This window comes from Perognathus longimembris, chromosome 4, assembly GCF_023159225.1.
Source record: "Perognathus longimembris pacificus isolate PPM17 chromosome 4, ASM2315922v1, whole genome shotgun sequence".
Taxonomy (NCBI): domain Eukaryota; kingdom Metazoa; phylum Chordata; class Mammalia; order Rodentia; family Heteromyidae; genus Perognathus; species Perognathus longimembris.
This window is the reverse complement of record NC_063164.1, coordinates 71422743-71566921: the sequence shown is the minus strand read 5'-3', so window position 1 is coordinate 71566921 and position 144179 is coordinate 71422743. Positions and strand designations below refer to the sequence as shown.

The 144179-nt window shown below is 37.0% G+C and overlaps 1 protein-coding gene across 2 annotated transcripts; it reads left to right on the top strand.

Moving 5' to 3' along the window:
- Nucleotides 1-42061: 42061 nt before the first annotated feature.
- Epc2 (enhancer of polycomb homolog 2) lies at nucleotides 42062-141951 on the top strand. 2 transcript variants are annotated; one of them, XM_048345503.1, is made up of 14 exons: nucleotides 42062-42501; nucleotides 72526-72685; nucleotides 105748-105893; nucleotides 115469-115675; nucleotides 118722-118870; nucleotides 119525-119657; nucleotides 123004-123195; nucleotides 126892-126981; nucleotides 129049-129194; nucleotides 129321-129664; nucleotides 136495-136625; nucleotides 138732-138891; nucleotides 140098-140431; nucleotides 141471-141951. In XM_048345503.1, the coding sequence occupies exons 1-14, from the start codon at nucleotides 42349-42351 to the stop codon at nucleotides 141541-141543; spliced, it is 2418 nt and encodes an 805-aa protein (XP_048201460.1). In that variant the 5' UTR covers nucleotides 42062-42348; the 3' UTR covers nucleotides 141544-141951. The 2 variants fall into 2 exon arrangements, with proteins under 2 accessions (XP_048201460.1, XP_048201459.1); XM_048345502.1 differs by having other exon boundaries at nucleotides 136489-136625.
- The last annotated feature ends 2228 nt before the right edge of the window (nucleotides 141952-144179 follow it).

Genomic DNA, 144179 nt, shown 5'->3' with positions numbered 1-144179 from the left:
AAAAAAAAATCTTTATCCAACTTCAGTTCAGTTTAGAAAGGAACTTTTGTGCACAATGTTTAAGCCCACTCCTGGGAATACAGTAGTTAATTAAATAGGAATCTGCTTTTCAGGAGCACAGAATATATCTTCCTCCCAGTTCAGAAAGAGGTTCTTTGTTAACTGTGAAGTGATTGATAATCACTGAGATGAGAGCCATCAGTCATTTCTCATGGGCATAGACACTGTGTGCATAGCAGGATATGTCCACCGCAGCCTTATTCCCAAAGTCCCAATTTTTGCTCTTTGGTTACAAAAAGAGATAGACTCTTAGTAATTACCTCTGAGAACATTTTAAAAGCCTTAATCTACAATAAATACAGACAAATGAAACTTTAAATTTTGATTACTAGATAACCTAAACGATGGATTCTAAGAAACAATATTTTCTAAGAAGTTCCCACTAGGGTAACCTTTACAAAATATTAGTAAGAGTAATACCTGCAAGTGGCAGTGGAGACAGTGAGAGATAGTCAGATTCTAAATCCATTCCAAGGCAGGATCAACAAGATTTTCTTTAAAAAAAATTACTATCTTTAAGTAGTTGTACAAAGGAATTGCCATTAACAGAGCAGTTTTTCAATATACTACTATGATTAAAGTCATACCTTTCAACATTCTTACCCATCCCTTCCCTCTCCACCCCTTCCCTCATTCTTCTTAATTTTATAGAATATACATTCAATTCTTGACTGCATTTCCCCCTTCTCTCCTTCATGCCTCTGCCCCTTTCTCCCTGACTTTACCTCCACCCCACCCTTTTTATATATCCACTTCTTGGGTTTCTTTTTTTTTTTTCCAGTCTTGGGGCTTAAACTCAGGGCCTGAGCATTGTCCCTGGCTTCTTTTTGCTCAAGGCTAGCACTCTACCACTTGAGCCACAGCACCCCTTATGGATTTTTCAATATACATGGTGCTGAGGAATCGAACCCAGAGCTTCATGTAAATGAGGCAAGCACTCTACCACTAGGCTATATTCCCAGCCCTGTGTCTTTACCTTTCTAGGGAATAACACTATTTGAGGGCTCCTTTGAATCTATCTTGCTTCAGTTAGTACATTTCTAGTCACTTGCAAACCACCCAACATGTTTACTTATAAGTTTATAAATGAAATCTAGTTTCCACATAAAAGGGAAAACATTCATACTTTGTCTCTCTAGGTCTGACTTACTTCACTTAAAAACATTTTTTCCATGTCTTTCCATTTCTTCACAAATGGTACATCATTCTTTCTAGTAGGTGTGTGTGTGTGTGTATATATATATATATATATATATATATATATCATTGTTTTGATCTATTTGTACTTTGAGGGGCATCTTAACTGATTCCATACCTACCTTGGCTATGGTAAATAGTGTTGCAATGAACATAGTTGTGCCGGTGGCTTTAACTGGAGGAACAGAAAAGGTGAACAAGATTTTCTGATGGTTCTAATATGGAATTTGAGAGAAAAAAAGAGGTAGTAAGGATAAGCTATATGTATTATTTTTCTATTGATCTATGACCAATTACCCCAAAAATTAGTAGCTTAAAATGACAATAAATAATTATTGTCTCATAAATTTGTGTGCCAGGAACTCAGAAGTGGCTTAGCTGGATGGATCAGTTGAGATATTATAATTGAGGTGCTAGCCAAGGCTAGAGTCAGCAAAAGGCTTGACTAGAACTGGAGCTGGAGGCTCTGCTTCCAAGATGTTGCACTCACATGAGGGGTTAGCTGCTATTGGATCTTGGCTGAGATGGCTATTGCTTGTCATGTGTGTTTCTCCATAAAGTTGTTTGAGTTCTGTGAAGGACAGTCTGCTGAGAGGGAAGGGAGCAGGGTGCATGCTCTGCCATCTGGCTTCTCTCAGTGCAAATGTTTCCCCCTAAAAATATGAGGTAGGAACAGCCATGTCTATTACTATTTAATCTCAGAAGTAATAAATGACTTGCAAAACTGTTTGGTGTAAGTGAGCTGAACACCTCATGGGGGGAAAGGGAAGGGGGGAGGAGGGAGGGGTTATGAGAGACGAGAAAACAAACAGTACAAGTAATGTATTCAATGCCTAACGTATGAAACTGTAACCTCTCTGTACCTCAGTTTGATAATAAAAATTTGAGAAAAAAAAAACTTTGTGCTACAGAAAAAAAAAGAAGTAATAAATGATCATATCTTCCTTGAGAAAAAGGCTCAGGGGCAGGGCTCAGGTATTGAGTTCAAGCCCCAAGATTAGCATATACACAGACACAGACAGACAGACAGACAGACACACACACACACACAATAGGCACTTTGTTGTCATTATGACAACAAAAAGCTGCCCAATGCCTGCCTGATCCAGGGAGAGCAGGCTGACACCCATCTTGCTACTATTGATCCCTTCTCCTTACCATTATTTTTGTCTGTGAGAATAAGGAACTCAGTGGTAGGCAAAACACTAGTGATGTCCCTCAGGATTCCCAAGTCTTGGTAACTAAATCAAACACTAATGTATGCACTGCTATTAAATTTAGGACTGCAGATGTACTGAAGGTAAATAGCCAGTGGAACTGAAAGTAGAGATGATGTGCTGGGTGGGCCCAGTCTCATTGTATGAGCTTTTAAAGACAGCAGTAAATGGCAGGAAAGTCACTTAGGCAAACAAAGCAGAAGGGGAAAATCAGAGGTATTGGAAGCTGAAGAAGATCTCAATCTTTAAAGGTTACTCATTGTAAAGAAATGTTTCCTTATTTATTGTATTAAGACTTGTAACTCTGTTTCTCACACTCTCAGACACGATTTTATGTTTTTGTATTTGTACAGGCAGCCAACTATATATATATATATATATATATATGTATATGTATACTCTTTTTTATTAAGTAGTTTTCCAAAATTTTAGTGATAGAGTGCTTGCTTAGCAGGCATGAGGCCCTGGGTTCAATTCCTCAGTACCAGACAAATAAACAAATAAAAAATTCCATAAGTACAATGCTTCTTCGTCAATGTCATGCCTTCTTTTGTTCTTCCCATTTTCCCACTCCCATACCCTCAAATAAGATAGTTCAATTTTTGCATACTGTACATTAAATATTATGGTATTACTAATCTCATCTGAGCCTTCTTTTCTTTGAATCAGAGTCCTACATCTTTTAAAAATAATCTTGGTTATTTTTCTCTAAATATACTGTTTCTTTTAGATCACTGGATTTAAATTCAAGCTAAATGGGAACTTAGACTCCCAGCAAAATAAATGTTTGAAGGCACATTCTGACCTAAGGTATCTTATCCTTCTGTTATAAAGAAGAATTTTTTAAGCCAAAACTGTTTTATAGCCTGTTGATCACACTATTATCTATAGTAGAAAAATCATCAAGAAGCTTCCAAAAATATGAATCTGTTTAAATATTATAGGTTGAGACCATTATGATTAAAATTCAATGCATATGTAGCCAGCAATTTTTTCCTTTTTCCTTTCTTTTCTTTTTCTTGTGTCAGAATTCAGGACCTGAGTGCTAAGACGGATACTTTACCACTCCAGCCACAGCTCCACTTTCAGCATTTTATGGTTAATTGGAGATAAGAGTCTCATGGAGTTTACTTCCCTGGGCTGATTTTGAACCATTATCCTCACATCTCAGCTTCCTGAGTAGCTAGGATTATAGGCCACCTGTGCCTGGCTGCTAATAGAAATTTTTCTGAGCAAAATAAGCTCAATAAAGCCCAGCATTAACTGGGGTACTTCATTTAGTTCTCTAGGCTTTTGATTAGAATAATATCTTCATTTGTTCTTGGAACAAGGGCTTTTCCAAACATGAGGGAGACAGGGGGAGCTATTACTTCCATGCTCCTCAACTGACAGCTCCTGGTATCTCCTAGCAGTGTGATTCATGAGTAGAACATAGATGGACAAAATAGGGGGAAAATTCTTCAAGACTGAAGGAAAAATAACAGGAACAAGAACATCTGGATGGTTATTACAATTTTTAAATATTCCATAGAAAAGTCACTTTAAAGGATCCATAGACATTAGGTAATGGGGCTATTGGGAATGATTTGGAAAGTGACCAAGTAAAACTACTTTCAATAACTGGAGAGTGAGTGTCGATCTCGTTCATTATATTGCCATTGAACCACTAGTTTCCAATTTCATGCACATATGGGTGTTTTTCTCAATTAAATGTTTAGCCCTTTTGGAAGAATCACTGTGTCTTGTGATTTCTTTGAATAAGAAAATACCAAGTGTGCAGGAAATACTCGATTAATTGAATTTACTGAAATTGCCTGCTGACTTACTGAATAATGAATTAAGCCATTGTTGTTCTAATTAGAATATAGGGCCCAGGGGAGAAAGCTAGAGTGAGTCAGAAGAAACCATAGGATTCTGATTCCTCTATCTTTCTCCTCAAATGACCTGAAGCTCTGAGGTGGCTTTGTGTATTGGAATTTTCTGGAGATGTAGGTTGAGAATGAAGAATTCTTTTTTTTTTTTTTTTTTTTCGGCCAGTCCTGGGCCTTGGACTCAGGGCCTGAGCACTGTCCCTGGCTTCCTTTTGCTCAAGGCTAGCACTCTGCCACTTGAGCCACAGCGCCACTTCTGGCCATTTTCTGTATATGTGGTGCTGGGGAATCGAACCCAGGGCCTCATGTATACGAGGCAAGCTCTCTTGCCACTAGGCCATATCCCCAGCCCCGAGAATGAAGAATTCTATACAACATTACACTCGACACATTGCCCAGAATCTGGGAGAGAAAGATATGTTCAGTGGAATCTGACAAATGTATGTTCCCATATAACCACCATATCAACCACGACTTCTATCACCCCATGCAGTTTCATTAGCTCCATTTCTCAGCAAACACAAACTCCCAGAAGCAACCTCATTCTACTAGGTATTTGTATGACAAACACCTTTGAGTCATATTTAATATGATTTGGAGAACCCTCCATATTATTAGAAATATGAATACCTTTTAATTGCTAAGTGGTATTATATATTATAATAAATGTCTATAATATTATATATATGGAAACATTTCATTCCCCTACTGGTGCATATTCAAGTTTCATATTCATTTTGATGATGTGTAATTAATTACCAAAAGTACAATAGTTAAAAACAATACACATTTATTGCCTTTCAGTTTTCACCTGTTAGAAGTCTAATCATACTATATTCAATGTTGTATTCAGGGATGTTAGCATGGGATCACCAAGTCTGAATTACTGTCTGGAGCTCAGAATCCTTTTTCAAGCTCACATAGTTGTTGGCAGAGGGAGATTTTTGCAGACATAGGGCCAGGCATGTTGGCTTCTTACTGGCTTCCCGCTGGAGGCTGCCCTTTGTAGTTCCCAGTCAAGTGATCTGTCCACCAGCAGTGCAAATGACTTCTTCAAGGCTACCAGGAAAAGTCTCTCTCTGCAATGTGATAAAAACTGGTCTTACTTAATGTCACAAACCCAAAAGAGTGACATCTCATGCCCATTACTCTTTAGTAAGAAGTAAGTCATGTGTTTTGCTCACAATTGGGAGGCTTATACAAAGCTATAGATTATTGGGTCCAAACATGAGTGTATGCACTGGAAATGTTTTCTAGCTTCTAGTTTTTAATGAATACTAATGAACAGTGTACAAGTCATTGGGTGAATATATGCTTTCAATTATGTAAATACTTAGGCAAGTAATTGCTTTCCCTCACAATTGGTATATATTTAAATTTATAAGAAGATGCCAAATAGTTCTGCTCAAAAGCTTACAAAGTATTACCCTACTATCAGCAATAGAATGAGAGTTTCAGTTGTTTAACCAATATTTTCTGCTTGTCTGTTTTGTCATCTTAGCCCTTTCTGTTGGGCTTGCCAGTCCTGGGGTTTGAGCTCAGGTCATAGGCGTTGTCCCTGCACTTTTTTTTTTTTCTAAAGGCTAGCACTCTACCACTTGAGCAGCAGCAACATTTCTGTCTTTTTTTTGGGGGGAGGGGTAATTTGGAGATAAGACTCACAGATTTTCTTGCCTTCGCTGGCTTTGAATCATGATCCTTAGATCTAAACCTCGTGAGTAGTTAGGATTACAGGTATAAGCCACTGTGCCAGGCAATATCTGTATACATAGTGAGTTGTGTGGGTGATTCTTCCACGATCTCACCCACTGCCTTTATTTAGAGTGAGTCATGAAGATTACTCCACTCTTGATACAAGTGCTTCATAAGCAAATCCCAGCACTTAGGGAATTATACCTCAGATATTTGACTTTACTAGGAAGACTTACTTCATTCAAGAATCTCTTATCCTCAAATATGTCTCCATAATGTAATGACACTACCTGTTTGAATATGGGATTATTTGAATATGGGAATTATTTCTTTAAGAAATAATTATTCTGAAATTCTGAAACACATGCTATATACCAGGCACCAAAACATGATGTGAGGACTAGATTGGAGCCAGGGAGGGAAGACAGGCCACACTACCTAAGCCATTGCAGCTAGGTGCTTGGTGCAGATGTTTCTAGTATTTTACCTGATGGGGAAGTGACAGCCTCCTAAAGGATTCTTATTCTCTAACCAGCATTTTTACAAAACCATGTTCAGATGATAGATGAATTTCTCTGACCAACACTTTTACCCTTCAGACTAGACCCTGGGTAGTCATCTGTCAAGGATGAGAGCACAGAGATCTGCTGGACACTTCACCAACACTGGAGTTGGAAGAGACAGACAAATGGAGGGACAGCTGCACACCCAAAGGCTAGTGGTGAACAGTTGATGGAATCTCAAACAAGAAATAATAGCCCTGAGTTGTGCTGCTAGCTGATCTCCTTGGGATTTACACACCTCAGCTTTCTACAGAAACATGACGTTATCAACCTGCGCACAGAAGACATTGAAAAGTCTGAGAATAAGATTAAACTAAGTTTGAAGACAGTGATGCTATGATGCATAATAAGGCTCAAGAAATGATAATGCTCTTTCTTTCCATGGAGATTGGGTAATTATAAAGGCAAATTCACAAGGCAGTAACTGTCAGTCCTTCTTACTCTCTGTGTGTTACTAACCTGTGCTGGCATGTACCGCAGGCCTAATGGCCCCTTGCAAATGGGGACACAAAGAAGGCAAGGAGGTGTGCACTTGGGTCTTTTCTATGGGGTGCCCAGGAAGCTTAATTTTTTTTAATTTTTTTGTCTTCTTGTGTATATATAAAGTAACACCTATTTCAGATGCTTGCCACTTTTTTCTTTTTAAACATTTTAATTTTTTATTTCAGATGCTCGCCACTTTTTTCTTTTTAAACATTTTAATTTTCTATTGTTACTACATGAAGCTGATGTACTGAGAAGTTACAGTTATATAAGTCAGGTAAAGAGTACATTTCTTCTTGGACAATATCACCCTTTCTTTTGCTCTCTCCCAGTTTTTCCCTCCTGTCCTGACCTACAAGTTGTGTAGTTCATTTTCCACACAGGGTCTAGTGAGTACCACTCCTGTGTTTGTTCACCCTTTGTCCCTCCATCTCTGTGCCCACTATACACTCCCAAAGACAGAGAAACAAGGTAAAAAGAAAAGAAAACAACAACAACAAAGAAAAACCTCCTGTTTCCATTTCCTGAAGTTTGTTTCGATAAATTTTATTTTGTATGATCAGAGGCACATAGGCATTGGGCCTTTGTGTGCATGTCATTTTTTATGTCTGTTTTTCTTTATTGCTGCAAATCAGAAAGATTTATTATTATTTGTCATTTTCCAAGAAAAGGGCACACTATTGTATTAATTTTCAAAGCACTTTTGAGTATAGCCTGTTCCTGCCTCCATGCTCAGGACACATGTTGGGAATGAGTTAACATCCTGAAAATGTTGTTCCTATGTGCTTTTTATCCCCCATGTCTCTGCCATACCACTCATCCCATTCTGATAGCATTTTTTTTGTCTCACTGCAGCACGTCTCACAAATAAAAGCAAGTGTAGCATTCAGCTTGCACAGACAGTGTCTTCCTTGTGTGAGGTTCTCATTTACTACTGATGTCTTTCTAGGCTTTCATGAGGAAGGCAAGCATAATACTGGGAGCCAAGAAATGAATTCTTGCTCAGCTGGGCACAGACCTTTTTATGAGGTGAGACCAAGCAACACTTGGATAGTCATTACAAAGAGCACTGTTTATACCTGTAATAAATATGTTCTTCCAGGTTTCATACCAGGTAGAAAGCTCTACAGATAAAAATATTTAGAAATGCATTCACTCACTAACTCATTCAATAAATACTATGTACTAGGGACTCTGCAAAGTACAGTAGGCATTTCTATCCTAGAAGGAGGTCTTAGAAGCAGGTAGCAGTGTTCCTATACAAGGTAGAAACAGGGTCTAAGATTGGAATATCTGTAGGAATTCACTTATAGTACTTGTGGGGAAGGGAGGCACTTAGGGACTGTCAAGCCAGGAAGGAAGAACAGATAGGGAGGACCTCGGAGGCAGTAGTATATTGGAACCTGGGTCTGTTCTTCCAAATTCATACTCACTGGTGTCACATTAAAAGCCTGAAACTAGTCATGGGGGAAGTATCTACCCACAAAAGTCAGCAAATATTATCAGTTTTTTTTCACCTGATAAAGCTGTTGATAAATATTTAACAACATACCACTACCCAGAATGTCAAAAGAGTGTGATAGCCTAAAGTCTTAGTCAATTTTTTAAATTAATATAATAACATACCTGAGACTGAAGTTCGGAGAGCTGGAATGTTTGAGAGATAGCACAGCACCAGCTCAGCCTCTAGTAAAAGTCTGGGTGCTTCATGACAGTGTGGCAGAGGAAGAACACTGGTTCAGTTCTTTCTTTTTCTAAAGCCACCAAGGCCATCATGGACTATCCATTTTGTCAACCTCTTTTAATGTTATCTACCTCCCAATGGAGGTAGATAAATACCATTAACATATGAGTTAAGTTAACATATGGGATTATGTTTCCAACATAAAAATTTAGGAGGAACAAACATTCAGAGTATCATAGGCTGTCTGCCATTCAATATCAAGACTGGTGTAGTAGTGTTAAGTGTGTACGAGCGTCTTCCATTAGACCTCATCTTATAAGTTTCTACCACTTCCCAGTTGTGTGTGTATGTGTGTATGTGTGTTGTGTATGCACGTTAGCTTTCTGCTATTACAACAGAATACCTGAGTTAATTAATCTAAATGGGAGAAAGATATATTTTTGTTTCACTCTATACTTTCTGGACCCTGTTACTTCAGACCTGTAATGGGCCAGTATATCATGGAAAGATCCTGTGGTAGAGCAGGCTTATTTACTTCATAGCATTTGAGAAACTAAGTGGGAGAGGGGGGAAAGACCTCTTTCTATATTCTCTCTCTCTAGGACATGATCCCAATGACCTAAATTACTTCTATTAGATCCCCACCTCCTAAAGGTTCTACCAGTTCCCAGCAGTGTTGCAGGCTAAGTGAGGGTCAGACCTTTAACACAACAACCATTGGGGACAGTATCATGACTAACTGGACAGTTCAGCAGAGGTCAAATCATGAAACACCACACGTGTCAGGGGGAATTTGGGAATAATGTTATCTTGCTAAGATTTTTGTGAGGACATCTGTTATTTATGATTTTTCAGTACCCACTCTTTTCTTTTGTTACAGGAAGTCCAGTTTTCCTTTAGGGAGCCATTCCTTTCTATTGTCAACTGTTTGGCTTTGGAGGTAGGTTTGTAGTCTTAAACGCGTATAATCTAAATATTCTGTTCTCCATAAATGTGAGAGTGTAATGAGATCCAACCCAGAAAGAAAGGAATGTGTTCTTCCTACTGAGTGTTTCCATCTGGAACTACAGTAGTCATCTTGCTACCCTGAGCTGAGAGCCAGTAGTAGGGAAAGAACACTTGACAGACTGGAAGAGTCACATTCCTGTTGATGATATTTGAATTCTTTGATTCAATTGTACCCCATTTGGACTTCTCAAACAGATGAGATTGCACATTTTCTTTTTTTGCTTACATCTGTGAAAGAGTGCAGTCTTCTGAAACTGAAGATCCTAAGTAGTATCTGCAATCCCAGTCTTACTCTTCCTAAGCAGCTAAACCTGCTGAGCTCTAAAGAGAAACTGCTTATTCTCATCAGAAATTGTCTACTCAGTTTTTATCCAGGGCCATACAAGCAGAGACATTATGACACACATTCCTTGTAGAAAAAACAAAAGCATCAAAACCCCCAAGAGTCAGAGACCTTGGGTATCAAAAAGTCTGCACCAAGGCAGAAAGTGTTTTAAGTTGCGCAATGTATTTTTTAGATAGATCTGTAGTCACAAACCCTAAGGAGGGGCAGAGGATAGGAATCTGTGATTTAATCACATCCCAATGAGCTATGGGGCTTTAGTAAAGTTGCTGCTCTAAGTAAGGACCTTAGTTCTCTATATAGAAAGTTCTATTTGATTTTATTCATTTGGGCCTTCAATTTGCATGTCTGTTTACTAAGAGTAGAGTCTCTCTGAGGTCTTTTTTTTTTTTTTTTTTTACATTTTCAGTTCTAATGCATATGATGCTACCTAGTGGCATTGTTTTTAGAATGGCTGTCAAAATCCTGCAGTAAATAGAAGGTGTGCTCACCAGATTTGAAGAGCTACAGAGAGAGTCAAAAGAACTAGTATGGAATGTCAAATTACTAATACTAATAATAACATATTACCTATTGGAGAGACTGTAAAGAATAGAAATTTATGTGATATAGTTCTACGGACTGATTAGCCCAAGAGGACAGTACCATCTGTCAGCATCTGTTGAAAATTTCTTGCTATATAACAGGATTTATCATAGGATGCATGACATGGTGAGACAGAGGAAGTGTGTTGGCTTGAGAATCTCTTTCTTTGCTTAAAAAATTATTTAATGCCATCCTGAGAGGCCTGCCCTCATGACTACCTCTAAGCCTGATTACCTCCTACAGGCCCCTCTTCCACCTGCTATTGTTGTTTGTTTTTGGTCTTTTCTTTTTTTGGTACTGGGGATCGAACCCAGGACGTTGCACTTGCTAGGCAAGCGCTTTGCCACTGAGCTACATCCCAGCCCTTTCCACCTGCTATTAACAGATGAACATTTGGAGATTTGGTTTCTAAGACATGAACTTTTTGGGAATACATTCAAAGCATAGCAATTTTCTTTCATGTCTTAGCTTTAGAAGTCACAGCATGTCCCTGTTGTTGCATTTTATTTATGAAAGCAGTCATAAAAGCAAACCCAGATTGAAAGAAGAGAACACAGTCAGTCCCTGGGCAGGGGAATAGCAAAGTTCTGGAAGAGAATGTGGAGTGAGAAATGTTTTGGTAGTGTTCATTTTAGAAATTCCAATCTTCCCTATTGAGGCACTAGCAATAATGAGAAGTTATTACAACTACCTTGGCCTGATGTCCAAGGAGATTAAATTATAAGAACTGAATCAAAGGAAGGGAGCCAGACTTAAAACTGTGGTCTGGAGGGATAAAACTCCTGATAGACAAAGGTATTAGGAGAAAAGAGGAGGCAGGGTAAGAAATGCTCTTTCTGGGCTGGGAATGTGGCTTAGTGGTAGAGTGCTTGCCTAGCATGCATGAAGCCCTGGGTTTGATTCCTCAGTACCACATAAACAGAAAAGGCCAGAAGTGGTGCTGTGGCTCAAGTGGGAGAATGCTAGCCTTGAGTAAAGAAGCTCAGGGACAGTGCTCAGGCCCTGAATTCAAGCCCCACAATTGGAGGAAGGAAGGAAGGAAGGAAGGAAGGAAGGAAGGAAGGAAGGAAGGAAGGAAGGAAGGAAGGAAGGAAGGAAGGAAGGAAGGAAGGAAAGGAAGGCAGAAAGAAAGAAAGAAAGGAAGGAAGGAAGGAAGGAAGGAAGGAAGGAAGGAAGGAAGGAAGAAAGAAAGAAAGAGAAAGAAAGAAAGAAAGAAAGAAAATGCTCTTTCTAAATCTCTGATCTCCCATTGATGGCTTTCATTAAAACAAAAAAAAAACTATAGGATAAAGGAGCTTCACTGTGCAGTTGCCTACAAATGCTGCCATACAATGTTGGAGACCTCAGCAGCATATTTGGTGGGATCCAGAAAGAACCTTAAATGTTCCTTAAGGCATTAAAAATATAGCTAACCTATAAATGTAGCCATTATTTTCTTTAGATTTTTCTTTTTTGGCTCTTAAAATATGTTTATTATTTTTAGACAGTTGTACACAAGAGTTGCTGTTCAACAAAGCAGTTTATGAGTACAATGCATCTGATCAATGTAAATGTCGTTGCAATGCTTGATATTCTCTGTAACTGATCATTCAACTCTGCAGTGCTATACAATTCAATATAGGACTTGCTGTAGACCATAAAAATAAGTTTGGTTTCTCTAGAACTTTCTTGAATAAAAAAGAAATGATGGGGTTATGGGGTGGAGCTCAGTGGTAGAGTGCTTGCCAGGCACACACAAGTACTTAGACTTGATGATCTTCAGCAGAGAAAGATGAAAGAAAGAAAGAAAGAAAGAAAAAAAAAGGAAAGAAAGAAGGGGCCTAGTGGCAAGAGTGCTTGCCTCATATACATGAAGCCCTGGGTTCAATTCCTCAGCACCACATATATAGAAAATGGCCGGAAGTGGCGCTGTGGTTCAAGTGGTAGAGTGCTAGCCTTGAGCAAAAAGAAGCCAGGGACAGCACTCAGGCCCTGAGTGCAAGGCCCAGACAGGAAAGAAAAGAAAGAAAGAAAGAAAGAAAGAAAGAAAGAAAGAAAGAAAGAAAGAAAGAAAGAAAGAAAGAAAGAAAGAAAGAAAGAAAGAAAGAAAGAAAGAAAGAAAGAAAGAAGAAAGAAAGAGAAAGAGAGAAAGAGAAGAAAGAGAAGAAAGAGAAAGAGAGAAGGGAAAGAAAGAAAGAAAGAAAATAAAAGAAAGAAAGAAAGGAAGGAAGGAAGAAAGAAAGAGAGGGAAAAGAAGGAAGAAAGGAACCAACAAAGAAAGTAAAGAAAGAAAGAGACTTTTCTTATTCTTTGGATGGGAGAAAGGAAAGAAACACCCTAGCCCAAGGAAAATGAGGGCAAACCCCACAGCCTGATGGTAAAGTGAATGAGCAGAGGGCTTAGGACTGAAGAATGGCTTAGCATCAAAAAGAATGAATTCATTTGCTTAATGTATTTATATAGTGGCAACTCTATCCTAAAAGTTCTGACTAGCAAATAAATTTGTCGATATGGCACAGAAATAGCCAATTATATAGCCAATTATATATTATATAAAATTATATTTATATATTATATATTAGTTATACATGAAAATATATCTTTGTGAGTTGTAAGTTAGATCCCCTGGTGAACACTGCTGAAGCTCCAGCAGTGTACTGTGAAAGAGCATTCCAATCAATGCATTTTGCTGGGTCTTGAAGAGGATTTGATACCTTTGATTTAATCATTTCTAACCACTTGAAGCAACAGACTAGTGGTGGGACACAGATCATGGCAGGCATTGATGAGAACTTGAGTTAATGTTAATCTTCCAAGTGCAGCCCCCCAAACTCATTTGTTTTTTCTTATTTTGATTGGGTGGGGTATTTCAAATTGGAGGTTTAGAGATATGGCTCAAATGGTAAAACACCTGTCTAGAAGGAGCAAGGCCCTGAAAAAGGGATAGGGGGAAATAATCAAACTGAAGGTTTTACAAGTTTTACTATAGCAGTATTTATCAAAACGCTGTCTTAGACACACACATCAGAATCACTCAATGCTTATTTATAATGCTGAATCTTAGACTTTACCCCAGAAAGGCACCCAGGAGAATATTTGCAAAGAACTGTATATTAAACAAATGTCAGATGACTTTTGTTTTTTGAGACAGTTTAATTTTGACTCACTGACTGGCTTTGACTCACTATGTAACCTAGGCTGGCTCACTGTGTCATGCAGACTGGGATTATAAGTGTGAACCACCCAGCTCCAGCTCCCTACATAGCTTAAAGATGGATATTTAAGATTCCGCAGTTTTTCTCATGTACACTTACTTCGGATCCAGTTATTTGTTAATTCATTCAACAAAGTTTTGCATGTGTCAGTCACTGTCTAAGGGACTGGGGAATAAGATCATCTATGTAAGGGCTAGTAATCTGGTGAGAGAGAAACGCTACAAGACAAATAATTGTAATTTCTTTTTCTTTTTTTTTCTTTTTGCCAGTCCTGGGGCTTGGACTCAGGGCCTGAGTACTGTCCCTGGCTTCTTTTTGCTCAAGGCTAGCACTCTGCTTTTTGAGCCACAGTGCCACTTCTGGCCGTTTTCTATATATGTGGTGCTGGGGAATCGAACCCAGGGCTTCATGGATACGAGGCAAGCACTCTTGCCACTAGGCCATATTCCCAGCCCTGTAATTTCTTAATATTAAGGCTGTGGAGGAAATGAAATGAATCCAAGGAGGGGGCAAGTTGGTCAGTTTTTCCTTTAGGTGGGATAGATATAAAAGCCTCAATGAGAAGACAGAATTGCAACTCAGATACCTGTTCTATGATATCTTTTTCCTAAGTACTCACATTCAGAATAAAATACCCATATATATACATTTGCGCTTCCATCCTGTTAAACAAATTGAGTGAAATGTCTTTAAAGTGTATACTTTGACTGCATTCTCACACATTTGTGTTAGATGTGTCACCATAGTTTCCATCACTGTTATTGATTACTCCTAAGCAAGAGTCCACCTGACACTGTCATGTTTTAAGCCACATAATGCTATATATAGGACTGCCTGTTCTCAAGGACAATTAATCTGCAAGATGGCCAGCAATACTGTAGTATTCTTGTCCTTGAGAGACCCATTCCAAGTGTCCCGTTGGATCCCTGAAACCACAAATAGTAATAGAATTCTATAACAAAGCACTTATCACATGATGTGTATATAACTTTTGCAGCCTGAAGTGTGATAGCAAAACCAATACGAGTTGCTTTTTATTCCTGCACAGTTTCATGGGTTCGTCCATGCCATATATCTTAGCAACCTACACATATATTTTTCCTATCTTATTAAGCCTAGAACTTTCTTCTTTTTTAGTCAAAGGAAATACTTTATTTATTTTTTTGACATATCCAGATTGCCACTTACTCTTGTGCTATAGGGCCATATAAGGCCAAATAAGGTTGTATGAAAGCAAATAATGTGATTCTTCAACAGATGATCTGATAAGTAAATGGCTACTGGGTGATTATTAGGCAGATAGGGCATACAGTATGGATACATTGCACAAAGGAGTGATTTGTACCCTAGGTAGGATGAAATAGGACAAGAGATTTTATCATGCTGATCAAAACAATTTTGATGTAAAGTCTATTAATTGTTTACTTTTGGAGGTTCTTATGGAATGTTTTCAGGCTGAAATTGACTATGTGTAACAGAAACTATGGTGTGGGGGTGGGGTGAGGTAGCTAGCATATTAGTAAAGATGAACTGGGTCATAAAATCCAGAAGCTAAAATGAAAAAACAATCAGGCTGGGGAAAAACAGGCCCCCAGGCTGAAGTAGTATGTTGAAAGAAAGTATGAGGTACAGTTGGATCCATGTGTAAACAAATTAGAAAGAAAGGGAAATGAGGTGCTCATAATTGTAATTATAAATATTTTGTAGGCTGAGATCTGAGAATTGTGTTTTGAAGCTAGCCAGCCCTGGCAAGGAAGTTCAAGAGACCCTTATTTCTAATTAGCCACCAAAAAAAAAAATTGCTGGAAGTAGAGTTGTGGCTCAAGTGGTAGAGTTCTAGCCTTGAGTGAAAAAGCTAAAAACAGTGCCCAGGCTCTGAGTTCAAGTCCCAGTATCAGCACAAACAAGAAAAAATGAAAAGGAAACAAACTAAGATGGGGAAGCAAAAACTATGAGAAAGCAGAAATAGTAAGATAAAAGCAACAGACCATGAAAAGTAAGTAGTTCAGTGTCACATAAAAGGCAAGCTACTCGTGTGGAGCTGAATGAACAATTCCTCGTTACCCTTTCACCTGACAACTTCAACTCTTGCCATGGCTAGCATATGTAGATTTTTTTTTACTGGTTCCAAAGTTTTGTGTTTTTTTAATTACCAGCAGGAGCAAGAAAAGTTCTGCTTCTGATTCATGCCCTTTTTTGTGTGTCTGCATCCTAGGTCTGCAGGAAGTAAGGGGTGCTTACCCTTATTTCTCCACATATCATTTCCAGGATTCTACTCTGTGCCCCAAATAAAGGTTACAATTACAATTCTAGAGTGTCCCAATCACATCCTTGCTAACTGTTTTAACTGGCAATTGAATTGGGGAGGTTAGGCTTCACTCATGGGCCTGCAACAGCTTGGGAGATTGGAAGTTCACTAATGTAAAAATAATATGACTACTGTACAACACTGACTCTCCTTTCTGTAGTAGATTTTATTTTGATGAACATTTGTCACTGAGCAGTTAAAAAAAATGAAAGTACTGAAGCATTGGCTGGGGAGAGAGAAACACAATGTGTGAATAGAAAATAATCTGATGTCAACCCCTATTTCCAGTCCCTTTGAGTAATATGAAAAAGAAATGTTTTGGAACATTAGAGATATTTAGCTCTGAAAATTAACCAATAAGGAACTACTTGGATAATGTTCAGTATTTTTTTTTTTACAAACCCCCCTTTGAAATAAACCAGACAGAGGTTTCTTTCACTTCCTTGGGAGTTTTTAGTAAAAGGAGAAAGGAGGACTTCATAAGCTCTAAACAGCCTCAGAAGCCATTCATTGACTTCCTAGCATTCTCTGCCATTTCCCAGTGCTCAGAGCCTGAATGTGATCTATCGTCATTGTCCCTCTTGGGCATTAGGCTTGCAGCTGAGCTCTCTGAAGCTTATAGCCTTTGGAGTGGGGGGAAAACATTACCATCAGACAGGATCACAGGATACACAGAGAAGAGATGAGCCAGGAACTGTGGCAGTAGGGAGGTGAACAACATAGGGCTATTTTCACACTCTCCTGAATATCATTTCCTGTCTCCCCTTCCCAGTGCTCCTATAGCAAGTCTAGAAAAACTCCTGCTGTGGAGACAACCAGACACCCACTCAGATAGGCAGAGATTCTCTGCCTCTGTCTCCAAGAACAAGACCAGCATTCCCTCCTGCTTTTCAAAAACACTCCCCCTCTTCTCTCCTCTGGATGTTGACTCCCATTGTTATGCCATAAAGATTCCCAGTCAGGAGAGAGGGGTGACAGCAAGAAGGGCCATAAGATAGTCCACTACCAATTCCATTCTTTAAATCTTCCCTCATCCTTTATTAATTTGTCAGCTGAGAGTGAATTTTAGATATATTATTACTGGTAAGCAGCTAGAGTCACTAGGGCAGGATTGGGGTTTAGACGCAGGTACCAAATACAGATTACAACTGGGGGAACATTAATAGACAGCTATTGCAAAGCCTGTATTAACTAGGCTTTCAATCAAAAATAATATGGAGATAAAGTTATGGTTTAAACTATTCTTATTGGAAATGGCAAGTCTTGAGTTTAATCAGTGACTCAGTGATTTGTCCCAGAAGTAAATACTCTACACTTTTCTGTTCAGGCATCCATAGGAAGTTGACTTTTTTTTGTCTGTCTGCTATCTTCTGTATGCCAGAATAAATGAACACAAAAGACAAGTACTTTCTTCTAATAGAGGTCTGTTTTTGTAGTTGAGAATAGAAGCCATATTTCAATCATGTCTACTAACTAGACCATTCATTGGTGGAGGAAAATCCTATTTCCATGATTAGAGCAGTCATGATCCATCCTAGAACTGTAGAACTTATCTTCCCCCAAATTTGGAATGCAGTTCTGCAATGAGAAAAACACATAGACAAGAGGAAAGGCCACTAAAGTATCTACTATAACCACTAAACTTGCTTTCATTGATGCTTTTGGCCAGTACTTAGGAGGTTAAGGAAGAATGATCACAGACTGAAAGCTAGTTTTAGCTACATAGCAATACTCTCTTAAAATTTCAAAAAAAAAAAAGACCAAGAATAAAGAAAGAAGTAAAATACTAAAGGAAAAACATACTTATTATAAACTCTACTGGCAGGCTTATAAATTTTTAGCTTCTGCTGGCAAGACCCTGTTTATGATTCTGATGCCTGTGGTATGAATATTCCTATCATTCGAAGTCCTAAGTTACCAACAGTTAGCCAGTTAGCTGGCTAAGGAAAGTCACAAAAAAAAGTAACAATCAACACAGCACATACCTAATACTAATCAACACACTAATCAACTTCAGCACAATACTTCATCTACACCATATCAGTGCATCAAACATTAGTGCTGCTCATTTTTATCTATGTGATATCTCTCTTAATCTAGCACTTACAACACCTTATGAAGTAGATATTATCATTGCATCTTACAGATGGAAAAGCTGGATACAAGTAGTTCAATTCCTTGCTTATTGAGTTATCACCCACCTTTTCTGACTGTAGTCACAAACAGGAGGCAATAGCTCTCTCACTGTCAAGAGAGCCTCAGATACTGGAAATTTTGTCCAGGTACCAAGTGCTAGAATCATGTATACTGTCAATTCTTAATGCCCTTGGAATAATAGAGATAAGACAAACTCAAAGTCACTCAATGCCTTTGTTCTTGTTTTGAAGGAAAGAAACAAGATAAAATGTAAAGATGTAATCAGAAATGTCCAAAACAGAGTATCTTCTATTCTCAATTTGAATGTTCTACATTTGAAAGAAAGGTTAGATCCTTCTTGGTATTTTGTGACATCAAAAAGTGAATTTTCTAACCACACTCATATTAGCATTTGTTCCTACCTTTAGCTTTATACAGAAATATCCTTGTAACTCAAATGTACAATCATATTTTACAACTTGCTTATGTCTTCATTTGAGAAATACTCTCCAGTATTTTTGAAAGCAGATGGGCTCAATGGTCTCCTTTCCTCCTTCCTTGGGATGCACAGCATTACAATCATGGTAATATAAATGTGAAAATGCCCCATGAGGTCAAATACTTTTTTAAATGCAAGGCATCATTGTTTCTCTATATTGAGTAGCCTTAGTTCAGATTAAGCTTTCTTGAAAGAAACTTTCCTCATGAGAAGAAAAATATATTGTCTCCCTTTCTCCCCCTCCCAGCCCCTCTTTGACTCATATTTCATGTTCTTTGTCCTCTGGGACATAGCAGGTTGGAAACAGTCTTTTGAATCCAACACCAGTCAGGGTATCCAGGAAGGGTCCACCTTATTCACCATAGGACAAGAGGCATGAGACTGTTGCTAATTCATTTCATCACCATATTCACCCCAGCAAGTTAAGATCTTCTGAAAAGAGATATCTTTTGGAGTGTCAAGTTCATTAGCCAGGTACTAGCATGAGGTTTTGGTGCAAAGCCTAGCTCATGGAGTACAGCAGGTCCTATCTGAGGAAAACTCAGCTTGCACTGTTTAGAGCCAGAGAAGATTCCAAAAGGGCAGAAAATTTCAGTTTCCCCAATACCAGCCAACCTGCATTGATGTGATGAGTATGGACTGTTTCTATCTGCCATTTCCAGATTCCACTTCCAAGGTTTACTTCCAAGATCTCTTCCCCTAGGGTGAAGCAAGCCCAGCATCCTATGTTGTCAACATTATGTAAGGGGCTTAAAGGCTAGGCTCCACTAGGCATCATGGCTTGCCTAAGAACACAATTCCTATATTATGTTTCACTCAGGGAATAACCTTTTGGCTGTAGTAATCTTTATTGTCATTTTTGAAAATTGTTATTATAAATGTGATGTACAGGTGCTGGATATATGGCCTAGTGGTAGAGTGCTTGCCTCATATACATGAAGCCCTGGGTTCGATTCCTCAGCACCACATATATAGAAAAGGCCAGAAGTGGCGCTGTTTCTCAGGTGTCAGAGTGCTAGCCTTGAGCAAAAAGAAGCCAGGGACTGTGCTCAGGCCCTGAGTTCAAGCCCCAAGACTGGCAAAAAAAAAAAGGGGGGGGAGTGTTTACAGTTATATAAGTCAGGTAAAGAGTGCATTTCCTTTTGGAGAGTGCCACCCCTTCCCTTGTTATCTCCCAGTTTTTTTTCCTCCCATCCCTACCCATAAGCTGTATAGTTCATTTCCAACATAGTGTCCAGTGAATACCACTGCTGCATTTGCTCACCCTTTGTCTCTCCATTTCCACTGCAGTAATCTTTAAAGAATGAATAGATTCTTCATTTAAAAAATAAAGCCCATCCCTCAAATACACTATTGTCATTCTCTTACAGTTGTCTCCTCCCATGTCATCAGTCTGGAGCCACTATCATAAGCACCCTGGAGAGAGAAGGAGAGGGGAGAAAATTGACCAGAAGTAAGAGTGCAAATCCAATTGGTAAGAAGCAACCAAACTTATACCACAAGGCAAATTGTATTTACAAAGTAAGCTATATCTTCCCTGATTATTCCTGATGCTTTTCCCACTCAAAAAGCAAACTCATATCTCTCTGTGGGCTGAACAGCAGAAATACATAGAAGCCAATTGAAACACAGTGACTTCTGGGACTGTTCCTGAAACATTGCTCTTGAGCAAAAGCTTAGCACCACCATCACATGCTCCTTCCCAGAGTCACTAACGTGAATTGTCTAGCTTGTCTATAACTGAATCTCTGCTTTCTTTCACTTGTTTCCTTGTATGACTCTTAAGCCATTCTCTAGTTTCAGGTTTACATTTGCTCACAAGTGTTATCATACTAGGAAATAATGCCACAGCATTGCAGAAAGCTCTTGGGAAGCTGAATAGCAGACTGATGCAACAGTTCTGAAAGGGTAGTCTGCAGGACACAGTATCCTGGGAAAACATTGGACATATTCAGGAGATTAGAAATATTAGGACTCTATTATAATACTAAGGTCTTCCTAATATGTCTGACAATAGAAGCACCAAGCAGTTGTCTTTTGTTTTTTACTGCCAAAAAACAAAATAAAGTAAAATAAAAAGAAGAAATGATCCAGGCATTGGTAGCTCACATCTATAATCCTAGCTACTCAAGAGGCTGAGATCTGAAGATAGTAGCAGTTTGGAGCCAGTTTGGGCAGGAAGATCTCTGTGACTTTTATCTCCAATTAATGAACAAAAAGCTGGAAGTGGAACTGACTCAAGTGGCACAGCTCCACCCTTGAACATAAAAGCTAAAGGGACAATGCAGTCTCTTAAGTTCAAACAAACAAACAAAAAGAAAGTAAAGAAAACATCAGTTTCACTCAAGAATTTCAGTTAAGACTGAGTAGCAAAAATTACTAATTTTACTTTACTATCACCCACCAGTGGATGTACTTTTGTTTTGTTTTGTTTTTTGCCAGTCCTGGGGCTTGAACTCAGGGCGTGAACACTGTCCCTGGCTTCTTTTTACTCAAGGCTAGCTAGCACTCTACCACTTGAGCTACAGTGCCACTTCCAGCCTTTTCTATATATGTGATGCTAAGGAATCCAACTCAGGGCTTCATGTATATGAGGCAAGCACTTTACTACTAGGCCATATTCCCAGCCCCTGTGTGTACTTTTAATATTCAGAAAAAGTGTGAAATATACAAAGAACCCTCTAGATGCCAGGACTTGACATGTAGCTCAGAAGTGAATCATTTGTGGAATTGTTTGAATTGCAAGTTAAACTACCACTTTCGTCATAGTTATTTGGTAGACATTTGCTTGAAAATGAACAAAGGGGCCGTGTCACTATCAAGAAAAAGCATCAACAGTATTTTCTGCAAGGAGAAAATTTAAGTTTTCAAACAAAAGTTACAAAGAGAGTAATTTTGGAAAACTCATATCTGCCACTGTGAACTTAACAAATTCCCATTGCTTAGAGACTTTTCTGCAGGGCTCTGGAGACTCATGCCTATGATCCTTGCTACTCAGAAAGCTGAAATCTTCAGGATCACCATTTGAAACCAGCCCAGGTAAAAAGAATGCAAGCCTTCATTTCCAAAATAATCAGATAAAGCTAGGCTGGAGGCATAGCTTATGGTACAGTCCCAGGTGAAGAAGCAGGCTGAACAACTGGACAAGGCGCTGAATGCAAACTCTACTACTGTTTCCCCTATAGTGATATTAATTAATATTATTTATTTTTGTAGTTATGGGGGTTGAACCCAAGGTCTTATGTATACCAGGCAAGCATTCTATCATTAAGCTATATCCCCAGCCCTAATGTTTTTTTAAAATTGTATAATAAGATGTGCAAACATTCAGAAGATGTTCATTAAGTAGTATACAATATTTCCCAAGTAATCAAATACATATTATAAAGTTTAACTAGGCTATTCAAAGTGTAATATGAATATTTTAATGTAATAGTATAAAGATTTCATCAATATGGTTTCATAAATTGAACTTTTCAAGAAACTACTACCAATTACTGAGTTTAGTATAGTATCAAACATACCCATAATTACCTGAAAAGACTATTAAAATATACCTCCATACATATCAATTATATATATGCATATATATACATATATACATATGTGTGTATATATATAAATATATATGCTTATAATCCAACTTGTTGGTTCTTGCTTTTATTTCATAAGTAATTGGAGTCCTAGTCAGATTGTCACTGCCTGTGCCTATTTTTTCAAATGTTTCCCTATAGTATTGTTCATGCTTTAGGACTTACATTAAAGTTTTTGATCCACTTTTAATTGATTCTTATACACAGCGAGAGATAGGGATTTGCTTTCAGTCTTCTACATGTGGATATCCAGTTTCCTAACACCATTTGTAAAAGAGACTCTTTTTTCCAAAGTATGTACTTTTCATCTTTGTCAAAAATCAGCTGGATATAACTGCACACACACCATCTTAACATCTTATCACCACCAAGCATTTTAATCAAAATTAGGTGGTCTAGTTGTGACAAACCTGCTCATGGAAAATTTGACCTGAGTAACCTCTTAGTTACTTCTAAAATTAAAATCTATCCTCAGAAGTAGAAGGTTTGCTTTCTCATAATTGAGCAAATAGTAAAGAGCCTTTGGTTAACAATTTAGAAAATGAATGGAAAACATGGACAGATCTATAGTGAGGGTACATTGGAAGAGTATACTCATTTCTTTCTTCATTTTGCAGATATTGGCTGAGTTCCTTCTGTGGGTCAATTGTGATGCTGAATGTTGGAAATGTGATGCTAAACAACAACAGTAGTAACAAAAAAAAAACACCAAAAATCTAGTCCCAGCTCTTAGATAGCAGAACACATTAGTCATACCAAGGGATAATCACAGAGATAGGAGCAACAAAATAGAACAGGCTGGATAAGAAAATAAGCAGGAGAGACAGTCCTTAGACTAGTGGAAAGGGAGACTTCTCTGGAGAAAAACCATGTGACCTAAAATGGAAGGGTGAGATGGAGCCCATGATATTCAGAATGAGGGAAGGATTCTTGACTTGAATGCACCATTCATTATCCCTTTTCTGGAGGTTTCAGAACTTTCTAGGTACCTGTTGCCTAATGTTGAGAGCACAGGCCCTACAGCTTAGCTCTCTAGGTTTCTGTTCAATTATCTAGCAGCTGTCTGCTTGGCATGGCAAAAGTCACTCCACCTTCCTCAATTTTGTATCATCATTTGAAAAGTTGGAAGCAGAATATTCTTTAAAAGATGGGCATCGGGGCTGGGAATATGGCCTAGTGGCAAGAGTGCTTGCCTCATATACATGAAGCCCTGGGTTCAATTCCTCAGCACCACATATATAGAAAAGGCCAGAGGTGGCGCTGTGGCTCAAGTGGTAGAGTGCTAGCCTTGAGCAAAAAGAAGCCAGGGAAAGTGCTCAGGCCCTGAGTCCAAGCCCCAGGACTGGCCAAAAAAAAAAAAAAAAAGATAGGTATGATCTTTGGATTACTTCAGATAATTTATCTAAGTGTTTACTCATAGAGGAAAACATCCATAATATTAATGATATAATGTCAGCTTGGAGGCATTTGATCTGGCTGTATTGTCCAGGTTGGAGTAACCTAAAGACAATGTCCTGAACATGGTTTAGCATCAACCTCTACTATCTCTGTTATGGTACTGAAATGAGAGGAGAGAGAGAGAGACAGAGAGAGAGGGACAGAGACAGAGACAGAGAGACAGAGGCAGAGACAGAAAGAGACAGAGAGAGAGACACAGAGAGAGGACAGTGTAAAGAATTGCAAACACAATTATAACAAATATGGGAGGAGAGATGGTGGCAGGTGGGGCAAGGGGGGAAAAGTGATCATAGGAAGGAAGTTGTTGAAAAAATAGTCATCAAAACTAATATTTCACAGGCATACTAAGGCTACAGTTTGTGAAAGGGCTCAGACAGGTGAAAGTAGATATGATAAGCAAGAAAGAATGCCAAGTAGTGAGTAAGACAGATGGAAGCCGAGGTAACAAGTCCAGATCAGAACTCAAGAGAGGGGACAGGTAAAAAGCAGGGCTTGATCTCAAAGAGCAACTAGAATCATCTCTAAGCAGACATTTCTATCTTAAGAGGCTCTGTTATTAATTGTGACTGCCCACCCATCTATTGTTTTGAAGGCATACATTAATTATATAGGGAACCATTTCATTTTTATATTGCTGCACATTTACAATGTATTGCAATCAGTCTCACCCCCTCTAACCACTCTTCCTGGTTTCATTGTTTTTTTTTTCATAGTTGCAAATAATTTATTTTGACAGTATTCAACCTCCTCATTCTCCTTGTGAATCCTTGCTAGTATTGTTTTTACCTGTGACTGTATTGAGCTACAGTGTTCTTTGTCTCTGTACCCTCCCTGTTGCCCCCAAGATCTTCCTGGAAAATAAACATGAGAGTAGAAAAGTTCACCTGGGCATTACCAAAGGCTGGCACCTCCAAACACCCATTCTCTCTATACTTTCCTCCTGGAAACGGGCTTGGCCATCTGTCATCTGCTTTCTGCTTCCTTTTGTAGCCTACATAAAAGCTGAGGTGACTTAGGGTATCTTTAAATACCTTTGTGTTTACATTAAAAAGTAAAATAAGGGGAGGAATTAAAATATTTTCATAGGTGTTTCAGAAAATGCAACAGGAAAAACATATAATATTGGCATATGCTAGGGGGTCACACCTATAGTCCTAGTTATTCAGGAGGCTTACATCTAAAGATCACAATTCAAAGCTAACCAGAGCAGAAAAGTCTGTGAGACTCTTAGCTCCAATTAACCACCAAAAGTGCAGCAAGTAGAGCTGAGACTCAAATGGCAGAGCACTATCTGTGAGCAAAAAAGCTAAGGGACAGTGTCAAATCCTGAGGTTAAGCCCTGGCACTGACAGGCGCACACACACATACACACACACGCATACACACACATACACACGTACAATAGTCCTTAACACAAATTTCTTTCCATTGCCCAAGGTGTTCCTCATCTGTGTCTTTCTCATCTTTCTCTCTCTATCCTCACCAAAACTTGCTCAAACTTCCATGGCTCTTCTCATTTCTACACACTATTTCCTACTCAGGAAAAGTGAAGGAGAAAGCTCATAGAAATGTTTTGTGGATGTTTCATTTTCTTTCTTAACAATGTGGTGAGGCTCACCTAGAAAGTATAGTGTTTACTCAGAACTACTCACTTGCTACAAAAGGCAATGAAAATGATCCAAGTCTCTGAGAAAGTAACTATGCAAAATTTTCTACATTGTATCTACTTTCAAAGTATATTATCTCCAAGTAAAGACTTCATTGCAATATCAGTGCTATGCTATAAATTGTTGCCTGTTAAATCTGAATTAAGATTACAGTGAAGCCTTTGCAAATGGTTCCTAATGCTACACTACACTGTATCAGAAGATTATTTTCTGATCTTCCTTCTAGTACTGTGGGCACCCTTCTCCTCTTTGCCTTGAGCCCCAGCAAGCCAGTGTTAACGTACAAGAATCAGAGGCAACCTTGCTTTCTCTGACTTGATGACTATCACTGAGGAACAGCAGTAAATGTAAGAAGCGGAAGGAATGAAGAAACAGATTCATTTTCTCTGTTCCCACACCTGGTCACTGGAGCCCTCTTCTGAAGGTCACACTCATTGAAGACTGCAGACAGGCTTGTCTTCTAGCTCTCTCTCTCTCTCTCTCTCTCTCTCTCTCTCTCTCTCTCTCTCTCTCTCTCTCTCTCTCTCTCTCTCTCTCTCTCTCTTTTCTCCTTACCCCTCAGGCCTCACCTAAGTAGATCTCAGATTCCACACGAGGTGAAGGGGGTGGGGGTGGGGTAGGGGAGGAGGTTTCCAACTGTCTCTGTAAAGTACTTCCTATCAAGTTCATCTTGAGCCCCTCCTACCCTGACTCTAATGCCCCTCAAACCAGCAAACAACAAACAAATGAAGACTAAAATAATTCAGAGAAGGAAAAGATAAGGGCAATTTAAGATGTTTTATTTGGAAAAGGTATTGATAGCAGATAGATAAGAGGAAATGAATTTGTTCTTGTTTATGTCTTCATAAAGGAGAAGGAACCTCAGCTGCAACCCTGTTCACATTCATAGCACAATTCTTACAGATGCAAACACCTATAAGTCCATCCCTTCACATCCCAGAGTACTGACCAGAAACTCTCCTGCCATGTTAGTTTTCCTATTGTTCTCCATGTCTCCCAATTATTCAGAAAGAACACTAAAATCTCTCATTCTCCTAAACTCCATGGCTCCTTAGCTGTCTCTGACTGGTGAGTCACACTGGCTTTCTCTGAAATATTGCTATTGAGGGAAATGATTATACACATGAAATCTGGGCCAGATATTATTTCCTAATGGCAAGGAAAACAATAGGAATCCATTTCATGGATTGCATAGTCTGGAAGAGAAAAATGCTTCTTTCTCTCTTCTGAAGCTTGGGACACTCTTATTTTCTGCTATTCTTGGATATCAGAACTGCATCCTCTTTAGGTCTAGGACTCTAGAATTTACATCAGTAGCCCCTAGATTCTCATGTTTGGTCTTGACTGAGAATGACACCATCCATCAGCTTTACTAGCTCTCACCTGGTAAACTGAGCCACAGTGCCTTAATCTCAGAACACCTAATTTTCAGAAGACTTAATGGATGAACCAATTCTCCTAATAGATACCTTTTGATGTGCTTATATCTACATCTATATCTGCATCTATATCAGTAGGGCAAGGAACTTCTTTTCTACCAAGGGCCATTTGAACATTTATAATATTGTCTATGGGCCATTCAATTAATATAGGGATGTGACTATGAGCAACCATCGAGAAGCATGCAAGAAACCTATGTACATGTTTTGCCATATACCAAGTGATTTTGCTGGTTTTGTTCTGAGCCAAGCATTCTCTACCCTCTCAATATTCTCTCTCTCTCTTCTCTCTTTTTATTCTATTGGTTCTGCCAACATGAGGAGCTCTAATACACACGATAATAAGTGTATAATTGTAAACCTTGATACATGTTATGAAGGAGTGGTTTGTAATGAAATAAGAACATGTAACCAAGCTATTTGACCTACTCTGAGGAGTTAGGGAAAGCTTCCATGAGGCAAATTAGCTAATATATGAACATTATATGTCACAAGAAATATAAACAATCAGCAGGGATCAACTAGGGCAATTATTCTCAACCAGGGCTTTACTCACTTCCCCTTTCCCCATGAGCATTTTGGCAAAGCCTGGAGACCTCTTCTATTGTGACAACTTGTGGATGCTACTGGCATCTAGTGGGAAGAGACAAGGGGTGCTGTTGCACTTCCTAAGGGAGGAGGAAAGCCCCTCTTCCCTGGAGTAGAAGAGACACCTGGACTAAATAGAGATCCTAGCCAGAGAGCAGAATGTGTGCAGAGATTCAGCCACACACTCACCTGGTGCACAGAAGCTTTGATTATTGCACTGGACTTTTGGGTTAAATTGGTTTGGCTATCACCTCTATTTTTCTTTTCTGCCATCACTCCAACTGGAAAAAAAAACCTGTTTTATAAGGCAGGGGTAGGAATGAATATATCAAAATCATTTCTCCACAAAATGTATGTGTAACTGAAAGGTTGAATCAAGCAACAGAGTGAAATATAGTTAATGGGTGTGAGGATTTTTATTTCATTCTAGATTAATGTTGCTTGAAAATAGAAAATAGTCCCTTCATCTCAGCTGGCAGCAGGACTCCCTCAAAGTGGATGTTTGTGATTGGGATCTTTAACTGGTAACCTGGGTTGAGCTGAAATAGATATTATGTGTTGTTGTTGTTGTTGTTGTTTAACTATGTAGAACAGGAGATGAGAGAAAGGGTAAAAGAGCAGTAAGAGTTGTGGAGTATTTTCTGAATGCAAGTCACACTATTCCTTCATTTATCAAGTGATTACTAGGCTCAACTCAGGGATTGAGGTCAGAGGGGGTTATGTATTCTGCTAAGAAAGCAAAGTCATAGTAATCTATGTATGCAGAATGACCATTCTGACACTTATGGAGACTGGATGGGAGAAAGGCAAAAGTGGGCAGTACTGTTCATTTGGGAGGCCAGGAGGCCAAAGGAGTCCAGTGAAAACTTGTAAACATGGAGAGACCATGATGAGGAGCTTGCTAACTTTTTTGCCTGGGCTGGCCTTGAGCCATGATCCTCCCTATTTGCCCAGAAGCAATCTCTCCATAATTTCTCTTCCCATAGAGTTGTGTGTGTGTGTGTTTCACATTCACAATAATTAACAATGTCTGTACATGTCTCTTTACTTGACAGTATGCAATGAAAGCAGATACATTTTTATCTTTAAACCATTAGAGTCCTTAGTAGAAAGTCTTACTTATTGCAAAGTAGAAAGTATCAAAGGTATTATTAAATGTTTGAATGAATGCAGAAAAGTGAAAGTCCCACTTTCACAGTATCTCCTCTTTATATTTGGGAAATGTTTGGCTGAGGCCAGAAAAATCCTCTTAGAAAAATATGAAGATGAGCAGTGAGTGTGCCCTGTTTTTCTGAATTTGAAATGACTCTCACAAGCTCTGGGTCAGCAGCTAGAAGTGCTATTTGGGAAGCTTATGGACACTTTGGAAGGTATGAAGGAAATAGATCCCGAGGGGATGTGCCTTGGAAGGTTGCACCTAGTTCCTGGTTGCAGTCTTTCTTTCTCTTCTTCCTGCCTGTCATGAGATATGAGATGGACAGCTTCCCCCCTCCCCCCCCCCACGCAGTGCTTTAACAACCACAAAATGTCTTCCTTGCTCAGCCCAGGATCAAAGGTATTGAAACTTCTGTAACTATGAGCTGAAATAAATCCTTTGCTCCCTGACGTTACTTTGCTTAGCTATTTTATCACAACATAATACAATTTGTGTTTAATTTTTAAGGTAAGATTACCCAATTGCTTGCATAAAATCAACCAGACACAGAGGATAAAACTTGAGTCAATATATAGTAAACCAATCTTATGCTTTTGCATCTTAAATATTTCACTTTTACCATCACCCACATAAAGCTCATGAATCCTGCTTCTACTATGTACAAAGTCTTTGACTGCATTTTTCAGGGTTGCTCCTCCTCCTTCTTAGCTTTTCCTTTCTCAGAATGGAAGAAGAAGAAAGTTCCACTGAGAAAATGTATTCTATTCTTTGGGAAAAAAAGACCCTCACTGATAATGGCTTTCTGGCTTGGAAAGGAAATGGAATTTGTTATGCAAACCAGAGGAAAACCAGGTAAAGAAAAAGTATTGAAAAGATCATTCTTCAAAAGAAGATATGTAAATGGTAAACAAGCACAGGAAAATATAAAAGAGAAGAATTAACATACAGTTTTTATAATAAAAAATTAAGAAACCACTAGTTTAATGTAAAACACTAACTTTGTTTTATGCTTACATTTTACCTTTTTTTCCTTCTTTTTGTCATTCATGGAGCTTGAACTCAAGGCCTGGGCACTGTCCCTAAGCTTTTCCACTCAGAGCTGGTGCTCTACCACTTGGACCACCGTGCCACTTACAGTTTTTTAGTGATTAGTTAGGGATAAGAGTCTCACAGACTTTCTTCCTTGGGCTTGTTTGAACTCAAATTTCAACCTCCCAAGTAGCTAGGATTACAGGTATGAGCCACTGACACCTGGCACATTTAACCACTCCATCTTTAATTATGGTCTGACAAAATCAGTGGGGAATTTGATAATTGCCCAACTATAACTCTCAGAAAAATATTTCTGCTTTTCTTAATAAAATAAATTTTAAATGGTAGAATTTTAAAATGTTTAAGTAAAGAAAATCACTTATTTTACTGCATAATGCTTTGTTATAAATCACATAAGGCCTTGTTTATCTTAAATCATTACATACAAGTATTAGGACTTCTCTTCACTAGTAGAATTCTATCATCAAAGTAAGCAATGCAGAGAATTACTTCACTTTAACAACCAAGGACAATGAGACCAGAGAGATTGCACCAACTGCCCATGACCAAGGTTAGCTAATGCCAGTGCCGAGTGTGGCCACATGTCTCCAAACTCCTATACCGTGGTTCAAATATTATAGCTTTACCATATTAAAAAAAATCATTCCTATGCATAAATAAACAAAAGTCAATGACAAATAAGGAGATGGAGGGCAGGGTAGAGGATCATTATTAATAATGATTAATAACGAGTGTGAAATTAATCCCCGGTTTGATGTAAGTATTTTTTTCCTGCAACATTTCCCAGTCACAAGAATTAAACCTGAATATTTGCGAGTACAATCCAAGGTTTCTACCTATCTTCTCTTGGCTCTGGTGACCTCCTTTTATTCACTATGATTGTAGAAAATTAGGTACCATGATCTGTGTGCTGCAAGGGAAGTGGGATTCCATTAGGCTTGCACTTAGTGAGACCCAGGAGCACAATTTGAGACTCAAAATTGGGAGGATCTTATTTTTTTTCTTCTCCCCATATCTTTCCAACCCAACTGTTGCCATTCTTTCTTCATGTATTTTTGCCCATGTGTAGGGGGAAAAAAAGAGAAGGGGATGGAGTCAGAGAAAGAAAACAGGTAAGAGGCAAAGGAAGAACAAGAGGAAGATGTGAAATAGGGAAAAGATGGGAAAGAAAAAAGGCACAGATGGATGAAGCTGTGTAAAATAGTCTTTATGTAGAATCACCTGGCTTAGTTTGTTAAATGTACATGTCTAGGCCATATGGCAGATCAGCTAAATTGGGATCTATTGGAGTGACATCATTTAATGGTAAATAGAAAGCTTTCTGATAAAATAATTATTCCCTTTTTTTGTTGATTTGATTTCAAATTTTATTATTTTGATTTCAAATTTGCAAATCCATTTGCTTCTTAAAAGCTAGCCAAAAAGTAATACTCCATTTATTTGCCTAAAAGCCTTTTCTTTTTTATTCTACAAAACAGTTCATAATGATTACTTTTTGTGAAGAAGTTGGTGCATTTTCACATACATCAAAGCAGCTCAGAAACATAGCACCTTCCATCAAAAAGATCTGTTTTAATGAGAGTAGCAGAAAAATGTCAAATGTGTTCTCTTCTGCCAGAGGCAAATGCAGGAAAATCTATGTGCACACAAGAATGTGTGCCTTGCCATTTGCTTCAGCCCATTTGCTAGGACATATTCTAAATTATGATTCTTTATTCATCAATTAGGTGTTTTCTTATTGACACTTGGCAAAAGTTGGAATCTTGCCTGACATACGGTTATATTAGGAAGTACTATCACGTCTTGTCTGTAGAAACAAATCTAACTGTTACCACTGAGTTTATGGTCATATTTAGATATGGCAGAAACTGCTGTGCTAAAAGGCATTCTTCAGTGTATTGACATGAGTGAGCTGATGGAGTCAGCATCAAGCTGCTCCAGCAGAAATACAGTAGTTTAGATGCATGCAAGTTGTTTGGAGTATTGGTCATGGTTTCATTAGGAATCCATATTGAAAAAGGCCTGCTGTGTGGTGACCATGTACCTACTCAAATTGAACAGTACCTAGTGGGTAAGTGATCATGTTGTGTATCCATACCTAGCTGGGCCTCCTGTGATAGAGATCATGTTGTGTGTAATTACACAGCCACCCTAGGAATTTATTTCTATGGATCAGGCAACAGGGCAGAGAAGTTAATAATTGTGCTTGCTCTGGGCAACTAGTTGTATTAGATTCCAGGGTAGGAAAAAAGGCTTTGGCTTGAGGATTAAAATAAGGTTGATATTCTTAATTCTAAATATTTTAGGGCAATTCATACTCTTTCATTTCATATAATGGCAAATTATTTGTAATTAGTATGAGGTGGCTCTAGAAGTGATGAAGTCTGTTCAGAGTTAAAGGCACTATTAAAATTAACAAATGAGGGCTGGGGATATAGCCTAGTGGCAAGAGTGCCTGCCTCGGATACACGAGGCCCTAGGTTCGATTCCCCAGCACCACATATACAGAAAACGGCCAGAAGCGGCGCTGTGGCTCAAGTGGCAGAGTGCTAGCCTTGAGCGGGAAGAAGCCAGGGACAGTGCTCAGGCCCTGAGTCCAAGGCCCAGGACTGGCCAAAAAAAAAAAAAAAAAAAAAAAAAAAAAAAAAAAAAAAATTAACAAATGAAATCATGCTTGACTCAAGCTTACTCAAGTAGAATGCTTTGAGAGTTATTCATAAATTTATAAAATAATAAACAATAAAACCTCGCCAGAGAATGATGTGAAAACACAGTAATTATTGCTTTTATCATTTTTCTGTCTTTCTCTGTCTTTGTCTCTTCACTAAACCTCTATTGGGAGAATGTTCTCATCTTTTAGAAGTTAGGAAAGACTTTCTTAAACCAAGGTTACCAGTTTTATGTTACAATTTTCCTTGCAATCAAATAGTATCAATGATTAATAAAGAGAAGGGTTGGCATGTGGCTTAGACATAGAATTGTAGAGCACTTGTCTAGCATGTGTGGGGTCTTACTTTAATCTCCCAGCATCATAAACACGCACACTCTCACAACACGATGTATATGTGTATATAAAAATAAGTTATATAAATATATGTATATATCATGTATGAAAGATCATAAGGGACCTGGTTTACACACACACACACACACACACACACACACACATCCAAATTATTGTGAGCTTTCACAATGGAGACTCAAACAATCATATTGCACTTGGGAAGTCCTGTTTTAGAAGATTTCAAGATTAATTTATCAACCACACATGCAAAACAGTGTCATTACTTTCTTCTGTTATGACCAGGAAAATATAAAAGCATTTACTCAATGATTTACTCACTTTAATCAACCAGTTTGGTTCTGAGATAATTTTCTCTTTACAAAGAAAGGTATATGTGCAGAAGGAGACATATTAGGGGTGGATCTACTCTGAAAGATTTGCTGAAAACAATTTTTAGACAAATATTTTCAAACATTATTGGTAAAATCTTCTAGATGCCCTCCCTGTGTATTACAGGTATAATATTATGACTCCCAATAATATCATTTGTGATATCATTTGTGAACATGATTCACAGCTGAGCAGAAACTCAGACACACCAAGCCTATGGATTATGATGGGATTTTTAATGGGTAAGTAACTCATCTCCTTCTGACTTTGAATAGAAGGTAAGTGTGTTGCTGTTAAGACAGAAACCCGAGTGAGTAAAATTAGCTCTAGAATTTTCTAATATAAGAGAATGGAAGGAAGAAAGAAGAGGGAGGAAAACAGTAAGAGCAACAGGATTCTTCTCTTCACATCTAGACTTAATACCATATAATTTTCCTCTTCATAGTTATTGAACACACTTGGAAAATGGGAAATAAGATGACTTTTTGAGACTCTGGTATTTAGATTTAAGTTAGTCTCAAATAAAGGTATATGATCTTATTTTTGAAAGATCTAAGTTTGTCTTTTTGGCTTCTACATGACCATGATGATTTTTGTTTGTTTTGTTTTTGAGACAAGATGTTGTCTATGTAGCAGACCTATCCTCAAACCCATCAGTTTCCTGTCTCAGCTTCCTAAGAGCTAGGATTGGAGGAAAGCATGACTGCACCCAGCTTTGACCATGATGATTTGCATAATAATTCCACTCCATATCTGGATACTTTATGTGACCAAACAGGGGCAGGGAATGAGGTATTGTAGAAGAATGGGAAAGAGATGTCATGTTCCATTTGCCAGGTACTGTGTTTGCAATTTGTAACATGCTATTTCATTCTTAATCACTTCTCATAAGGAGTTTGTGTGATTGGTGCATTATATCCAGTTTTCAAAGTTAAAGATGTTAAGCAATATATGAAAATCATAAAACATGGAACTAACATCATCTCCAAGCCCAGATTGTAATTCCACCCCACCCCCCACCTTGGGAATTAAACTCAGGGCTCATGCTTGCCATGCAGTTACTCTAACATTTGAACCCTATCTCCAGGTGTTTTTTTCATTTGTTCTTTTAGAAATAGGGTCTATGCTTGGTCTGGGGGAGGCTGCCCTTCTTCTACTTGTACTTCCCATGTTGTTGGGGAAAATAGGTAGGTGCTGCCTCAAAGCCACTGGTTGAAATGCTGTCCTTTAAGCTTTCGTGCCCAGGATGTCCTTTAATTGGGATCTCCAGACCTCAAACGTTCAAGTAGCTAGGATCACAGGGTTGAGTCACTGTGACTGGCCAGACATTAATTACTAAAAATGAGTTTAAAAAGTGATCTATCTAGAATAACAACAAAATATTTTTGTTGTTGTCATTATCTTTAGCTAGTTGTGCACAAGAATTGTCACTCGGGCTGGGAATATGGCCTACTGGCAAGAGTGCTTGCCTCGTGTACATGAAGCCCTGGGTTCGATTCCCCAGCACCACATATATAGAAAATGGCCAGAAGTGGCACTGTGACTCAAGTGGCAGAGTGCTAGTCTTGAGCAAAATGAAGCCAGGGACAGTGCTCAGGACCTGAGTCCAAGCCCCAGGACTGGCAAAAAAAAAAAAAAAGAATTGTCACTCAACAAAGCAGTTAATGAATATAATTCATCTTGGTTGATGTCATTGAACATTCTCACCCCTCCCTATCAACCTCACCTTCTTTCATTTTTCTTACATTTGTAGGATAGACATTACATTTTGACGGCATTTTCTCCTCATTTGTCTATCTCTCCTCTCCTTGACCACATTCTACCCCTTTCAAAGAACCATTTTCAGTTTATGCTGTTGATTTTGATTTAGCCTTTCTAAAGAATTACCCTGTTGAAGTCTCCATTGAACCTCCACTGTATTTCTGTTAATACAATTGTGTATACTTGCATATATCCCAACGTATTTTATTGCATATTTGTAAACAAATTCTAGCTTCCACATATGAGAAAACCATGTCTCTTTGGGTCTGACTTACTTCACTCAATTATTCCGGGTATTGTTACTAATATTTTAAACAGTAGGATTATAAAGTAAAAAGTAAATATTTCTCCTTACTTTCCTTGAAATCTTATTTATCTCATTAAGTGGTAACTATTCAATATATATCAAGTATATATCAATTTTTTCCTTGTGCTAACAACTAAGGCACATTTTAAAGATGACCAGAACTGTTTAATCCATGGGATGAAGCATAGCACAAATGCCATTTCAACTTCATGGAAAAGAAGTAGTAAGAGAAAGGGCCATCCTGGCCAGTGGGACATTTGTGTAGCAGACCAGACCAGACCAAACGGTACCTACCTTCAGCCAGGTGGTGAGCATGAATATGGTAGTGAAAACTAGTCATCAAACCAATGTCCATTATGTTCTTGAATATCTTCTCAAGTTGTCCTAAAATGTCAGGTCTGGTCTTTGGCAGGCTCAGGTCTATATACTAGCCCTAAGGGGAATGTCCAGTGTTGCCTGGACTATTGGACTGGGGAGGTGTGGAACATGGAGATATGGAAATAACATCCTCTGTATGCGCTGAGTAAGGAGAGATGATATCTTCTATTACAATTGAACATTCTAGGGGCTGGGGATATGGCCTAGTGGCAAGAGCGCTTGCTTCGTATACATGAGGCCCTGGGTTCAATTCCCTAGCACCACATATACAGAAAAAAACGGCCAGAAGTGGCGCTGTGGCTCAAGTGGCAGAGTCCTAGCCTTGAGCAAAAAGAAGCCAGGGACAGTGCTCAGGCCTTGAGTCCAAGCCCCAGGACTGGCCAAAAAAAACAAAAACAAAAAACAACAACAACAAAAAAAACCAATTGAACATTCTAAAGCATAGTTTACTTTAAGACTATCCTTAGTGTTCCCTCTTGGGCTACAAAATCTGCCTATGGCATGTGGCATTTAGAGATAAGGCCACTCTCTAAGTAAAGACACAGTGTAAGCAATGGACATGGGATTATAACTAGAAAGCAAAGCTGGTAAATAATAGATATTATTACCAAACTAGAGGCCAACCTTCGCATGGAGAGAGTGTGTAAGAACACTTCTTACCCTAGGTCTGTCTAAGTGGAAACAGCAATGCATACCTTGTTGATGCAAAAGTCAAATTATCTCTTGGCCCTTCATACCCTTAGCTCACTTCTGCAAGAGCAGGAGGCATTGGTCCTTGTTAAGCCCCCTTGCACAAAAGAATGTTAACTCTATCCTCTGGGACATGGTCATTTAAGACCATGGTTTGCCCTTAATTGGGCACTTAGAAGAGCCACATTTCAGGCTAATGTAAGAGAGCATAATTTTGAGCACTTCATCCAATTGATTAGGAAAGAGTTGAGAAAAAGAGAGAAAAACTCCACTATTTAAGGAGAACTGATTGGAGGTTATCATGTCCACTCACAATTTCAGATCAGCGGCAGCTGAGACTTATAGCTTTAGACATCCAGGCCCATTTTAAAGTCTAGGATTGTTTGTGCTGTTGCATCTGATATCAACAGTTTATATAGATAGTTGCTACAAGTAACAGCTCTACAATGCCCTTTTTCATATCTATTGTAAGAACACAGTTGAGAAATTAGGTGGTATAAATATTATACCACCTAATCACTCTATGATGGCTCATGGACATTTCTATTAGGCCAAGGTACAATTTGAATCTTCTGGTCCACATTACCCAGTGGACATTGTGAACTTTGAAGCTAACCATTAACTCATTTTATGCTACTATGAAATTTAGAGCTCAAGAACTATCCTGGTATATTTTAGCTATTCTCAAAAGGCATTGTTTTTCTGGAGCAAGGTGAGGAGTTTGCATCATCCAGTAAATATATAATTGGTGAATTTTAAGTGTTTTCTTTTTCTTTTTACATTACTAAAGTCATCTAAAATGATTGATGAAAGACTAATAAATCTGCTTTTCTTCTACTCAAGTCACTTAGGAGTTTAGAATACTCTCAATATGCTAATATCATAGGAAACAGGCTATTTTGCTCTAGTAGACAACAATATCATCAGTGAGGCATCACTATTATTCACTCTTTTCATTAATTCAGGATTTCAGCTGCATAATCCACTCACAACATTAACATTAATTCTGCGGGCACCAGTGGCTCACACCTGTATTACTAGTTACTCAGGAGGCTGAAATCAGAGGATCACAGTTCCAAGCCAGCCTGGGCAGAAAAATCTGTGCGGCTCTTATCTCCAATTAACCACCAGTAAACTGGAAGTGGTGCTATGGCTCAAAGTGATAGAGCACTAGCCTTGAGTAAAAGAGCTGAGGGACAGTACTCAGGCCCTGAGTTCAAGGCCCACTTCCGACAAAAACAAAATGCCAAGAAGTCAATGAGACAGGAATGTAGTGTAAGAGAGAAGAGAGATTTTCCCAGCTACCTGCTGAGGATCCAGTGGATGAAGTCAGAGAAGGCAGCTGAGATAAACATACGATACAAGATACTGAACCAACAGCAGGTATGCACTTGTATCTCCCAAAGTGCAAGATCTTCACTGCAGTTTCCTATTGAAAATAACATGAAAGATCCAGATAATACCAGAATATAAACCATGACTTCAGCTAAATGGCAACTGTGCTGAATTTGGAGCTGCTTTTTCCCAAACCTGCAATTTCTCAAGGGTAAGGCAGCTACATTAAAAAGTATCTCCCTTTCCTTTCCTTTCCTTTCTTCCTTTCTTCTTCCTTTCTTCCTTTTTTTCTTTTTTCTTTTTCTCCCTTTCCTCCTGTGGCCCTGCTCCAACAACTAGTTCCTCTTTCAAGTTCACTTTTCTCAAACATCAGTATCATGCTGTTTTCTAAAATAAGTAAAGCAGATCCATCAGCTAGATAGAACTTAAGTGTCTCAGAAATACTAAGTCCTGAAATTAAATTCTTGTACTTTTCTTGCTGTTTGGACATAGATGATTGTCCAACCAGACTTACTCGCTGCAACACAAGAGCTTTAGTCATTTCTGGTACTCATTCATAAAGCCTGGGTGTGTGGTGTCAATCTATTCCATGTGTGAGGCATTGGGTGGGCTTTCTGTTAGGAGTGGGGAAACAAATGAGACAGACTGGGTGGGATTCAAAATCCTGTGTGTGGACTCTTTGGAGCTGTGTGTTTTCATGTCTGTTTCCTTCAATTATATCTATTTCTCTTTTTTTCCTCCTTTGGTTAATAAAATACAGAGCTTTCTGGCTGGGTTTTTTTTTTTTTTTTGTCTATCTGGATTCTTTGTAGAAATGGGAAGTAAATTGTCAGCTTATACACAAGGTGGCACCCTGTGATTCCAACCAAGTTTGAAAGGAGGGATTCAGCTAAGAGACTGAGGCGCAGCTACAATTTTTTTTTTTTTATTTACCACTGGTATTCTCGCTGCGGTGAATGAAGAAGTGGAAGATGCTTGGCATGTCACCTCTCAGTGCAGCCTTCATCCATATATCAGAGCTTCAGAGCTTCCTCCATGAAGGGTACTGGAACCACAGCATTGATTCCAGTAGATTGCAATGAATGTAGACCTCACATTCAGATTACATATGTAAAACAACAGAAACTGCAGAGCTTCATTCCTCGGAACATAAAGGAAGTGTTTGTGGAGATACAGTTCAAATACTAACCCAATTAATATTCAGTTGGATTTGCTGATACAGAGAGCTAATTAGAAAAACTAACAAAAATAGTTGGATAGCAACTATATATACTAGTTTTAAGGTTCATTTAAAAATAATGTTGCTCATTATTTGGAAACAGTATAATACTGGGACACCAAAACAGGAATATTAATTATTATTTGTTTCAATTTAGATTAGAGAGTGGGCTTTATTCATTCCATTTCAAAAACTTGTTCTAGTTCTAGGGTGTTCATATAAGTATATGTCATTTGTAATTGATTTAAAGCATATTGAAGTGGATGGATTTTAGAATGACTGTAGTTAGTACATTGCATGTAAAACTCAAGATAGGATACTAGGCTGCATAACTATATGAAACAGGTTTTGATTAACTGAGACATGTTAGGAGATGATGTACTTCAAAAACTGAAAAGGCATTTTGTGTTTTTAGTGTTTTCAACAAGCAAGTTGGAAATAAACTTTATGAAAAATAGCACTAATGCACATGTAAATACTTTCCAGGGGTAGGTAGAAGCATTATAGTTTGGGTACTGAATTGGTAGCCAAGAAATGTGTGTGTGTGTGTTTAACAATATGCTCCAATGGAAAATATATAGTGTGTTATTTGCCTCAAACTATTTTATTCTGAATTCTATAATCACTGCCTACAGGACAAGCAGAAAAATGAGACTTAAGATTTAAAAATGCTATTATAACCAAAGGAAGAGAATAATGAAATATAATAAATATAGTAGAAACTTCTCTTATAGTTGAATTTTAATTAGCCTTAAATTTCTCTATGGTAAAAGGAAGCTGGAGAGTAGGGTAGGGCAAATAAAGAAATATTGGCAGTAATGTCTAGGTCACATAACATGCCAGTAAGATATGTGGCCTCCAAGCTGGAACAGAATAGAATGTCACTAAATTTCTTGATGGCATATCAGTCAACAATATTAATCAGATGTGAGAAATGGAACTGGAGTATTAGTGTTTAATAGAGCAGATGTTGTTCTTTTCTTCCTTGGGACTCCTGCATCTTTAGGCTCAGGGTTATGCAGTGTAATAGCCATTAGTTGTAAGTCTCAGTAATTAACTTTTCACCAACAACTTTAGAATGTTGAATGGTCAGTAAACCAAAGCTTGGATAGAAGAGTAATGCTGTTGACAAAACATGAGTTCCCAAATAAGAGCAGATATTTTTGAACCCAAGTAGTGTTGAAACTTGGCAAGGTATTTGTCTGAGTCTGTTTGCTTAGTGGCAAAAATTACATTCTTCCTATAAAGAATTATGTGGTTATAAGTATTAAGTGGAATGAAATTGAGATAATACTAGAAATTGACAAAATACTGCTAGGGGTACACCATACTGGTTTGACATACTCATATTGTGTTTCCTGAGAGAGACTAGCAATAAATATGACTAGAAGATACTTCTAATTTATGAACCTGAGAAAAGCTGAGCATCAGCCCCACGTTCAGGCTTTAATCCAGTGATGAGCCCCTCCCAGGAACTGTTTTTCCTTGTAGAAGACTGGAATTACTCCAGAGTAGCATTCAGAGCAAGACATGCCATAAGCTTGAGGACGGTATTGCTTACAAAAAGTGAGTCACACTGTTTTCAATTACAGTGGATATAAAACACTGAAGCCCACTAAACAATGCTTCAAGTGTTGCTGGTACAAACATTAGATTAGCTGCTGTGGTGAAGTTCATATACACTACTTCTACTTCAAAGGAGGGAGGAGATGCAGAGAAGAGAGGAGAAAAGTGTGGAAGAGAAAGGAGTACAGAAGCAGGTGATAATGAAAAAAGCCAGTTTAGATGAATCATAGGTATGACAGAAGAAATTTGTGTTTTCTCTGTTGGACTGTAGCAAACCATCTATCTTCCCGTTCATATGGATATTTATCGATTATTGGAAAATGGTAATGTTCTGACACTTCGTGGGAAATTTGTGAGACTGGTAATGCCTGAAGATTAATCAAGAAACTCGGGAAACGAGGTTGATGTCAACAATAGCTGGTACATGAATCAACTTGATTTTTCCTGCTCGCTTTAGAGCTTTCTCCTTCGGCTTCTGGAGAAAACCACATCTTCCTCCGAAGGGTCACAGCTACTGCCAGTAATATCATCTGGGATTAGTCATGCCTTGTGTCATCTGTATAGTTTTCCTCACCTAGTTACATTGTTGGGGGGTGCTGGCTGACATTAATCTCTGCAGCTGCCCTTTTCTTCGAGTATTTAAGACTATTACAGTCATCCATCTTCCCAATCGTCATTCTACATGAAAACTACATGAAAGCAAGAACTTGATCTCAGATTTCTTTGCGTCTTTACAGAACCCTCTATTTTTACACAATCTGCCACTCGGGGCACGTATGCTGCTTTGGTTAAATCTTTTAAATCGAGTCTTTTAAGCTCTCCAATAATCTGGGCATCAGAGAAACATCTACCGTCCACTCAAAATAACTCTACTGAAGTTTGGACGACAGGTCGAAGTCCACTTGTTGCATTCAGCATCTCAAACCATTAACTCTCGCTGATGCCATGAGCATCCTCCCGGCAAAGGCGAGGATGAGCAGGGATGATGCTTCATTCGGGAGATTGCTTTTCGAGCAGGTACTGGAAGAGAGGATGCAAGAAGAAGGCTGAGCGTTTTCCGGGCGGGCGAGCTCCACCAGAGCTGGCAAGCCCGAGGTGGGCAGAGGGAGTGGACCCCTCGTACCTCCCAGGGACGCGCCGGCTGGAGATGCGGGTTCGCCCGCGCTCCGGAGCCCGGCAGATCAGAATGTGATGGTGGCCGCGGCCGGGAGATCGACAGCTTGCTTTCCCGCGCTCTCAGCCTAGGGCACCTGGGCGACGCTCGGCGCGGCTGTCGGGGGCCCCGGCGCCTTCCTCAGGAGTGCCTTCCTCCGGAGCGCCCGGCCAGCGCGGTGACCCGGCCGCGGAGGCAGAGGCGGACGCGCTGGGGAACTTGCGCACCTGGCACCTGCCACACGGCCGGAGAGCTGCGGCGACCGGCCTAGCCTAGGGGCGCCGCCGCCACCGCCCCCTCGTCCGCGAACGGCTGGAGGCCCGGCACGCTCCCGCCGGCCGGCCGTGCCGCGGAGAGAGTGGGTGGGCAGGCTAGGGAGGGGAAGGGAGAGGAAGCAGGGAGGGAGGGAGAGGGCGAGGCGCGCTCCCGAGGCGGGGGCGCGCTCTCGCGCGGGCTGCCGGGATCGCTCGCCGCCGCTGTGGTAATGTCCGCCATGTTGGCCATGGCGCAGGGAGCGGATCGGGCGGGCGAGCGGCGGATCTAGAGTGTGGAAGCGGCCGCGGGCGGCGGGGGGCTGTTTTCGGGCGGGGTGGGCGCCCATGCTGTGGCCGGGGGCAGTGAGGAGGAGGAGGAGGAGCGGGCCGGCCGCGCTGCACTGAGGAAGGAGGTGGAGGAGGCGGCGGGAGTGCTCCCCCCCTCCCCGCCCGCCCCGCCGCCGCCGCCCGGGCTGTTCCTGTAAGGCGGGGAGACAATGAGTAAACTCTCCTTCCGAGCGCGGGCGCTGGACGCCGCCAAACCGCTGCCTATCTACCGCGGCAAGGACATGCCTGATCTCAACGACTGCGTCTCCATCAACCGGGCCGTGCCCCAGATGCCCACCGGGATGGAGAAGGAGGAGGAATCGGTAGGGACTCGAGTGTTTATTACCCCCCCTTCCCTCCTCCCCCCTCCCCTTTGTCAGTCGGGCCTTGCCATTCACAGAGCGCTTTACGCTCGCTGGAGGGCGCCACTGCCGCTCTAACGCATGGGACCCTACGCTGGCGGAGTAGCGTAAACCCTCTCGGCCGGCGCAGCGCCCGCCCGCAGCCGCCATGTTGTTGCGTCCTAGTGTTGTGATTAGCTCGCTGCGCCGCTTACGCTGCCGTAAGGGGGCCATGCCGTAAGCAGCGGCCGGGAATGGCGCAGTGAATGTGCTGGCCGTACTTGGCGTACGGCCTCTGTTTACCTTTTTTTTTTTAAATTAAACTTTCTCCTGTGCGGGTCAATTAACCGAGAAGGGGTTTGAAATATTTTCCTTCTACTTTTAAATTGGGGCTTGCATTAGGTTCTCTTTTTAATAACTTAGGAAAGTAAAGCGCTTTCAAAACAAACATCTTCCCGCAAGGTAATAATCGCTGCTCCCCAGCGGGAAAGGGGTGCACCGGGACCAGGCGGTGCAACCCGGCGGGGAGGCCGCGCTACCGAGCCGGACATAGCTTGTGAGCGCGATCTGGCCGGACGCGGGTGCGAGGCAGGCAGGCGGGCCGGCTGGCTCGCCGGCTGGCTCTGCCTGCCTGCCTGCCTGCCTAACCAGGAGGGCTCCCGCTCGGTGCGCAGCGTTAGGACGGAGCCGAGGTGCTCCGGGCGAACCGTCTGCTCCACGCTTCCCCGTGCTGCGCCCGACATTAGCTACTGGAAGGCGGTCTTCTAGAAGTTCACGACCTAGTGCCTCCAAATTGACAGTTGGCGTTTTTGATAATAAAGCCGCGTTTGGTAAAATGGTGTCCCTTCGGAAATTAACCTTTACGTAATATAGCATTTCGTTTAATTTGACAGAAAGACGGTTTGCATAATACAGCATTTCGTTTCATTTGACAAGAGTGTTTATTGACGCTTGTGGTGTTGTTACTTGCTTGTGAAGTTCATAGTAACTGCACTCTTCGAATTTCTTCAATGAACCTTCAGTCCCGCCTTATTGTCAACCTCGCGCGTGTGAGGATTGGTTCTCTTGCTTCTGTGACTGTCAAAAGAAGGCTTGAGGTTTCTATGATTGGATTTCTCTTTTGACTATTAATATTGCAGGAAATGCATTTAAGCTTTTGATTGGCTGCTCGAGTTCTGACCTCATTATGTTACCCTGTTATTACTACTTTCTGCTGTGATTTAATCAACATATTTTTTCGGTGTTTGATTACCTGAAAGGCTTAACATTTTCAGAAGATAAATATGATGCATCAGAATAAATATCATTTTTTAAAGTAATATTGTAACCCAGCATTTATGCCTAATTTATAGAGCCATTCATATTTGAGAATTTCTTAGCTTTTGTTTCATGAAATTTGATTTTAAGGTAACTCATTTTTCCACAGATATTTAAAAGTAGTGAGTACAATTAAATTACTGAATTGATTTGAATTTTTAAAATATATTTAGAAATTCCTTTTATGTTTTTTATCTCCCCAATAGAAAGGTAACTTAATGAGTCATAAAACTATGAATATTGTCTGTAATTAAGTGTATCCTGTTATTTTAGAACTAGATTCAAGAAACATGTTCTGAAATGAAGAGTTAACCCTTGGAAGATACATCGTGGGTTTATTTTTTGCTGTCAGCACTTGGTCCTGAGTTTACCATATGTTTAAGAATGTCTTGTAGTAGTGCCTGGCAAGTTCAAGGCTCTGAGTTCAAACCTCACTACCATCCAAAAAAGCAGCTAAAAATGAATGTTAAGTCCTGTCATAATGTTGTACTATTAACATTCTCAGCAAAACTTGTAACTTCAGGGGTAGAACTTCAGTGCTAAACTTCTGTTCACTAGCCTGCTTCACTTGTCCAATTTTGAGGAAGAAAAAAACAACAACAACTGATAGAGCTAGCCACACTTCTGGCTTTTTTTTTTTTTTTTTTTTGGTAGTTTACTGGAGATAAAGAGTCCCACAGATTTTTCCTGCCCTGGCTAGCTTCAAACTGCAAATCCTCAGATTTCAGCCTAGCTAGAATTACAGGCATGAGCTACTAGTGCTCAGCTTTTTTTTTTTTTTTGACAGTCCTGGGACTTGAACTCAGGGCCTGAGCACTGTCCCTGGCTTCTTTTTGCTCAAGGCTAGCACTCTACCACTTGAGCCACAGCACCACTTCTGGCTTGTTCTATAAATGTGGTGCTGAGGAATCAAACCCAGGGCTTCATGTATGCCAGGCAAGCATTCTACCACTAGGTCATATTCCCAGCCCTCCTCAAGTCTTATGACTTAGATTTTTTGCTTTAGTGCTGTGAGTGAAGGTCCTTAAAACAAAACCAAGAAAATTCTACTTGTAAGATGTATAATGTCTTGCTTCCCAGGGAGTTCAGTTGGAGTGCTAGTTTGTGCTTTTGTTATTTACAAAAAGGACATACGTGTGTATGTATGTGTGTGTGTATATGTGTATATATGTATCAGAAGACTTGTATTTTCATCAGCAACACCAGCCAGTTCACTTCCTGTAGTCTTCTATTTACAGGAATCTTGTTAGTAGTGCAATTCTCTCTCTCTCTCTTTCTCTCTCTCTTTCTCTCTTTCTGTCTTTCTCTCCCGCCCCATGTATAGTACATATAGTTTAAAGTTATGCCTTGATAAACAATTCAAAGCATCAGTAAAATATAAATTATACAGGCGTTTCACTTGAATTGTATTTCAGTTGGACTTCAACTATTAAGTCTTAGTTGCCTTTATTTTTGTTTAATCACATAGGCTTGTAAAATACTAACAAAAAAACCCCTTAGCTTATGAATTTGTACTTCTTTCATTTGTCTATTTTTGAATCATGGATTTGCCATGTACCCCAGGCTGGCCTGGAATTTATTTTGTAATCCTGCTTGAACTTGAGATCTTCTTGCCTCAGCTTCTTGAGTATTAGTATTGCTAGTGTGCACCATCATTCCTAGTTGGACTTAAAATATTGACTGGTGATTCAAAACTGCTCTTTATTATTTGGTTGAAAAATATTTCATTTTGAAGAATACAAGGATAGTTTCACTCAGCCTCCACTTCCATCTCCATAAAGGCGAGAAGTCTCCTCTGTCACTATGGAACTGTTATTTGAATTTTGTTTGTATGGTTGTTGACTCAGTTTTAAGTTACCTTCTGGAAGTGCCAAAATGAGGTCATCTAAGTGTTCTTTAGCTTTGACAGCATGTTACTATCGTTGCTAAACATATCATTCTCAGCTATTTCTCTTCTTTTCGACATACAACTTTCTTTGTTTTTATTTTCTTTTTTTGTGCCAGTCAGTCCTGGAGCTTGAACTCAGGGGCCTGGGTGCTATTCTTGAGCTTTTGTGCTCAAGGTGAGTTCTGTACCACTTATAGCCATAGTTCTACTTTTGGCATTTTCATGTAGTTAATTGGAGTCTCACAGTTTTCCTACCTTGACTGGCTTTGAACTGTGATCCTCAGATCTCATTTTCCTGAGTAGCTTGGATTACAAGCATGAGGCACTAGCTCCTGGCTGCTATACAAACATTTTTGGCGGGGGTGGGGGGGGGGTTGGGAGGCAGTCCTGGGACTTGGACTCAGGGCCTGAGCACTGACCCTGGCTTCTTTTTGCTCAAAGCTAGCACTTTACCTCTTGAGCTACAGTGCCACTTCTGGCCTTTTCTGTTTATGTGGTGCTGAGGAATCGAACCCAGGGCCTCATGCACACTAGGCAAGCACTCTACCACTCAGCCATATTCCCAGCCCTAGACAAACATTGAAAAGAAAATCAAAACAAGCTTTCTTTCTGTGTGTTCATTGTCTTTTAAGATCTGCCAGTTGGTGTTCTTCTGTAACTTGCTTTCTACAGTGTTGCTCATGTACTTGGCTTATGTCATATACTGTAAACCTACTGTCATACTGAACCAGAAAAATTAGGCAGTCAGTGATTCTGCCATCTCTTCATGACTATTGTATAGTGTTACTGTTTTTAATATCTACTATCTGTTGAATACTTTTGCCTCAGGTCTTTGTATATTTAACTTAATCTTTTTGTTTTAAATTAGCTTTCTCGTGGTATAATTTTACACACTATAAGAGGTACACATTTACATCAAGGATTTAGTGACTCTTGACATGTATATGCCCAAGATTTAAGGAACATTTTTCAATTTTGTGCTTTGATGTAACTAGTACCTCTATATCTTTAGTTTGAAGCAACCATTTGCTTTCTTTTACCAGCTATTAATCTTGCCTTTTATAGAATTTCTTCTAAGTGGAAGCATACACAGTTGTATCCAGCTTCTTTTGCTCAACTTGTTACATATATCAGTGTATACTTGTTTTTTGCTGAATAGTATTCTAGTGTATTGATACATAGTATGTTTATTCTTATGTCTATTGTTGGTTGAGTTGTTTCCAATGTTTGGTTAACATTTAATTTTAGTAATGACAAGCCTATGAGGTGCTGTAGTTTTACATTTTATAATTGAAGAAACTGAAAGGTTTTACTGATGATAGTGGGCAGGGCTAGAATTCATACCCTGGCCTTTGATGTTACAAAAGCTTATTCTCATAATCACCATTCTTCATGTTCAGGATTCTTACAAAACCCAGAATTACCACCTGGACTAAGTTTACTATAATTTTAGTAAATAATACTTTACTTTTCATATGTTGAAGAACTTTTAAAGCTGATACTTATTTGGTCTACTAAGTTATTAAATGTAGTGGTTTCTTCACTTAGCAATCTGACTTTGCTCCATCTGCTTTTTCATCTCTTTTGTGGCACTGAGGATCAAACCCTCTGCTTTGTACTTTTGTACATTCAGAGCATGCAGTCTACTACTGACTCTGCTCTGACTTTACTCTGGTTTTCAGATTTTCTTTTTTCCTTTGTTTTTTGACTTTGCACCATTGTATTTATTTGAGTGTTTATTATTGTACTCATTTATAAGACAATTTAGAGAAAGTATTCTAGTTTATTACTTAGATTTTTCTCCTACCAGAATATAATCTTTGTCAAGGCAGTGATCTGCTTGCTTTGTTCATAAATACATTCCAAGTACTTAGAAGCGTACCTGGCACATAACATACATGCTTGGTAAATGTATGTTGATGTTGAATGAGGAGTGTATGTCTTTTTCCATATCATATGTGAGTTTGCATGTGCTGTCTGTATTTCCTCTCTTCTCCCTTCTCATGTATTTGTGTATGTATGTGTGTATGTATATATAATTCACAATTCATCGGCAGCTAGGTAAGTTCCAGGAGTTCTCTTTGGTTGCTTACTTTGTTGTATAAGTTATGTATAATTTTTAAGTTATGCTATATATAACTATTACATCTTTATTTTTCTTAAGTCAGAGGCCTCTTTAAATATGCTATTAAAAATACATTGGCAGATGGGTGCTGGTGGTTCACACCTGTTTTCCTAGCACCTTGGTGCCTAAGATCTGAGGACCACAGTGTGAAGTTAGTCTGGGCAAGACATTCCATGAGACTATTATCTCTAATTAACCACTAAAAGGCTCAAGTGGCAGAGCACAAGCTTTGAGTAAAAAATTAGGTCAGGATAGCACCCAGGCCCTGGGCTCAAGTCCCAGGACCAGCACCAAAACAAAACAAAAACCACCATTTATCCTGTGGTAATTACTTCTCAGGTATGAGTAGATTTGTGTGAGCTATTTCTTCAAGCATGATCCAAGGTCTCAAAGAATCGTGAGCTTTTAAAAAATTTATTCATTCTCTAAATTTTTTTGAGACAGGGTATCAATGGAACAGGCTAGCATCGAACTCATAATCTTTCTGTTTTAGATTCCTACATGCTGAGATTATGTGTGAACCACTGTAATGTTCTCAACTAATTTTTTATTTTTTTTTTTTGGCCAGTCCTGGGGCTTGGACTCAGGGCCTGAGCACTGTCCCTGGCTTCTTTTTGCTCAAGGCTAGCACTCTGCCACTTGAGCCACAGCGCCACTCCTGGCCATTTTCTGTATATGTGGTGCTGGGGAATCGAACCCAGGGCCTCATGTATATGAGGCAGGCACTCTTGCCACTAGGCCATATCCCCAGCCCTCAACTAATTTTTGAAGGAAAAAAATTATGACTGATTTGAATTGTAATTTCTCTCCTATGTTTGCTACTATCTTAATATTTTAAGTGATAGTTGGTGGGATGAGAATGTATTTAATGTCATTTCACACTTTGTGACATTAGTGTATTTCCTATTTATAATAGATTCTATAGAATATTTAAGGCATGTAAATTGATATTGTACCAACATGAAGCATTTTTTAAACAAAGTAAATGACATGTCAGATGTTATCTAAATGCTAGATGTTATCTAAATAAGATGGTGGGGAACTATTTAAAGGCATCTATATATCCGAAGTATTTGTAAACTGGTGTACTGGAGTATTGTCAGGACTTAAAACATAAATATTGATGTCAGAATTTAAATAGGTTATTTGTGGGTAAGAAGCATGTACAATTAGTTATCTGGAAAGTTAACTAAACTACTAGTTAAGTCAACCTAGTAGTTAACATCCAAAATCATTACAAAAAGTCCCATGCCAGCATGGTTGAGAGGAGTGAGAGACCAATACTCATATGTATGTGTATGTGTATATATATATACATACAGAGAGAGAGAGAGAGTGACAGACAGACAGATGAGAGAACACAATTTGGGCTTCTAGGTTTTGTTGTCAAATATATGATGACGTGTATATTAGAGCATAAGAGTATTTAAAGTGAGTTTTATAGATGTTAAGTATATTTAAGGAGGTTCTACCATGCCTTTTGTCTGTTCTTGCCTATCATTCTTGCCCTGTGGCAAGACTTTAGGAGGGTAGCACTCTGTCATAGCTTTATCATACTACTAGCTCTTTCTGTTTGTTTGGCTCAAGTAGTAGAGCATTAGCCCTAAGCAAAAACAAAACAAAATCCTCCACGATAGATCCCACGCCCTATGTTCAAGCCACATGATTGGGGGAAAGAATTGGCATGGAGAGTAATTTGAACAAAATACAGAATTGCACCAGATTCCACATGGCGTTAGGTAGGTAGGTCTAGGAGTTTTTTTTTTTTTCCAAATTTTTATTATCAAACTGATGTACAGAGAGGTTACAGTTTCATACGTTAGGCATTGGATACATTACTTGTACTGTTTGTTACCTCGTCCCTCATATCCCCCCTCCCCCCTCCCCCTTTCCCTTTCCCCCCATTGCGGTGTTCAGTTCACTTACACCAAACAGTTTTGCAAGTATTACTTTTGTAGTTGTTTTTCTTTTTTTACCCCATGTCTCTCAATTTTGGTATTCCCTTTCAATTTCCTAGGTCTAGGAGTTTTTATTTTGAGTTATTTACAAGAAAGATCTTTGTTTGTTTGTTTGTTTGTTTGTTTTGTCAGTCCTGGGCCTTGGACTCAGGGCCTGAGCACTGTCCCTGGCTTCTTTTTGCTCAAGGCTAGCACTCTGCCACTTGAGTCACAGCGCCACTTCTGGCCATTTTCTGTATATGTGGTGCTGGGGAATCGAACCCAGGGCTTCAAGTATACGAGGCAAGCGCTCTTGCCACTAGGCCATATCCCCAGGCCCTACAAGAAAGATCTTTGATATTCAAGTCTGGAGTCATCTTTTCTAGTTCTGCTTCTGGTTCTGTCATTCAGGGGTTATGTAATAGAACTTGTTTATCTTCTCTGAGCCTTAGGTTGTTCATCACAGCTAGCATTTATTGAGTGATAGTGAGTGCCATTGAGCATGTGCCAGGTACTTTGTTAAATTCAGAAGATAGTTTAGAGCTCATTATAACAATAGGATATGTAAGCTGTAGGTCCTTCAGCAGCTAATGACATTAATATTACTGAACTACCTAATCTTTTGAGAAGCAATGTATGGTATTGGTTAGTTAACTATGTGCTGTGGAGTAGCACTATATAAGTTTGGGTCCTTGGGCAGGCTAATGCTATTTATAAAATTCCATGGGCTTGTTGGAGGATGAATTGTGTGCATGAAGTTAGTAAACAGCTACTATCCTCATTGTTAAATTTCTTTCTGTTCAAAATTTATACTTTTCCCTTGAGTATGTGTACAAGTGTGTCTATGAATTACATATATATATATATATGATAAGTGGTACATTTATTTTCCCAACTAGATAAGTGACTAAGTGGGAGTGAGGGTGGTAGTAGAAGTAGGAAGAGAGAGTAGAGAGAAAGAATACTTACTTTCTTAGCCAAACTACCTTAAGAAAGTTATCATATTCGTTTTATTCAGTACCCAAGACAAGTAAGATAGTAACCCAGGTAGTTACATCTCTTAAATCATGGAAAATTTGTAGTATGTGTTGACCATGACTGTGGCCACTTGGATTAAGTTCGTACTACTACACATACAGTTGTACACCTTAATTTCAAGTAGAGTTGGAATGGAGAAATGGTAATTAGTTGATAGGGTCAACAGAAGGGGAAAGGCTAATAGGAATAATCCATGAAGGAGTCCAGTGTCCATAGGAGATGGCCCATCATGGTTATTTGATTTTTATCTTGAAGCTTACTAATATTTATTTTCTTTGTCTATACTATATAAGTGGAACACAACTGCACATTTGCTTATTCAATCATCCAGGATGGTTTCTTGTTTAATTAATACTGTGGAAGCAAATGATAGTCACTTCCTTTACTCTTCTGCACCATTTCTTTATATATGTCTGCTTTTTTAGGTTTCTTTTTTTCCTTCCAGCTAGTATTACTATGAAGATAGAGGAACATAGCATGGAAGAGTCAGCGTGCTAGTTCTTGTACATGTTTACCTTCTCTTTTTTACCCTTTATGGGAAGAGAGTGTGAAGAATGTTGTTGTACAGCCATTGTTACTTGAGTTTTTAAAAAAATAGTTGAAATTTTGACATTTTTTGTGACTTAGTTCCAATACTGACCTTTGCCACTTTGACTAGTAAACAAAATAGAGGCGAAATATCCCCAAAGGTTAGAAAAGATTTTTTTTATAAAGACTTAAGTAGCTGCTATCTATTACTAACAGTGTTTTGTAATTAGAGAAACATCTGAAGAAGTATAAAATAGTAAAATATACAGTGTTTCCATGAATCATTATTTGATATAGTTTCACATTTTTTCTCCTATTAATTAAGATACATTTTAATAGCTCTAAATCATTAGCAAATGAATGCCTGTTTTTTTTCTCCCTTCTCTGTTTTGTGGCAAAGCAGTTAACAATCAAAGTGATTAAAAGAAATTGAAGACCTTTGAAAATTAGTGGCTAAGAGAACTAAATCTTAGAGTGTAAAGTAATAATTGAGTTCTGAATAATTGATTTTTGTTTTGCTTTTGGGACAACGTCTTACTATGTAGCTCAAAGTTGGCTTTCAACTTGTGATCTCCTGCTTTTGCCTCCTGAGTGCTGGGTTACAAATGTTTACCAGTATACCAAAACTAGTCTTGAAAATTGACAGATATTGTTTTTAGTGTGGCTTTTTAAAGAAAGGTTAGACATGTTACTTAGTCATAGGCACAATAGATTTCAGTGTGATGATCTTCTCAGTGGATGGTGCACACTTAAGCAAATGAAGAGACATTCTAATGACACCAATGAAATCTGATATTAACACTTTGATTTGGAAACTTGAAATACATCGATAAGGGTTGTTATGGAATATATTTGATTCTTGTGGGTTTTTTTCAATTGGAACATTATTAACTTTCAATATGTAGTTGATAACAGGACTCTTACAGGCAAGACCACAAGTTTTTGTTTAAATATTTTTGTGCTAGTCCTAGTCCTAGAGCTTGAACTCAGGGCCTGGGCTCTATCTCTAAGCTAGCACTCTACCACTTGAGCCAGAGCTCCACTTCTGGGTTTTTTTGGTGGTTACTTGAAAATAAGGGTCTCACAGACTTTGCTGCCTGAGGTGGCTTTGAACTGTGATTGTCAAATCTTAGGCTCCTAGGATTGCAGGTGTGAATACTAGCCCCCAGCAAGACAAGAAGTTAACATTTGTCTGTTGTCCATTAATTTCTGGTAGCATTCCAGTTCAGATAACTCAAGTGAGAATTGTTACATGTAATTTAAGAACCATTGTTTAGGACTTCTTACTTGTGTTTGTATGTGTGTAAGCACATATGTGCCTGCATTCATGTCTGTCTGTCTGTCCGTCCCAAAATGGACTCATTGGCAGTTAGGTGAAATTCCTCAGAGAACCCTAAATGCATAGTTAGATAAATCTTAAATTTATAAGAGTTATAAAAATATTAAAACAGTTTTAATATTCACACATTGGAAACAAGAATAGAGTTGTATCCAATTGTGCAAAATTTGAAGTAGTGATGAGCAAACAGTATTTTGACAAGTGCAACCACTGTTTCATGACATGAAAAGATCTATGATTTCTCTTGGTGTTGCTCTTCACAGACACTGGGAGTACTGCTGACATCTGTTGACTTATGTTAATTAAATGTTAAATGTTAAATTTGTTAAGATTTAGGACATTAAACAATTATTTTCTACCAAAGATCATAGACCCTCTGTCAGTTTTTTCTATGGATATTTTAGAGATCTATGACTCCTGAAGTTCAGCACTCTTTGGGAGAATTTCTGTTGCCCTGCCAATCCCATTCTTGTTGCAATCTATCCCAGATACTTAGGCAGGCTACAGATCTTACTAACTTCATTGTAAAGGAGATACTACCACTGTTATTTTCATGTTTAATCTATTTTCTGATAGTTGTTTAAAATTGAAAAATAATAGACCTATATGATTTAAAGATATGCATTTAATAGCACAGTCATATATATACACAAAGTGTCTTTTCTCTTTGTGGAGGCAGCAGAATGTATATATGTGTTGCAGAAATATCTTTGGACAGATGCTTTTACTTGCTCATTTCGCAAGTAATATTTTACCATAATATTAATTTCTCAGTTTAGAGTCATAAAATCAGATTATTTTGATTTTAATTCTTTTTCCTTTAAAGTCTTTAACGAATTATACCTTTATATTTTGTCAGGACTTGGGTTCAAAATCAGGACCTCGTACCCATCTTACGTGCTTGGCTGGCACCCTACCACTTGAACTATGCCTCTTAGCCCTGCATCTTGCTGTTTGTTTTGGAGATAGAGCCTCAGGGACTTTTCTGCCCAGGCTGGCCTTGAATTGTGGTCCTCTAGATCTTAATCTCTTGAGTAGCTAGGAGTACAGATGTAAACCACCTGCTCTTAGCCCAATTTGTAGCTTCTGTTTAGCTATTTATAGTTTAGATAGAAAATCTTAGCCTGACATTCACACGTGTGAGTTTTGTTGTCAGTAAAACCATGCATAGAATTTTGCTTATATTCTTGTAAACATATAAAAATAAAATCAGGTTAACTATGACGTAAGTGACTTGGTATATTTTATCTAGCATATACTTTTGGACTCAAGGCCAATGAATAGGGTATATTTTTCAAGAAAGTTATCATGTTTCAGCCATGATGTTGGCAAGCCCTCAAACTTTCAGTAGTTTTTGTGATGCTTATTCAGCATTAACTTCTTGAACAGTCTACATGGACCATGTGTCAGTATTTTCTGAGTATCTCCTATTTTATGGTACAGTGAATGGCATATGGTAGCTGCTTACTAAATATTAACTATAAAGCAACACCTATATGTTTTTCACACAAGAAGAGTAACTGGTATTTATCTTTCGTCAGCTTGTAGTTTGGTAAGTGAGAGTGTGTGTGTGTGTGTGTGTGTGTGTGTGTGTGATATTTAACATGGACAGTAAAAATGCTGTGAATATATCACAAGCACATGATTTGAACTAGTACATTACTAGTAATGTACTAGTTCATAATACTATATATGGTTGAGCTGTAATATACTGAGTTAATTTTTACAAGTTAGTCGTAAAGTGATTTCTGTATGTCAGAATACCATGAGATTTTTTTTAAAAAATGATTTATTATTACTTTCATATGGAAATGTATGTGGTACTCAGTAGAAATTTTATAGGATTGAGGACAGACAGGGCCTGAAGTTCACACATATAATTCCAGCAACTTAGGCAGTGGAAATCAGAAGGCTAATGGTTAGAGGCCTAGCCTTAGTAAAAAGTTTACAAGATTTCCTCTAAACCAATAAAAATTTGGGCATTGGTGGTATATGCTAGCTTATTCCAACTAACTTGGGAGCCCATGAATAGGTTTAATGTCGTGGCTAGCTTAGGCAAAAAAAAAGTGAACCCTATTTGAAAAATAACTAAAGCAAATAGGGCTGGGGGCATGGCTCAAGTGGCAGAATGCGTACCAGGCTTGAGGCCCTGAGTTCAGACTCCAGCATGACCACCCCCGCCCCCCCCCAAAAAAGAAGATTGAGATAGTTTTTGGGGTTCAGTGTAAATTTAGTTAAAAATATAAGCAATCCTGGACTGGGAATGTGGCCTAGTGGTAAAGTCCTCACTTCGTATACATGAAGCCCTAGGTTCAGTTCCTCAGCACTACATATATAGAAAAAAAGTGGTGCTGTGGCTCAAGTGGTTGAGTGTTAGCCTTGAGCAAAAAGCCAGGAACAGTGCTCAGGCCCTGAGTTCAAGCCCCAGGACTGGCCAAAAAAAAGACACACACACACACACACACACACACACACACACACACACACACAAAATCAATCCTTATTAAGAACTAAGGAATTCAAAAACATATGAAGGATGTCATAAACAAACAATGCTGGGGCTGGGGATATGTCCTAGTGGCAAGAGTGCTTGCCTTGTATGCATGAGGCCCTGGGTTCAATTCCCCAGCACCACATATACAGAAAACGGCCAGAAGTGGCGCTGTGGCTCAAGTGGCAGAGTGCTAGCCTTGAGCAAAAAGAAGCCAGGGACAGTGCTCAGGCCCTGAGTCCAAGCCCCAGGACTGGCCAAAAAAAAAAAAAAAGAAAAGAAAAGAAACAATGCTACTTGGTTTTATACAAGTAATACTTTTTTTACTTACTTTGGTGTAAAGCACAGTAGCTGGTTTTCCTAAAGGTTTGGGAAAAGATTGTTTATCCATTGAATGTGCTGGGTTGGAAGGAGCTACCCTTCACCTTTTAGTTCAGCCACTTAACTGAATTATCAGGACTTCCAAAATGTCACCAAAGAAATATAAAAGAATTTAGGTCAGAGATTCTCAAATTCAGCAAGTATCCAAATCTTTTGTATGGTTTATGAGAACACAGATCTGAGGCTCATCCTATCGTCATGGTGTCTGATTAACTGGATCTAGTCTCAGACCTGAGACCTCGCATTTGTAAGAAGCTTCTGGGTGATGTTACTTGTCTTGGAATCCAACCTCTAGGTTATAAGGTAGGAGAGTGGTTGGTTCTTGGCCATATGAGAATAAATTAATAAAATTAATGTGTAGGTTTTATCCAAATTTCTAGTCAAATCACAATTAAATGGTGACTCCGATATAGAAGGTGATAAATCATCTCATACAGCATTGTGATGATCGTTATAGGTAGCAGAAAGGAATTTGTGTGTGTGTCCATAATTCATGCTTCTTTTTTTAGTATTTTAACATTCCCTTCAGGATTTTTTCTATATGCTCTAATTAGTTGATTTTCAGACTGTTTCAAGTGACTCATTATGTGTTTATGTGTAACTGAAATAAAGTACACTTGAATAGCCACATACGCACAGAAGAATACAGTTGATTTTCATCATTTGAGGTAGCTGTGGTTTACAAAGCTGCCAAGGACAGAGAAATATCGAGTAGTGACTGAGCCTCTGTTCCTACTGAAAAATATGGGATTGGGTTCTTGCAAATCTCTGTTCACAGCAGTTTTCATTAAATGGTGAATATATAAAGTTTATGTGTATTTCTGTTTTAAAATACCTTACTTAATATATAGTTAGTTCTTTGACATTGAACTCAGTCATTAGTACTGTAACTCATGTCTAAACAAAACTTACATATTAGGTTCTTTTGATATAAGGCACATCATAGCCTTACTGTGCTTAGAAACATTAGTCTGCACTACACTTGAGAGTCCCTTTAACAGTAAAATCATCTACAAAAGTACAAAAATGTGAAAAATAATGTCATGAAATAGAATGCAAGAAAGACATTTGTTTACAATATGAAATAAAACCTCATTCTCATCTTGTTTGACTTTAGTTGGGAACATTTGTGTAGGGTGACTCAAAAATTTCAGTTTTACACATATCCATGAATTATATCAAAAGTATATTAGTTGTAATTGTATTAATTTTAGTGTCACGTACTCAGGAAAATTCATAGCCCTGAGTGCCTACAGCAACAAATTGGAGAGATCTCAAACCAACAATGTAATGATGTACCTTAACCTTCTTGGAAAAGAGCCACAAGCCAAACCCCAATCCAGTAGATGGAAACAAATTAGAATTAAATGAATTAAAGTCCAAAAAAAAACACCAAAAACCGTAGAAAAAAACCAACAAAACAAAGAGTTGGTTTTTCAAAAAAAATTAACAAATTGACAGCCCCTTAGCAAATCTTACCAAAAAAGAGGAGAACATACCCAAATAAACAAAATGAGAGATGAGAATGGAAACGTATGACAGAAACAACCAAGGTTCAGAACATCATAAAGGCATACTTTGCAAACCTTTATGTAACACATTTGAGAATCTGGAAGAAATGGACAAATTTCTAGCAAATGTTGATATGTCCAAACTAAACCAAGAATATAGACCCATATCAAGTAGTGAAATAGAAATGGTAATAAGAGATCTCCCATCCAAGAAAAGCCCAGGACCAGGTGGATTCACAGCTGAATTCTGTAAGGCCTTTAAAGCAGAACTCACACCAATACTCTTCAAACTCGCCAATGAAGTTTCATTCTATGACTCATTCTATGAAGCCAGCACAACCCTCATCCCAAAACCAGACAGGGACTCATCAAAGAAAAAGAACTGTAGACCCATTTCTTTGATTGATGCAAAACTTCTCAACAAAATTCTGGCCACAATGCATCAAAAAAATTATACACTGTGATCAAACAGGATTAATTCCAGGCATGCAAAGCTGGTTCAGTATATGCAAGTCAATTAATATAATTCATCACAATAGAAGCAAGAACAAGAACCACATGATCATCTTACTAGATGCAGAAGAAAGCATTTGACAATATCCAACACCCCTTATGATGAAAGCTCTGGAGAAACTAGGAATTCATAGAACATTACTGAATATAATAAAGGCTGTGTATGACAAACCTAGAACTAGAATTATACTTAATGGCAATAAGTTAAAGCCATAAATCAGAAATGCGACAAGGATGCCCACTCTCTCCACTTCTCTTCAGTATAGTATTAGAATTCCTAGCTATAGCAATAAGGCAAGAGGCAAACAGAAAGGGATCCAAATAGGGAATGGTGAAGTAAATCTTGTATTTAAAGAACCCCATTACTCCCAAGTTACATGAGCAGATTGGAAACCAGGAAAATAATTCCTTTTATAATAGCTTCAAACAACAACAACTAGGGATTAACCAAAGAAGTGAAGGATCTCTATGATGAAAACTTTAAAAACCTGAAAAAGGAAATTAAAGCAGATCTAAGGAAGTGGAAAAACCTCCCATGCTTTTGGATTGGGAGGATTAACATCGTGAAAACAGCAATACTGCCAAAGGCAATATACAAATTCAATGCAATACCCATCAATATCCCAACATCATTTTTTAATGAAATGGAAGAAGCAACCCAAAAATTCATATGGGATAATAACCCCAAATAGCAAAAACAATCCTTAGCAGGAAGATCAGTGCTGGAGGAATATCAATAACAATCTTCAAACACTATTCCAAAGCTGTAGTAATAAAAACAGCTTGGTACTGGCACAAGAACAGGCCTGAGGACCAGTGAAGTAGAACTGAAGACTCAGAAATAAACCTGCAGACCACTGGATCATAGGGGAGTTCTATGTTTAGTTAAGGGAGCCAAAAAAAAAAAAAAAGATGGAAGAAAGACAACTCTTAAACAAACGGTGCTGACAGAATTGGCTAAACAACTGTAGAAAACTAAAGTTAGGTCCTTATATATCACCCTACACCAGAAGCAATTCCATATGGATCAAAGACCTCGGGGTAAAAGATACCCTGAAAATATTACAGGAAGGAATAAGAGAAACACTAGGGCTCCTTGGCACCAGTCAAAGCTTTCTTAATGAAGGCCTAGAAACACAACAAATCAAAGAAAGAATGGATAAGTGGGATTGCATTAAACTGGCAGAGCTTCTGCATGGCATAGGACATAGTTTGCAAGATAAATAGCCCATACATTGGGAAAAGATCTTCAACTAGCCATACCACAGACAAGGGCCTCATATCTAAAATATACATAGAGCTCAAAAATTAAACTCTTCCAAACAAATCCTCAAAGAAACAACCATCCCACTAACAAGTGGGCTAAAGACTTAAAGAGGCCAATAGACATGAAGAAATGCTCAACATCTCTGACTATAAAAGAAATGTAAATCAAAACAACATTGAGATTCCATCTTACCCCAATTAGAATGGCCATTATCAAGAAATCTAATAGCAACGTTTGCTGGCAGGGATGTGCCCCAAAGGCAACACTGCTACACTGTTGGTGGGAGTGTACACTTGTTCAACCACTGTGGAAAGCAGTATGGAGGTTCCTCAAAAGATTAAACATAGAGCTCCCCTACAAACAAGGCCTAAAACTACCAGCACAATTATGTTCATTGCAGTATTTTTTTTTAACCATAGCTAAGATATGGAACCAACCCAGGTGGCCCTAAGTAGATGAATAGATCAAGAAAATGTGTATGTAAACAGTGGAATTCTGTGCTTCCATCAGAGAGAATGCTCTCTCCCTATTCATAAGGAAATAGAAAGACAGGAAAAATCGTTAAGTGAAATAAGCCAGACCCAAAGAAATATAGTCTTCATGGGTTCCCTAATTATTAATATATGTCTAGAATAGCCCTAGCAGAGGATCACAATAAATAGCTATGTATGACCACATAAGATGACACTAATAGAAATAAACTCCAAGATATGGAAACGAGGTTTTTCTTTGTTGTTTTTAATGTGCTGTGTGAAGTTATTTCTTATGTTTTTTTTTTTCTTCCTTTGGTTTATTCCCTGTTGTCACTGTATTTGATTTTAGTACCTGCTGTCTATTGTATATATGTTTACCTGATTTGGGAACGGGAAGAGGAACAACAAAATGGTGAGACAAAGAGTGAATTAATGAAACAGAGATACTCTCAAGATACTATGTTGGAAATGAACTTTACAACTTGGGGGAGGGGAGATGAGGGAGGAGGTAACAATGATTGACAAGAAATGTACTTATTACCTTACGTATATAACTAATCCCTCTGTACATTACTCTTACAATGAAATGAAATTTTAAAAAATAAATATAAAACAAAATTTTAGTGTCATAAGATTTGGGCAGTAGGCAATATTTCTTTTTAAATTTTCCTTTTCCGTTTTGTTAAATATTTTTTGGTCATGTGCTATTAAATCGATTTAATGATTTACTAGTCATTCAACCTATAGTTTGAAAAACACTACCCTAATTAATTCAGCAACATGTGTAGTATATTTACTTCTGTGCAGTGACTTCTGATAGTTAAACTTACGTATTTATCAATTTTTCTTTGTTGTTGTTTTTTTTTTTTTTTCTGTTGGTTGTGGGGCTTGAACTCTGAGCCTAGGCACTGTCCCTCAGCTCTAAAGCTCAAGGCTAGTACTTTATCACTTAAGCCACAGTGCCACTTCAAGTTTTCTGGTTGTTAATTGGAGATAAGAGTCTCAGTGGCTTTCCAGTCCAGAGTTGGCTTTGAACCATGTTCTTCAGATCTCAGCCTCCTGAGTAGTTAGGATTTGCACACATGAGCCACCAGCTCCCAGCCTTAATATTTCTTTCTATATTTAGGAAACAGAAGATTTAATCAGTGAGGGGCAGGGGCTAGGTTCTTCCAGGTAGATAGTTTATATTTGTACCAGATCACTATTGTTGGTTTTCTTGTGGAGGTAGTACATGCGATGGTGAAGGTGACTAAAGACTAGAAACACAGCTAGTTAAGAATGCATTGGAAATGTGACTTACTAGCTGTGTGTTTTCAAAAACGATTGAAACAAAACCAGTTTGAACATCTTGTAGAATAAAGATCTTAAGTCTCATTTTGTGTCATGGTTTTAAAACTGAGCTCTCTGGTACCTAGAGGGACATATCTGCCAGAGAATAATCAATGCTGAAATAAATGACTGTGAGGCCTTATTACCATGGCGTAAATGATCTAGAGGAGGTTAAGAATAACATTTTAGCTGATAATGTAGATTAATTCTCATTGAATATGAATCATGAGGATGTTTTAAAAGGTTGAGTTTACACTGGTATGAAAAGCCAAATACTGATTGTTAGTTCTTATGTGGGACATGTCACTGAAGTGCTTAAAATATGTTGATTATAAGTAAGATTATTCCTTTAAGCACTAAAGCAAGTTTAGATATTGCTTATCTGTATTGCAATGGCTTTATGTTTAGAAACTGTGGTAAAATTCAGAGTAGTCTAAGTACTGTTAAGATATTAGCATAACATGGAAAATTACATGTTGTACAGAGTAGTAGTAAAGCAGTACAAAATGACCATTGGATATAGGCCCAGACACCAAAGCTTGCTTTGAAATAGTTAATTTCTCCAAGTTGGGAAAACAAAGCTTAAAAGTATCTAATTTTTCCCCTTTCTTCCTGTTTTTTTGAATACAAATGAAGTATACCATTATCTAAAATGCTTGGGGTCAGAATAATTTCAGAAGTAAGATTTTTAAGTTTTGGGATATATATATATATATATATCCCGCTATATATCTCCCGCTATATATCTCCCGATAAATATCTCCGGTAGTACAGTTGCTCTACCCTATAGATGTTTTCTTTTAATTTTTTTGGCCACGTCATAATTAATTTACATTTCCACCATTGTGCAGGGGTTCCCTTTACTCCATATATCCTTGCCAACTATTATCTTTTGTCTTTTTGATAGTAGCCATTCTAATGAGTAAAGTGATAACTCATTGTTGTTTTGAATTTACATTTTCCTGCTAATAGTGATGTTGGATATTTTTTTTTTCATATACTTGTTGACATTTTACTTTGAGAAATGCTTATTTAGGTCTGTTGCTCATTTTGTAATGATTTTTTTGGTCTTTTTGTTGTGTGTGTGTGTTTTTTTTTTTTTTTTTTTTTTGCTATTGAGTTAATTTGGAATTCGTTTTTCCTTTTCTATGTGCAGTTAACAACTATTTTCTCCCATTGTATATGTTGTCTCTACACTACTTTTTTTCGGTGTTGCATGAATTGTGTTGTCTGTTTTGGTTTTGTTTTCTTGTGCTTTTGGACCTTGTCCAAAAGTCTGTACCCATTCCAAAGTCCTGAAACTTTTTTTTTTTTTTGTTCGTTGTGGAGCTTCAACTGAGGCCCTAGATGCTGTCCCTGAGTTTGCTCAAGGCTAGCACTCTACCACTTTGAGCCATGGTTCCACTTCCAGTGTTTAGATACTTAATTGGAGATAAGAATTACATGGCCTTTGCTGGCTTTGAACCAAGATCCTCAGATCAGTTTCCTGCCTAGCTATGATTATAGGCATGAGCCATCAATGCTCAGCTCTTTATTTTCTCTATAGTTTCATAGTTTGAAGTTTTACAGTTAAATATTTGACTTATTTTGAGTTGATTTTTTCTAAAGTATGTCAAGAGAAGGGAGTCTAGTATCATTCTTCCATGTGCATACTTAATTTTCCCAGTATCATTTTTGGAATGTTTTTATCCATTATACAATCTTAGGACTTCTGTTAAAAAATCAGTCCACTGTAAATTTGTGTATATACTTCTATGCTGTCAATTCTGTTGTGTGTGTGTTTTGCCAATGCCATCTCGATTTGATTAGTGTAGATGTGTAGTATATTTTTAGTTTGATATAATGTTTCCTGCTTTTTCTTTTTGCTCTTGCCCAAGATTGCTGTGAAGTTTTGTGTTTTTGTTTGTTTTTTTATTGGTGGTATTTGGTTGGATATTGTGGGCCCACACAAATATTAGAATTTTTTCCTAGTTATATAATGAATGTCATTACCATGAATGCTTGTGTAGTATTGATATTTTAGCAATTTGACTCCTTGCATATTATTTTTCTTTCAATTTGGATGCTCACTGTTTCTCCTCTTTTCTTGTCTGGTTGCTTTGGCTAAGACTTATGTCACTAAGTTGGGTAAAAGTAAAAATGGACTCCCTGATTTGTTTCATATGTTAATGTGAACCTTTCAGCTTTCTGTATGATGATAGCTATTGGCCTATTATAGCCTTTACTGTCTTGAAGTTTATGCATTCTGTGCTTAATTTGTTCCATTTTATTATTAAGGATGGTGGTTTTTATTAGATGCCTTTTCTGGGTCTGTTGAGATGATTATATGGTATTTGTAATCTTCTGTTACTGATATATGGTGTTTATTGATTTCATGTTGAGCTGGAATTGTCCACTCATTGTGTGATTTTGGCTTCCGGATTAAGGATGTTCAAACTGTGCCCACTTCTCCATTGTAAGAGTATATGTGTTCCTCCCACTTTCATGGTACTAAGATTTGAATTCAGGACCTCATGCTTCTCCCACTTGGTTGTGCTACTGTATCACTCTTCCACTTGAGCCATGCCTTTAGCCCTATGTTCTCAATTTTGAAAAGTTCAGACTATATAGAAAAAGTATGAAGACAGATACTTTTTGCCCTTTCTCTGACTCTGTCTCTCTTTGTGTCTGTCTCTGTCTGTGTCTGTGTCTGTCTCTCTCTCTCTCTCTCTCTCTCTCTCTCTCTCTCTCTCTCTCTCTCTCTCTCTCTTTCTCTCTGCAGTACTGGGTTTTGAACTTGGGTCTTTGTGCATGCTAGGTAGGACTGCAGTGACATACTTCTGACCTTGCTTTTTAGTTTTAACCATTTTGAGATGCCCATGATAAATATTTTTGAGTTAGTATACATCTTCCTTTACTTTTCTTTGTATTTGTATATAAATAGAAGAGAGAGAATATTTGCTTCTCAGTTTGTTCCTTTTGATTGAAAATTTTGAGAAAAGATCTGTTTGGCTTAGTTTGACATCTTGTCAGTTATTGAAGTAGTCCTCTTCACTGTAGACTGGGACGTGGGTGGTGTTGGAGAATAACAGCTCACATTTGACTCATTGGTCTAAAAGGGAGTTTGGAAGGAAAGAAAAGTGGTTCTCAGAAAGAAGGGATTTTAAAGCATAGCTAGGTCACTAAAAACTTTTATGAGCCTGACATTGATTCTAATATTACTAATATAACTAGTATGAATTTATTATATAGTATTATATAGTATATTCTATATTGATGGCTGTTGACAAGAATTTGGGGACAATCCAGGCAAGAGCCATGCCCTCTTCCTATCTTTATCCTCCCTGACTCCCTTCCTAGCCCCCAGAAGCACAGCTAGTCCTGTTGATAACTATCCTTCCTGGAGGAGCCCTAAGGTGGAGTCCATTGTTGGGGCGGGGGGCGGGGGGTAGGGGGGGTGTTGCTAGAGCTGTCCCCGGTGCTGGAAGAGAAGACCAAGAAGATGGGAGCTGAGAGTTAGGAGACGAGAGGAGTCTGGCATTTGGGGAATCCAAGGGAAAAACTACAGAAAAGAGAACGGAATGTTGGGCAAGTTGAGAGGAAGGAAGAAGGTATTGATGGGGAAGGAAGTAGCAGTTCACAGAATGGGAGGTGCGGGGGTGGGGGCGGAGGTAGAACAGAGAGGAACAACGTGAAGGGGAAAACAGGTTGAGATGAATACTGAAAGAGAATTTTGAATTTGGTATGTTTTTTGGAGAAGGATCCAAGGAAAGCTATAGTTTTCTGGCATTTGCCGACATCCCCTTCTGTCCCTCTAGGCTGTTTGTGTGTATACATGCTAGGCAGGCTGCTGCTCTCACTTGGAAGCTCCTTGAAGACATGGATTCATTGATCAGGGTCCAACACTGGGTCTTGCTCATGCATTCATAGTAGGTGCTTCACAAAAACTCACGTGAAAAACCTGCAACCAGTGTAGACTTTGATTCCTTTGGTGGGAAGAAGAAACCCAGCTGTCAAGCTCTCCTTTGAGACAGACACTCGATTACTCCTTTCTTTGCTCTCCCTTCAAGTGAGTTCCTAGAGTGGAACTTGGTCTGATTGAATCAGGTGGAATAAAAAAAATAGAAAAATAATTTTGGGTCCTTTTAGAGTTTTTGGAATTGAAGTTAAGGTCCATCCCTCAGGTTATTAGTTACCTCAAGTTTTTCTAGGGCTTGTATGATTTGTTCTAATATACAAATTAGTCTCCATCCATCCATTCATCCATCCAGTGTTATAGATCAAACCCAGGGCATGCACATGTAAGACAAGTGCTCTACTACTGAGATGCATAGCTAGTGCCTAGAAACTGCTCCTTAAACTAGCTCCTATAAACTGCTCTTTAGATGTGTTGCTACCTTCATCATTTGGGCCTAACTTTGAATTGTGTTCCATTGAACGAAATATTTACTGTTTCAATCACATCATTTTTTATCGTTTGTTTGTTTCTATAATAAGACCAATCGGCCCTTCATTATTGGTCTGCTATTTCAGAGATTTTCTTGCTATTACTGCATTTTTTTTTCTATATGAACTTTAAGATCATTTTGTCTAAATCGAGAAAAGCTAGTTTAGTGGATTATGCCTGGGAGACAGAAATGGGGAGGGTTGCAGTTCCAGGCTAGCCCAGGCAAACAGTTGGCAAGACCCTACCTTAAAAACTAATGTATCTGGGTGGCGAACTTCAGTAATCTCAGCTATGCAAGGAAGTAAATAAATAGTATGATTGTGGTCCTGGGAAAAAGTATGAGACCCTGTCCCCAAAACAATTAAAATGGAAAGGGCTTGGAAAAAGGACTTAAGTGGTGGAGTGTCCACTTAGCAAATGTAAGATCCTGGGTTAAAACTCCAGGACAAGAAAAAAATTCAGGGAAGAATGCTACTTTTATTGGGATCCACCAAACATTTGTAACACAACTTATAGAGAACTAACACTTAATATGACTTGATTTCTTATCCGCAAACATGGTTTGCTCACTTGTTAAACTATACTGATTTATCTCTTAGAAAGTTTCTCATAAATTAATTTTTTAAATTTTTGTTAAGATTATATTTAGTTTTACCTTTTTAGTTGCTATTGTAAATGACACCTCAGTGTTGCCTATAACTTGTTGCTTGTATTTAGGAAAGCTGTTGGTGTCTTTGTTAATTTTCTATACTAATGTCTTTATGTAACTTTAATGAATTATTTAATTGGAGCTGTGTGGAGTGGCTTACACATATAATTCTAACTAAAGTGGTAGATGGAGATAGGATTGTAATTGGAGTTCATCCCTCAAAATCAGTGAAACCCTTTCTTAAAAACAATCCAAATATGTTGGTATATGCCTGTAATCTCAGCTGTAAGAGAAGTGTAGTTAGGAGGTATAAATAAGAGGATCACAGTCTTACACTGACCCCTTGCAAAAAGCTTGAAATTCTATCTGAAAATAACTAATAGGAAAAAAAGGAGCATGGGTCTAGTGATAAGAATATTAGCAACTACCAGGCCCTGAATTTGAACCCTAGTATCCCCCCCACCCCCAAGAAAAATTCAGTTGGATAAATGTTGATTCACACACACACACTTACACTCACATATATGTGTATATATACACACATACACTTGTGAAAGCTTTGCCTAGTAAGGATATTAAATATATCCTGTTCTCCATTTCCTCCACCTGCTTGGTCTTCAGATAGAAACTGATTTTTATGGTATAACTTAGAGGTTTATGTTTTCTAACAATTTATATAAATGGAATCTTATGTACTTTGGTTTGGCTTTTGCATTTGATTCAACATTTAATTGTTGTTTTTTTTTGGTGTTTTTTTTTGTTTTGGCCAGTCCTGGGCCTTGGACTCAGGGCCTGAGCACTGTCCCTGGCTTCTTCCCACTCAAGGCTAGCACTCCGCCACTTGAGCCACAGCGCCGCTTCTGGCCGTTTTCTGTATATGTGGTGCTGGGGAATCGAACCTAGGGCCTCGTGTATCCGAGGCAGGCACTCTTGCCACTAGGCTATATCCCCAGCCCAACATTTAATTGTTTTGAAGATCCATACACACCATAGTATATACATTATTCCTTTTGTTTAATACTGTTTTATTTTATGGCTATGTTACAGTATCCATTTACTTGTCAAGTGAGTTTCAGCTATTACAGACAAAAGCTGCTATGAGGACTTTTTAATTTTTTAATTTTTATTTTTGGTACTGCTCCTGGGGCTTGAACTTGGGGCCTGGGCACTGTCTTTGAGTTGTTTCTTTATTGAAAACTGATAACACTCCACCACTTGAACCATAGGTCCCCTTCTACCTTTTTGGTGATTTATTGGAGATAGGCGTTTTATGGCCTTTCCTACCCTGGTTGGCTTCTAACAGCCATCCTCAGATCGTAGCCTTCTCAGTAAGCAAGAGCCACCAGAACTTGGCTTTTTATACATTCATTTTTTATTTTTAAAGAGTAAATACCTAAGGACGAAATGGCTTCATTATATAGTAAACAAAACTTCTATATAATGGTAGTTTTATGAAAAGATTTGACTCTTAAGAAACTACCAAACTTTTCCAGAATGGTTCTACCAATAAAAGATAACTTGTTTTTGAGACATATATGTAGTTTAGAAACTTGATACTCGAGTGTTTGGTCTGCAGATTTGGTATAACTTGGGAGCTTATTAAAAATGCTGAAGTCAGGCCTCATCCAGGGTTATGGTATCTAAATGTTAATTACAAAAGTGTGTCTAGGTTGTTCATATGCCCTTTCAGTTTGAGTTTTGGTGATATCAGTATTCCTAATGTTTTGTTAACGTGTTACAACATACCTGAGATCTTTGACATGTTTTCTGTGAAAAGTCTCAATAGACAATAAAGTATTTGTGTTCTTGGCCATTTCAGATGTAGTGGTTTGGGAGAAATTGCTTTCAACCGCTTTCAAGTGTATTTTCATCAGCCTGTAGAGCACTGTAGACTGACAAAATGTATTTTCTTGTAAGAGATACTCATTTTCTTTTTATATAAGTTGCCCTTGAATAAACATTTGCTGATACTTTAATTTTTTTTAAAATTTGATACTAACATCAGATTAACGTAACAAAAGGATGGATTCATAAAATGAGTTTGAAAAGCATTTTTTTATAAGTCCTTCCACCTCTTGGAGAGTTTGAGAAGAATTTATTTTCTTTCTTTACATATCAACTTGGCTTGTTGCGAAGTTTGGATTTATTGATAAAATGTCTTTGCTAGTTTCAAGTGTTCAAATTCATTTCTTTATGAATCAGTCTGAGTAGATTATCTCTTAACATAGGCCCTTTAAAAAAAAGGCCCATTATTTCTAGTTATCCATCTAGTTTGTTAGTGTATAGTTGTCCACAGTAATCTCTTTTTTTAATTTTAATGGTGATGTACCAGAAGGGTTACAGTTACCTAAGTCAGGTAATGAGTAGTACATTTCATTTTGAACACTGTTACCCACTTCCACCTTTGATCTTGTTTTTTTTTTTCCCCTTAGTGTTAAAGAATTGTCAATTTTGATGATCTTTAAAACAAATCACAACTTTCAGTTTTGTCAGTTTTATTTTCTCTTTTTGCCTTTAATCGTAGTTCTTTTTCTAGCTCAGTATATGTAGTTAAATTGTTTAGAATTCTTGGTTTTGTGGACATTTGTCATTATAAACTTTCTACTGCTTTTCTTAAATTCCGTAAGTTCTGGCATGCTTTGTTTTCATTTTTATTTGCCTCACAATATTTTGAGTTTCCCTTTTGATGTCTTTATTTGTAGTTGAGAAATATTCTTAAGTTTTCTGATAGTTATTGAGTTATAAGATATTGAAATCTCTAGCTGTTGTTTTGGCTTTTGCTCTCATAGTTCACCTCCCTTTTAATTCTGTTCATGATTGTTTCCTTTGAGTGCACTGCTTGATATTCAGTGCATATATACTTATAGTTGTCATATCTTTGGTGATATAACATTTATTACTCTATAATGTCTTTGTTTTTTGATAGTTTTTTATCTTGAAATTTATTTCATTTGAAAGACATATGGCTGTTCCTATCTTCTTTTTGTTACTTTGTGTAGAATATCTTCTCCCATCTTTTTATTTACAAGCAATTTTATGTCCTGTGAAGTGAATCTCTATAGACAGCTTGGAGTTTGTAAGTTTTGTTGTTGTTGCTGTTGTTTACTTTTGTTTTAAAAAAATCTCTTCATTCTGTGTTTGGAAAGTTTGTTCTAGCTGCTCATTTGGTGTGGGGAGAGAGGAATGAGAAGATAGTACTGGGGTTTGAATTCAGGCCTTAACACTTACTTGATAGGCAGTCTACCACCTAGACCAGACTCCCAGCACTTTTTGCTTTCATTATTTTTTAAATAAAGACATACATTTATGTCTGGTCTGGGGCAAACCTCAGTCCTTGTATTTACACTTCCTGTGAAGCTGTGATGACAGAATTGTTTCACCACACTCAGCTTTTACTGGTTGAGTTGAGATCTTTTTTCCCCCAGGACAGTCATTGAAAAACGATCCCTTCAATAGCTGCCTCCTGAGTAGATGGAATTATAAGGGTGAGCTATGCCTGGCTCATTGATCTTATTTATTTGTAGTATCATTTCTTTCTAATTTTCTTTTTTTTTTTTTTTTAGGAAATATTTTGTTCATTATTTTGCTGTTGGAACTAGTTCGACTGTTAAAACCATCTAAAAACATGGCTTTCAGGCATACAGAAAAGCACCTTACTACCACTACTTTACATTTTGGATACCACTGTATTCAGAAAATACCAGTGAATGAAAATGATGCATCTGTTAGGGAATAATTATGAAAAATTTGTTGTAATTTCAGACAGTCATGCTTGGAAGAAGAGATTATAGTAAAGTGATGTTGATTAGTTGAAGAAGATGTTTGTCTAGCTCAGAAAATGAGTGTGTGTGTGTGTGTGTGTGTGTGTGTGTGTGTGTGTCCTGGACTCTGGGCTTGAGTGCTATCCATGACCTCTTTTGCTCAAGGTTAGCACTGTACCACTTGAGCCACACCTCCATTTCCAGCCTTTTCTTTTTGGTAGTTAATTGGAAATAAGAGTCTCGTGGACTTTGTTGCTTAGGCTGGCTTCAAATTGTTCTCCTCAGATCTTACCTTCCTGAGAAACTAGAATTAACAGGCCTGTGCCATCAGTACCCAGCCCACACAGCAGGGATTTTAAAGGAAATCACAAGGTTTCCCTTTTATTTCATGTATTCTATTCTATCCCTCTTCTCATTCTTCCTGCCCCATTCATGCACCCACCTATTATGTTTACTTTATTTCTCTGATAAAATTTATACTGCTTTATGGCACATTTACTTCAGTTTATATAGATCACATGTGTTCATTTCTACATTCTATGAATTTTTGTTCTTCCTACTGTTTTTTAAGATAGATACATATATGCACACCTATATATATATATATATATCTTTATCTATATTTGAACTTTTATTCCAAATGATATATATATATAGTATTCAAACTTCTCTATTCTCCCAGTCATGGGTATCCATATTGCATTAAAGCCCCCCCCCCAACAGATATTTTTCATTGTATATACCTTCCTACAAACCTGTGTGAGATTTTCTTGGGTTTATAATATATGAGACAGAAAGTGCCAGGTCATGGATTTTGCAAATTTGACTAAGTCTGACTTACTCTCCTGAATAGTAGCAATATATTCTGTATTTCCATAAGTCATGTATGCAGGAATTTGTATTTTCACATACATTGCTAGCATTTGTCATTATCATGATTTAGGATTTGTGCAGGGCTAATAGCTATACATTATCTAAGTTTAATTTTCATTTCTCCGTCCGATTACTAACTTTGAACATCTTTTTGCATTTTTATTAAGTGTTTAGGTGTTTTCATATGTAAATTGCCCTTTTATGTCTATTCCGTTTTCATTGGGGCTGTTGTCTTTTTATTGATTTACTGGAGTTTCTTACATATTGTAGGTATTAGTGACTTGTATATTTTAGACCTTGAAAATAACTTCTACTGTTTTGTCAGAAACATATTAACTATATTTATGGTGTTGTTAAATAGAATATTTATTAATTTTGGTATAATAAATTTTATTTTTGTTCTATTGTTTATACTTATAGAATTTTAAGAATATCTTTACTGCTCTTGTAGCAGAAATGTTTGTTTTTGTTAACTTGATGGTTTTACCTTATATATTTAAATAACTTTATCTGTAATCTGTTTTGACTATGAGCATTAAGTAGGATTATTTTTTAACACCTTGAGCAGTTTGGTGGTTGCTCATTAATTCTCTAATTCTGTCTTTATCCTGTCTTTTTTTGTTTGTTTGTTTGTTTGTTTGCTTTTTTTGCCAGTCCTAGGCCGTGAACTCAGGGCCTGAGCACTGTCCCTGGCTTCTTTTTTGCTCAAGGCTAGCACTCTGCCACTTGAGCCGCAGCGCCACTTCTGGCCATTTTCTGTATATGTGGTGCTGAGGAATCGAACCCAGGGCCTCATGTATAGGCAAGCACTCTTGCCACTAGGCCATATTCCCAGCCCTTTATCCTGTCTTAATTTACTATTTATACATGGTTTGTCTTGTTGCTTTCTTGTACATTTGTTTATATGAAAGGCAGCATAATTACTGGTTAGAAGCTTCAATTCCAGCTCAGAAATTTTTTTAGCCAAATAAGCTTGGGCTAGTTATTTAACTTCCCTTACCTCTGTTTCCGTATCTATTTCTCAGTTTTTTTTAAATCTGTAAAGTGTTTTAAATACTCTTATAGTATGAAATTCAATAAAGATTTCATTTATTCATGCATTTATTATGTAGCTTTTAGTATTGTCATTGTATCATTAGAGATATAAAAGTTAAGAAAATGAACAAAAATCATTGCCTGTTTGGACCTTTCTCTGGCTAGGAGATAAATGGACAATAAACAAATGAGAGTTTTTTTTAGAATGTCAGACATGGATAAGTAATAGGAGAAAAATGAAGTAGAGTAGAAGTGTAGGGTAAGGAGTACTCTTCTTGATGAGGAAGCTATGAATGGTCTTTCTAATAGATGAGATGAAGGAATTTCAAAAGCAAGCTATTTGTATACTTGGGAACAGAAAAGAGAAGCAGGATTGCTGGAGTAAATGATAAAGAGAAGAAAGTTATTGGGTATTATATCAATGAGTAATTTTAGCCTTTACACTAAATATGGTGGGGAATCTTTCAGGAGTGACATAATCTGATTTAACTTCCAAAAACTAAAACTGCTTTATTGGGAATAGGCCATAGTAAGTCAAGGGAAGAAGTAGAGTAAACATTTAGGATGTGATTGCAGCAAGTCTTAGAAATGATTTTTTAAAAATGACTAAGAGATAGGTATAGGAACTGTTTAATCTATATTTAAAAATATTTCCTGCCTTGGTTGTGAACATAATTTTGTCTTCCTTTGAATTATTCAGAGTTTTCTACTAGTAAGACTTCAAAAATATAAGTACAGAAGATACTGAAGATACAAAGTAGTACAAATTTTTTTCTTGTGATTTCATGTATTTTCCTAACCTGGTAGTGGTGACAGATATTTCAATTAATTTAGCAAATAAAGGATCATATTTCTTCTAAGTATGCATATGCATATATTTGGCTTTAATTTTTTTTACTTATCAAAATTACAATAATATATTTATGATATAGTATGAGGCATAGGTATTTTGGGGGAGAACATAGACAGTATTTTCTGTTGGTTTGCAGAAAAGAAACTTTATGACTGAACAAAACAGCTATGTATAGTTGATTGTTGTAATTACTAAACAAATAACTTTTAAATATAATTATGCTTGAATTAATCTTACCAAACAATTTATGTTGCCTACTTTACATTTTCCAGGAACATCATTTACAGCGAGCTATTTCGGCACAGCAAGTATTTAGAGAGAAAAAAGAAAGCATGGTCATTCCTGTTCCTGAGGCAGAGAGCAACGTCAACTATTACAATCGCTTGTACAAAGGAGAGTTTAAACAGCCTAAGCAGTTCATTCATATTCAGCGTAAGTTGGTTAATTCATTGTTTTTATTTAAAGTATCAACCAATGAAACTAATTTTTGCCCAGAATTAAAAATGTTTTTCATTCATGCACACTAATTAATAGAAATTTAAATGGAATTAAAGGCTCGGTTGTAGCACATACCTGTAATCCTCACTACTCATGTGGGGGTAGGTCAGAGATCAGGAGGATCATAATTTGAGGCCTAGCCCAGGCAATATGTTAGGAGAGCACACAATTCAACCAAAAGTCAAGAGCTGGAATCAGAAATCGAGAAAATCTATATGAGTCCAGCCAAGGCAAAATGTTACAAAGATACCCCTTACATACACACGCCTCAACTAACAAGTCAGATGTGTGTAGTGCATGCCACTAGTCCCAGTCATGCCGAGAAATGGACAGGCGAATTGAGGTACCAGTCTAGTCCAAGAGAAAAATCAACTATCTGATAAACAACTAAAAACAGGCTGGAGGTGTGGTGTGGCTCAAGTGGTAGGTAGAGCACCAGCCCAGCAAACATAAGGCCCTGAGTTTAAGCACTAATACCACCACAAAACAAAACATGAGATTACAGATTTTTGAAGGTTATTTTGAGTTTTAGTAGCATTTTTAACATTTAATATTCATATAGTATATAATTTTATGTAGCACTTGTACTTTACTATGCAGCTAAAAGGTAGTTATTTATTTATAAATACATCTCATACCCAAATGTATTTTTAAAGGCCCAGTGCTTTTAGGTTATAGGTTATAGGTTATGCCACTAGGCCATACCCTCAGCCCAATAGCTACACCAGATTTGCTTTTTTTTTTGCCAGTCCTGGGCCTTGGACTCAGAGCCTGAGCACTGTCCCTGGCTTTTTCTTTTTGCTCAAGGCTAGCACTCTGCCACTTGAGCCACAGTGCCACTTCTGGCCGTTTTCTATATATGTGGTGCTGAGGTATCGAACCCAGGGCTTCATGTATACAAGGCAAGGTCTCTTGCCACTAGGCCATATTCCCAGCCCAGGCCCAGTGGTTATAATGCTCAAGAGTTAGCATTGTTTTATCTGAAATTTTACAGATTTGATTCTGTATAGAATCTCATTTTTATAAATTCCTATCCAATTTTGCCCTCTTGAAATTGTTTTCCTCCCAGTGTTGCTACTTAAACAATTACCGTCTCTAGCCTTAAAGCAAATTCAGTAATCTCCTTAAGTGTAACTTTTTTTCCTGTATTGGAGTTTCAACTCCGAGCTTCACGTTTGCCAGACAGGTGCTCTACTACTGAACCATATACCTTTAGCCCCAGTTGTAGTCTTTACTACTCTATTTCCTATCTTACTCTTCTAGTCTTTCCCACAGTCTACAGATCAAATTATGTTCTTGATTAAAACCCTTCAATTCTTTATTGTCTGTTGTAGGAGCTTTCACCTGAACCTGCATACAAATACTAGTGTCTACTACCAACCAGCCACAGACCTGCTCAAAGTTTAATTTTTGAAAAATTATTTTTTCTCTTTCTTCTATCTAAGGGCAACTTAGAAGTACAGAGTTCATTATTGTTTGGCTGGTTTCTTTATTTTGCTTTAAAGGTGTATCTTAATGCAGAACTAAACATTAAGCTTTTTTCTCCCTTTCTTATACGTATAGTAATGATACATCATGTAACTGATGGCACTTTAGATTTGATAGAATTGAATAATAAATTTTTCTAGTAAAGATATTTAATATTCTCTGTAATTTGTTTTCTGTTGCTCTTCCTCTCCCTCTGTGTCATGGACTACTGAAATTGATCTTATTTTCTGTGGTGTTTCATACTTTTTGCATCTTAAAAGCAAGGAAATATTTAAATGTTTTTCCCCCTTCCTATAGCTCATTTAAAACCTAACTCCCTTAAGACATTTTACTGACATTTTTTTTCTCCCTCTCTTTTTTTGCTTAATAGATGATGTTGTTCCTACCACTCTCAGAGGGTTTACCACATTTTAATAGAATTATTTGTAACTGTTCTCTACTGTGAGCCTCTTGAGGGCAGGGACTGTATTTTTCTTTTGTGTCCTCAGAGCAAGTTGTTTGATTTATAGATAACTGATACATTTGTTGATTTATTAATTTTCTTTTTCTGGGGCTTGAACTCAGGGCCTGAATGTTGTTTCCTTTGCTCAAGGCTAGCATTCTACTTTCAGCTTTTTTGGTAGTTTATTGGAGAATCTTACAGGCTTTCCTGCCCAGGCTGGCTTTGAACTGTAGTACTCAAATCTCAGTGTAGCTTGGATTACACATGTGACTCGTTGGTACATGGCTTATTGAGTTGCTTTTAAATAGCCATAAAAGGTCTTTTGTGGTAGAGTCATTTTCCAGTGATTTCTCTGAAGCATTCAAGAGAAACATGCTTATGGACATTTAAAGTTTTTCTTTGTTTTGATTTTTGTATTTCTTTATCTTATTGAAATTGCCTTGACTTTTCTGTCAGTAAGGAAGGAGACAGCTGTTCAGTTTGACCTTTAAGTATTTCTCTTAAGCCAAAATATCACTTGTTTCATATTTTAATAAGAATAGAACTAAATTCTAATAAGAGTAGTTCCATTTGTACATACCATTCCAGTAAACCAAGAACCAAAAATTGTAACTCATGTAGGTTAGACTCATTGGATTCAATAAACATCTTGTTTGATGTTTTAATTTCATATAATTCCTGTTATAAAATGGGATAAAATAGTAGAGAATTATCTTAACTTTTTTCTTTCAGTCAGTATATACTATACAGCATATTTTATACTATATCAAATTAAATAAAAATTTTATTCTACCTTTTCTACTTATATCTCAAATTTTATATTTCAGGTTATTTATATTTTAAGTTTTTACATGTTATTTTAAGGTTTCTATCAAGTTGATAATCCACAATTTGATGACATATTCCTATCATTTGTGAGATTTTTTTCACTGTTTTTAAATTCATGTTTTGTTTTTTTAATGAAATTCTTAAATTTTTTAATATGTTCTTTTAAAAAAAACACAGCATTTTGTTGTTCTTATTTAAGTGTTGTACACAGGGGTAACTATTTCATAAGTCAGGTAATGAGTACAATTATTTATGGATAATGTTACCCCTCCTTTCAGTTTCCCTTCCTGTCATCATCTACAAGTTGCCCAGGATCATAATTCCTTAAATATGAAGAATTTTAGAAAATTTCTCTCAAGTTTTACTGTTTTAATGAAAAATGTATATTTTTATATTTTCAGTATTTAAAAAAAAAGGATGGGTTGGGAATGTGGATTAGTGGTAGAGTGCTTGCCTAGTATGCATGAAGCCCTGGGTTCAATTCCTCAGTACCACATAACAGAAAAAAAGCCCACAATAGCACTGTTTAGTTCAAGTGGTAGAGTGCTAGCTTTGAGCAAATTACTTGATATGAAGCTGTCTATAAGACAACATTTTTATTCATTCACTGAAATACTATCTTGAGTTCCTAAAAGGCATTATCATTATGGAGGATGTCTTTTTATTCTTATAAACTTCACACATCACTACTCACTTCTAGTATCATCCATTTTAGCCTCTTCTAAAGGATATAATAACCATGAGGTTTTTTTAACAAAATACCTGATGAAGTTCCTACACAATTTCATGCAAAGCAATTTTTATTTTTTGCCAAGCATAGTGCTTTGTGGGAGATTTAGGAATCAATAACTGCCACACAGCTCTTTCCCAAGTAGAGTGTCCCTCTGTTAAGATTATGCAATGATCTTCAATGACAGTGCCTGGAGCAAGACTGAAGGTACTAAAAACTACTTTTCAACTCTGTTCAGATAGCTCCTGTAGCTGTCCTGGCTGATCTTATTTTGCATATCTTCTTAGTGTGTTCAAGTGTATATGTACATGTATATTGGAATGAGAACATTTTTTTCTTTAAAGAGCTGACCTATATTGTCGCACAGATTACTCTCTTTAATGGCTTTGATTTGCACAACTTAAAAAGTTTTTTTAAATGGAACTTGGGCTTTTATTAATACCAAAATTCTCCTTTCTATAGTATGCCTCACTACTCTACACAATAAAATGTGAAATGCTTTTTCTTATTAGTTTTATGGGACCCCTTTTACTTCGTTTTTCCATTTGCCTCTCCATGTAGTGCTCTTCCATTCATTAGCCTCTTACCAGGCCAAAGGAGTAAAGTATGCTGTACCAGTTGTGTGCATTGTCTTCTCTATCAACAAGCAATTTACCCTTTCCTCCCCCCAAAAGAGTCCTGTATCCTTTAAGGTAATGAATTTCTCTGTGTTTACTGTGAATCACTATTTGCAACTTACAGTGATGAGCCATGCCTCATAGTTTTTTTTTGTTTTGTTTTGTTTTTTGCCAGTCCTGGAGCTTAAACTTTGTGTCTGGGTGCTGTCCCTGAACTCCTTTTGCTCTACCATTTGAGCCACAGCACCACTTCCAGTTTTTCTGTGATTAATTGGAGATAAGAGTCTCATGGACTTTCCGTGACTTTGAAAGATGATTCCCATATCTCAGGCTCCTGAGTAGCTAGGATTACAGTGTGACCCACCAGCACCTTGCTGGGACTTGATATCTTAATAATATGAATCTGAAATAATCTTTTTCTAAATTTAAATAGTTATTTCTTTCAGACCTTTGCAGTTTTCCTAATATAGATCATATATATGTATATTACTATATATTATTTATGCTAGTTTCTTTCTTTGGTGTAAGTAGTAAATAATACTGTGTTTTTAATTTTTAAGTTCTAAATGTTCACATTGGTCTGTGTTTATTCAATTGTATATCTTTAGCTCCTTTGTCGAATATCAGCTGACTGTAAGAGTGTGGTTTTATTTCTGGATCTTCAGTTCTAATCCATTGGTCTTCCGATCTGTTTTTATACCAATACCATGCTGTTTTTGTTATGATGGCCCTATAGTAGAGCTTGAAGTCTGGTATTGTGATACTTCCTGCACTGCATTTTTGCCTAGAATTGCTTTGGCTACTCTAGGTGTTTTGCTGTTCCATATGAATTTATGGATTGCTTTCTCTATTTCAGTGAAGAATGTAACTGGGATTTTGATAGGGATTGCATTGAATTTGTATAACAATTTGGACAGTATGTCCATTTTCACTACATTGATTCTGCCTATACATGAGCCTGGGAGGTCTTTCCATCTCCTGTGTCTTCTTTGATTTCCCTTATTAGATTTTTATAGTTCTAATTAAATAGGTTCATCACGCCCTTGGTTAGGTTTATCCCTTGGTACTTTATTTTATTTTTTATTTTTGGCTACTGTAAATGGAATTGTTTCCATAATTTCCTTTTCTTCTTGTACATTGCTGGTGTACAGAAAAGCTGCTGACTTTTGTGGATTGATTTTGTATCCTGCTACTTTACTTAGTTGGAGGAGTTTGAGGACTGAGTTTTTTGGGTCCTTCAGATATTCATGTCGTCTGCGAATAGGGATAACTTGATTTCTTCCTTGCCGATGTGGATCCCTTTGATGTCCTCCTCTTGCCTTATTGCTATGGCTAGGGATTCCAGCACTATGTTGAAAAGAAGTGGGGACAGTAGGCATCCTTGTCTTCTTTCTGGGTTTAGGGGGAATGATTTAAGTTTCTTTCCATTTAATATGATGTTAGCCATTGGTCTGTTGTATATGGCTTTTATTGTTTTGAGGAATGTTCCATCTATTCCTGTTCTCTCCAGAGCTTTTAATAGGTATGGATGTTGTATTTTGTCAAAGGCTTTTTGGGCATTGACTGAGATAACAATGTGATTCTTGATTTTAGTTCTGTTGGTGTGGTGAATTACGTTGATTGATTTACGGATGTTGAACCATCCTTGTGACTGTGGGATGAAGCCTACTTGGTCATGATGTATAATTTTCTTGACCAGTTTCTGGATCCTATTAGCTAATATTTTATTGAGGAACTTTGCGTCTGTGTTCATTAGTGATATTGGTCTGTAGTTCTCTTTTTTTGTTGGGTCTTTGCCTGGTTTGGGAATGAGTATAATATTAGCTTCATATAATGAGTTTGGGATTTCTCCCTCTGTTTCTATTTCACAGAAGAGTTTGAGGAGTATTGGTATTAGCTCCTCACTAAAGGTTTTATAGAATTTGTTGGTGAATCCATCTGGGCCTGTGCTTTTCTTTGTTGGGTGGTTCTTGATTACCCCCTGTATCTCGCTGTAAGTTATTGGTTTATTTAGTTGATTTATTTCTTCTTGGTTCAGTTTGGGCAGTTTATACTTCTCTAAGAATTGATCCATTTCTGTAAAATTATTGTTTTTTAGTGAGTAGAGGTTCTGAAAATAGTTCTTTATGATTGTTTGAATATCCTGTGTACTTGTTATTTTTCCGGTGGAGACCCTGATTTTACGTATATTAGTCTCTTCTCTTCTTTTTTTTTGTACGTCTTGCAAGGGGTCTGTCAATTTTATTTATTTTCTCAAAGAAACAGCTTTTAGTCTTATTTATTTGTTGAATGGTCTTTCTATTTTCAATCAGATTTATCTCTTCTTTAATCTTTGTGATCTCTCTCCTCCTAGTCATTTTAGATTCGATCATTTCTTGTTTCTCCAGTTGTTTTAGTTTCATCCTGAGGTTATTCACCTGCTCTGCTTCCATTCTTTTAATGTAAGTGCTGAGGGCAATGATCTTGCCCCTCAGTACTGCCTTAGCTGTGTCCCATAGGTTTCTTTGTGATGTATTTTCAATGTCATTGTGGCTTATGAATTCGTTGATTTCATCTTTAATTTGGTCAGTAGCCCAAGTGTTGGATAACAGTGTGGGGTTTAGCCTCCAAGAATGTGTATAGCCTCTGTGGTAACCGTTGTTATTGAGGGTTACCTTTAATCCACTGTGATCAGATATAATGCATGGGATGACGTCAATACTTTTGTATTTGCTGAGGTTCTTTGTGTGTGCTATTACATGGTCTAGTTTGGAGTATGATCCATGGGCTGCTGAGAAGAAGGTGTATTGGGTCTCTGTAGGGTGGAAGATTCTGTATAGATCTGTCAGATCCATTTGGGATATGGTGTTACTTAGGTCCTCCACTCCCTTGCTAATCCTCTGGGTGTTGGATCTGTCTCTTGGATAGAGTGGGGTATTAAAGTCACCCATTATGATTGTGTTTGGGTCTATCTTGTTCTGTAGTTCTGTGAGAATTTGCTTGACATATGTATACATTTATCACTGTGATGTCTTGATTCTGGATTTTTCCTTGTATTAAAATGTAGTGACCTTCTTTGTCTTTTTGAGTTGATTTTAATGAGAAGTCCAGCTTGTCTGAGATCAGGATGGCTATTCCTGCCGTTTTGGTAGATGAGTTTGTTTGGAAGATCTTGCTCCATCCTTTCATTTGGAGCCATTTTTTTATCCCTTGCTGTAAACTGGGTCTCTTGTAGACAACAGATGGCAACTTTTTGTTTGCAGATCCATTCTGCCAGTCTGCTCCTCTTTATCGCAGAGTTTATACCATTTATATTAAAGAGATCAAGGATAAGAGTGTTTTTTCTCCTTCCATTTTCTTGTTGGGCTGTTTTTCCTCTTTTTTTTTTTCTTGTCTTTAGTGAGCTGCTCTTTCTATTGGGCTCAGGCTATTGTAGTTTCTTTCTGTGTCTTTCTGTGTGTCCTGTACAATTTCTGTTCGGTGGGATTCCCCTCTTAGAATTCGCTGTAGGGCTGGTTTTTTATTCATACTCCTTTAGATCCTCTTTGCTATGGAACGATCTGGTTTTCCCCTCGAATATGAACTCCATCTTTGCTGGATATTTTATTCTAGGTTGGCAATTGTTAGCCTGTAGGACCTGGATGGTGTTCTTCCATTCTCTTCGCGTGTGGTAGGTTGTGTGGAGAGGTCTGCTGTTATTCTGATCCTCTTCCCATTGTAATAAATTTCTTTTCTTGCTTTGGCTGCATTCAGAATTTGCTCTTTATTCTTGAGATCTGAAGTCTTGAATATTATGTGCCTTGGGGTGGCTTTTCTGGGGTCTGGCCTGCCAGGTGTCCTATAGGCTTCGGTTACCTGGATGGGGTCCCTTGTGAGATTGGGGCAGTTTTCTGCAATACCTTTACTGAAAATATGTTGGAGCCCTCTGCTCTGGTATTCAGCTCCTTCTTCTATTCCAATTATGCGCAGATTATATCTCCTGTGTTTGTCCACTAGCTCCTGGATTAGTCTGCCCTGGAGCTTTATCGTTTCTTGGAGTGTGGTAATTTTCTGGTTCTTATCGGCTGCATCATCATCCGAGAGAGAGATTCTGGCTTCAATATTGTCAGTTTTTTGTGCTGTGGATTCAATTGCGGAGTTTATGGATGTCACAGAGCTATTTATGGTTGCCAGATCAGCTCTGATCGTGGAAATTTCTTCCTTTAGAGTTGTATTTTAAATCTATTTTCCATGCATTTCACTTCTCAGGATGTTAAGGTCTTCTTTAACGGAGGTTTGCATTGTATCCATATTTGCTTCCATTTCTTTCTTGGCTTCCTGAATGTCCTTCAAGACTTCCACTCTAAACTCCTGGAATTGTTTTCTGATTTTGTTTCTGAGGCTTTCCATAATTTCTGCTAACATAGCCTCAGTTGTTTTTTTTATTCTCCATCTCCTCTTCAGTCATGCTGCTTTTTGGAGCTGGCGAGTTGGCTTGCCCTTTGATGAACTGTGGTATATTTCTTTGTGATTTGAGCATCTGGAGATCTGTGGGTGGCTTCCCTGGTTTGGCTTTCTGCTGCTTCCCGCTGGTCCGTCAGTGGAGACTTGTTTGTGTCCTGGCTCTGGGTTTGAGTTTGGCTGTTGAACCTTACTGCCCAATGGGTGAATGTAACTGTCTTGGTTGTTGCCAAGGTTGTCACCCTCACTGCACTTGGGGGTGGGTAGGTTCTGTGTCTTTCTCTGTGGGATAGTGTCCTGCCACTGTGTTGTGCTTATGTAGTGCGCCCCTGGTGGGGGTTTGCTGGTCGCTGATTCAGTGTGGCATGGAGGCTTATCTCTTCTTTGGTTCTTTTTTCTACTCGGTATCTTGGTCAGAGGAGCTCACCTCTCAGGCGGTTAGCCCTCCTGTGTGGTTTGCTCCAGGGCCAGTGTTGTTGAGGGGCGGCCCACCCACTTGTGCAAAATGCGCCCAACTGAGTGGGCGCTGCCGCTGGGGGGCTCTGTCCTCCTGTGCAGGTGCTCCTATCAGAGCGGGCACTGCTGCTTGGGGGCCCTGCTCACCTGTGCGGGGTACTTCTACCAGAGCGAGCCCTGGGTTGTTGGTGTGTGCTTGTGCCCTCCCGCGAGTTTGCTGTGGGGGGGCGGTATGTGTGGTCTACAGTGGGATCAAGTGTCCGGGCGCTGGTTGGCGCTCACAGACTGCGCCTTTGCTGCAAGGCGGGCGTGTGATCGGGCCCAGTTTTCCCTCCTGGGCTGGTATTGCCTACCAGTGCGCCTGTGACTTTTGTTCAAAAAGTCTTGAGAGGCCCAGGCGCCTCAGGTGGGGCTTCTAATGCCTACAGGTCCTCGGGCCCCTGTTGAGAAGGTGGCGGGGCTGGTGCGACCTGTTCAGGCTCCTCTGCTGCCTTGGCGCTGCTCCGCCCCACTAGCTCCTAGGTCCTCCCAGAGTCTGAAGGGACCTTTTGCCGTCTTATTTGGGGGTTCTTTGTACCCTCAGTGTGAGGAGGGGCAGGGACAGAGCTCTAGATTCTTTGTAGGGTTTGGGTCTCTGATAGCTGGTCTTCCGTTGGGGGATGGGTAATGGGGAACTTACTGGTCCTGGACTGTGTGTGTGTCCCGCCCTGCCATTGGCCCTTGGGGGTGTGGTGCTGGGGTGTGGCGATAGGTTGTTTGGTGGTGGCGGCCCCGGCTCTCCCATTCTGCACCGCCTGGTTCCCCTGCTGCTCAAATCCGATCCTGGCCATGCGGTCCTGCACCTCCTGTCTGCTGCCATCTGTCTTGATAGGTCCGCGCTCCCCCTGGGGTCCGTGGAGTCCTGCTGTCTGGACGCTGTGCTCCTGGCGTGACTTTTCGGCAGTTGGTTTGTTGGCGCCGGGTCCCCTTTCCCAGCCTGGCCCTGTTCAGGCCAGGGTTGGCGGGTGGGGGGAAGTTACCCCGGAGATTTTCCGGCTCCGTGCAGGTTATAGGCTCTTCTTTTTTAGTTCTTTCTCGTTTCCTGTGTTTCTCTATTGCTTCTGGCTGTTGGTTTTGCTGGGTTCTTGATGGGGTGTTGGGTGCTGGAGTTCCCAGTTCGCTATTCAGTTGGAGTGAGTTGGGGTTCCTTCCTCCTGTGGCGGCACCATCTTCCTCTCCTATAAGAAACTTCTTGAAGTTATTCTTAGTCAAGCAAGTTTCCTGAAGCAGAGAACTATTATTGATTGCATAGAAAGATCAATATTCAGAATTCTGAAATCAGTAGAAAAACCAGGAAGAGTAAATGACTTATAGGAGAGATCACACCTGTTAGATGGCAATGTTAATACCAAGCCTGAAATCGTTTCTTTTGTTATTTTGACATTGAATGATTCAAATCTTGTGAAGGTTAATTGTATTAAAACAGTTTCTGTTCATCTGAAGGCAGCCAAACAACATTCTAAAATGAGTTTGTATAAATGTTTATATATCTTCCCGCTTTTTGTTACAATTTTAGACTATTTCCAGAAGTCTATTAATATGGCCTTTCAATGTCTCCCAAAGTTTCATTTATTACTGATTAATCTTGTTTTTTTTCGGGGGAAGGGGCGCAGCGAGGGCAGTCCTGGGATTTGAACTCAGGACTTTGTATTTGTTAGACTGGCTCTTTATCATGAGCCATACCTTCAGCCCTGTTTTATTTATTTATTTATTTATTTATTTGGCCAGTCCTGGGCCTTGGACTCAGGGCCTGAGCACTGTCCCTGGCTTCTTCCCCCTCAAGGCTAGCACTCTGCCACTTGAGCCACAGCGCCGCTTCTGGCCGTTTTCTGTATATGTGGTGCTGGGGAATCGAACCTAGGGCCTCGTGTATCCGAGGCAGGCACTCTTGCCACTAGGCTATATCCCCAGCCCCCAGCCCTGTTTTATTTTTATTTCATTTTTTTATTTGTCAAGGTGATGTACAGAGGGCTTACACTTATATATGTAAGGTAGTGAGTACATTTCTTGTCAAACTTGTTACTTCCTCCCTCATTTTTCTCCCACCTTCCTTTCTCCCCCCCCACCTTTTCCCCCAGCCCTATTTTTCACTGGTTATTTTTAGAATATGGTCTCATTTCCTGCCTAGATGCCTGAAATGAAGTCTGGGTTACTTTAGGTTTCCCCACATTACAGGAGTAGATATATTTTGGAAGTAAATTTCTTCCTTATTTTTTTATTCATCCTGAGATTTACTGTTTTTAAGATGAAAGTATACAGGCTTGTAAAATACAAGTACATATTTATTTATGGTTATAGCCAAAATATACATTACATTTTAAAATTAGTAAGCTTTTTTCTTTTTGAGCAGTTTTACATTCATAGTGCAATTAAGCAGAAACTATAGTTACTATTGTCCTTGGTAACATGAGCATGTGTATAATACATATATGTATGTACACACATACTTCTTCCATTAGTGACATACAATATCACTTGGCTAGACGATTTTATTGGTCTTTTCAAAAGCTTTGGTTTAGGTGGTTGGTTATTTTTCCTATTGTTTTCTAATTTTATTGTTTTGGTTTTGGTTGTTTTCTCCCTATTGTTTCCTGGATTTACTTTTATGTAATTTCTGTCCAGTTTTTTTTTCGTCTGTCTTAAATTAAGTTTACTCCCTTTCAACTCTTCCTAATTTGCTACGATGGACACTTAGCTCTATCTTTTTTTCTAATGTATTCATTTAGTACTGTACACTTTTCTCCCAAGTGCTACCCAAACTTTGATACTTGCTCATCTGTTTTTATTTAGTTCAGAATATTCTCAAATTTCTCTTGAGATTTGTCTGGCCCATGTGTTATATAGAAGTGTTGTTTTTTTTAACCTCCAAGTGTTTTGGGCTTTTCTAACTATCTGTTATTCACTTTGAGTTTAATTTTCATTTTGGTCTTAGAATATACTTTGTGTGATTTATGTTTTTGTCATCTGTTGAGGTTGTTTTTTTTTATAGCTCACATGTGGTCTGTCTTGGTAAATGTGCCACATGAACTTGAGAAAATATATATTCTGATCTTGTTGAATGTGATATTCTATATAAATAATTATTTGACTGATGATATTGTCAATTTTATAGCATGTCCTTACTGATTTTCTGCATGCTAGTACTGTTCATTTCTGGTAGAAGGTTATTAAAATCTCCAGTGTTAAAGTCTGTGGATTTATCTGATTCTCTTTGCAGTTGTATAAAGTTTTGTCTTACATGATTTGATGTTCTTATCATGAGACACACGTTCAGGATTGTGTTTAGCAAGGCCAGGGCTTTGTGGTAGGCAAGTACTCTACCACCATGCTACATGTTCAACCTGTGTGTGAGTGTGTGAGTGTTCTCCAGATGTTGAGTTTGAACTTGGGCCTTGGGTTTGCTAAACAGGCATTCTGACCATTTGATTCAAGTCCCCAATGGCTTTTTTTCAACCAAGGATTTTTTATTCTGTTTTCTGTCTTACCTTAGCATATCAATTACTACAACCCTGTTTTGTTTTTAGTTTTTCTTTAAAAATGATTACCTTAGAGTTTGTACCACATCTAGGATAAATAGCTTAGATATAGAATTTGAATATAGTAGCAAGTACTCTTTCTTCCTATCCCATTTATCATTCTGTTCTTCACAAATACACAGTCATGAATCAGTTAATAACAGAATATTTGCTAATAAATGCATCATCAGAGAATCTTTGTCATTTGTGAAGATCATAGAGTTTATTTACATAAACCTAAATGGTGACGGTCATTTGTGTAATATGGTTCTTAGATAACGTGGTGACATAAGATATATGAAGCAGCTGCAGATGTAACAGTGTGTAATCGTTTATAGTATATAATACATATAGCATATACATGCATATATAGTATATATGTGTGTATAGTATGGAGTATACAGTATATATGTATATAATGTGTTATGTATGTAATCTATGTGCATCTATATAAGGATACACACATGAGCACTTGTATATCTAGCTGTATATGTATGCTTATAAGAGGAATACATGAATCATTAAGAAGTATAGTATAGTGTGTGTGTAGTGCCAGGAGAATATGACAGGAGAATCACTGAATCCAGAGGTGTTAGTCTAGCCTGGCATTATAGTGAGACCCTGTTTAAAAAAATAGAACAACAAAACCAAAAAAATATGTAGTGAATACATAAGCCAATAAATAAGCCATTTATCATCAAATATTATATACTACACATGATTATAAGGACTGTATTTTTATATAGACCAGAGACATCTGGAATGGCATTTGCCCAAATTTCAGATCAGATAGGTTCTGATAAATACCAGCAGGTTAGACTCTGGGGAAAGTTTTTTTTAAAATTTATTAATTGAACACATTTTTTTGACAAGGTGTTGTGCAAAAAGGGTATAGTTACATAATAGGGCAGTGTGTACATTTCTTGTGATATCTTATGCCCTGTTTTTCTTTCCCTTCTCTAGGTCATGTAGACATATATACGATATACAATGTATCAAAAACATACACAGTAGCCACGGTGGCCAAGTCCAAGAAAATCCGCCGCCTAGGGCTTTAAATGTAATATATTAGACAATATGTCGACAGTAGTCTTATATGAACGTACATACATAGCTTTTGAGCTATTGTATTCCACTGAGAGGTCGATTTTTGACCTTTATATGTTGAGTAGTTGTGTTTGGTTTTAGTTACATACTGTTGGGTTGCTGCCCCAATCCTGTGTGAAATACCATTTGACAAGCAGTTAACTAAGCCCCTCCAAGTACAATAAACCAATTAGGAAATGGGCAAAGGAGCTAAAGAGAGACTTCACAAGAGAAGAAATAAAAATGGCAAAAAACATATGAGGAAATGTTCAACATCCCTGGTAGTAAAGGAAATGCAAATAAAAACAACCCTGAGATACCACCTCACTCCAGTTAGAATGGCCTATACTCTGAACTCAGGCAACAACAAATGCTGGAGGGGGTGCAGGGAAAGAGGAACCTTTCTCCATTGTTGGTGGGAGTGCAAATTAGTACAACCACTTTGGAAAACAGTATGGAGGTTTCTCAAAAAGCTCAATATAGACCTACCCTATGACCCAGCCATACCACTCCTAGGCATCTATCCTGAACAGCAGGTCCCAAGATATCAAAAAGACATTTGTACTTCCATGTTTATCGCAGCACAATTCACAATAGCCAAAATATGCAAACAACCCAGATGCCCCTCCACAGATGAATGGATCCAAAAAATATGGTACCTATACACAATGGAATACTACATAGCGATTAGGAATGGTGAAATATTGGTATCGCAGGAAAATGGTCAGAACTTGAACAAATAATGTTGAGTGAGACAAGCCTAGAACACAGAAAACAAAGGGGCATGATCTCCCTGATATATGACTGTTAAGAAAGGGTGATGGAGAGACAGTAAAGACCAGGTCTGTGAAACCAAAAACTGCTTGTCAAATGAATATAAAGAATCTTGAAGACATTTCTGCCTAGGCTGACTTTAAGCCATAAGTCTCAGATCTTAGTCTGCTGAGTAGCTAGGATTACAGGCATTAGCCAGTAGTGACTTGACTTTTTTTGATAATTTTTATTCAGAACTAAGTATGGTCAAAATACTAGGCATTGCTGAGGCATACCAAAAATATCAATCTTGCCTCAGAAAATCGCCAAAAAGCTGGTTGGCCATATATGAGTTACCTCTTATTTCTCCAGCAGTACTCTAGCAACTCATCTACTGTAAAGAAAGCAAACAATTGTATTTTTTCATAGACTTTCATCAATGTAATGGCAAGTACTTTTCAAAATACTGGATGTATGCATGAGTTCAAACTACAGAGGTAATGTGAACCATGATATAAAAGAAAGATTTAGGAATTTGGAAATTAATGCAGAATATGTGAAGCTTTAGCATACTATTAAATCTTAAATAGTTTACCAATGTAAAAGAGACAAAAAAGTCTCCCATTCTGTAGGCTGTCTATTTAGCTTGTTGGCTATGTCTTTTGCCGTGCAGAAGTTTTTTTATTTGTTACAATCCCATTTATCAAGTCTTTTTATTTGCTGTGATTCTACATCTTTATTCAGAAAGTTTCTACATGTTCCCAAGAGCCCTAAAGCTTTCCCTATTCCTTCCTGTCATAGTTTCATAGTTTTTGGTCTTACATTGAGGTCTTTAATGCTGGTACCCCTCAATGAACGAATGGTATACATACACAGTGGAATTTCACTTATCCATCAGAAAGTATGATACTATATTGTATGTACACTTGCAAAGAAGTGGAAAGACATGGAAAAAATTATGTTAAGTGCTGTAAGTTAGGCCCAGAGTGAAAAAGGATACATATTTTTGCTTTTATGTAGAAGCTAGATTTTTAATTGGAATTTAGTTTTATAATTACTAATATTCCCTAGTGATAAAGAGCAATAGAAATAACTTTTTATAGAAATCAAACTTTGTGTATCACAGGTTAGATAAATCTGAAGTCAATTTGATATACACAATATCAAAGATTATTTTCTTCTCATGTTTAAAGAGAAGCTAGATTTTGTTATAAACTTGTAAGTAAATTGGGTGGTATGCAAGTATATACAAATGTGTTCACTGAAATGCAGTAGATTTCAAGGAGAAATCAGTGTAATTTCTTAGAAAGGTAAAGTTAAAGTTCAGCAAATAAAACATCAGGAAGCAGATACTTGAAATGGAGTAGACAAATAAAGGGAAGCTATAGGGGGAATGTGGTCAGGAATCTAATGTACATCCTACAAAATTAAGAGAGAGAAAAGGGGTGGGTAGAGGAAGAATGGATGATAATGTGGAAAAGGGTGACATTGATCAAGATATATTGTATTCATAAGCTACTTTGTTAAATGGTGACTCCTTAGTAAAAAGTGTACCAATAGAAAACAACTAGTTTGAGATAAATTAGATTTATTATGTAGAGTCACCCAATTAGAAAGGATTCATAGCCTTGTGCCAGTGGCTCACACCTGTAATCCTAGCTACTCAGGAGCCTGAGGTCTGAGAATCTGGGTTCAAAGACAGCCCAGGCAGGAAAGTTTGTGAGACTCTTATCTCCAACTAACCACCAGAAACCCAAAAGTGGCGCTGTGGCTCAAAGTGATAGAGCACTAGCCTTGAACTGAATAGCACCCAGACCCAGAGTTAAAGCCCCACGACCTTAAAAAAAAAAAAAAATTAGTAACAGCTGCTTTACAAATATAATCAGTCTGATTTTGAAACCCATTCTATATTTTCATAGGCTTTTGAAAGACCCAGAAAATACTGATGATTTATGCAAAATCAATATTGATGGTAATTGCTAGGCATTTTACCAATCATGATTCTTGATTTTGAACAATAGAAGCTAGTTCTAAACCAGAAAAGGAATACCTAGGGAATATGTCATAAAGCTAATAAATTCTATAGAGAAGCTGGAGAACCAGAAGTAAGAAACAAGTAGAGGGCTGGGAATGTGGCCTAGTGGTAGAGTGCTTGCCTAGCATGCATGAAGCCCTGGGTCTGATTCCTCAGTACCACATATACAGAAAAAGGCGGAAGTGAGGCTGCTGTGGCTCAATTAGTGGAGCACTAGCCTTGAGGAAAAGAAGCTTAATGACAGTGCCCAGGCCCTGAATTCAGGCCCCAGGACTGGCCAAAAGAAACAAGTAGAAACCATAGAAGACAAAGGCTCACCAAAATCATTTCACAGGAGAATTCTACTTCCAAAGCTACTACTATAGTTTTTCATGCCGTTCCGTTCTGTAGCCCTTGGACCACACTGAATTTCAACTGCAGTTTTCATGTGTATTTTTTTTTTTTTTAGCAATTTTCTTTGTCACGTCTTCACTTATAAAATTCATACATTTAGGTGGAAACATTAGTCTGTATATCATTATCAGTACCGAGTAGCTAGGAAAAGGACTATCCCAGACTCCCAATTTGGCGTATGATTTTCCAGAATTAAATCTGTGCTCAGCTAATGGGCAACCCTAAATTTGTCCCTTAACACACTGTAACAAATTACATATGAGTGTATGTAAAGGCGTGCGTACACACACACACACACACACACACACACACACACACACACACAGAGTTATATTTGATTATTTCTTCTAGTACCAGTTTTTTTCTATTAAAAGGATGACAGTATGGTCTTAGAATTCTTTCCTTTTTTAATTTATATTTTGCTTCCAAATCAAAGTTTTATTTTTAGAAAGGCAGAAATAATAAGTATAAAAAAAGAAAAAAATATTGTATCAGTACCTGATAACAGTGAAATTTCGTATTTCTTCTTTTAAAGTTCTTTAGTACATACAAGTGAACTTCCTAACTGGAGTGAGATAATGACAAAAAGACACTAAACATATCATGACCATCTTTTAAATTTTATAGTATATTCTGAACAGCTTCCTATAGCAAAAGTGCATAGATGTATCCCAATTTGTTAAAAAAATCAGATCACTGATCACATAGATATTTTTTCATTTTTTCTTATACCAGTGTTTTCGTGAAGGATTTTTAAGCTTTGTTCACATTGTTACATTCTTTTGCAATAATTATTTGGAATAATTATTCTTCAAATTACTCTAGTTTTGTTTTATTAACTTTTTATTATCATTAAATAGTTTGCATTCAACATGCTTCAAATCACTCTTTAGAAAAAAAATGTTATATACGACATGAATGGAACTGTTTGGAGGGATGATGGGATATGGAAGACCAGGAATGATGGAGAACAAATAATACTGGGAATCATTCTGTATCTAATATGAAGATGGCATAAAGAAACTCACTGAATGCTGTTGAGTGATATGATAATAGAGGGGACCATGAAAAGAGAGAGCCTTAGCTTATTATACATGTGTGAATTTACCCTTTGTAAAACAATATACATCAGAAAAAAATGAAGCACAGTAAAGTAAAACAGCCTATGTTGTGGGATGATGTAAGGCAAAGTAGAGAGGGCTACAAAGAGTGAATGGCCCTGATGATGGCAAAAGTGCTTGTAAATGAGTATATTAAAAATAGGACGATATAATGTTTTTCAATTTTTTTTTAAGAAGGGGAAGGGAAAATGAAGGAGAAAGATGAAGGGGAAGAATTTGATTCAGATAAATTGCATGTATATATGTGTGCATATATGTGTGTGTGTGTGTATATATATATACATATATATATCTGTAAAGATGAAGTCCTTCCTGCGCAGCTAATATATATGCTGGCAAATATTTTATAAACGGGGGGAAAACACATAGTTATTTTTAAATACATTAAAAGTATCCAACAGAATGTCACAATTATGGGGCAATTTTTCATCAAGTTAGAAATAAAAGGAAAATCTCTTAATATGATAAAAGGTACCTTCCAAAAGTTAAAATACTTTAAAAGCAACAGGCATGCCATTTTAAACTGTAAACAAGAAAAGTTTATCTGTTTTTTTTCAACATTATCCTGGAAATTCTACCAATTAAGAAATAAAGGAGAAAGAAGTGAGATATGTAGAAGGGCTGGCACAGAGGATAACTGTTGTCTATTGAATTAATTGAAGCTGGATACCAGTGAATTGCACTTATACTCCTAGGTATGCAGGAGCCTGAAATATAAGGATCATTGTTTTCTGATTTCATTTCTTTTTTTTTTGGCCAGTCCTGGGCCTTGGACTCAGGGCCTGAGCACTGTCCCTGGCTTCTTCCCGCTCAAGGCTAGCACTCTGCCACTTGAGCCACAGCGCCGCTTCTGGCCGTTTTCTGTATATGTGGTGCTGGGGAATCGAACCTAGGGCCTCGTGTATCCGAGGCAGGCACTCTTGCCACTAGGCTATATCCCCAGCCCCTCTGGTTTCATTTCTGACGCTTTCCATCATTTCTTTTAACATGGCCTCATTTGCTTTTTTATTCTCCATCTCCTCTTCAGTCATGCTGCTTTTTGGAGCTGGCAAGTTGGCTTGCCCTTTGATGAACTGTGGTATATTTCTTTGTGATTTGCACTTTTGGAGATCTGTGGGTGGCTTCCCTGGTTTGGTTTTGTGCTGGTTCGCGCTGGTCCGTCAGTGGGAGACTTGTGCCCTGGTGTCCTGGCTCTGGGTTTGGGTTTGGCTGTTGGACTTTGCTTCCCAATGGGTGAGCGTGACCTTGATTGTTGCTGAGGTTGTCACCCTCCCTGCAATTGGGGGCCGGTAGGTTCTGTGTCTTTCTCTGCAGAACAGTGTCCTGCTGCTGTGCTGTACTATCCCTTAGCGTGCCCCTGTTGGGGGTTTGTTGGTCGCTAATTCAGCATGGCGTGGAGGCTTATCTCTTCTTTGGTTCTTTTTTCCACTCTGTATCTTGGTCAGAGGAGCTCACCTCTCATGCAGTTCGTCTTCCTATGTGGACCGCTCTGGGGCTGGTGTTGTTGGGGTGCGGCCCACCTACTTGTGTGAAATGCACCAAACTGAGTGGGCAAGGGCTGATGGAGAGCTCTGCCCTCCTGTGCAGGAGCACCTACCAGAGTAGGCGCTGCCGCTGTGGCCCTGCCCACCTGAGCAGGTTACGCCTAACAGAGTGGGTGCTGTCGCCGGGGCCCGCCCACCTGTGAACTGTGCGCCCACTACAATGGGCACTGCTGCTGTGGCCCCGTCCACCTGAGTGGGGTACGCCTACCAGAACGAGCCCCGGGTTGTTGGGTTGTGCTTGTGCCCTCCCGCGTGTCTGATGTGGGGGGCGGTATGTGTGGGGTCCAGTGGGATCAACCGTCCAGGCGCGGGTTACCGCCCTCAGACTGCGCCTCCACTGGGGGGGAGGGGGGCGTGATCCGGTCCAGGTGTTCCTGCTGTGCTGGTATTGCCCACCAGTGCCTGTGACTTTATTTGTAAAAGTCTGCGAGGTCCAGGCGCCTTGGGTGGGGCTTGCACTGCTGGCCGTCCCCTGGCCCCTGTTGGGAAGGGGGCAGGGCCGGTTTGGCCAGTTCTGGCTCCTGGGCGGCCTAGGGGCTGCTCTGCCCTTCCCCTGCTAAACTCCTGTGACTTCCCAGCGCCTGATGGGAGCTTCCCACCTGATTTGGGGGTTCTTTGTTCCCTTGGGGTGGGGAGAGGGAGGGAGGGAGATCTAGTTTCTTTGTTGGGTTTGGGTCTCTGGTAGCTGGTCTCCTGTTGGGGGAGGGGGTAATGGGGGACTCACTGGTCCTGGATTGTGTGTTTGTCCTGCGCCGCTGTTGGTCCTTCGGGGGTGGCAAACGGTCGTGGTGGTGTGCCCGGCTCTCCCCTTCTGCACCGCTGGGTTCCCCAGCCGATTAAGTCTGTTCCCAGTGTGGACCCGAACTTCCCATTGTCGCCGTTGCCATTTGTCTTGGTCCGCACTCTCCCTGGTGTCCTTGGAGTCCCGCTGTCTGGACCTGCACTCCCGGCAGTCGGTCTGCCAATGGGTGTCCCATAGATTCTCTGGCTCCGTGTAGGTTTTCGGCTCTTCTTTTTTGTTCCTTTTTGTTTTCCTGCGTTTCTGCACTGCTTCTGGCTGCTGGTTTTGCTGGGTTCTTGATAGGGTGTTGGGTGCTGGAGTTCCCAGCTCACTATTCAGTTGGAGCAAGTCAGGGTGCCTCCCTACTGTGGCGGTGCTATCTTTCCTCTCCTGGTTTTTTCTTGAATGCAAGGTTCTGTCAGATTCCAGAAGCTTGACTTCCTTTTCTTCTACTCTCAGCACAGGGGATTTTTCCCCTGTGCTCATTGCGAGGACCTTATCAAGCGCCTGAAAGTAAAACAAAAGTGAGGGCCCGTGTGACTGTGGTACCTAGGTTTTTTTTTCTCTCAAACTTCTTAATACTGTGCCATCGGTAATTTATCTATTACAATTTTGGTCTTCCACCAACACCCCTCCCAACTGGTTCACCTAGAATTTTCTTTTCTAGTAAATTGTCACTCTGTATTTTTATGTTTTTCCAATTTTGGTTTGACTTTGCTTCTCTTAACAGATCCAAGATTTATTAATTTTTGTTCAATTTTTTACATGCTGTTAGGATAGAATTCTGAAAACTGGAAGGTCTCAAAACTACAAGGCTTCTTTTGACTTGATTTTAGATTTTTACCACGCCCTTTTCTTGGTAATTTTTTACCGATAGCATCATTTTTGAGGTTAGTAAATTATAATAACTTAAAGTATAATAATAACTTAATAATATAATAACTTAAACTACATTTAGCTTTGTAGTTCCTTTTTTTTTATTCCTCCTGCTCCTGTGCTTGAACTCAGGGCCTAGGTGCTGTCCCTGAGCCTCTTTGTGCTCAACACTAGTGCTAGTTTATTAGAGATAAAATTCTCATGGATTTTTCTGCATGGGCTGGCTTTTGAACTGTGATCCTCAGATCTTAGCCTCCTGAGTAGCTAGGATTACAGGCATGAGCCACTGCTTGGCTAGTTTTTTTTTTAACACCTTAAAAAATTATTATTGGCTTTATGTAGTTGTACAGCAGAAATGCCATTTAGAAAAACAGTTTATGAATACAATCTGTCTTGATCAGTGTAATATCTTTACATTCTCACTAGTCCTTCCCAACCCAACCCTTTCCTCACTCTTCTTAAGTTTGTAGGATATACGTCGGACTCTTATTTGTATTTCCCCCTCTTCCCTCTTCTCCTCTTAATTTCTCTACCCTTTTCTATTGATCTCACCCCACCCCTTTTGAGTACCCTCTTCCTGGGTTTTTTTTTTTTTTTTGGCTTAAATTTTATTTTGACTTCCTAAAGAATTACATATACTATTCTCTTGACTCTACTGTATGTATTTTAGCTAATACATTTGCATATACTTGACTACAACCCCTAATACACTATTGGTGCCAATGTATAAACATGTCCAACCACTCTGGGAATTAGTGTGGCCATTTCTCAAAAAAGTTAAACATAGAACTTCCTTATGATCCAGCAATTCTACTTCTGGGCGTTTACCCAGGAGATTGTAAATCAGGGTACAGTAAAGGTACCGTGAGCACCACCATGTTTATTGCAGCACTATTCACAATAGCCAAGGTATGGAATCAGCCCAGAAGCATCTCCAAGGACAAATTGGCCAAGAAAATATGTGTGTATACATACATATATGTATGTATGTATGTATGTATGTATGTATGTGTGTATGTATGTATACACACACAATGGAATTTACTCACCTATTAGAAAGAATAATATTGTGACATTTGTAAAGAAATGGAAAGACTTGGGAAAAAAATCTCAGGAGGCTGAAATGTGAGAATCATGGTTTGAAACCAGCCCAGGTTGGAAAGCCCATGAGATTCTTATCTCTAGTGAGCCACCTTAAAAGCTGAGAGCAGAGCTGTGGTTTACATAGTAGAGCACTCACTATGGGCAATAAAAGCTAACAGACAGCATCCAGTCCTTGAGTTCAAGACTTAGGGCCAGCACACAGAAAAATTCTTTTCAAATATTTATGATCTACTTTTTCAATGTTTTCAGTAGCAATAAATACTAGATTTTGGCTGAACGGGACTTATTCAATTTTGGAAAACCCATTCAGAGCCAAGTATAGTGAATATCCACTTTAAATTCTAAAGTATACAAATTGAAATATTCATGAATTTTCTAGTTTTCTGGGATGGAGAATTTAATCTTAGAACAGCTTAATTTGATAGCTACACACTAGAAATGGATTGGGTTTATATTAGAATATAAGATACAGGCTCTGAGATAGTTGTCCTTACAACATAATTTCAAAACATTTTTGTTTTGAAATAATATTAACTAAAATTAAAAAATTTGTCCCAATCTTTAGTTATGAGAAATTTGCTAGGATACTGTAAAGAATTATGTAAACCTTTCTCAATGATTCACTGAATGTTAGTATTTGCTTTTTATCCCTTCAGTTCTTAGTAATGTTTGTAAACTGTCATTCTTTCCTCCCTCATGCCATTTTGGTTCTTTATCCTTTTAGGATAAACGGCAGATCAGTGTATATTTCCTTGGAGACATTGTGTTATATAGTTATACATAATTATAAAAATCAATGTTATCTTTGGTGTAATACAATTAGCTAATCTATTGACCTCGTATGTGATTTAATAATTGTCCCCAAAAGAACATCTCAGATGATATTTTCCATTCATTTATCATGTCTTTTTAGATTCTTCTCAAGAGGTCTTTATACTAGTGGCATTATGCTTTATACTAGTGGCCTGGTTAAAATGTGAGGGATTGTTTACTATTTGCATTGTGGTTAAAAAAAAAAACACAAGTAAATTTGTCCTCAATAGCTTTTCAGTATATGTTACAGTATTGTTAACTGAATTTTTGAAAGTGAGAGGAGTCTAGTTAGTTGACTACTCAAAAAGACCAGGAACAGGATTGAGATTTTTAGCTCAGTGGAGTAATGCTTGCTTACACAAGTGTAGGATCATGGGTTCATTCAGGGTTGAGAGTGGGATAAAAAGTAAAGAAAAGACCAGATACAATCCTGATTATGGTACAGACCTTGAGTATGTGTAAAGATCTATTGAGTGGTTAGAGAAAATTGTGTCACTAAGCAACACTGTAAAAAAGCAGCAGTAAACTTTTCTGCAGTTCACTTTATTTGCAGATTGGAGGTGGAGATTGTGAGTACCATTTCTAGCAAAGTCTTATAATTCTCCCAAATCTGGAAGAATCATAGTGAGGAGCTTTTTAATAACATACATACTGTCTGTACATATCTTGGCTAAATCATCCAGGCTAAATCGTCCAGGCTAAATCAGAACCATGGACAGCACCAACATAGCTGAAATGGTGCTTTGTTTGTTTCTGCTCTAGCTTTGCAATAGCTATCTTTGAAAGTTATTTTATAATTGAGGACTTTAAAGACTTACAAATTCTTTAAGTTCAATGTATTTTACACTATGCAAAAGTAAAATTTACAATGCTTTGGAGGAAAGATTGGAGTATTGGTTCTTAGAATATAGTACAGCATCACTTGGAAATTTGTTAGAAATGCACACTTACAAGCATCACCAAAATATGATCAAACCTCATAATCTTGTGGAGGTTTCTGGGCCAATCCTCAGTGGATACAAAGGTACAAACTACAAATGTCTCAGATTTTGACTCAGTGTAAGAAACTGCTGTCTGCTTCCTTACTAGAAGTGTTAAATTGGATTTTCTAGTTTGTCTCCTCACTCTAGTTTTGCCAAGCTTTTAAACAGTTCTTGTCATGTTGACTGAGTTTGGGTGTAGGCTTCTTTTTTAACAACTTTATTATGTAAACTAATTTGCGAGGTAGGAGACTCTGCCTTTCTGAAAACCCTGATTCTTTTTTCTTTTTTGGTCTGTCATGGTGCTTTAACTAAAGGGCCTGGGAGCTGTCCTTGTGCTCTTCTTGTGAAGGCTAGCAGCACTCTGCCACTTTGAGCCACAGCTCCACTTGGGGTAGTTAATTGGAGATGAGTCTCATGGGAGACTTCTTCCATTGCTGGCTTTGAACCGCAATCCTCAGATCTCAGCCTTCTGAGTAGCTAGGCATGAGCCATCTGCACCCATTCCTGATCTTTTTTAGACAAATTGTCGTCACCTTCTAGTTCTGCTTGCTCACTTGATCACATACTCTAGGTCCTGGAGGAGAAATATCGGGCTCTAAACTTTTACCCTTGATTATATTTCTGAGTGTTTTTTTCTGATTTTTGTTTAAAATTTATTCTCCTCAATAGTTGGCTTTAATCTTTTGTGATTTGGGGCAGTGCATGATGGAACTTGATGGGATTGTATGCTACTGAGAAGTGCAATGTGATATCTCTCTAGAGTCTTGGTGTTGAATATATTTTATTACTAGAAGCATTGTAGACCACACTATTGACAACAGTTTTACTCGTTGTTTTGAAAGATGCCCATCCATCTGTATGTGTGGCAAAATGAAATACAAAACCCTTTTGATTTTAAAAGTGTGGAGCCGTATTTTTATCAGAGTGTACAGCTTCTTTGACAAGTCTAAATACTAATGCTGATATTTCTTAACAACTCTACTCAGATGTAGTCAAGCGCATTTCTGTTCCTTTAGTTCAGACATCTTTGTTGAGTCTATTAGTATGCACACTGTGTATGTAGTGTTTCTGTATGTTCGTTGTCGGGATCTGAATGATCCCTTTCTCCCAGATCTCCCGGGGAGAATGCTTGAACCCTAAAATCTATGAAAGAGCACTCGGCCTTGCCTTCCACCGACAGAAGGCCAAAGGCGTACTCTCATGGACTTGCGCTAAGTTGAGGAAAGGTTGCTGAAGCCTCCCCTCCCCCCAGTCCCCTCACATGTTACCAGGAGCGGGGGCGGAAAAGAAGGCATCAGGGACATGCTGCTATGGTGGGATGCGTCTCAAAATCTTTAATAGGGAAAGGGACTTATATAGAGGTAATGGCGGGAAAGAAAGGGGGCTGGCCGAAGGGCCAGTCATAGGCTAAAGACCATGTCCATCAGGTGATGTCACGAAACTTCCTTTGTGGGCGGGACAACCCCATCATGGTGGCACGCACGTGTTTGCCTCCCAGGGGCGGAGGCTTTCTTTTCTGGTTTAGGCCAGAAGGTGGGAGGGGCTCCCTCCCATTGTCCCAGGGCTGGGGGAAGGGCAATCCCCAACAGTTCTTTCCATGGGTATGTTTGTAAATATCGATATTGTGTTCTCTAGTTACTTTTTTATGAAATATAGAATAGCCTGCATTTTCCTTTCTTTCTTCATTAATCTGACTAAGATCTAGTAGGAAAGGAAGAAAATGAGGATGTAATTGCCAGATTGTTTTAAAGCCTTGTTCCTTAGGAAGGAAAAATGAATAGTGATCATTAGTATCACATAATATAAAGCAGTGATGCAAGTCTCTTGCAAACTGTAGAAGTCAAAACCCAGAAACATGTGCCCGAGGTAACCTCTCCACCAAAGAGAAGAAGACTTAGAGCAAAGATGCCCATCTAAATTGGGATAGGAGAAACTGAAACTGAGTATGATTAAGTAATTCAAAGGGTACACAGTGTAGCAAATACTTGTCTAAACAACTACAAGGTGTTAGGAATCCTTTCATAAGCACAAAGTTTATTTCATTTGTAGGTGTGTTTCTTTTTTCAGTGGTTACAAGGGTTTGATGAGCACCATTTGAACCATACCACCAGCCCTTTTTACTTACATTATTTTTCAAATAGGGTGTCACATTTTAACTAGTTGACTTGAACCTCAGTTCTTCAATTTACACTTCCTCGTGTAGTTTGATGACAGATGTGCACAACTGTGTCCATTTTCATTGGTTGAAATGGGGTTTTGCAGACTGTTTGCCTGGGCTGGCCTGACTCAAGGGTGATAGATGAATATGCCCATGTAATGTTACCTCATAATCTTGTAATAATACCATGGGGTGAGGGACAACTTTAACCTACAGACAAAATTAAACCAAAGTTATCTCCCTTCCGCACCCTCTGCTTTTGTAAGTTCAGATTAGCATGGGGCTTATTGGGGGGGAGTTATGGGGAAAATAAACAGAAGGGCACACTTCAAGAGGTAGATAACAAGCAGTTAGGGAGTACTAAGGTAAGCAGTTTCAGTAATACATCCAGGATACAAGGACTCACTCAAATAAGTACATAAAAGTATTCCTCCCGTTTTTTGACAAGATACTGAAGATCAAACATAAACAAAAGTGCTATTTTTTGTCAGTAGACTATTGTGGTTTCCTTTTATTAGCAGTTCAGACTCATATTATTCTTTATTTATTTATTGCCAGTCCTGGGGCTTAAACTTAGAGTCTAGGCACTGTCTCCGAGTTTTTTTGTTTTTGTTTTAAGCTCATGGCTAGCACTCTGCCATTTAACATAGTTCCCCTTCAGCTTTTTTGGTGGTGAATTGGAGATAAGAGTCTCACTGACTTTTCTGCCCAGCATACTTCGAACTGCAATCCTCAAATCTCAGCTTCCTGAGTACATAGAATTACAGGCCTGGGCCACCAGTGCCTAATAGTGTTTTGTTTTTATTTGGTCTCACTGTGCAATTTGGACTAGCCTTTAACTCACTATCCTCTTACCCTTGTCTTCCAAGTGCTGAGATTATAAGATACACCTAGCTAAAACTTTTAAACAATTTAATCTAAAACCCATGATTTCTGTGTACTCAGATTGTTAGGGACATTGATATCACAAAATCTTGGGCTGGAATGTAGCTCAGTGGCAAAGAGCTTGCCTAGCAAGTGCAACATCCTGGGTTCAATCCCTAGTACCGGGGGGTGGGAAACATTAGAAAATTGCATTGTACGTTACCTTTACTTCTACTAAATTAAAGGATTGTATTGCCCCATTATTAATGTAGTAAAGTTGAGTAGCAGCCTACTTTTGTTGAATGTTTGCTCAGTACTTGGGACTAAAATAGATGCAAATTACTGCATTTAATACTGAATAAAAATCTTGCAAGATAGGCGCATTCATTGGCTTGTTTTACAGCCACTAATTTCTTATCACTCTATAATTTTGTTGTTTCAAGAATATTATATTAATGGGATTTATACTGTGTAACCCTATGTAATTCACTTTTTCCACTTAGTGTAATTCCTTTGAGATTTTCAAAAAGTTATATTTATCAGTAGATTAATTGTAGTTGTTGCCAAGTGTAGTTAAATGTATTCTTGTTGTTTATTCTTTACAACAAAATAGTCAGTCTCCATTTCATAGTTGAACCTGTGGACTTTTACTTTACCTCCTTTCATATGGAGCCTCATACTTGCCTTCAGCTTTTTTGAACTACCTTCAGGTTCTTTGCTTTTTTGTTTCAATGTGTATCTTCAAAATTCTAAGCAATGATGCTATATTTTTGGACTACAACTTGATGTATTTATGGTTTTAAGACAAAATTCTCTTACCTTTCATATCAGTATGCTTTTCCCATTTTTTGCTTTAGTTTAATATTAAGTGAGTCTTCAGTATATGTAACATGCAGCTATTAACAGCTGAGACCAGTAATTAATATTGATCGCATTTCTTTCTCGTTGAGGTTCTGTTTTGAAAGATGATGTTCCTATCTTTGTATCTACTTCTTTTTCCATGTATCTAAAATCTGTCCTAACTCTTCAGCTTCATATACAAGTAGTGGGCCAATCTATCAGTATTAATTCTTTTATGGACATTTTTCTGCATAATGGTTCATTTTACTGTGTTAACCTTAACCATCATTTGCTCTTAAGTTTGCTGAATGATTATGATCTATCAGAAATTTCCGTGTGTGTTCTATGTCTCCTTTTAGACTTGCTCCATTTTAGTGGAGCACATCATCCTGTAGTTTCTTAGGATAAGAAGGTAAAATTTTTGGAGGCCTTGTATGTCTGAAATTACTTTTATTCTGGCCCTATTGACTGATTGATTGCTTGAGAAGTCTTAAGCTGTAAACAAGCATCTTTCATAATTTTGAACATTTTGTTTCAGTGTTGCCACTGATAAAACTTTTTTTTTTAATTTAAATTTAAAAATGTTATTTTCTCCAAGCATTTGTTTTATCCTTCTCCTGACCTCTTTCATTGTTTCAGTACTATCTTTCTTTCTTTTTTTTTTTTTTTTTTTTTTCTTTTGGCCAGTCCTGGGCCTTGGACTCAGGGCCTGAGCACTGTCCCTGGCTTCCTTTTTGCTCAAGGCTAGCACTCTGCCACTTGAGCCACAGCGCCACTTCTGGCCGTTTTCTGTATATGTATGTGGTGCTGGGGAATTGAACCCAGGGCCTCATGTATACAAGGCAAGCTCTTTCGCCACTAGGCCATATCCCCAGCCAGTACTATCTTTCTTTAGGTATGTTGTTTTCTTCTTGCATTACATCATTTCAAGATCCCTCTTAATCCTTGTTTTCTGTCCTAAGTATCTGAATTACATGACTGGCCATTTCTATTTCAATAAGATCATTTATCTGACATTGTGTTTTTTAAGGGAATCTGTTTTCTCACAGAGGAAATTCTTCAATCTTGTTCCTAAGTGGCTGACAAAATTATTGTATTTCTAGCCGAGTTGGGGCATGGAGATGGAAGAGTGGGGTATGGTGGGTCATGTGGGTTTTTCCTTTACCTCCTTTTGTATAGAATCTTACACTTGCCAGTTTATGTAGGACACCATTTCCAAATGTAGTTGTGTAAATAATCAGAGACAAGAGAATGAGTAGAATAAGTGTGTTGGCTGTATTGCTTAAGGGCCAATAGAATGTTCTTTAGTCAAAAATAAATAAAGTACAATCTGACTGTTGTCTACAACGCTAAATTTCGAAAAGCAAGAAGTAACATGCTTTCCCTTTTGTGCTTTGGTCTAATTGAGAAGCAGACATGAACTTGTTAAGTTTTACCTTTTATAACTAATGTGATACTGAAAGGTGAGATGTGTGTGTATATGAGTGTCTTAATGGACTTTATAATATTTAACTTGTGAATTAGAAAAATTTGCCTTCCCACAAGTTAGTCATTGATTCGACTTCTCCCAAGAAAGGTAGTGAGCCTCCTTACCATGCATTATTAGGGGCTAGAGTGCAGCCTGTGTGAAAGTAGGAAACAGAGAACATGTACTTTGAAAGTTTACAGCCAATTAACTTGTGTCAAGTTCACAAATCTGAAGACAGTAAAAAGGAAGAGAGAAACTGAAAATTTAATCCCATACCTTCCCCCCCACCTAGAGATTTGTATGAGAAAAATAAAGGAAATTATTTTTCCCTTTACCATGGAATATTTAATCTGCACAATATTATACGATGATAATATTGCTGTCCATAATGAGATTTTGAAGTAATGGACAGTAACTGGCTCTATGTGCTACATTGAATTTCATGCTACTCATTTTGTACTATGGTAAACTTTAAATCTGAAAACATCTTGCCTTATTTTGGCTCTGGGAAATTTTCTGGTACTATTATTTTGGGTTAATTTTATTTTATTTTCATAACTCTACTTATTAGATATTTACATATAAATATGACTACTTGCTTTGAGAGTCACTTCTAACATGGAAGTCTCATTTTTTTTTTTTGGCCACTCCTGGGTCTTGGACTCAGGGCCTGAGCACTGTCCAAGGCTTCTTCTTGCTCAAGGCTAGCACTCTGCCACTTGAGCCACAGCGCCACTTCTGGCCGTTTTCTGTATATGTGGTGCTGGGGAATCGAACCGAGGGCCTCATGTATACAAGGGAAGCACTCTTGCCACTAGGCCATATCCCCAGCCCCCGAAAGTCTCATTTTTTTAATCCAGCTAATTGTACACTATATATTGTCTAAGTTAACTTGTGAATGCATTATGTATTTTAACAGCAGATTATACTGATTCCCTTACCTAGGCATAAGCTATTTTCCTTCCCATAGAGCAACCAAGCTTTCCTGAGGAAACTGTCAATCTGACTTTCTTTTCACTTTCTTTCTCCTTCTCACAGTGATCGTGCACACCCTTAAATGTTCTCACTTACCTTTACTACAAGTTTCTACTCATACATAGACACATGCCTTAATACTGTTGATCTACTACATCAAGAAGTTTCCAAACCTGCTTCCTCTTCCTTTTCCTCTTCCTTTTCCTATGTATGTTTTGTCTGTATGACAAGCCTGTGAAACTTCCCCAGTATTTGTAAGAATTTGATTTCTAAAAGGTAATAAGCTTTCTGGGTTTAAGAAGCAACCATATACAGAAAATATTCTGCTTTATATTTTTTTAAATCTCTTAAACTGTATCTAAGAAGTGCTGTTTTTAACTTTAGTATTCTTATTTTCTTTTTGTTAGAAGCACATAAGAATGACTAAAATAATAATGCTTTTAAAGAATTTGTCTGGAAGAGAAGAGAATAACTATGAGCTAAAAAAGGGATACAGCTAGGATACTTATGCCTGGTTTGAAAAAGCATCAGAGCATTTAGATCTATAATGCTTCTTGCATAGTTTTTAATTAAAAAGAAATGATAATAGTAGATATGTGTTGTGCTATGTGGGCACATTTCTACCCTCGTTCTGATTTAATACATTGTCAGATCTATCAATTATCACTATTAATTTTCTAAACTATTTCCCAGCTTTTCTTGTCCCTTCCCCTGCCTCACAAGCTGGGGTGCTGGCTTTTGTAAGAATAGAATAAGAAGATAGAGCAGATAGGAGTGGAGGAACAAGAGGTGAGTAAGATTAGGTAGGTGTGTAAAAGATAGCCATGCAAAAGTTGTGTATCCCTTGAATTTTTGAAAATTTCTGTTTAACTTAGAAATTAGTTTATTATATTAACTCTGCTTAATAGTTTGTAAAATCTTTCTTTAAAATATCTTTTGATTGAATTAACTACTTAATTTTATTAACTAAAGACACTCATTGTCTTCACTTACAAAATGTTTTGTGAAAGGAAGTTATTTTTAGTAATATATATAGATTATGGAAACTCATCATCCTTTTAAAAATATTCTATAAATCTACAAATATTTTCAATGTATATCTCTCCTTGTCTTCAAAAAAGTTAGTGTCTTAACTGGATGTGGATGGCTTGTGCTTATAATCCTAGCTAGTTACTCTCTCTAGAGACTGAAATCTGATGGTCTTGCTTTATAGCCAGCCCTGACAAGAACAGTGGACCTGTGGCTCAAGTGATAGAGCACTAGCCTTGAGCAAAAAAGCTTAGAGATAGCACCTTTGCCCTGAGTTTAAGTCCTAAGACCAGCACAAAAAGAAAAGGAAAAAAAGTGTGTGTGTGTGTGTGTGTGTGTGTGTGTGTGTGTGTTAATACTGTATATACTATTAGTTCCATTGGGTTCTTTTCCTCTGGCCCTCAGACTTGTGTATATTTGTATAAGCTATTGCTTCCTTATCTGATCCTACATATATATCTCTTGCTTGGTATTTTTTAAATTCTTGAACTGTCACAACTCTCTGTTGTTCTGTAAGTAGGATGAATTTCTAGAAATTTAAATTGCCAAGTTGGAGACAAACGTTATCTCTTATTTGTTTATTTATTCATTCCTTTATGCCAGTCCAGGCCTGGGTCCTAAGCTTTTGTGCTCAAGGCTAGTGCTACAGTTCCACTTCTGGCTTTTTGTGGTTAATTGAAGGTAGAGTCTCACAGAATTTCTGCCAATCCTTGCTTCAAACTGAGTTCCCCAGATCTCAGCCTCCTAAGTAGCTAGGATTACAGGCATGAGCCACTGGTGCCTAGGTCTGATAAAATTATTTTTAATTGAACTAAGTATCAGCTTGTAAGTTCCTTTTTATGATAAGTGAAAATTACTATCACCTTGTTGTGTTTATATCTATTTGATTATTAATAGATAAGAGGTTTTTTTTCATGTTTTAATCATTGATATTTATACTATAGCAACAATCCTTTGTCAGTTTCTGTTGAATTACTAGTTTGTTCTTAAATTTTAGGATATCCTTAGGAAAATCAGATCTGTACATGTTACCTTTTTATTTTCTCAGTTTTGTCTTTTGACTTTTAATTTTATATGTGGAAAATTTTTATTTTTCTGTAATCGAGAATAATTGGTTTTATGGCATCTGATTATATATTTCCTCTTGTAAGTTATTTTCTTCTAGGATTCTTGTGTTTTTTTAACTACAAAATTTTGTCAAGTATGTGATTTATTACTCTTAGAAGGGGATCAAAATTCTGATTACTTTTTCTGATTACTAATCTGCCATCCAGTGTCTTTTTTTAATGGTCTGTTTCCCTGTGACCTTCATACACTATTTATTTATTTCTGCATTCTTGGTTTTTGTTAGCTTTTAATTATACTGCCAAACTAACATTATCGTCTTTTATTATTGTCATTTTCTGTGTTCTTTTGTATTTGTGATACTTCTTTAAAAATATTTTCTTAGAATTTTTGTCTTAAATGTTGTCATATGCAAAATAAAAGTTTATTTTGCCTTTCTTTGTATAGTCTCTGAAATCAACTTTTGTACATAGCTTTGTAATTTCCATTGCATAATTAATCTCTGAAACTAACTTTTATTCATAGCTTTGTAATTTCTCCTCAATTTTAAGAATTATTCTTTTTTTTCCCCTAGCTTTTAATCTAGACAACGAGCAACCAGATTATGATATGGATTCAGAAGACGAGACTTTATTAAATAGACTTAACAGAAAGATGGAAATTAAGCCTTTGCAATTTGAAATTATGATTGACAGACTTGAAAAAGCCAGTTCTAATCAGGTACTGTACTATGTAAAAATATCTCTTACAATTAAGCCGATTAGCACATTTATTTTGAATTGTTTTTAAACATGAGTATTGCATTTTATTGTCTCTTGAATTTTGTTTCTTAAAATCTTAGAATTTCTGTTTATAGTATATCTGAATAGACTACTTCAGCATTTTCTTGAACAGGAATCTGAAGAGCAGTGTTCTGATGTTTTCCTTTAGGGATAAAATAATACTAGTTATACCACTAAAGTATCTATCTGCTTTATCCTTTGCATAGGACTGTTTTTTTTTTTTTTTGTTTTTTGGCCAGTCCTGGGGCTTGAACTCAGGGCCTAAGCACTGTCCCTGGCTTCTTTTTGCTTAAGGCTAGCACTCTGCCACTTGAGCCACAGCGCCACTTCTGGCTGTTTTCTATATATGTGGTGCTGGGGAATCGAACCCAGGGCTTCATCTATACGAGGCAAGCACTCTTGCCACTAGGCCATATTCCCAGACCCATAGGACTGTATTTTGATGTAAATAAATAAATTTGGGTACTGCCAAATTTATTTGGGTTTTCTAAGGCAACCATCTAATATCAAATTTGCCCACTAGCTCAGATTTATATGAAGATATTCATTTTAAATGAGTTTTAATATTAATTATTAAAAATTTTAAGTTAAACATTCACAAGACTAAGATTTTTTAGTGGGATATGCTATATATATCACAGAGAATTTAAAATCATACTGTCTTTCTGGAAAGCAATTAAACAGCACATATCAGGAGCCTTAAATGTTTTACGCTTTTGATTTAATAACCCCCATCTCTGGGAGTTATTCTCAAGAAAAATAATTAGATGATGAATGTAGCTCAGTAATGAAGTACTTGCCTAGCCTGCACAAGGCTCTGGGTCCTATTTGCAGAACTGCAGAAAAAAACAAGATCAACAGCAAGAAAACTTTTTAAAGATTGGAATGTTTTGAATAGTTATAAATTGTCCATAGGATGTAAAGTAATGCAGCTATTAAATCTTAATCTTGGATGATATCTAATGCCACAGGAAATTTTCACTATATATATTTTTTCACTATATATATAATGCTAAATTTCAAAAATGAGATACAGAATTGTTTATGTGGAAAAGTCTCAGATCTGTTTAAAACATTTATACATGTGCCTAAGGAAAAAAAATACAACAAAATGTCATCAATTGTTATATTTAAGTGCTGGAATTGTTGGTGATTTTTATGTTCTTTATTTTTGTATTTTCCAAATTTACTTTAAAAATAAACATGTATTCATATGGAATTAAAAATAAACTATTTTAAAATAAGTTTTGGTGTACCTGTATGGAGTAGTTAATATGCTAATTTTTTCAGTGCATTACACTGAAAAGTAAACCAGTTATAAGTTAGCTACAGATAAATCAGTTATGAATAAACTTTTTGCAGTAGGTTCTTAAAACTTTTCACTAGTTTACCTATAAAAATTAATTTTGGTAACCTTTAACTTGCCTAAATCTTAGTTAACAACTTTTTAAAGCATTTCACTTTTCCATTGGAACATTACTTAGCTGCGTGTTTAATTTTTCTTCTAGTCTTTCCCCATTTTAATATTTAGTGCACTATTAAAAGAACGCTTTGAAAAGTGAATTTTGTAAAATTTCCTGATTTTTTGAGAGATTATTTTTATTGAGATTTTTCTTGATTGTCACTCACCATTTTCCTGATATTTCAGTTACTGGCATCAAATAATAGCATATGGGTTTGGGTTTTTTTAGGTTAAAAAAATGTAGGCTGAACCAGTCTTGTGATGTTCATACTTTTTTTTATAATTGTGCAAAAATTAGTCAAAATAGCTGTAATTATTTCATTGGAAGCCTTCAGCTCTCTGTTCTATCTTTTGCTTTCTTACTGTCTCTCCAAACAAGATAGGCGATAGCATTGTATAAAACATAACAAAAATCTTGCCCTTGAGGAGCTTATTATCTAATTAGGGGCAGGATAAACAAAAAAGCATGTAAACTATACAGTTTAACTGTGCACGTGTAATCAGTACTATCTTATTTTCTTTTTGCTTAGGGACAAGCTTCTAGGCCTTCAAACAACTGGCTGAGCACAGAGCATGATAGCATCTACTTAAAGCAGTGGGAGATAAATGGTGGAAATGTTGTCAGAGGAACAAAATAAGGTCCTGTTAATAGAATCAAGGATTAAAGACACCAAGGCCCTGTCTGAATTCATGGATCCCTTTATTTTTCCTTTTTGAAGGCTGGCATAGTATCAGATCCCAGGCAAGAAATCAAGTTTGTAATTAGCTTAATATTTATTAGGTTAGTAAAGACATAAAAGACTAAGGCAAACTTTCTGCCTCTATCATTCTGGGACACTATGGTAATGAAGCCATTATTGAGAATTCCTGTTGCCAATTGCTATAATTAGTTTTAGTCCCCATCTATTCGTTTGTTTGTTGTGTTCTTGTATCATTTTTTTCCTATCAATGCTAGAGATCAAACTCAGCACCTCATGCATATTAAGCAAGCACTCTACCACAGACCTGTATCCCCTAACCCTTTTTATGTCTTGAAAATACCTTCATTTTTGTTGTTTGTAAACAGCTTAATTCCTCCTAGTATTATTATTTCTCATGACATTACTTGCTACCTTCCTCTTTCTTTTTTGTTTCATAGTGAAACAAGGTCTTACTATATAGTCAAGACTTATCTGAAACTCAAGATATTATACTCCTACCTCAGCCTCTTGAGTGTTGGGATTATGGTCTAGGTATCCATCACTATCCTGGCTCTAGCATCATTTTTGGGCTCCTTTTCATTCAACCCCTTTAAACATGGAAAGTTCTTGAAGTTTTGTTCATGGTGTTCTTATTTAGGTGCATTTTGAGTATTATCACTTCAGGATAATTTTTGTACATAAAGTAGTTCATGTACTTTTGTCTATCTTTCTGAAACCTTAGGATTCTTTCCCTCTTTTGATGGTAGCTATTAGCATCTCCATTAATATGATCCACAGATCTCTTCAGTTTAACTTTTCTAAAACTAAATTACTGTCTTACCTTAAATAATTCTTCATTTTTTATCTCTCTTAATGACTGCTCAAACTCAGAATTATCTATTCTTAATCTTTCAGTCTTTAAATGTGAAGACAGGGTATGGTTCAAGTAATAGAACACCTTCCTAGAATGTATCAGGCCCTGTGTTCAATCCCTAATACTGAAAAACAAAACGGTGTGTGTGTGTGAAAGTGACAGAAAAAGTTAAGCAAATGGATATAAAAGGTAACAATAGCTGAGTCTGGAACTAAGGAATTTGTAGGTGTTCTTTGAAATATTGTAAGATTTCTCTGTGTTGGAGGTTATTGCTAAATAGAAAGTCTGGCTGTTTTTTGCTTTTTTTTAAGATATCACAAGATACCTTAAATGTCATTCTCTTTCGTCCTCTAATACAAATACCTTAATAAAACATTTTCTAAGAAATAGATTTTGTTTTGTGCTTGAACGTGGGACCTGGGCACTGTCCCTGAGCTTTTTTTGCTCTAGGCTAGTACTATACTACTTGAGACACAGCTTTGCTTTTGACTTTTTCTTTTTGGTGGTTAATTGGAGACAAGAGTCTAGTCTTTTTGCCCAGGCTAGGTTTGAACTATAATGCTCAGATCTCATCCTCCTGAGCAGTTAGGATTACAAGTATGAGCCACCAGCACCTAGCTGAAGTAGATGCTTTTTTTTTTTGGCCAGTCCTGGGCCTTGGACTCAGGGCCTGAGCACTGTCCCTGGTTTCCTTTTGCTCAAGGCTAGCACTCTGCCACTTGAGCCACAGCGCCGCTTCTGGCCGTTTTCTGTATATGTGGTGCTGGGGAATCGAACCTAGGGCCTCGTGTATCCGAGGCAGGCACTCTTGCCACTAGGCTATATCCCCAGCCCCGAAGTAGATGCTTTTTAAAGTTTTCTTTTTAGTACTTTCTGTTTTAATTTATAAATCCTTTTCTCCTACTTAATTAATATCCTGTTTTATTTAACACTATTCCCAGTTATTACATATTTCCATGGTATCTTTACTCCTTACTTTCTACTACTGTCCAAATTGAAACACATTTAATACTATGAAGAAATTAAGAGCTATGGGGTATTTTATTTTTAATTATTCTTTCATTTTTTCAGTCATTGGCTCTCTGCCCAAAAGGTACCCAAGAGTGTGTATTTTCAAAGAAAATCTTTCTACATAATTTCATCTTAATAACCTAGCACTGTATCTCCTTTTCCATTACACATTTTCAAAAGATTAGCCATAATTGGTGCTTCCAGTGTTTGCCTTTTACTTATATTACAAACCACTTTACTAAATTGAACTCCTAAAAGTCACTAGTGGCCTTCACTTGTTGGGGGGAGGGGCAGTCATGCGGCTTGAACCTAGGGCCTGAGCATTGTCCCTGAGCTTTTTTGCTCAAGGCCAGTGCTCTACCACTTTGAGCCACAGCTTTACTTTTGACTGGTTAATTGGAGATGAATCTCTTTTAGACTTCTCCTTGAGCTGACTTGGCAACTGCAATCTTCAGATCTCAACCTCCTGAGTAGCTAGGATTTTTTTATCTGTCCTATATATGCTTAATCTCCTTGCAGTATTAAATGATGTTCACTACACGTTTGATTCTTCATGACTTTTTCTATTGGCCCTACCTTATATGTTGATATTTCTGTTTATTCTATCTTTAGTACTTAAAAATTCATTGCTGATTTTTAAATTCTGTGTCTGCCTACTAAACTCCAGGCTGTTTCTTGTGGAATTGTTCTACAACGGTGTGTATTTCAAATTCAACATTTCCAGACCATTTGTTCACCTGGAACTCTACTTTCTTTATCTTCATTAATGACATTATATTCAATCTACTAATTTTAATGATTATATTCTTTATAACCACCCTTAGCCAAATGTAAAGAAATCAAACAAGTTTCCCCTAAAACATTATATTTTTGTCTTTCCCCACTTCCTTTTTTTTTTAATTCATGTGAACCACTGCTATTCTAACAGCAGCCTTTTCTATTTAAAACAAAACAGAACCTAAAATCCTTTGATAGGCACCATAATTCCCAATTGTTGTCTGAGATCAGGAGGATTGTGGTTCAGTGGTGCTAGCCTGGACAAAAAGTGAAACCTATCTTAACCAGTAAGTTGGGCATGTGATGGCAGTGTGTCTTTCATTCAAGCTACATTGGCTGTGTAGATAGATGACAGAAGTTTGCCCACACAACAACACAAAACCATATTTTTTTAAATAATCAAAGAAAACTTTAAAGCAATGAAAGTAAGGGAAGGGGCTTAGGCATTGCTCAAGTGAATAGAGAGCCTGCCTAGTAAGCTTGAGGCCCTGAGTTCAAAGTACCAGTACCTCTAAAAAGGAAAAGGGGAAAAAAAAATCTTCAGTAGTTTTCACTATCTATAAAGTCTGTATTCCAAGGCACACCAAACTCTATTGTTTCTTAGTATACTATGTCCTTTTATAGTTCTTTAGTTGCCTCTTCGTAGAATGCTAGATTTTACATTTCTAATAATGTGATTTTAGTAACATCCCAAAGTACTAAGTTTACTAAGTATTTCAGTACCTATACAAGTTCCATCATCATTGATGCCTGAAAGAAATTTCATGCTGCCTTCTACTCTATTTCTTCTACTCAGTCAGGTTTTCCATTTTTGGGTCTATGACTTAAAACAGATGTCCTAGATTCTTACTAGATTTTGGATACTAGAAATAGAAGGATAGCCAGAGCCTTGGAGGTTTCCTAGAGAGACTGCTAATGTATACTATGTAGTTAAGTAGTTTTTGAAGAAAAATATATGTTGATAAATGTCTGTCTTTTCTGGCTATCAAATTAATATTAAGCGTTTCTCTGCAGCTTAAGACCTTATTTTACATTTTAAGAATCCTCCACTTGTTGAGTCTTGGTTCAAGACAGAAACTACCTTTCTATTCCCTTGCCCTCTTTGCATCCAGGACACTATTGCCTTATGTTGAATGAAGGAATTCACGTATTTCAGGCACCACCAAAATTTTAATTTAGAGCCAATAATGTAACTATGTAGAGACCATAGAGAAGTCTGTGGTAGTAGTAGAGATGACAGCAGGACTGAAATTACCATGGCCATACAGCTGTCCAAGTGTAGTCCCCGTACCATTGGGAATCAGAGTATAAAGCAGCAATGGTTTCTACCACTAGATCAGTTCCATAGCCTGATTTTAAACATTGTTCTAAGCCTTCTGGATATGTTGAACTATTCAGTATCTTTTAGATAATTTCCTTTCCTTGCTTACAAGTAGAAAACTTGTCTGATACATATTTACAACTTTTATTGTACTTGTAATCAAATTAAAGATGTCTAAAACTCAGTAATCAAACCATCAGTTTGGTTAGTGTTTTGTTTTTGTTTTTTAATTACCTAGCACCTCAGCTGTTTACTTAGAATTCTATTATTAAATGTTCTTTTAATGGAACAGGCACAAAGCAGATGCACCAAATCAGTATGCCATTAAAGAAGTGTAATTCTTGTATAGTTAGGAATGCATACAGTTTTACATGGGAGATGTTGTCTCCTTGTTTTTGCAGTTTTGTTTGGAGCATGTTGAAATGGGTACCTTCAAATGAGTACAACTTTTAAATATTTGTATATTTAAAAAATGGAAGTTCTTTTAGATCTTTTGAAACAATCCCAATGAAATCCTGCCACAAAAGTTTACACAACAGTATTCTGTAACATGTGTGTACATGTATGTTATAATTGGCTGTGTAAAGTTAATAATAGAGCACTCTTACTTTTAAAATGATTTGAATTTAATGTTTGTAGTTTTCATTTCAGCTTATTTAAAGTATTACCTTACCCATATTTGTTTTAACTCCATATTATTAAAAGATCTGAGGGTCATTTCTATGCCTGCAGAGAAGGTTTTCAGCATAGCAGCAATCTACTGGTATGTAGTTAGAAAACTGACTTCTAAATGAAAGATAAATAGAACTGTTAAGAATTTCTGATACTTGAGATATGATTTATAAAATTGGAAAGACCTTTATCTTAATCATTTCATCATTATTGCTGTGTCACATAATCACTTTGGTGTAACTATGGGTTTCATAGTATTAAGAATCAGAAAATTATAGTGGAAGGGAGAAATGAATTAACACAGATCTCGAGTCATGTCAGCATGGAAATAAGTAAACAAGGGTGATTTTTAGTGGATTAAGTGTCACTGTGTGACAGAAATGTATGATTTCATTTAGGTATGTAGTCTTAGAATTTAAGTAGGTGTTTTCTTTTTTAAAGTTTGTTTGTTTGTTATAGTCCTGAGGCCTGGACACTGACCCTAATGTTTTTTTGCTCAAGGCTAGTGCTCTACCACTTGAGCCATAGCTCGATCCCCCCCCCACCCCCGCCCCCTGGTTAACTGGAGATAAGAGTCTCATAGACTTCCCTACCCAGGCTGGCTTCAAACCATGATCTTCAAGTCTCAACCTTCTGAGTAACTAGGATTACAGCCATAAACCACCAGCACCAGGCTGATATTTTCTTTCTTTTTTTAATTGGACAAATGTCCTTTGAAGAATATTATATGTTAATGTTTAAGTGTTTTTTCCAAAGTTGAGGGCAAAGTATTATGTCATATGACATGGTTTGTGATGACTTTGTCTACAAATAGTTCTTATCTACTTACATTGATGCTGTCACCATAATAGAGATTCATTGATACTGATTGCCCTAAAATAGCCACACATAAAATAAAAATTTAGGGCTTGGAATGTGGCTTAGCAGTAGAGTGCTTGCCTAACATGCATGAAATCCTGGGTTGGATTCCTCAATACCACATACACAGAAAAAGCTGGAAGTAGCACTGTGGTACAAGTGATGGAGTGCTAACCTTGAGCAAAAAGAAGCCAGGGACAGTGCACAGGCCCTGAGTCCAAGCCCCAGGACTGGCAAAATAAAAAAATAAAAATTTATGTTCTAAGATAAGGTCTCTTTAAAAAAAAAAAAAGAATTATTAAAACAAAAACTATAGTTAGCTGAGAGAATACACCTCATACTGTAAAGAAATATCAGGATGCATCTTAAATTATTATTAGTTGTAATGTGAGAGGGTACTAAAGTTATAAGCAAGAAAACATTGAAAGCTGAAGCACGGAGCATCAGAAATGAAAAAGTGAATGCAAGTATTTCAGTCTTCAGACATGGAGGAACACAGGAAGTAGTGTCAATTTGATTATACTGTTTTATGAAGTTAATTTCTGTTTTGCCAATTGATAGAGGGAGCCTTTTTCCTCCTCTTTACTCTTAAGGTTAGATTAAGTTATTGATTTAGTTAACAAAGATTAAAAAATATTGTCAGAAACATAGTAATTTAACAGCTGACACACAAAACAGCATATGGTAGCTTTGTTTCCCTTAGCCTCCAGCACTTGGGAGCTGCCAGTGATTCTGTGTTGCTGTCAGCATGCATACAATTTTATGATACATTTTTCTGTGTTATAGCCCAGAGATAAGGGTAGAACACGTGCCTAATATGGATTGCATCCTGGTTCAGTCCATTGCACCACTAAGATGATTAAAATGGACCCTACAGATAGCTCAGTTCTTATTCTAGTATTGTCCTTGTGGCCTTTGGAGCATATACCACCATTCCAGAGAACTTTACTAACAATGGGTAATATTTTGAAGGACATGTTTATTTTCCCACTATTTTAAAGTCCAAGTTACTCAGTCTTTCTATTGTAACTAAGCTGCCTCTGTAAGACAGGAGGTTATCAAAATTTGGCCACTGATCCTTTTACTATGCTAAATGTAATAGTCACATGGACTGTAATACTTGAGTTAAATTGTCAGTGTATTTTCTTATGATCAAACTATCTAGACAGTCAAATTATAATAAACTGGTTATGTGTAACCCCACTGCATGTTGCAATGCCTATGTCAGAACTCCTGGGAGGATCCTAGAGACCACTGTGCCCAACATAATAGTGTTATAAGCAGCATTTGGTAGTTAAGAACAAAGCTTTTCTAGTGCATAACCAGCTTAGATAGAAGAATTACTTTTATATAGGAATTGAAAATTGAACACTGTTGAATTTTTTAAGAAACCAGCTGATTGTCCTTTTATTAGTTCCAAAATAAACATAGTTACAATGTCTTATATATTGGGGGTAGGTGTCTTCTGGTTTTGGTTGAAAACCAAACAGGTTGATGCTAGTAAATTTGAAAACTAGTAGACTTTTAAATGTGTAGAATCAGAAGATGTAAGGATTTTGAGTGATCCTAAAAGTCTTTTAATCCAAGACTTATCTGAGGCATAAAGCTATTGTGATCTTTGCAAGTATGACTTATCTTGTTTTCTTAGTTTAAGTGATGGAACTACTATCCTTCTCAAGGGAAACAATTTTTTATAATGTCCTAATTAATGAATTCTGATAAGTGTTGAAAGGTGTCTACCTATTACTGTAATATCTGATTATAATTGTCAGAATGGATCACATTTTTCCCTGTAGCTTTAGTTTAAGTGGTTCTTTTCAAACATTGTTGTCAGTGACATCTTGTGTTTTCTATTTAGCTTGTAACACTTCAAGAAGCAAAACTACTGCTAAATGAAGATGATTACCTTATTAAGGCTGTATATGACTACTGGGTGAGAAAGCGTAAAAACTGCAGGGGGCCATCCCTCATTCCTCAGATCAAACAAGAGAAAAGAGATGGCTCTACCAACAATGACCCTTACGTTGCTTTTCGGAGGAGAACAGAAAAAATGCAAACTCGTAAGGTAATGTCCAAATTAGATTTAATTGAATGTAGCTTACCAGTGTTTAAGACCAATAATATTTTTCTGATAGCTTGAATAATTTTGAAAAAATATAAACATCCTAGGAGCTAATGACATTGATGAACTTTTATGTTAGAAACTGTACTCTTGAGTCCTATTGTCGGTGTATTTACAGAGTTCATGTATTATCTGGGCCCTTTATAAATTTGAATATATTATTGGGCTTTCACTTAAAGTGAAATGAGAAGTTTTGTGTCCTATCATACCTAAGAAGTTCATTCTATCATGAATCCCTTCTGTTTTTGAAGCTGATAGTTTGAACTACTAACTTTTCCGTGATGGTCACTTAGGAGCTAAGTTTCCTTTGAAACAACATTCTAATTCTTCCATGGATGTTGTTGTCCCTTGTTACTACTCTGGGGTCGTGGGAAATAGTAAAAGATTCATTTTCAGGCCTCTTCTATCATTAGTAAAAAACAATAGGAAATCTTTTTCTCTTCTGAATTGTCAGTTGTATCAAATTTCAGATGGACTTGTTTCTATCTGTGTTTCAGAAGTAGGGTGAGCCAGAAATTTAAACAGATAGGATTTCATAGTCTGAGATTATATGGAGGTAGACGAGGGCGTGATTTCAAATCAGTTCTCACTACCTTACATGTCTCCTAACAGTACATGTGATAATATAAAAAAGATGGGGAAACGTGAAATGTAAAAGCCATGAAGAATTACTGTTTTCTGTGTATTCTTGTTTCTCCTAATGTACAGGCTTGTCTTGGTCACTTTTTAACAGATAGCTGTTAAATATAATAGGTACTAGGAGATTATACATTTTAGGAGAAACTCTTCTACTGGTTAATAACCAGAATTTATTCCTTAACACAGAGATGGTTTTTCTCAAATATGGGAGGATGTATTTCCCAACAATAGATAAATGATCATAAGTCAGGATGAGTTTTCAATTTAGCATTCTAGTTCTTAGCAAAGGAAATTTTAGATGTTTTATAACGATAAAATACCTTACATAGAAAAGACTAAAATGAGGTCGTTTTTTGAGTACAGTAAAACTTTGAAAATGATACTAGACATGAAGAAGTAGAGGTTTGTCTAAATGAGTGGAAAATGTGAAGTACCAGTTGAATTTTAAAAGCAATTTAATTGGTGTAGAAATATTGCAAGACATAGACTCTCTTTTAAAGGAAAAGTACTACTGGACTTCCTTTACTGAGTTTGAAATCATAAATTAGCAATAGTTTGGGCATATAAGTAATCTGAATTTCAAAATTTATTTGCTAGTATTTGTGATTGAACTCAGGCTCTTATACTCTTGCCTAGCTGCTGCTCCCTACCCAAAGCTAGTATTCTACCACTTGAGCCATACTTTCACTTCTAATTTTTGCTGGTTAATTGGTAGTAAGAGTCTCTTGGATTTGTCTACGTAGGCTGCCTTTGAACTGTAGTCCTCAGACCCTTGCCCTCTGAGTAGCTGGGAGTACAGATATGTGCCACCAGCACCTAGCTTGATTTATTCTTTTTTTTGCCAGTCCTGGGGCTTGAACTCAGGGCCTGGGCCCTGTCCGTGAGCTTCTTTTGCTCAAGGCTACCACTCTACCACTTGAGCCACAGTGCCACTTCTGACTTTTTCTGTATATGTGGTATGTAGGAATCCAACCCAGGGCTTCATGCATGCAAGGCAAGCACTCTACTGCTTGAGCCACATTCCCAGCCCTAGATTTATTCTTTAAAGCAGTGTATATTGAGAATTATTAGTAGCTGGTTCTAACATTCTGGTATACATGACCATTGTGTGTACATCAATTTGTTTATTTTTCTGACATTAATTCTTACCCTTCTTTGTTGATTATATTCATTGTTCTGTAGAATGATATATTTTCTTTAGTACTCTTTATTCTTCCATTCCTCTTCGTTTTCAATTGGAGAACTAAAGATTGTTTTGTATCAGGTCCAATGTTGCTAGTTAGATATGTTGATTAATTCAAAATTAGAAACATGTTAACCAAGAATATACACTTCTGAGGTGTTGAGGTAGACAAGCAGTGAGCTTTTCAAGGTTGAATACTGCTAAAAGACTTTCTTTTTCAAAACATAAAAACACATAACTGATACAAAGGCTGAAGGACTGAAATATTTCTTAGGCAGTCTAAATTTTAATTTTAATATACTATTCTAATATATTTAACTTAACTATGCATTAGTGCTTTAGGATTTTTTGCCCCATAATCCTACTCATGCTTTCCCATATCACTGAGAATAATTGGTCTTTGCCTCCACACCCATTGGTATTTTGTTTTTAGATATAGTTCTGTGACAAATATAAATTAAATACTATGTGGTTGTTTGATTTAACCAACAAAATAGTTTATTATTAGTATCTATATGCAAATGACATTTTCTCATTACTGACCTTTCTTTAGGACTTTCACTTTGTAGTCAAGTAAATCTTATGCTTAAAAAGAACTAATTAGCAATACAAAATTCAGAGTTTTTGCCAAATTTCTTTACTGCCCTATAATGTAGTGAAATGTTTAACAAAATCCATTTCTTAAGATGCTTGACCTCCTGTTTTCAGTTTTGAGTTTCTGGATGGAGTTTTGGTTGGTAAATATGCAACAGATATCATGATTACAATATTATGAGCTGTCTAGTTCCCACTTACAGAATTGGATGAATGGATTGAGCCTCATTTTGCCTATTCTTGTTATTTGATATTGGCAAACCATTCTGTCATTACAAAATACCTTGAGACAACACATGGTATACATTTTTTGAGTATTCTAATTTGTTTATATTGGAATTATCCCTTCTGTGCCAACTGTCTTTTCAATCGCTGGTAGCATTTTTCTTGAATATTTATTAAAAGATGTTTATTTGTGTTTATATTTTCAAAATTAAATATATTCACTTTCGTTTATTGCTGTTTAAATTCTTAAATCATTTAAATTACAAATTTGGATCTGGTAAAAAAAAATGAAGCCAGAGATTCAGATAATTGGGTTAATTATTTATTCTTCTATAATTATTTTAATAGAATCGTAAGAATGATGAAGCCTCTTATGAAAAGATGTTGAAACTGAGACGAGAATTTAGCAGAGCCATAACCATTTTGGAAATGATTAAGAGAAGAGAAAAAACAAAACGAGAATTATTGCATTTAACCTTAGAAGTTGTGGAAAAAAGGTAACGTTGCTACCTGTACATACAACTTGCAGCCTTAGCTAAATGATGGGCAAAATGTCATCAGAAGAATTGGTGGGGAACGATAATACTGAATCTCTTAACAGAATCTCTTTTAAGATTACATAATTTTTAAAGATTAGGGTGTTTTTAAATTAGATTTTCAATTTCAGGTGATGGATTTGGGTGTGTGGAATAGCTTCTCTGTAATAAACTCAAACTTGCTTAGTAGAATTTAAACAGATTTGAAAGAAATGTAAGTTTGGTTTTATTTTCTGATAAAAAGGACAACATTTCTTGATTTAATTCTTTCTAAAAATATATTCTTTAGTGCAGAGCCCAACGTAACTAAATATTAAACTTAAGTAAAATTTTGCATGATTCCTAAGTATTCTAAATAACATTTCATATTGTTTTATAAATACAAAGTATATGAGAAATTCATGTTTCATCTACTTTAGTCATTCTTGTTTGGTTTAATTTTGTACATTTCACTTAATCCCAGATATGACCTCTTTGTTTCTATCTGTTTTCACTTTTAAAAATAATCTGATTGTTGGCTCTATTTTGCTGGTTTAATTAATTGAAACACTGTTTTGGGTTTTTTATTTTACTTTATCATTATGCTTTCCAATATCTATTTGTTGCCTTTCCAAGATATCATTTAGGAGACTATGGAGGTGAAATTCTTAACGAAGTCAAGATCAATAGATCAGAAAAAGAACTATATGCCACTTCAGCAACTCTTCATAATGGAAATCACCACAAAGTCCAAGAATGTAAAACTAAGGTGAGTCTTCTCTGGGAATAGCATATATAATAATATTTATCAAACAGTTACCTATTTCTTCAACTGCTTTAAAAATAGTGTGGTTGAGAAAACAAATGAATTTAGTTTACTTATTTGCCACTACTTAGCTAGTAGTATAGATAGATAGATGGATGGATGGATGGATGGATGGATGGATGGATGGATGGATGGATGGATGGATGGATAGATAGATAGATAGATAGATAGATAGATAGATAGATAGATAGATAGATAGATAGATAGACTGGCTGACTCAGTAATCCTTGTAGCAATTCTTTGAAGTACAGTTTACCTTTGTATCAATTCTAGATCATAAGTAAAATGTCAAATTTACAGTCTGAAATTTGTGTCTATCAAAGTGCATCATTTTCCAATATAGTGTTTGCTTTCCTAGATACTATAAGTAAAGTCCATTATTACTAGCCTTACAGAACTTGCATTATAGTGGCAAGCGTCAAAATCTAAAATTTAAATCTTTCTCCCATGGAAGTTTAGCCTTGTTGCCACCATCATTTCCAGAACCAACATTTTGACGATTACCTACTACCTTGAGTGACTAGAGAAAGTCCTCTAACTTACAGGTCACAATTTCTTCCTAATGAAAGAGCTAGACTTAGTGATTATTTTATTCTTTGGCAAAATAATTTATTCAGTACTCATTTGCTGCATTTGAGTGCTTGAGTATATAAGAATTAATTTTAAAAATAAAACCTTTTACTGGGTTAAAGCTTAAAGAGAGACTTCTCCGAAGAAGAAATAAGAATGGCCCATAGACCCATGAAGAGATGTTCAACATCTCTGACCATAAAAGAAATGCAAATCAAAACACCAATGAGAGTCTACCTCACCCCAGTTAGAATGGCCATTGTCAAGAAAACAAACAATAATAGATGCTGGCAGGAATGTAGCCAAAAAAAGAACGCTGCTACACCGTTTGTGGGAATGTAAACTTGTTCAACCACTCTGGAAACCACTATAGAGGTTCCTGAAAAGACTAAACATAGAGCTTCCCTATAACCCATCAAGCCCACTACTGGGCATCCATCCAATTGACCACATACCAGGCTACACTAAAGCCACCAGCATATTGCAGCATTATTTACCATAGCCAAGATATGGAATCAACCCATATGCCCCTCATTGGACAAATGAATCAAGAAAATGTGGTATATACACAATGGAATTGTATGCTTCCATCAAAAGAATGACATTGCCCCATTCATAAGGGAATGGAAATACTTGGAAAAATTATACTAAGAGAAGTAAGCCGGATCCAGAGAAACATAGACTTCATGTTTTCCCTCATTTGTAATAATTAAAATGTGTCTATAGATCTACAAGTAAAGCCAACGGATGGTAAAAGACAATTACACCTGGATATGATTAATGCAACAGCAGTCTAAACATTCACACAGTGAATGAAAGGAGGAGAGGATATTCTTAGGAGATGATTGCAAGGGCTCAATAGCTATATGCATATGATCATATAAAATTAGGATTATCAAAATGAACTACAAAAAATGGAAGCAAGAGATTTTTTTATTGTGATTTTTTTTTTTTTTTGCTTTGCTTTCCCTTTTGTCTCTTGTTTCTGATTTCTTTACCCTTTTTCTTGTATATAAGTTTATCTGATTTGGGGAAGGGGAAGGGAAGCACAGAATCTGTGGGACAAAGGGTGAAGCAATTCAGCAGTGAAGCCCACAAGACACTGTTGGAAATGAACCATACAACTTGGTGGGAAGGGGTCAGAGAGGAAGACCTGGGAGAGAATAAGGGGAGGGGATGATACTGTTAAAAAAAAAAAAAATAGTACTCATTTCCTGACATAGGTAACTATAATCTCTGTACGTCAGCTTTACAATAAACTTTTTAAAAATCTAAAAAAAAAAAAAACCCTTAAGGAGTTGAGATTTGAATAAGGAACATTACTTTGAAGCATCTAGATGATAGAGCCTTACTCTGTAGAAAATTTTAAAAGTGACTCAGAATGTTTGTGGAAAATTCATCTTTTAAAAATGTATACAGTCATTGCTTTTCAAGGGTTCATTTTTAGTAGTCACAGAAAATGTGGAAAAGGAAGTCTTACTCATATCATGTCAATTCAAATACCAGATTCTTATTAATCACAGGCATCTAGCCCACCTACCTGATTACCTATATGTCATACTTTACTTGATAGTCAAAGAGCCCCAAATGTCATTTCATAAGCTATTTTTAATCCATTTTACACTAATCACTACTTTACCTAGGAATGTGAATTTATTATATAATAGAATATGAAAGCCTTAGCCAATAATTAATTACTGACAGAACCAGCTTTTATTATATATTAAATCTTATTTTAGATTTTCTTTAAGGAAACATAAAATATAAATAAGTAGCCTGTTTAAATACTAATTTTAGAGGTTTGGTTATGCTCATTATTGCCTTACGCCATTATGCATTGTATACCCATTATATGAAATAATTTATAATATTTATACATATGTGTAAATATATTTATATATAATTTGTAATAGATAACTTATATCTCACTCATTATAATTTCCACACAAGCAACATTTCACTATTTTCCCCCTAAAATAGTTTTAACATATGAACTACATTGGGAAGTATATATCTCCTTTAATAATTTTATACTTTCACTATGTCCTAATACTAGATCTTTTTTTTATTGAGAAGAATGCCAGTGGGTTAAGGAACAGAGCTACTCTGGAAGGGAGGAAGCAGCTAGAAATGCACACCTTTAATCAGTCTCTTTACCAGATGATCTTTTGGGTTACTACACTGACTACTTTGGGCACTTGAGAATTATGTGATTATTGTTCACTTGAGGCAGTAATTAGTTATTCTAACAAATAATTAATAAACTTATTCCTCTCAAATGTTTACTCCCCATGGCATTTTTAATCATTGGAAATAAATTTAGAAATGAATTAGTTCATAATAATATTTAATTATTTCATGAGATAAAAATAAAAAATTACTCATAGTCTTCATTCATGCAGTAGGTTTAAATAGGAGTTTAAATATTTTTAAAATACTAGATAGCATTATAATAGGACAGTCTTTAAAAAATACTAACAGTTTAACTACTAATAATGTAAAAGAAACAAATATCATAATTATTATAATCAATAGAAGGTTAAGTGTTTTGAGACATGTTTTAGCTAATGATCACAATAATTTTTACATACCAAAACCAATAAATAAAATTATCTCCTGGATAAAAATGTATGTTCTTCAAAGAGCAGTATAGTTTTTCATGATTTCTAAAATTATTTTCATTTCTTCCTTTTGGGGGAAAAAATCACCATGTAAACAGCACCCTCATCATTTGTCTTTGAAAGAAGAGGCTTCTGATGTGGTTCGTCAAAAGAAGAAGTACCCAAAGAAGCCTAAAGCAGAGGCTTTGATAACATCTCAGCAGCCCACTCCTGAGACATTGCCTGTGATCAATAAGAGTGACATTAAGCAATATGACTTTCACAGCTCAGATGAAGATGAATTTCCACAGGTGCTTGTTTTTAAAGACATTTTCTCTTACTCGTATATTGCCGTATTTTTAAAACAGAATTGAGATCTGTTTTGATTCTTGCTTTGTTCATCTATTAAAATACATTTCTACATATATATGTGTGCATGTATTAAACACTGAAATACAAAGTAAATACTAAATTAGTATTTGCTTTCTATTTCTCTGTCAGTTGGATAGAATTTACTCTGTTCTATAACATTTAAGTGATTTTCAGTTTCTTTACTTTTAGGAAAATGAGCATCTTTATATTCTCTTTGTATTTAAAATGGATCTTTAAAATTGGAATTGCTTAGCAAAAGATTATCAGTATTTTAGAACATTTAAACATAATTGAAGATATTCACCAACACTAATTTCCTTTCTACTGGCACTATACTTTAGAAAAAATTTTATAAGTGCTATTTTTAAAATGAGATTTTTATTTCATATATGAAAGGATCAAGTTCTTTTTGGGGTTTTAAGTTACATTAGCACCTGGTCTAGCAGTGTCTTATACTTTCTTATTCTCTTAAATGTAAAAGCATTGTATCTACTTCCAGGTTAATCATATTTTAGTATTTTTATTTGTTTGCCGGTAAGGCATTATTCTTTAAGGAACCAATATCATAAATGTGTTTGGAAGCAAGACTTTTGATAAAACTCTTTATTGTGATAACCATTTAAAATCTAGAGTTCATGTAATGTGTCCCCTTTGGCTAGATTAGTTTTGCTCTATCACTGGGTTTTTGCTGTAAATTTGGCATTTGTATGCAAAATAACAAATGTATGCACATCTTTCATTTTGTATGCTCATGAGACCCACTTAATAAAACCAATTGTAAGGCAAGGCTTTAAATAGACATAAGGCATTCATCAGATGCCATTTGAAATAATGGATATAGTTACCTAACAAAGTATTTGCCCAGATAGAGAATTTACAGAAAGGTCATAGACAGAGAAAACAGTGTTAGAGGAAACTGCTAGTAGTTTGGTATTGCTATAGCAAAAACAACAGAAAAGAAAGAGAAAGTAAATGGGATGATGCAGTAGTAGGCTAATGGCCTCTTTGGACTTAAATATTATGGGAAAGTCAGTAAATGTTCCAGTGAGATAACTATATGTATAATGTGTTATAATTGTATAAGAGAGATTCTAGAAAATGTTGCTATGTATTCTATGCCCATTAAGAGGGATACCATTGGATGCTATGACCTTGAGGGAAGCTTTTCCCTTATTTACCCTTATTATTAGACTCATATCCAGCCCAGGAGAAGGGCTTACTTAGCATAACTTGTCATTTATCTTTAACTTGGGCATTATTCAGTGAGGCAGCTTTAAAATGTAGCTCTTCTAAATTCAGGATTGCTCAAAAACAAAAAAGGGGGGGTTTGAAGTAATTATATATTGCTTGTTGGTCCAATAAAGAACAAGTGAGTAATGAACCTTAAAAGAACAAATATTTTTACCAGACTTACTGAACTGATTTGTAAGAAGATAACTAAAAACTGTTCCCTCCCCTTCTCTTTTTCTCCCCTCCCCTCTAATAAGGCTCTAACTCGACCTCAGGTTCTTGCTTGGCTTTTTCCACTCAGAGTTGACAATTAAACCACATCTCCAGCATTTTGCTGGCTAATTGTAAATAAGAGTCTCTTGGACTTCTGCCTAGGCTACCTTCAGAGTTCAATACTTAGATCTCAGCTTTCTGAGATGACAAGGATGACATGCCTAACCCACTGGCTCCCAACTTCTCTTAATTTTCCTTAGTTTTCCTGTCAGCTCTCTTCCTATGTCATAGACTTTGCATGTGTCCTGGAATCTACCCTAGGGAATGGTAGTTGATATGAAGAGGTGACAGACTGGGCTGGGAATATGGCCTAGTGGTAGAGTGCTTGACTCATATACATGAAGCCCTGGGTTCGATTCCTCAGCACCACATATATAGAAAAGACCATAAGTGTCGCTATGGCTCATGTGGTAGAATGCTAGCCCTGAGCAAAAAGAAGCCAGGGACAGTGCTCAGGCCCTGAGTTCAAGGCACAGGACTGGCAAAAAAAAAAGAGGGTGATAAACGTTAGGCAGAGATTTTCAGACTTTGGTTGCGACCATTCTGTGTATATCTTAAAGAGGTAGATGATTGCAAAGAATCCTAAGTATAAAATTCACCCTTGGAGGGCTGGGGATATAGCCTAGTGGCAAGAGTGCCTGCCTCGGATACACGAGGCCCTAGGTTCGATTCCCCAGCACCACATATACAGAAAACGGCCAGAAGCGGCGCTGTGGCTCAAGTGGCAGAGTGCTAGCCTTGAGCGGGAAGAAGCCAGGGACAGTGCTCAGGCCCTGAGTCCAAGGCCCAGGACTGGCCAAAAAAAAAAAAAAAAAAAAAAAAAAAAAAAAAAAAAAAAAATTCACCCTTGGAATATCCTCTCAAATTTCAGGTTTGGGGCTTGGTTCCTTGGGAAGACTCATCCCCAGCTCACTGTTTGTGTCTTCCCCCATAGGATTGTTAGAGGTATATTGAAACCTCAAACGAATGCCTTTCTCCCATGGTAAATACCACTGTGAAAATACTGCAGTGTTTTTTCCTCTCCAAATAGGAAGAGAGGAAATTGTGAGGTTCAAAACTGCAAGGAAATATGGTTGAACCAGGGTTTCTCAGAAGAAGAGAGTGGGAGACAACTAAAACTTAAATACTAAAGCTTTTTGTTGTTTAACCATTACAAGTAGAAATGTATCTATTATGTCTAAAATATACATGTCTTTGACACATCAAGAGATGTGTCTGTTGGAGATATTATATATGACATATGTCATTTAACCTGTTTTTATAACATTTATAAAGTGTACTAAAATGTGTCAGTGATGCTATATGGACCCACACACACACACACTCAGATTAAGTAGGAATAATTGGCTTAATTTCACTTGGCTCAAACAGAATGCTGTTTAATGTGACAGCCTTTTGAAAATAAACTTTTTTGCTATAGGGTTATGGGCTTACCACATAATCACTGCAGTAACCTGCTTACCTTAGCAAGTATTCATTCCTCTTCTTAAACTGAAGTTTTTAAGTTTCTGCAGAAGCAGAAAACTTAAGTTTAAGAAGTGATCTATAAAGAAAACATGAGAAAAAATTTTAAAATTTCTTTCTGAGTAAAATGCATGGCTTTTATGGCATTTGTTGCCTATTCACAAGCCTTTTTTTACTTGCTAGATTTTGCTTTTATAGAAAGAAGTTATTGAATTAAAGCACACCTAACTTTAGGTGAAGCCTAGCTTATTAACAAATACTTATGGCCATATATTATTTTCAAAATATAGATAAGATTTATAAAAAAAACTATACTAATTCCTAGTGCTGTGGACATGGCACAGTGGTAGAAAGCCTGCCTAGCAAATGTCAGGCCCTGAGTTCCAGTCCTACCAAAAAGAAAAAAGAAAAAAAGTATTTTTAAGTCTATAGCCTTCATGTTTAGAAGCCATTAAGCAATACCACGTATACTTACCTGCTAGAAGCCATTAAAAATAAGAATTCATAGCCATAGAAAGTGTTTGCTTATCTTTAATGCTTGGGGGAAATTTATTACCTCCTAGATATTAATAAAGAAGTGGTGTTTGTGGTAAGATTGTAATTTCAAGTCATTGCAAATATTGATCTGTTGGCTTGATAACTATTAATCAAACACCTGTTTTGTCCAGGTACCATCCCCAGTGTCAGAACCTGAAGAAGAAAATGATCCAGATGGTTCCTGTGCTTTCAGAAGGCGGGCAGGATGCCAGTATTATGCTGTAAGAATGTTTTTGCAAACTGGAATTAACAAATATTAATTAACTGGAATAACATAACATTCCAGTCATTTGCCTAGATGACTTAAATTCGATCTGATAGTGGGACGTACATGAGTATTAATTTTTAATTAGCATACCCTATATAGACAAGACACCAGTAAAAATGGTAGAGTCCTTTCAAAAGACAGCAAATTGCTTTATTTGGAAATTTAACAATTCCTCATATTTTAGAAATCTAGTTTTACTTAGGCTTTACTTAAGCAGTGTGAGCTTGGCCCCAGAATCTCTCTTAAGTTGGCTTTGAAACCCTTGGAGGCTGTTGAAAATTGAGATTTATCCCTATAAAACTCTGGTATACTTACTCAAAATCAAACTAATCTTCTTAAACCTTCTTCCATGGCAGTATTTTGCCTTATTTTTATATACATAACTGGTTCTTTTAATTTTTTAAGATTAACAATTTTATTTTGGAAAAGAGGCAGAAATAGAGGTAAAGGTACATTTTCTGACATTCAGGAAGTGGGAGTGGGGAGGCACCTATATTCATAACTTTTTGACACATTTAGAAATCTATGTGCTATTAAGTCTATTTTGAGTACAGCATTATATAAAAGAGTGGCCTTCCCCCATTACTAAAGTGTTCTGATAAGATATAACCGGAGAATTACAAAGTCATTTTGGTTTTGTTATGTGGCTATGGACACCATTTGTCATAGTTGTATATAGTAAACATATCTTACTTAAATATAGTAAACACTGATATCTTTTTCAGGGTATACTTAATGTCAAAGAGTATTTACCTACAAGTTACACTCATGGGAAAAGAGAAAATTATTATGGGAAGGAGACAAAATTGATAACATGAATAAATAGAATGACATGTATAGTGGGAAGGCAAGGAAATAAGCTATATGACTTTTAAAAGTAAAGAGAAACAGACACGGGTGGCTTGCTCCTCTAATCCTAGCTACAGCTCTGAGGCTCACAGTTCTAAGCCAGCTCAGAGGAAAATTTGTGAGACTCCATCTCCAGTTAATTATCAAAAAGCTGCCAGTGGAGCTGTGCCAGCCTAAGTGGTAGAGCGCTAGCTTTGAACAGAAAGTTAAAGAACATCGCTCAAGGCCTGAGTTCATTTCCCCACCTCACACCCCTGCCCTGCCAGGGAAAAAAAGTTTCAGCTTGACTCATACTTACTTAAAGTACAATTTTTAGTCAGAAGTAAATTCATTTTGATTTGATTTATAACAGTAGCAGGACTATAAACTACTGATTTTACCAGCTGTACTTTCAACACTAGTATTAAAAGACATGCTAATTTGCCAGGTGCCAGTGGCTCACACCTGTAATCCTAGCTATTCAGAAGGCTGAGATCTGAGGATCGTGGTTCAAAGCCAGCCTAGGCAGGAAAGTCCATGAGACCCTTATCTTCAATTAATCACCACAAAACTTGACGTGGCACTGTGGCTCAAAGTGGTAGAGCGCAAGCCTTGAGCTGAAGAGCTCAGGGACAGCAGCGTCCAGGTCCAGAGTTCCAAGCACTACAACTCACCAAAAAAAAAAAAAAAGAAAGAAAAAAGACATGCTATTCTTTTAAAGGCATGATTTTTAAATATACACTACATGTATTTATATTTACATCTAAATCAGTTTGAGTAAACAGATGAGTGAATTTTTTATTCATCTCTAAATTTTAACCTAGTTAATATTTAAACCCCAAGTTTAATTTTTCAACTAGATTTAATTGGGGTTTTTTTTTGTTGGTTTTCTTTGCCAGTCCTGGGTCTTGAACTCAGGACCTGAGCACTGTTCCTGGCTTCATTTTGCTCAGGGATAGCACTCTACCACTTGAGCCACAGCATCACTTGTGGCTTCTTCTATATATGTGGTGTTGAGGAATCAAACCCAGGGCTTCATGTATGCAATGCAAGGCAAGTACTCTATCACTAGGCCATATTCCCAGCCCGCCTCTAGATTTTATTGTTCTACTAATGCTGTAATTGTTTACATTTTTCTTACCACGATTTAACTTTAAGATATACTCCACAAGCTTTTTATTTTTCTTTGCAGCCTCGTTTGGACCAAGCTAACCATACATGTGAAAATTCAGAATTGGCAGATTTAGATAAGTTAAGGTATAGGCATTGCCTTACAACACTTACAGTCCCAAGAAGATGTATAGGATTTGCAAGAAGGCGAATTGGCAGAGGTGGAAGGTAAATTACTTGTTTTGATCTGGTTTTTGTTTATAACCTTGAGTGAAAGTTTAGAAAAGTGGTTATGTTTCTCATATATATACAGACATATATATATATATATAAATGTTATATATTTATTTTCAGGGTCATAATGGACCGAATATCCACAGAACATGACCCAGTCCTGAAACAGATAGACCCTGAAATGCTGAATAGTTCTTCAAGCTCTTCCCAAACTGTAGACTTTTCTTCTAATTTCTCTCGGACCAATGCTTCCAGTAAACCTTGTGAAAACAGACTGTCCCTTTCTGAAATATTAAGCAATATCAGATCATGTCGACTACAGTGTTTCCAGCCAAGGCTACTAAATTTACAGGACAGTGATAGTGAAGAATGTACCTCAAGAAAACCAGGGCAGACTGTGAACAATAAAAGAGTTTCTACAGCATCTGTAGCTTTATTGAGCACCAGCAAGAATGGCATATCAGGTAAGCTATCACTGTTAATAGTGTTCTGCTCTTACATCTTTAGTTTTCATTATCCCCTAAATAATTTTGGAGGTTTATTTTCCTAATCTCACTCGAAAGAAATTTTATTATTAGCCTCCTACATTCTTTTTCCAGCATAAAAAACAGAACCCTACTTAAGTTTCACATATTAACCAAGGTGTTCTGACTAGTGTCTGAAAGACAGCTATGTATATTCAGAATGTGAGTGTCTGGTTTGGTCAATGTATGGGCAGAATACAAAGAAAGTTCCCTGTGTACACACTGCTTACAAACTACCACAAGATAATCAAAGGACAGTGTTTTGCTTTTGTGTACTAACTTTGATGAAGTATAAGCATTGCTCCTGAAGCGTACATTCTACTAAAAGCTTATTTCTAAAAAACCAGTTATTTTCAAAACTCCCAATGAGTAGTTAAGACTTTTGTCTAATAGCATACCTTTTTAGTTGAGATCAAGTCATTTTCTAATCTTACTAAGAGGCATTGTGCTTAATTTACTATTTTTGTGACATGTGTTGTAAATAACATAAATTCTAGAAAATATAAAATCTCTAATTTGTTTTCCTCCTATATACAATTGTGTGTAATTTCTAATGTTCTTGTAATGTGTTCATTGTAAGTAATACATGGTATTCATTGGAAGAAAATAGGTATGATTTATATTGTTGACATGACAGCCCTTCTTTCTATAAAATATACATATTCCTAAATTATTCCCAGGCTTTTTTAAAGTAATTTAAAATTGTGTTAAAGCTTGAAATTTGGTCTTGGTAGTTGTCAATCTTTCTTATTTTCTAAACTGTCTGCTTTCAGTTTGGTAGACATTATCTGTTTAAAGGTTATAATGGAAAATTATGTTTGTTTGAATGAGTGGAAGTTGTCATATCATTTCCCCAAATTAGTTGGTTAATTCTCTCCTAAATGAACTTAGATGAAGGAAAATGGCCTCCCGTTACATAAATTTCATGAGTCTGTGCAGTTTGAGGAGCTTTTGAGGCTGAAATGGATAAATAATGTCATTTGAGGTCACAGGGTTCATAGTGATCTAAAGGTAGTAGAAAGTTGAACAGTATTATGTCAGACTGTTTATGTGGTGCTGAAGAGTCCAACCCAGGGCTTTGTGTATGTTAGGCAAGCACTCTACCACTATGCCATATTCCCAGCCCTCAGCAAAGTTTTAACAGAAAGTTTAAACAGATATTTCTATACCAAACATTATTCAAAGTGATTTTTGCCAAAAGGGAGTTCAGAACCACTCTTTATGTACACTTATAATTGTATTTGATTATAAACTGATTTTTTTTCTCATTCTATACCATATAAAACAACTTTAATGTATATCTTCTCAACTTGAACAGGACCAATATTTGCAACAAGTATATAATAGTATATGCGTCTTATAGCATTATATGTTCTGTGTTCCAGATAAACTATAAATTTAATCTGGCTTTTTTTTTTGTAAAAAAATGTGTAAGATAGATGGATGGATGGATGGATGCCATATGTTACTATATCCTCAATACTAAATCATGTATTGATCCAAAGTATAACTTAATGTAACTTAAAAATCAGCTCTATAATTCTCTAATACTAACTATACATCAGCATAAAATAAGCATTTAAAATACTATCTATGCATGTGTGTTTTAGGAAACGTAAATCCAAAGTGTGCAGTGCAAACATCATAGTGACTACAACTTGTTCTTTCTCCTTTACCATTAGGGAAAACAAGTCTTTTTGATCTGTCATCTTTCTATATTTTCAAATACAAAAATACCACTTCTTTTGAAAGCATAAAGTCTTAAGTGAAGCCAAGATGTATTATGTCAATATTTTAAACCAGAACTATCATAGTAACTGTTTATTAGTAAAAAGAGGAATTAAATATTTCTTTCTATATTGACTGTGACCCTCCTTCAAGCTATGAGGTCCTTTTTTTTTTAACAAATTTAACTTAAATATTAGGCATGTTATCTGGGAATATAGTAGAGTGATTGCCTAGCATGCTTGAGGTCTTCAATTTGATCCCTAAGTATTGTTACTCCTCCAACAAACAAAAAACATGTAGATAGGGAATATATAGATAAGTAATGAAGTTTTTATTTATAAACAATTGAAAAGCTGTAGTGATCTTAAGTTCCCATTTATATATTGTTATATTCACTACATCATTTTCTCAGTTCTGACAAGATAGTAGTGTATTCAGTTATAGTTTGGTAAATACTACAGTAAGTTCTCTCTCTTCTTACAAAGAAGAATGTGAGCATTTACAAAAAGCTTTCTTTTAGGTTAGGCAGAGGTGGCTCACACCTGTGATTCTGCCTACTCAGTTGTTTGAGATCTGAGGATCATGGTTCAAAGCCATCACAGGCAGGAAAGTCCTTGAGACTGTTATTTTCAATTAATCATCAAAAACTTGGAAGTAGAGTTGGTACTCAAGTGGTAGAACCCCAACCTTGAATGGAAAAAGCACCTATGCCCTGAGTTCTAGCCACAGGACTAGCACTAAAAAAAAGTGTATGTACTTGTTTCTTTTGCTCTGTGCCTTTAATAGTCTGTCTTCTGCTTGTTATTAATGAGTTTGGTCCTGAAGACATGTGTCTTTAAAACTTGGAGTCTGACACACAGGTCCATATTTTTACGTGATAGAGACTATCACTAGATTAATCTATTAATACTGAACTTTCTTTCATAGCTGAGAATTCCCAACAAATAAAAAATTGATTACAAATAAAAATCTAATATTCTTGCCAATAGTATTTTTTTTATCATAAGTTCCTTGGTTCTTAAGGAAAGCAATCAAACAAGCAGCTTATAACTACATAAACTTGAGGGCTAGTAACAGACTTTTCTGGCATTATTAATATTACCTGCCACTAATGTTTTCTAAGTCAACAATTTATTGGTCCAAAATTATTCTATTTTGATGGTTTAGTTAATTTTTAATTTAGAGACAGTCCTCCAAACTCATGATTCTTCTGCTTTAGTTTTCCAAGTTCTGAGATTACAGGCATGTGCTACTATATCCAGCTTATATTTATGGTTTTTAATGATAATGTAAGTGTAGGTCCTAGTGTCAGAAGAGCTAATACAAAATACATTTCAAAAAGCATATGTTTTATCAAATATTAAGTAAAATAAAGATAAGTTTACTTGCTTGAAAAACTCACTAAAAGTAAGACTGAGGAAAGAAAGATAGATTGTGCTGAACATGGGAAGTGAATAACCAAGAAAATAATTGCATATGTAATTCTTTGGATCTATGAATGCAAAGCTCTTTGTTAAATGTTAAAAAAGAACCATTTTTTAAAAATTCTACCCTCACAAATTTATAGCAAATGACAAATATAATTTGTAGTGTTTTTAAACATTTGTACTATTTATTCTTTGAAATTATTTTCTTCAGTATATTTTAGTGTCTTTAAGTTGTACAAAAGAGTGTCATTCAACAAGCAAATTATGAATACAAGGCATCTTGATTAATGTCACACTTTCTTCAACCCAAAACTCAAGAAAATGTATTTCCTATCTAAAAGTGCCTCTCTTATTCAGACTTGAAGAACAGACTAAATTATACGTAATCTTGGTTTTTACTGATTTATGGTTAAAATGAACATGTTATATTGTTCTCACCTTTGTAGATACTAGCAGCATTTTAAAAATAGCTCCTGTTACTTATTAATATTAGTTTGTAAAATCATTGACAGATTAGTTTGTGTACTCTGCTAGAAGAAATTCTAGATTATAGTCTAGTTAGTTTCTTTTTGAAATTGTCATGAAAAATGTTTGCAAATATAAAAGTTGTAGGATAAATAAAATTGCTTTAGCAACTAAGATGAGAGTATGTGTATGTGTATCTGTGTATGTTTAAACTAAGGTTGCTTCTAAAGAAGAAAAGGAGGTTCGTAACTGAAGGATTGAAAGATTTTGATTGCTAAAGAAAATAACAAGCATTTAAATCATAACTATTTAGCTTGGTGTCAGATACTGAGATGGCTTTTTATTCAATTTTCATTATCCTCATACTCATTTCTTCCTCATTTCACATCCTACTTACCTACTCACCCTCTGACTTGAATTTGTATTTTCAAATTTATGAAAGGAAAAGTAGAAATATTTTGTTAAAATTTTGCCTTTTAGCTACCAGTAAATCTAACCTGAGAATCAAGTGATATCTGCACATTTCCTACCTCTTTCCTTTTACCCCCAAAGTGATAAAGCAGTTAGAAAGATGCTTTATATGTATTCCAATGTGTCAGAATTACTGTTTGCTATTTATGTAAAGAGTTGAACTAATACTACATAGTGCTCCAAAAATTTCTACAAAACACCTTGTTCAAAAAGCAGGGGGCGAGGGGAACCTGAATGTCAAGACATAGAATGGCATACTGAGCTTGGGTGAGGGAAAAAAGAGGGAAAAAATGTAATTTTTAAAGAATGTTTGTATTATAAATTATTATATCAAAGTCAGCCAGAACTGACCATTGACCTGCATAATTTGGATTGAAATATTAGATTTTTATGTTTTCTGTGAGGAGAAAAGAATGGTGTTCCTGAGCAAGCTAATTAATTATCTTAACTAGCTAGACCAATAAATGTCTACATCTCAAACATCATATGGTTTTTATCAGTACCCCTTAGAGAGAGAGAGAGAGAGAGAGAGAGAGAGAAACTTTGTAAAAGCAAGCAGAAGTTTTCTAGGTAACAGTACTTTTTTAGCCATGGACTAATTAAAGTTTTGTGCCAGTACTGAGGCTTGAACTCTGGGCCTGTGCAATGTCCTTTAGCTTTTTTACTCTTTGCTGGCTGCTATCACCTGAGCCACAGCTCCATTTCCATCTTTTTGATGGTTAATTGGAGATAAGAGTCTCATGGATTTTCCTTCTTGGACTAGCTTTGAAACACAACCCCCAGATTTCAGCCTCTCAAGTAGCTAGGAGTATAGGCATGGACTACAGGTGCCTGGCTTCAACTAAATGTGTGTGTGTGTGTGTGTGTGTGTGTGTGTGTGTGTGTGTGTGTGTGTGTACTTTACTAATTAAGCATCTCTAATACAAAAATCTGATATCTAAAACTCTTTGTATGTTGTACAGTCAAAATGTTTGAATTTTGGAATAATGAACCTGTACTTAATTCTGAATTAGTAGGATTTTAGAAAGAGACTGGAGTCACTCATTTTTCTCTATTTTGAAATAGCCACTGATTATTTTATTCTCTTTATTTTCTATTTTTTATTTTTAATACACCAAGACCAGGCATCAAACTCAGGGTTTTGTGCTCTCATAAGCTTTTCCATTCAAGGCTAGCATTCTTTGACTTGAAAAGTCTTATCTTCCACAAATCCTATCTCCTGGCTTTTTGCTTGCCAAATGCATACAAGAGACTCTGAGATTTAGCTGCCTATGCTGGCTTTGAACCCAGATCCTCAGATCTCAGCTTCCTGAAGATTACAGGCATGAGCCACTGGTGCCTGGCTCTTTATTTGATTTACCCCTTGGTGTTAGAACAACTGAGAATCTTAGCTTTACAACATAAATTGCAGCTTTGGCCAAAGAGTATTGGATTTAAGGACCTATTCAATTCTAGATTTCAAGTTTATTTCTTATAAAATAGGATACATATTCTTAATATATGTATAGAACTTGCAGACTTATGTAGATTTAAGATTTTCCCTCTTGCCTTCTTATCTAATAAGCCATTTTCATCTCTTTCCCCCAAGGTTTTGAAACAGCTGGAAATTCATGAATACATTATACTTTCATTTGATTTTGAAGATTGTAACTTTAGAATTAATTTTTTTCATTTAAAAGTAGAATACTTGCAATGAATTTAACATGCAAAGAAAAACATTTGATTTGTTGGTAATTCAGTAAAATAACTAATGTGTACTTCAAAAATACAGGTAATGTTAAGATTTTTAGAGTAAACAGTACAGTAATTCCAGGTTTTTGGATCTTTTAAAAATAAAATTGCTGTCTTCTCCTTCATTCTCTACACATATTAATAGCAATGATATTATGATAAAAAATAAAAAGAATGTATCTGTATCTAAAGCTTTGTTCATATCTGAGGCCTGGCTCCATTTTTGTAGAGAATGCATTTTTACTAGGCACAGTTTGTTATATACCTTAATTTACTTTTTAAAAAACTTTTCTCATTTGGCTACCTACTAAAGACAAAACTTCAAAGAAATCAAGTAACCTTGAAGAGGATGTGGTTTTAAAATTCTTATAGATCATATAGATTAGATTTTCCAGTTGCATATAATTATTAATTCATACTTTTGGTATTTCTTTATATGTGTATTTTCTTCCCAGCTGTCACTAGACTTAAGCACCCTTTTCCTAATTTTTTTCCATGCATTCACTGTAACTCTTCATGCAGTACTGGGTATCATAGTAGGTAGTAAGTTTTTATTGAGTGAAATAAGAGAGAAGAAAGAAGAGAAAGGCAGAGTGGGGCTGGAATGTAGCATAGTAGTAAAGCATCTGGTTTGTCTGAAATATAGTATGCAATTAGAGCTAATCATAGGAACTTTATAACACACTATTAAGGAGATCCTGGCTATAGGTATATACCAGAATTGACAAAGGTTTTGTCATTTTTATTAATTTTTTATTACTCATTTTTTATTATCTGTATCATTACACAAAAGAATTTCAATTCAACATGTTGATTTACTTTTATTGGGCTCTTTGATTGGGCATATTGTAATTTGTATTTTTCATCTTAATTGTGAAATAAATATATACTAATTTTCCTCACTAAAAATGCTTTAAAACATACTTATTTATCCTTTACCAGTAACAGGGGGCATCACAGAAGAGCAGTTTCAGACACATCAGCAGCAGTTAGTTCAAATGCAAAGGCAGCAACTCGCTCAGCTTCAGCAGAAGCAGCAATCCCAGCATTCCTCACAGCAGACACATCCAAAAGCACAGGTAAGTCTGTCCCATTCTCCCTTTTGTGGTTTCTGTAGTTTTTCTCAGTTTTAGTCAAATCATAAGAAATAGCTTTCATGTTTCCATTCTTAATTTTGGAAATCTAATACACATTTCTTTTTTGTTAGTTTGTATAACTACAGTGAATAGATTATAAAGTAATCTCAAAATATTTTTGTTTGCATTTTTTACATTTGGCCTTGTTTGGTTTTGCTTTTCTTTGTGTACTGGGGTTTTGGGGTTTGAACTCGAAACCTTTCATTTACTAGGCCAAGGGTTTTACTACAGAAGCTATATCCCTCAGCCACTATTCTTAATGTAAGGAAGAAATGACTACTTTTGGAAGTTGGATTATTAAGTCATAGAAGTAACCATATATCCCTACCCTAACTTCCCATACAATTATTCTTTAAGAATATGCTTTTCTCATTCCTTCATAAATTGTGCATTGTGTATTGTGCAGCTGTACAATGAAGAGAATAATTCTCTTGAATTAAGCAGTAAATATCAACAGCATAGTCCTTTGTCTCTCTAAATTTTGCCACTAAAGAAATTTGTTCATAGATACTGTTATGTGGGCTGGGAATATGGCCTAGTGGCAAGAGTGCTTGCCTCATATACATGAAGCCCTGGGTTTGATTCCTCAGCACCACATACATACAAAAAAGGCCAGAAGTGGCACTGGCTCAAGTGGCAGAGTGCTAGCCTTGAGCAAAAAGAAGCCAGGGACAGTGATCAGGCCCTGAGTTCAAGCCCCAGGACTGGCAAAAAGAAAAAAAAAAAGAACAACATAGATACCCTTATGTAAAAACACCGTAGACAAAGGGATAAAATTGCTTCCTAAAACTGTAGGAATCAAACCTGTCAATTCCTTGCCATGGACTCCCTATAAGATTCATTGTGGACTTCTGGCCTGCAGAACTTTTCAAGAATTAACTCCTGTTGTTTGAAGCCATTAAAAACACAACTTAAGAAATATATTTCAGGGCTGGGAATATGGCCTAGTGGTAGAATGCTTGCCTCATATACATGAAACCACCCTGGGTTAAATTCCTCAGCACCACATATATAAAAAAAGGCCAAAAGTGGCACTCTGGCTCAAGTGGTAGAGTGCTAGTCTTGAACAAAAAGAAGCCAGGGACAGTGCTCAGGCCCTGAGTTCAAGCCTCAGGACTGGCCAAAAAAAAAAAAGAAGAAAAATACATTTCTTTTTTTCTTTGTGTGTGTGTGTGTGTGTAGATCTTTTTTTTATTATTATTATAAAACTGATGTACAGAGAGGTTACAGTTTCATACGTTAGGCATTGGATACATTTCTTGTACTGTTTGTTACCTTGTCCCTTCCCCCCTTCCTCCTCCCCCTTTCCCTTTCCCCCCCTGAGGTGTTCAGTTAGAAAAATACATTTCAAAGTTGAATACAGCATGCATTTCAGGTTTCAAGTTGATTGCTCCATAATACTTTTTTTTCTCCACAATTCTGTAAGATCTCCTAAAATACCAACTGGAATTAAGTCACTGCCAGTATATTTTGTGAGTTGCAGACCTTATCTGCCCATTGTGTTCCAACTCAGTCTTGACCTTAAGGATTTTAAGTCCAACACTATGAAAATCTCATTGACTGTTGGCCCCATTAACATTTCTCTAACATCCAGGTTTATCAGGAGCTGGCTCTGAGATGGCTCTGTTGGCTGTAGTAACAACCAGTTTTCTACAGAATGAAGGGGAGGGGCGATTTCACTTAGTTTTGTTGGCTTGCTTTTTGTGAGTGTCTTAGATAACCAAGTTATTTTCAGCCTACCTCAAGATTAGGCCAGGATTGATTTTTGCATTTTAACAAAAGTAACTATTAATCATATCTGTGGTTTCATTCCCTCCATACATCTAGCTTGTCAAACATATTCTAAAGCCCTCATTAATACTTATTAGAAAATTAATAGAGCATTAAATGTTTGAGTTTCTTAATCCCCTAGTTTGTTATTAGAAGTAATTACCTGTGAGTTTTTAATCACTCCCCAGCTTAATCTCCCAAAACTAACTCTATAACTTGTAATATGTTTGTGAAAGAACATTTTGAAAACTGAGAGTCTTGACTTTGTTCATTTTATAGGGCTCAAGCACCTCTGACTGTATGTCTAAAACACTCGATTCAGCCAGTGCCCACTTTGCTGCATCTGCGGTGGTCAGTGCACCTGTTCCAAGTCGCAGTGAGGTAGCTAAGGAACAGAACACTGGTCATAACAACATAAACGGTGTTGTCCAGCCTTCAGGTATATATGAGGTTTCTCATGGTATTACTAACATAAAATCTCAAGTCCCTGAATTGAGTTTTTTTTGTTTCATCCCAGAGGAAAATGTGTACAAGTGTTCAGTCCTGCTCTTGGAAATTTCTTGGGAAAGCTATGGGGGAAATTACTAGGTGTTTTCTAGAATTTTCTCCTTATGTCTTCCTTTATACTAGATACCAAGTACCTGTAGAAAACTCTACTCTTGCTGAATTCACCCATACATAGTCAGTCAGTTGCCTCACATATTTGGCAATCCACTGAGCCAATTGTTAACAATCACCTTGGAATCTTCTGTGTTTTGATTAAAAGATGAAATACAATCTGGGGCTGGGGATATGGCCTAGTGGCAAGAGTGCTTGCCTCATATACATGAGGCCCTGGGTTCGATTCCCCAGCACCACATATACAGAAAATGGCCGGAAGGGGCGCTGTGCTCAAGTGGCCTTGAGCAAGAAGAAGCCAGGGACAGTGTCTCAGGCCCTGAGTCCAAGCCCCAGGACTGGCAAAAAAAAAAAAAAAAGATGAAATACAATCTAAGCCAATTTGTTCAAAAGTCTGAAATCAGCCAAAAGCCAGTGGCCGTAGCTCATGTCTACAGTCCTAGCTTCTCAGGAGGCTGAGATCTGAGGATCATGATTCAAAACCAGACCTGGGCAGTAAAGTCTGATACTCTTACCTTCAGTTAACCTCAAAAGTGGAGCTATGGCTTAAGTAGTAAAGCACCAGCCTTAAATTCAAGCCTCAAGAGCAGCACCAAAAAAAAAAAAAAAGGTCTGCAATCAGATTTCTAGTTCTACTTTCTCTGACATTTTCGCTTAAGGTATGGTATTATTGTGAAACACTACTGTTTATTACCCTGAACCCTCAAAGGCAGATGATTATTTCAACTATCTCAAAGACATCAGGATTTTCCAATTGTGTTTACATATATCCATGGTCTTGATTGTCCATTCTTACTGATGTTCATATACCTCCAAACTTAGGGAAATCTAGCTGTCCTTACCATCTGCCCGACTGTACTTAGCTCTAGAGTTGGCACATAACTGAGGCAGCAGAATATTTTGTAAAGCTTCTTCATATAACTATTATGTTCAGTTAAAGACATTTATTACTAGAATATATTTTCCTATATTTTTGTCATTAAACTGCTAATTTTTACATGAATGAAATGATTATTTTCTATTTCAGGAACCTCTAAAACATTATACTCTACCAATATGGCTTTATCATCCAGCCCAGGGATTTCAGCTGTACAACTTGTAAGGACAGTTGGCCATACTACTACAAACCACTTAATCCCAGCGTTGTGCACAAGCAGCCCTCAAACACTTCCCATGAACAATTCCTGCCTAACAAATGCAGTGCACCTCAATAATGTCAGTGTTGTTTCTCCAGTCAATGTGCATATCAATACACGGACTTCAGCACCATCGCCAACAGCCTTAAAACTTGCCACAGTTGCTGCCAGTATGGACAGAGTGCCAAAGGTTACTCCCAGCAGTGCCATCAGCAGCATAGCAAGGTGTGTTTTGAGTATCCTTCTTTTCCTTGGTGTTGGCCTAACCACTGGGAGGAAAGATACATTGTCTTTTCACTGCTCTTGCTTTTTAATTGATCACAGATATCAGTTTAGATAGGGCCCTGTGAGTGAAGTTCCTAGTAGTCCTTTACATGCCTGTCCACAATTATTAAGAACAAATAAAACAAGAAAAGACCAAATACATTGGTATTTTGTCATTTTTTAATATAATCATATTATTATTAAGTGTTGTACAGAGAGGTTACCATTTCATTAAGTCAGGTAATTGAGTACACTTCTTTTCTTGAAAAATGTCATTTCTTCCTTTGCTTTCCCCTCGTTATCTCCTATCCCTGCCCACAAATTACATAGTTCATTTTCTATATAATGTATACTGAATAGCATATTGCATTTGTTTATGTTGGTATGTTTTAGAAGCTTCAGTTATCCTTAATATATTTTTATAGTTTTTGTAATTTAGAAAGTTACAATCATTAATAATTCCATAGCAGCATTTAGATTTTCAGTTACAGTTTGTGTTTTCCTTATTACTATATTAGGAATTTTATGTTAACTTCAGAGAAGTCTAAAATTAACTACATCTAGATAATTACTTCAGAGTGAATTTTTCTATTTCTTTTGATATGACTAATGCAAACAATATCTTATTTGTGTAACTTAAGTATATGTCCTTAAGCCTACATAATTAAATTCTAATGGGAAGTAATTTAAGTAATATTGTACTGTTAATGATTATTCTCTCTAAGGATCATATATTCCATCTATTGGCCTGTTACATATTTCCTAACTAGTTATTATTAGCTTCTACTTTTAAAAAGTTAATTATTGTCTTTACTAAATAGTTCCAATCAGTAATTAGAAATAAGTGGAATTTTTGAACTGAAAACATTCTTACTCCTGTCTAAAAGTTATAAAAATGGAAACGGTTGCTAAAAAATCATCTTTGCTTATAATCTACAAATGTTGAATGGTAACATTTTAGAAAGTATTAATATTTGTTTTGCTCTTTGCCTTATTGTAGAGAGAACCATGAACCAGAAAGATTGGGTTTAAATGGAATAGCAGAAACAACAGTAGCTATGGAAGTGACATAACCTAAAACATGTGATGTTGACCTGTGTGGATGGTGTGCAGTCATTCATATTCCAGCTGAATGCAAAAGGCGACACTCTGTGGATCACAGAGCGTAACAATGGACCTAAATGGACTACAGTATATTGGATGTTAATCCATATATGATGTATATTTTGTAAAATTGGGAAAATCACTACCTTGTAAAATAGTTTATTTGTATCATCAATATTATTTCTGTTACTTGAATAGTAGATATTCATCATCATGCTTTTGCACTTGAATTTGCAACTGAATGGATTTTAAAAAAATAATTCTTTAATGGGATCATGAGCATGAAATGGGATCCTGCATCACTTGTTTTAACTATTTATTTTGCCATGTTTACATTTTGTATCTTGTAAAAATAAATCCAACTTTGTGTCTAAAAAGTTAAAGATTCATAGCTAGGAAATGAAATTCTTGTAATTTTTTTCTAAAGGAACTGTAAAGTTTTCACTTGGTTCATTTTGTTTCACAATTTGACTAGATGGACTTTTTGGTAAATACTTTAGTGGCATTTCACTGTCAAATATGAAGTTCAAGGCAAAATAGTATTTTCTATTACTGTGCAGGGGAAAGGGATGGATCGATACATGCAAATTTAATGTAGTAACTCACTTTTCCATATATTTTGAATGTATATTTCTATTTATAATACCAGTTTATAAAAAATAATTACACAGAAAAAAACGGACTAGGAAAAATTATGCATCTAGCACACTTAAACTGTGCAGACATGGAAATTTTTCAAGGATTACATTTTATCTGAAGACTGCATATTTTAACTGGCTTTAAAACTGTAACACACCACATAAAAGATATTTACCAGGTATGTATTGCATTATATCATTGCAATAATTATTGGAAGTCTAGATATCGAGCCATCCCAGGTATTGGGAGGGGGGAGGGTTGTGGCAAGATTGTCTTTTTAATTTTGGAGAGTTTTCCTGTGGCTACAAGGCAAGTAACGGGTTGGAAAAAGTCTGACTGTAAGTGTTGGACACCTTCATAGTGTAGTGTTTTAGTGACTTTTTTTATACGGTTCTTGTAAATTAGATACGTGTAGTGGTGTTTCAGAATGTTTGTTTATGCACTAGTTCAGACAACTTTCCCTGTTACTTGTTCTTGATAAGTGAAAACTGCAGGGAAATAAAAAATACATATCAAAACATGGACATGCTGCATATGTGTTTATTTCACATTGTGCACACAGTGTAAGTGAAAATGTAGGGGAGATGATAGCACTTAATAGCACTTTTCATTTTCACAGTGCTTTCCAAGCATTAATGAAAAGAATTATAAGAAGCTCATCTGTGGGCACTATTGGGTTTCAGATAATCCAATATATACTACCTTTGATATGAAAAGTTTTTAAAATATTTTACAGAATGTAAGTAATTTTCAATATAGCAGTCGTTGAAATCTCGTAAATGAGCCTCATTTTATAAATAAAAGTTTAGAGTAGAATTATATTGCAAGGGGGTTTTGTCAAGTAAGTACTGGGAAATGTAAATATTTTTAATAAATACAATTAAAACCATTTCAAACTTAACATAATTTTATACTTTACATTTTTTTTTATATCTGCAGTCCTGGAAGTTGTAAATTGATATATCAGTTGAATTAATGGGCCAAGATTTCCGCTGAGAGTGAATTTTATTCAGGTCCTCTATGTAAAGCAATTTATGGTCAAACCATAGGAAAAAATAAATTTAATTTCTTCATTGGTTGTGACCTGATAGGATCCATGCTCATTTCTGCCATACTACCTCTGAAGTTTCTCATTGCTGATTATATAAAGGAAATAATTTTTATCTGATATGTATTATGACTCTGTTCCTTCTGCTTATAGTTGGATGTATCTTCTTGCTATTAAGAACTTAAAACAACTTTAGTGCCAATTTTAGCAAAAGCTTTTTCCCCTATTTTACTAAAGTAAAGCATGAAGTCAATTTGCCTTATGTGATATATCTATATATGTTATTAATAAGTAAATCAAAAGATCTATTTGTACAGTGTCTGGAGGTTGTGGCATATCCAGAACTTATCAAAGATTGATGATAATTATTTGTTCCTTTTGAAGTAAAATAGAAAAAAAAGCCTTCCTTACTTTGGTGGTTGTAACTGTTTCATGGATGGCATTTCAGGTACTTGCATACACATTTTTCCAGTGCTTCTGAAAAACTGAAGTGACAGGTACTTATGGTCATGTTATTAAATTGGAGCGTATTTTATTTCTTCTCTGGCCATATGCTGGACAGTACCACCATCACTTGGTTTTCTGAAGAAGCTAGTATGGGTACTTGGAGCCTTTAGAATACTCAGAAAATGTACTTCTTTGTAGGATGGTGGGCATAGAAGGGATTTTCTGTAGAAGACTCACTTCTTGCTAGGATACTCTTTAATTCAGTTCAGAGATATTTATAAACAGCAGTTTTTGCCTTTCAGTAGAGAATACCCCCTGTTCTTAACAGTAACTCACAGACATTATGATACAACTCTAAGCATATTTGAGGACGTTTTGCATAAATTTCCTTTTCAAAAGATCAAGAAAAAATAAAAATGTATGGAAGACATATTTTTTAAAGATATACATTCTAACTATTTGCAACGGTGA

Bases quoted from the DNA above. Each gene is read 5' to 3' on its own strand.
- Epc2 (XM_048345502.1), top strand. From the start codon at position 42,349: ATGAGTAAACTCTCCTTCCGAGCGCGGGCGCTGGACGCCGCCAAACCG. The intron at 105,894-115,468 runs GTACTGTACTAT...TTTTCTATTTAG, and splicing joins AAAAAGCCAGTTCTAATCAG to CTTGTAACACTTCAAGAAGC. The intron at 115,676-118,721 runs GTAATGTCCAAA...TTATTTTAATAG, and splicing joins AAAAAATGCAAACTCGTAAG to AATCGTAAGAATGATGAAGC.